The sequence below is a fragment of the Buteo buteo genome, chromosome Z (genome assembly GCF_964188355.1).
Source record: "Buteo buteo chromosome Z, bButBut1.hap1.1, whole genome shotgun sequence".
NCBI lineage: Eukaryota > Metazoa > Chordata > Aves > Accipitriformes > Accipitridae > Buteo > Buteo buteo.
This window is the reverse complement of record NC_134204.1, coordinates 42808502-42952680: the sequence shown is the minus strand read 5'-3', so window position 1 is coordinate 42952680 and position 144179 is coordinate 42808502. Positions and strand designations below refer to the sequence as shown.

Here is a 144179-nt window from a genome sequence, read left to right as displayed (position 1 = left end):
AAAGAAAATAAACTTCCAATTCTCCCCCAAGCCTACATCAGAAGGAAAAAAAAAAAAATAAAGGAAGAAAGAAGGGCAGAGGGTGCGGGAAGCATGTCCTCCCGCTTTGAGGTTATGTTCTGGATGTGCCCAGAAATGAAGCTAGTGAGCAGAGCAAGTGAGTTTCCAAAGGAAAATGCCCTATTGAATTTAGCAGTCAGCACGTGCTGCAGCAGACACCTCTGCTCATGGCATGCCTGGCACAGCCAGTCAAACCTAGTAGAAAAACCACTTAATATTAAACTTTTCTTTCTTCACCTTCATTCATGAGCCTACATCCTAAACATGAAGCCCATAGGCAACTGCACTCTGACAGTACTTTCAAAGAGAGCTCCTACAGAGTACTCCCTGCCCTGGATCTTAATGAGAGGTACTCCAAGGGGGAGAGAGTGGTATGGCTAAAAACAAACACAGTTTGTTGTGTCCTTTTGATTTGAATTATAGAAAGTTTCCACTCTACTCGCTGTCAACTTTAAAATACCAAGGAAATTAGTTTACTCCCCGTACTATTTGCCACTAAAGTACTAGGTGATAGAGAGATACAAATTTTTTTCTTACTTGAATGAAAACATTCAGCTTACCAAGCATGTTTGATCAGGATACAAGCATGTTTGATCAGGATACATTGAAAGCACTTACTGGAAATAATGTACACTTTGGAAGGCATATTTAGTCCAGATACAGTCTGGCTGCTTCACATTCCTGCTATGACACAAAGAAGCTTTCCCACAGGTTAAACACCTATGTAAATGGAAGTTACAGCTGCTATACATTACCAGCATAGTACAAAGCAGCTGGAATATGCTGCTTTGGCCACTGATGTTGTTGACATAGGGAAAAGGGAGAATAGGCTTAGGACAGGTAGCATGTTATTTTACAAAAAAACCACATTTTTTATGAACTCTGCAAACAAAACTTACCCATGGGAAGCATTTTAGCACCATCCAGAGTAAATTAAATGTTATTTTATATCTTTATCCCATCAGTAACAAAAATGAGTTTAAATGGACACTAATGAACATGTGTTAAAAAAGCAGCCTTTAATGCAATTAGTCTGTAAGTATCAGGGAAAGTGTATCACTCAGAGATGATTGGTTGTAAGAGACAATTTCTATATCTTTAGTCCCAGGCCAGCAGTGACCAAATGTTATCCTTTTTCTTTACAGCTCCTATATGGAAACAATTAGTGTTCTTAACCCCCAAAAACCAGCATAGGAAAATCGGCTCTAATTGGCACACATTCTGGCATTTCCTGGAAAGAATTCAAAGTCTCAGCAGGTTCCTGACCACAACTCCCACAATAGAAGCAATGCCAGTGGGATGGCACAGGTTTATTTTGCTTTTGCCTGTGCCATACTCTTTTCTGCAAACCTCAGAAATAAGGGAGTTTTCAAAGCTTTATCTTCAATGAAATACCAAAATGTCATTGAACAAATAGTAGGCTTCCTTCTGCTTATTTTAAAAAACATATTTGGCAACTGAAATCTTGTACTTTAGTTAAATGAGTGGAAGGCTTCTTTGCCAGGTGGTGCTTTTTCAAAAACTTAAAATGTAAGCAAGCAAACTAGCATTAGTGTCCTTTTCCACAAAATCACCTGGAGTAAAATATTTTCAGAATAATACTAAAGATAGTAGCACAGGCACTTCTAACAGCAACAGGTAAGAACCAAAATCCAAAGCCAAACATCCCAAAGACCTGAAGGTTTTTTCCTGTTGGAGCTCTATACATGTGTGGTCTTCCAGAAAAGAGCTCAAGAGAGCAACCCCCCATTCCATAGCAAGCTGTGACCTCAGGCTGGTGGCTAGCCCTAATTTACAATGAAAGAAAATAAAACAAGAATTAGCTACCACCTTACATCTGTTTTTTATATTCATTCACAGGAATCCCTTGATTTCCAGTGGAAATTCTGATAAGAAGTGAGTCAGGAGCTCCAGAAGTGGAGGATCCTGTTAGCTTTTTTTTTTTTTTTTTTTTTTACTTCTTTTACTAGGTATTTTGTTCCACAAGCTTAAAGAATTGTCATTCACATTTCTGACTCATTTCTTATTCATTATACCTATCCAACAGAAAAAGCATAATTTTCCCTTGACCCCCTCGATTTTGATAATTTTTCAGCCTTCTTCTAGAGTATAATATTCCTTTTTATCTGGAGGGAGAAAATAATCAAGGTTATGTCTATTCCTTACGCTCATGTAATGAAAACCCCTTAAAGCCCTGGAATGTATGCATATCCAGCTGAGAACAGATTGTGACCAAAACCAAAGCACCAACTTTTTCTGTCAGTGTATCAATTTGAAATAATCAGGATACTCTTGATCCTTCTTTAGCACTGAGGTGGTACAGAGTGCCTGGTTTGTAGGAGAGCTTTAATGTATCATGTTTTGTACAGGCCAGCTTGCTCTCCAAGCCATATATCTTTTTCATTTCTGCTAGCCAGCAATTGAGAATTGTTCTCTACTACAGTTCAGATTCAAAAATAACTTCTGTTTTTTACCCTCCAAGGGAACAGCCTCCCTGTCATTAAGCAGTGATCAATCTTCAGGTTATTGTGATTTTTAACTGCCTGCAATCAATAAAAGATTTAATTATTGTACAGCCTTAATGCATAATGCCAATAGTACGATGGAGCTTCTTGATCAGCTACTATCTGCTGCCTACCATGGTTTGCAGACAGAATTATACTTCTTGCTTTTTGACACTACTGTTGACTGAAGCAATTCAAAACTTCAGGAGTACAGTGCAACCAATTGTCTATGAATTGAAGTATTGTATGTTAGCCCCTTAACAGACTGTTGTGAGCAGCTGACAATGACAGTTCAGTGCATTTGAAAACATCAGTTTCTTATTCCTGACACCAAAGAAGTTGGAACACAAATACAATAAAAAAGGAGACAGACACTTCAAAAAATCATTCTTAAAAAAGAGTATGCCACTTCTGGATGCCAGTAAGAAAAATACTACCAAGGTTCTCCACTTTAACCTGGGGGCTGGTGCATCTTGCCTAGAGCATGACTGCAGCATTCAGCTTGAGGAATGTAAAACCCAGGTTCCATTTTCATCTCCATTTCATTGTACTGGCTCTGGCTGGGATGGAGTTCATTTTCTTGAGAGCAGCCCGTAAAGTGCTGTGTTTTGGATTTGTGCCAAAAACTGTCCTGATAACATGCCAATGTTTTGGCTATTGGTGAACAGTGCTTGCGCAGTGCCAAAGCTTTCTCTGTTTCTTACACCCCACTCCCCCCAAGGGAGTAGGCTGTGGGTGGGCAACAGGCTGGGAGGGGACACAGCTGGGGCAGCTGACCCCAGCTGGACAAAGAGATATCCCATGCCGTATGACATCGTGCCAGCAATCAAGGCTCAAGGACAGGAGCAGGAGCAGGGGACATCTGGGGTTATGGTGTTTGTCTTCCCAAGTCAGTGCTGGGTGTGCTGGGGCCCTGCTTTCCAGGGAGTGGCTGGACATCTGCCTGCCCATGGGAAGTGGAGAATTAATTCCTTGCTTTGCTTCACCTGCAAGTGCAGCTTTTGCTTCACCTGTTAAACTGTCTCTATCTTCATTCATGAGTCTTCTCACCTTCCCTGGGTTTTTGTTCCCACCCTGCAGGAGAGAGGAGTGAGGGAGCGGCTGTGGGGGTGCTTCGCTGCTGGCCGGAGTCAACTGACCACATACATACTGTTTCTTTTCAGCAAAGGTTCCTAATATCTACAGAAATCACCTAGATCAAATTAAAGATAATCATTATGGTTCCAAATATTATTTTACATCTCTTTTAACACCCCTTTTTATGTAGTGGAACTGTGAACACATATCTCTTGCTCACAGTCAAAAACATTTCTTGCAGACTGCTTAATTGGATCCTTTATTCTTAATACTTTTTTTTAACCAATTATCTTAGTATGATGGATTTTTTGCTGAGAAAAGTCATTAATAAGGCAAATTAAGTTCTTGGCACTGGACGCAGAAAAAAGCTGGGCAAATTGTCCCACATTTCATCTTTCTAACCATGTCCTGGAACAGCTCACAAGAAATCTGGAGGAAGTACCATGGTGTCCTCATTTCAGCTGGGAAATAGTTAATTTTCTTTCTAGTAGCTGGTATAGAATAATGGTTTGGAATTAGCATGAGAAGAATGTTGGTAACACACTGATGTTTTCAGTTATTGCCAAGTAGTGTTTATACTAAGTCAAGGATTTTTCAGCTTCTCATGCTGAGCCATCAAGAAGGCTGGAGGGGCACAAAAAGTTAGGAGGACACACAGCCAGGGCAGCTGACCCTGGCCAAACGGATGTTCCATGCCATATGACATAAGCCCAGTATATAAACTGGGGAGAGTTGGCCAGGGGTGACAGATCACTGCTTGGGGACTGACATCAGTTAGCGAGTCATGAGCAATTGCATTGTGCATCACTTGTTTCGTATATTCCAATTCTTTTATTACTATTATTATTATTATTATTGCCATTTTATTGTTATCATTATTATTATTGTCTTCCTTTCTGTCCTATTAAACTGTCTTTATCTCAACCCACAAGTTTTACTATTTTTCAATTCTCTCCCCCATCCCACAGGGTGGAGGGGAAGTGACTGAGTGGCTGCATGGTGCTCAGGTTTTGGCCGGGGTTAAACCATGACACGTGGTTAATCATTTAGTTTATCCCGGTTTCTAGCATGAGGGAAGGCATACCAGACATCCTATAGGATGAACTTACCAGAAGTGCTGCTGTTCTGCTTCTATGTTCACATAGTCAGCAGCCATTGTGTTGATCTTGTGAATGTATTTTGTAACACGGTTTCCACATCCAACCATGTTCATTTTGAAAATAAATTTGACATAAAATTTCTTTCTTTGTTACTGTCAGATTCACTTCACCAGGTAATAGTATTTAACCACAATTAAATTGTTAGGACAGTAAGCAATAGAATGCAGATGCTTTAAATGGGATTTGAGGTGTTTTCCCAATCCATGCAAGTAGCGGCATCCCTACAGGAGCAGCTACCGCGCAACAAGAGTAGGCTGGTATGTTTCAGCTGCTCAGCATGGAGATCTCTCCCTGACAGTTTCAGAGAGGATAGAAAGGTACTTGATACAGAATAACATTTCTCTTCTTGCTATTATGGGCAGTTGACTAAGGATTTAGCTAGCAAAAGTCCTAAAGCTGCTAAAAGAGGGCAAATAAGATTAACAGTTGCTGTACCTGCTCGGCTGTTCGCATCTTCCCACATAGCAAACCTTTGGGTTACCTTACCCTATTAACTTTTTAGTCCTTCAAATCTTCTGACCTGAGAGGGTGCTTCCCAGGTGCCCTATTAAAAGAACTTCACAAGATTTCTGCTGCTCTGGTTTCACCAGGTGTTTCATTTCATTTGGGGGAAGGCAATCTCATCTAGGGTTAATTCTCTCTGTTATCTCACAGAGCCTTAACCTGAAAACCCCTGACAGAGTGCTCACAGCTGTGGTATCTTGATGATCATTCTTTTTCAGCATATTTACAGTATGATCATTTTGTATGTTAATATATAATAACTGTGTTGCAATCTGCATTAATCAATATGTCTGTAGTTCATATTCTAGCACATTTTGTAATTGCACTTGGCAACATATGGTTTTATGATCATATACGATAAAACAATTAGAAAACATAAAAAATAATACTTTTGACATTTTTACTCATAGCTAAAGACTCCTAAATATCTATGTTTCACTGTATTATGTTACAAGCTTAAATATTTCAGAGTTTCCAGAAGGACACCTGAATCCAAAAAATTGGTGTAATTTAATTATGCCTATTAATGAAATTCTCTAAACTTCCATCAGACTGGAGCTTTATGGTGAACTTCTGAATGTCAAAACTTCTTTTGCACCATTGAATCTCATTCAGAATCTGGCCTTGATGAAACTCATTTCAGTAAATTAGGCTGAGATAAGCTATGCAAATTTTAGATCATTAAAGGGAGGAAGAGTCTGGCAAAAGAAAGTAATTGTTACACCATTAAATGCTAGCATAAAGAATTCCTAGCATGAATTATGTAAACTTACTTTTGAAACAAACAGTTATAGAAAAAGACCACAATGTTCAGGTGAACTTAATATTTGGTGGCATCCTAGGTATCTGAGGCTCAATAAGTACCAGTGCAATCTTAGTACAATAAAATAAACGGTTAAACAATTCCAGTTTGTCTTCTATGTTTGTGAAATCAGATCTTTTCTGCCTTCCAAAAACAAGAAAGAAGAAAAGCTAACAATAACACACATACACATACAGCTCCTACTTCAAACTAGAAATATATGCCAGTATTACCTTCATATCTATACAGGGTATTCAATTTTCTACCGTTTTTGAGATACAAGATAGGAAAAAGCTCCCAAACAAATACTGGTATGTCTTTTACAAACAGAAGATAGGAGAGTTCTGCTCTTTTTCATAGTAATAGATCACATATTTCCAGAACCTTACACTGTTTATGTTGTTTTGAAGCTGTATATCACAGACAGCAGAAAAGTCCACTTTCCTCCTGTGTTTATACTATTACACATATGCAATTCATAAAATATTTACATGTGTTTCCTCTCTTTTTGTTTCAGAAAGCAAAATAAAGATATACCATAACTTCCTTTCTTCTCAAAGGTATGTGTATGCATGAACACATATGTGAGATGGCGTTATTAATTTACCTTGTATCACCTTGTTGGTAAGTTAGGGGACCCTCTCATTACATCTTCATTATGTCTGCAATTATCTGATACCAAATGTTACTTCCATCACCTTCCCACTTCTTCACTTCTCTTCTTCTTCTTTTTCTGTCTCTTTCTCTCCTTTGCTTTTTAACAGCTTATAACCATTTCCTGTTGCATACTGGCTGAGAAAGCTCTCTCAAGTCCCAAGTGCAAATCAATAAGTTATAGTGATTCATAAAAATAAGACTGTCATCATTATTGTTCAATTATTGCTGGGTCTCTGGAAAGATTCAAGAGCTGGAGGTTTCTTCACTAATATTTATAATCTGCACAGAACAGCGCTAATGAATGAGTGGGTGTACATTAGGCTGAAATGCAGTGGTATTTGATTTATACTAAGTCCAGGTCTGATTGTTAATGTTAAATCCATTAAAGTGTCTCTTAGATCTGTCTTAATGTACTTCCCTGCATACAATAGAGCTTAAACATTCCCATTTACTTAGCTTTTCATTATTGGTTGAATATTTGTCTTCATCACATCGTCCTATGATAAATTGGACTTGGAATATTTTGAAAAATAGCACTTTATTAAAGCTTCACTTGTCAGAAGCCAATATCTTAAAAATTATCAGTATGTTTGGTAAAAAATAACCAGCCAATGCTAAAAATGTCAGAAGAAATTCAAAATATTCAACCCTAGTTCATAAAACCAAGAGGCTCAAGGAAGAAATCCACATTTCATCTTGCGGAAAAGAAATTCACAGTTTCCATTTGGAATAATAAAAGATACTGTGTTTACTGAAGCTGTCACCTTCTGAGTGTCTCCAAGGAAGGAATTCTTTTCTCTAGTTCAAAATTGCTTTCTCCTAAAAAAAAAAAAAAAAATTAGACAAAAGCGTAAACAGGAAAAACAGGGCAGGAAGAACATGCAGGAAATCATGAACTTCCAGCTCAGGTCAGGCATTGGACATTTCACAGCAATTCTGCAAAGGCCATTGAGTACTAGGCCAGGCTGACTACAGCATTTCTTCTCATCTACAAGAGTTTTCCATTCACAGTACATACAAAGCCAGCCCAGGACTGCCAAGTCAGCCTGGGATGTATTTTTGATGCTGCCTCCCTGCAATACTTCTTTTGTTCTTACCTGAATGTTTCTGTTGTTGGCTAGAAGCAAAAGGAGTTACTCTGTCACTATTTATCTATTATTTTCAACCCCTTTTGCTGAAGGAGTAAGCCAAAATCAGAGACTTGTAGGCCTGATTTTATCTTAAGAGGAGTGATTGGTAATTTGATAGAAAGCAGCTCATTTACAAGTAAAAAGTCCTTCTTTTCTGGTGCAGGAGACATTAAACAACATAGCTTCTGTCCTCACATTCCCATGGTTCTGGTAGCCAAATATTTAACTCCCAAAATTTCTCTCAAGCCACAGCTCCATCCTTGTTCACTCTTCTGAAGCATCCTCGGGCTCTGAGATTCTAACCCCCTCCTCTCACCCCTGCATTTTCTTGCCTAAACTGATATTCAGCAGAGCTTCTCCATCCAAATACCAAATACTAAATAGTTTTGTACAGGCTTTTGTTTATGTAGAAATACATTATTAGCTGCCTGCCACATGCATTAAATGAAAATCAACAGGTGAATTTAGCAATCTCAGTACTGCCACTGCTGTGCAATGTGTTAAGAGTCAGATTTGCCTCTCCAGCAATGCAAAATCACTAGAAGCACACCTTTATCACCCCCCTGAGTGTTTCTTCTCACTAAGGGTATACAAAACCCATGTTGTATATAGAACAACATAGCTATAAGGCGTCAGTCTCTGAGAATAGGGTTTGGCCTGGAAGTCTCATGCACTTGACCAGCTGTGGCCAAGTGTCAAAGGGCAGCTCCTGTGCCTCAGAAACGACAAGTCTCACAGATCCCCACAAAGGACTATGCAAGTCACAGTGCTTCCTAGCCTGCTTAACTCTCTTGAGCAGTTTTTGCATTGTCCCTCACTCAGAGCTGTGTCTGGAAATACGGTGTAGACCCAAGTGTATAAATTGCTGTAAATTATTCCAACATATTTGGACAAAATTTACAAAAGTTCCAACAACAAACATCCCCTTTTATTACATCAGTTCTATAATAATCTAAGTAATCACTGAGATTATGGATTTTTGTATTAGGTTTGCAAAAATTTTCTTGTTTTGTATTTTTGTATGCTGATCTCTTTGGAGTCTAAGAACTGAACTCAGCTTTTCGCGAATAGTCCTGCCAGCACAGGCAGTCTGGGCTCTCTGCCTGTGTCACTCTGGACCTGGGTAACTTGAAAATATGTCACTTTGGACTGGTAAAAACCTTTGGACAGATTTGAGCCCAGTTCTTCCTAAGGTTAACAGGGATTTTCCTTTAAATCAGCGCCTTAAAGTTGATTGGGATATAAAGGGCTTATTTTGTCTTTCTTGCTATACAGAGATTTTCCATCTTTTTAGTATGTTTCTTTCCCTAGGCCTGACAAAATGTGGCCTTCTTCAGAGAGGGCATCTGCTTTCCCAAGCTGGAACAGGCTTTGCTGGCTCCCAGAGCTTGCAGGCAAAAAGAATTTGCCAGTGATACAGGCTGAGTGCCACAAGCAGAAGAGGCTACTTGCAGATGAATGTTGGTTCTTGGTAATACAGTGGAACCTGCTGCACTCTGTCTCCCAGATAAGACTCCAAATTGTGCAAAATGTTACGGTCTCTGTTTGGTGGCAATTTAGCAACTAGACAGCATTGATAGGAACTGAATGTAGATCACTGAAGATCAGTTCTGGCCACACAAAGGGTATGTGTTAGATTCTGAAAATGTCAGAAAAAAATATTAAAATATCACACTCTCTTAAATAATAACCCTAGGACCTGCTGGTATATTTTTATTTTGATTCACTTGTTTGGTAGAGGTCACAGAAATATTTATCATATAGACTAAATAATATAGGTCGCTAGGAGAACATGCACAAAAATCTGCAAACATGTAGTGGTATTTTCTTTTTGGTTGTTTTTATTTTTAACTTGGCGTTTTCAGATTTTGAGACAAAACATCAAGAATAAAATACAAAAAAAGTAAAATAAAATACTTCTCTCACTGTGTTCCAGGACAGGTAATAATTGATTTTTTTGTTGTTGTTTGTTACAAGTAATGATATTTTCTGAATGCATTCCAGTTAGGTGGGTGGGGAGAAGGGATATATAAAAACCACAGTAGATGCTGACATCCTTAAAGACAGTCTTAGCATAAGAACTGAAAGAGAATGGACCTTGGGGAACAAAACCACTTTCTCCCTGCTAGGTCTGATGGCCAACTTCCTGCACCTTGCTTTTCAGTAGTTAGCACAGAAATTTCACACCAAATGTGCCAGGGAATTTTGATGTTTCTGAGGCATATTTGTGCCCTGCTGACCCTGCTTCAAAAGCCAGATCACCTTAGAGTAATTAAGCAGCCACTAAGTTGCACGACCACCCCAGCCTGCCCACACTTCCCAGATTATCTGTCAGTGGGTGTATGCCTAGGAAATCCTCCCCTACCAGAGCCCAAGATTTTAGTTTCCAGCATCCCATCCTAATTCCCACTCCTAAGGTTATTACTTTGCCCATTAAAAAATAGAGGTGTCTGTATATATCCTCTTTTAGACAAACCAATAGCCAGTGCCTGGTATGAGAAAAATCAGGTAAGTCTTGTTACAAGATTGGTGATAGCAGTTTCTAAACAAATTATACCTTTATGAAATTAATTTCTTCTTATTACTAACAATAATTCAGGTCTGTTTGCAGTAATGTGAATGGAGAAAAGCCAAAGCACAGATGACAAGACATAAAATCTGAGCCAAAGCACGATATAAAACCTGAACTACTCTCTCACCCTCATAGAAGATCCCTCTGAGGGAATGCCAAGGTTCATTAATAAGGCCATGGAGGAAAATTGCTATGACAAGTTACTTTGCCCACAATTAACTTACACAGGGAGCAGTGTTTGGCTTTGGCTGTGCTAATTCACAGTTACCAATCTGCTGTTCCCACCTAGTGTGCTTCTAGAAGGTCCTTTAGTGTCACAAGCATAATCACACTGGTGCTTCTGCATCTGGGAGGTGTTTAAAACAGAGAAGTAGCTTTCTGTTAGGTATGCACTCTCTAGCTGAACACATATTTGCCCTCTTATGGCTCAATCTGGTTTCCAGTGAAGATAACAGTCTTCCCATTTATCTCAGTGGTGGACAGAATCTGGTGGACAGAATTTTAATTATCTTTCTATGGCAAAGAAAACACTTGGGACTAGCGAGTAATAGGGTCTGTGTGCCCTAGAACTCCCGCTATAGTAAATCACCACCATTTGTGTTCCCCCATAGTAAAGCTCTGCAGCAGACTAGGTTTCTTTGCTTGGTGCCACTGTGCACCTTAAGGGTCTGGACACAACCCAGAGGTAAGGACATTATTAAAACAGTACTACAGGTAAGAAACAATAGGTCAGCAAATTATCCCATCAAAAGAGCTATGATACATTCTGGAAGTCCAGACTTCAGTGATAAATATGTTTATTTTAGTTGAATAACTATTTATAATTCATCAATGTGGTAAGAAGAGGGAATGCTTAATTTGCACAAAAGTTGCACTTAGTCTGGGCAGGAAAAAATTGGTGATTCATTTATTAAAGACCAAAATCAAACTCAGAGGACAAACCAGACTTAGAGAAATAAATGGGCTGTGACAGTATGTAGTATTTATCATGTTTTAAAAGAAGCACATCTTCAGGAAAAAAAGCAGTAATATGCTTTTCCTAGTTACATATTTCTGTTCTGCAGCATACTTTAAAGACAAAAAAAGAGCCCTCAAAAATACATCCTTTCTCACCAGATACCACATTGCAATAAAAGTTTAGAAATTATGTCCTGATGGAGGGAATGGCTGGCAAAGAATAACTGTTTAATGGGGAATACTGTTCTGCAGAGACTTCTCAGGAAACAAAAGCAGGACTTGACCCAACATTTCCTATTATGCACTTGCCAGTAAATCAGCAAGTTGCTGAAAGGCTGGCTTTCTTCGGCTGAATTCAATCCCACAGGTCTAATGGCTTTCAAGTAAAACTCAATCCTAAACATGCAAAGGGACAAACTTCCTCATGTAGGCTGTGAGTAGTCTCATGAAGTCAATGGGACCAATAAAAGTATGCAAAGATATACATCATTAAGTCTCTCACACTAGTTCCTTACATAGTATTATTTACTTTTCATCATATGTCATGAGTTTTATGGGCATTAGCCATGTAACTTTATAAGAAAAACAGGTAGTTCATCACCAAAAGTCACTTCTGATTATATATGCAGTCATTTTGCTTGCAGCAGTGTTTTATCAGTATTGTACAACTGTTCTTACTCACCACTTTAATAATTTAGTATGTTGTCCATTAGATTGGGAAAATATTCATTAAAAGTGTCTACAAGTATTATATCCAAGTGTGAAAAATAGATCTGAATTTACATTCCCTGTGTGTTGGTTTCTTGCATACCATCTAACAAATAGACCAAGCTCTATTCTCCATTATATTTTATCTTAGTGTAACTCAGCTAATTTAATTAGTTAATGTAATATCTGCTAGGATGTGTATAGTGTTAAACATTAATTTTTCCTCAGAGGTACAGAATGATTTTGGACAGGAGACCAAACTCACCAAAACAGTAAGCCCATAGGGACATATAAAATGATACCGCAAAAACATACAGACTTCTAGTTCCTGCTAGGTCCTTAAATCCCAATGGTTTCAGTTAAAGTTGACCATTTAAACACTTTTATGGTTTAGGACCACACTAGCTGCAAGAAATTACAAACTTTACTCCAGTCAATTAAGCTGTCTTAGCCCACCACATGTAAAATCTGTCCCAATAAGTGTTTTTAAATATGCATGGTGAAATAAACTTTGTACACATGCATACTTGCATACATGCAAAGACTTTTGTGTGTATATATATATATCTGTATGTGTGTGTGTACAGATATATACATACACAGAAGTGTCTAAATATGGTTGATGTGCCTGCCTTATACTTTTAATTTTCATAATCTTGGCCTATGATATACAGAACGCGTGTGAGACACAAGACTGACATGAATAGATAAAAGTAGGGTTTAATTTTAAAAAAGTTTCATCCATGATCAATATTGTATCCAAAATTATAAAAGTTTGGATGGTTCATTTATCTAGTGAAGTTATTGGCAGGACCATTCACAGAGGAGCATATTTTAAGAAAATAATGCAGTGAACTTGCGGTGAGCTGACTCCAAATTTGCAGAGAAAGCCCTGCTCCCAGAGCTGTATCATCCTCTCAGCCATATCACCATTTTTCACAGTATGCCATGAGATATTGCAGGTGCTTTGAATACATCCTGCATTAACCAAAAGAAAGAAAACGGCTGTCATTAACTTACAGTTGACCATGAATTTGAAGCAAAATGTTGAAACCATAAGGTGCTTCTGGATGTCTGTAGTATATGACAGAAGTTTGACAGGCAACCCCTACAACTGTCAAGCCCCAAAAGCAACGAAGCAGAAAATAAAAGTGCTCCCAAACACGTTTAAAATGATTCATCTCACTGTTTCGCTTTGAAACGAGGAACAAAAATGGAAGCATTCCTATTCCCTATTGAAAGTAATCACAGTTTTATATCCCGCAGTATTTACATAGAGAGAGCTGTTTATTTAGAATCCTTGGTGATAAGGACATGGCAAGCTCATAACTTATTATATATTCTCTTTTCATTTTGTCTTTTTTGGGGCGAGAATTATGTATATTTTATGATAACCCAAAATGACTTATACATAAAAAATACAGACTTTAAAGATAAAAAGGATTAGTAGCAGGTAATGCATTTTCCATGAGTGGCTATAGGGCTCTCAGTTCCAGAATGTACAGGCTGCATACAAATGAATTGATAAAAGTCTGAGGCTGCGGATGGGTAGAAAGGCTCATGCTTTGCTGGAGATGATTCTTAAAGTTACAATAAATCAGACAGACAGTGTCGGCCTTTGAGGATAAACCTGTGATGGCTTGTTGTGCCTCTTTGAATCGCCTCAGAGGCCCAGGGACTAAAAAGTGCCTAGATGTCACATTAAATCTACCGGGAGGATGGAGCACTTCAAAGAAGAACGCAATCAGATCTGATGGAAAATACATTTTCTGAAAGCTACTGACAAAAAAGTAATCTTTGATGTGGATGTTGAATAACAATTGATATTGTCTTTCCTGACATTTTTCATTATTGCTGTCTTATACAGCCTACTTCATGTATTAAAGCAATATTAACTGTTTGACAGGGACAAATCCTCAAACTATCACATAAGCAATTGTTTCTGAATTGTCTTAGCCTACTGCCTGTAAAACCTGTCCCAATAACTGCTTTTAAATATGATGGTATACTCTTTTCCTTGACTAGCTAGACAGTGTCTGAGCCTTGGCATAATACAATAGAGTCTAGGGGATATTAAAAATGGTTAGGTGGTTATGAAGTGTCATTTGATTATAAGCAAGGTACAGCAGTGTTTTCTGAAGGTGACTTTTAATGAGAGAGGTCTATAAAAAGTTAGTCCTTATTATTCCCAATCTACAATACACATTTATAGCAAGTATATCTACCCAGAAATTTCGAATATCCTGCAGTTTTTGCAGCTTAAAAGAAGAAAAAAGGAATGTACAGGAGATATTTGTTATTTATGCAAAGAAATAAAGCAATCTGTAGCTGTACAAAATGCTATAAAATATACTCTAGGTAAATCTGCCAGTTATTACTGGAGAGAAATTCATGCAGATCTAAAAGCTACATGTCATTTCAAAGGACTAGATCCCTCCTGAGGTTTGATGTCTTAACCCCCTACTATAACAATGTGCTGCTTTACCAAAGATCTTTATAAATCCAGAACCCCTGATTCCTAGATGACCTTGAGCTACCAAGCTGGTAGATGGAAAGGCAGCTGTTGCTCTAATCAGGCTGGTATACAGGGGTTAACTGCACTAGCACCAGGGAAAGGCACATGTACAGAAACCCCAAGCCTGAGAGTAAATTGCAATAGTGAGATATCTACTGCTCTCAGGCTCTCACAAGTCACTGGCATTTCTGTTGTACTATAAAACAGTGAAGCTGCGGCTGTCCCTGTTTACTTCCAATTTCCTTGACAGCCTTCAGTTTTTCACACTGCTGGAAGATGGTTTAACCAGCTTTTTGTCCCTTATCATGACTACCACTACCAGAGCCACCACCAGCAGCCTTCTGCAACCACTCATTTCAGAAGATTTCTCCTTTTTATGGAAGAGTCCCTGAGTAAGGTTTTCTGTGGAGTCTCTCCCAAGGGAAAATGTTTAATGGTGTACAGTTGACCTGTTGAATAGCATGAACTCAGAATAGTTCATTTAAGAGGCTCCACAGAGTAACTGAGAGAGTACCTCTAGCAGGAAAGAATAAAAAGCATCGTTGTCCAACTGCACAGTGAGCAGCTGTAATGCATTAGATATTTTCATTAACAAGCAGAAGTGTTTGAAAGAGAGCATTCAGCTACACCTTTGTCTGCTACACAGAAACACACCTCTGTTGCCCTCCAACAGGGAGGAAAAGTGTCATTTGCCACTCTTCTGCATCACCCTTTGCCTCACCTGTGTGTGCTCTGGAAGTCAGTCATCCCCAGGAGGAAGAGGGTAAGTTGCACTGCCACCAGCATTTCTGCCAAACCCAGCCCACGCGTGGCTAGTGCCAGGTTGTCAGATTCGTTATGGGACCAGGTGTTCAGACATACTTTGTTTCTTCCCAGAAGGCAGTTGTTGTCTTCTCCTAAAGCAGAGACAAGGAAACCTTCTTCTATTGGATGATTTGCAACTGATGAATGACTCTTTCCCCGCCCTCAAAAAAAAAAAAAAAGTAAAAAAGAAAAAAAAGACATCAGCAACATTCTCAGAAGCTTCAAAGGTTATTCTTTCTTATGTCCTAACACTGACTCTTGCTTTATTACTTCAGAGTTGGCTGAAGCCAAATACATCCCTTATATACTTCAGTCTGAAGTTCACACTAGCCCCTTTAGGACTCCAGCTCCTTGACACTTCAACTCCAGTTCCACCAGCAGGGATTTATTTTCTTTCATGCTCTCCATTGCTCTCTCCCTGGTGAGAACTCATCCACTCCCAGGTTTCCTAACACCTTCCTTCTGAGTTATTGAAATGAGGCTGCTTGGCCAGCTGAAACTTCTTTGAAGTCTGGGAATATTTCAGATGTCAAGACATGAGATTTCCTCTCTCTTTATTTTAGACTGCTGCCTGTGCTTGTAAAAATCTATGAACTACTAAGCATTAAAACCCCATACACAGTGAACTCCTGGCACTGGTTTTGCAATCCTACAGCAAATGGAGGAAGGGGAAACCACAGAAATTACCATAATGCATCCTCTGTGGAAACACTAGGATTATTGTTGTTGGGGGATGGGGAAATAAAGATCCATCAGTTGGCAAAAGATGTGTAAAAAGCTTTTAGTTCTGTTTTTATGCCACTGAGGTCAAACTAATGATCCTCTCTCTGCACAGGTCATGGTTTGACAATAGAGGAAGTCTGGCTAGCACCACATCAGAAACATTGCAGCCACATGATGCAAAGTAGCCAACCAGTATGAACTCAGGCCACTGCTTCACGTTTGCCCAAGGTTTTCTAATGGGTTAATATTGTGCATGCAGGCTTTACAACAGATTCACCATTGCCTGTCTTTCTACAGCCAGCAAACATTTCACCCTGTGCACTCTGACTTTGACAGCGGTGCTAGCATGTGCCCTCACCTGACTTGTACTGCTGCTTGGTCTGGAGGGGGTCCGGCAGCGCATAGTTCTGCCATTAAACACAGGGCAGCTACCACTTCCCTTGCTGGTTTGGGGCTTAATTATATAAAGCAGAGATAGAGTGTGTGACTGCTAAGCTCAACAAAGCAAAGTAAGAAGCGATCAGCAGGTCAGTGTGTAAAAGATATGCAGTCTTGCATTAATGAGAATAAAGCAGTTGTGAGACAGCTGATTTTCAACGGGAGCAGCCAAAGTGATTGCCCGGGGCTCCAGGCTCACGGTGACCCTTTCAAAGCTGAAGTTTGGTAGCAGTGAAGGGTCATCACTTGCTACACAGGAGGAAGGAGGAAGAGGGGAAAGGGCCAAGCTGCGACTCCTTCCCATGGTTCTCACAAGTACAGGCTTGCTGCAAAAGCAGCCAAATTGCTCCTACCAGGTAGCTGAGGTCCATTAGGATATTAGTACAGCAACTACTAGTATTCAGCCCAGCTCCCTCTGGAAACCAGAGTCCTCCACTATCAGCTGACCGTTTTTGTATGCACAAAGCAAGGGAGGGCCATGACATCTTACAGGCTTTGAATCACTGCTGCCAGAGAGGAGGAGCCCAAATTTAGTACCTAATTTTGCTTATGCCCCTTTGCAGCCTCTGCACACACCTCTGCATGTTGAGCTGTGCTTACAGATTCACGGCTTTCCTGAGCAGATCTGTGAAAGGATGCAAATTGCTCCATAATTACTCAGATGCCTTACAGAGGCCTGTGCTACTCAATGTCCAATTTATAACCCATCAGCCCTGTACAACAAGCAGCTCCACATAAAATAACAGTTGATTCTGGCTGGCTCTCGGCTCTTAGAAGTTACATCCCTGCAGGATGTAACAAGACGTTTTTATAAAGCTGTGTGGGTAAAAAGAATCATCAAGGTCACCATTTTCAAAAGCATCTAGAGCTGAAATGAAAGGCTAAGCAGATGGTGTGTGGCACAGAGTCAAACCTTTCCCAACTGTGGTCCTTTTTTCCCAGCTCTGCTGACAAAAGCATGTGTGAGGGTTGTCTACATAAAATCAGCTTTGATTTTCAATATTTTGCCTTAAGATGATTAAAATGATATCTATTAGTACTGTGATGTCTTCAGCGACCATCCTATGAGCATATAATTCTACCTTTGAACAGGTAAGTGCTTATAGGTATGTAGAATTTGCATGGCAAGTACTTCAAGTCCTAGCATTCAAGATTCTGCATTTCCCATTTCTTTTTGAAATACACTGATTTAGAGAGCAGAGCTACTACAGGAACATAGAGTATTCTTTTCACACTGGTTAAACCAGGACATTGTGGATCAGTATTCTTGAGCTCTGTTTCCTTTTTCATCACTAACTTAATCTTCATCATCTTTGTGTTTTTGTGGTTTTTATTCATACTGTAAATACAAGTACTTGTGCAATTAGCAGTTAATTAATTACAGGGTAATAAATCCACTACATGAATGTAGTCGGTTGACTCCGGCCAGCAGCGAAGCACCCCCACAGCCACTCCCTCACTCCTCTCTCCTGCAGGGTGGGAACAAAAACCCAGGGAAGGTGAGAAGACTCATGAATGAAGATAGAGACAGTTTAACAGGTGAAGCAAAAGCTGCACTTGCAGGTGAAGCAAAGCAAGGAATTAATTCTCCACTTCCCATGGGCAGGCAGATGTCCAGCCACTCCCTGGAAAGCAGGGCCCCAGCACACCCAGCACTGACTTGGGAAGACAAACACCATAACCCCAGATGTCCCCTGCTCCTGCTCCTGTCCTTGAGCCTTGATTGCTGGCACGATGTCATACGGCATGGGATATCTCTTTGTCCAGCTGGGGTCAGCTGCCCCAGCTGTGTCCCCTCCCAGCCTGTTGCCCACCCACAGCCTACTCCCTTGGGGGGAGTGGGGTGTAAGAAACAGAGAAAGCTTTGGCACTGCGCAAGCACTGTTCACCAATAGCCAAAACATTGGCATGTTATCAGGACAGTTTTTGGCACAAATCCAAAACACAGCACTTTACGGGCTGCTCTCAAGAAAATGAACTCCATCCCAGCCAGAGCCAGTACAATGAAATGGAGATGAAAATGGAACCTGGGTTTTACATTCCTCAAGCTGAATGCTGCAGTCATGCTCTAGGCAAGATGCACCAGCCCCCAGGTTAAAGTGGAGAACCTTGGTAGTATTTTTCTTACTGGCATCCAGAAGTGACATACTCTTTTTATACTCTCCCCAGAGACTAAGGCAAGCATTTCTCCATTGCTGATACATTTCAAAGGTTGTTCTCAGCAGATTTTCTTGATGACATTGTCTTCCGCATGTGCCCTTTCTCCTAACTGATATCTCATCAGGGAATATTCCTCCTGCCTGAGAAGCCTCCATGAAACTTCCACTTGAAGCCTCCAGTGCCAATCTGAATGAGCTACAGAAGATGTCAGCTAGCTGTACCAAAAGCTGTTTCTTTTCTCCTCCTGGGGCAGACAGACTGAGACTCATGCCCCAACAACATCCTGACATCTGTCAGCTGGGGGAATGTAAGACCAGCTTTAATTTTTTATTTCAGATTCATGTAAATGGATCTTCTGCCCTGTAATTAATTTGCTGCTAATTACACAATTACTCTCGTTTATAGTATCATTTAAAAATGAATTGATGTTAGCCCCGTCTAATTTGCAAAATAAATTAAGTACATTGTTGCTTGATTTTAAATCAAGTAAATCAACTTCTCTATTCAGTTTGCCCGCATGGTGCCACAGCCAACTGCAATGCTGCTGGACATTGCCAACGTTCACGTGGCTGGTGCAATTTTCAGGAGCCACACTCTAATGCAGCAAGGGAAAGATGAGGGGCTGACACTGCCTCTGGTTGTGTGGCATTTTGCTTTTCCTGGACTCCTATTTAAGCTGCCCACTTTGGTCTTGCTCATTATGAAGATTTATACCATCATCTAGTGGAACTCCCCTTAAACTACAACCCATTAACTCTCCTAGTCTGCACTTTATACGCAGCCTGAGATGGAGAGAGTAGGCAATGAGGTTCTTGTATTCAGGTTACTAAATATAGGAGGAATTTGACATCTCCCAGAGCAGGAAAATTTGCCATAACCACTGTAATTAAAATCTTGCTCAATATTTGCCTAATGTCGCATTAAATCTATGTGATGCTGCTCCTTGTCTATCCCATCCCACCCATCCCTCAGTGTTATTTTTCAGGATCTAGAGACATGACTGCAGCAGCAGCCACAGCTAAGTTGTATTATACAGAGAGGAAAAAATCTTACTTAGAAAAGCACATTATAAACAAAAAGAATAAATGTGCAACCTATGATCTCCACATATGATGATAAACCATGCCTGAATAAAAAAGGTATTTCACCCTAATTTCTCATCACAATGGAAAAGACAGCATTTCCTCTTGCCTTGTTACAATCATTCTTGTCTAGTAATACATGTATGCTTTTATCAAGCATAGAAATCAGTTACAGTTCTCAGAGTTAAGTCTCTCCACTCTGTCAAACAGGATCAAAGATCTTTCCTTGTTTAATCCAGGAGTCACTCCAGCCATCTTCCAAATGAATTTGTTGTTCTTAATCCATAAAAAGCTGGGGAATCATCTGTAGTCCCACACTACATCAGGGCATCCAGAGGAGCTTCACAAAACTCTCTGAACCAGCAGAAGGAGCACACAGTAGTTCCATGCCATGGAGCTGATTGAGAGACTAAATCAGGGGCAGCATGGCTTTACATGAGCACATCAGTCAGGAGGAGTATTTCCTACTCAAGGCTCACTCCTCACACACTGGCTCCATATCTGCCTCTACAGCCATTGACTGAATGCAATGGACACTTCTTACCAAACCCCTGCAAGCTGGGGAAAAAGCCATGCGCTTTCCGGGCGTGCTCATTAAGCACACGCAATGGGGTGCACACAGTCTGCTTCCCACAGTACTGCTCATTTCCAATTCCGATGTGCCTGTTGGACCACCAGGGACCCAAGGAGTAATTGCAATGGCTCTCCCAATGCCAGTGGCCCATGAGGCCAGTGTGGCCCCTCGTTCCTGGGATCTGAACCAGGTGTCCTCTTCCTGTTTCCATTTTGTGATGGTACCGAGTGCACAGCTTACATCAGTGCTAACACCACTACCCCAAAGCTGGAACGGCACCTTCTATGTCTCTTTGATACATACAGTTATTTTCCCACAAAATGTTTTTTCTGCCTTCTGCCATTGCAGCAGTAACCACCTTGTGCTGTGGGGAGCCCTCCTAGGAAAAAGTGCTGACCATGCATCCACGGTGTGGATTAGATTGCTTTTACTCTGATTTAACACTAACGTAATTTTCTGTAACCAAATGGCTGATGCCTCCCTCCCCCCAAGGGCACAATTGTACCCCTTCAAGCCCCAGCATATGAATTTCGCAACAGTCAAGAGACAATGTAAAAGAGAATAGTAATCCAGTACAACAGCACTTGGTTTATAATAAAGTGTACTACAGAGCTACAATGCAGCTGTTTCATCTAATCTGAAGCATGTGCAGTCCATATTAATAGTTAATTTAGTCTGCTTTTAGATCACAGCAACCTGAACAACAACAAAAAGGCGTGACCTGTCTTTCCTGGAGGACCCGAGTCACGTTCCTCTCCAACTTCTCCATGTGACAGAGCAGTGCTACAATTAAAGCACAATAATGTGCTTGTTATTCAAGTCAGGCATTAGTTCTAGTAATGGGGTGCTTGGTGGCGAGATGGATTTCCTTGTTAGGAGCTAAGCACAGGATTAGCTGAATTCTCCATGGAGAAATCTTGATTTGTTCAAGGTCTTTCATGTTTTCTACAGAGAAGGGATTATGTCTACTTAAAGAGGGGGTTTGCTTAAAAAGCTACAAAGTATAAGAAAAGGATTTAGGGCAGTCGGGCCTGTGGTTAAGTAGCTGAGGGGTAGAGGGAGTTTTAGAGCAGAGGATTATTTAAAGCCATAAAGTTCAAAAAATAATTGGTTTAGCACTACTGGGTCAATGTGGAGTAACATGCTGGAAAGGCAGTTAAGCATAAGCTAATATTCATTTTACTTTGGCTAATTATTGCAAGTATTCAGAGTAGAGGGTGAAAGAAGAAATGTTCTAGCTCTTTCCTTTGGGGTCCAACCGTACGACACATTTCTGTGCTCCTTTGCTTTTCTATATGTATCTGTTGCAACATATATTACCAGCCCAGTGCAAGAATCGCAAAGGGCTCTTTTTAAAGCTCTGACATTGTTCGCTTAATGAGGCCATGAAGTAGACCATTAAAAGCCTTTCAGAAGAGCTGTAGAAATCATGGTCCTCCTGCAGCCTCCTATCTCACACGCAGCTCTGCTCCCTCTCCCCCTCCTTCTTTCAAGGCACTGGCAATATTATTAGTCCAGTTTGACTTCCAGCAGGCTCTCATGATCATTAGTGCCTGCGACAAACCTAAACGGAGGCATCCTGCCCGTCAGTCTGTGCAGGGCAATGGCACAGCACACGGGAGCCGTGCTGAAAGCCTGCTGGCTCAGGAGGCACGAGGACCACCGTGCCTTAGTACAGGACATGCCTTGGCGTGGAAGGAGGAGGTGCAGGCTGTATTTCACCCTGTACTTTCACCTTAGTCACGGTGCGGATTGATGGCAGACATCTGAGGACGACAGAAGCAAATCGTCCCACCACAGCTGGAGAGCCTGGTAGACTGAGCACGGGTTTCTCCGAGACAGATAGGCCAAGCCTGGTGTATTAAGAGGCTATGGGCCTATAGGGGAGATACCTTCATAGGTGGAACAGCAGGATGAATCGTTACAATCTGAGCACAACATGCGTAAATGAAAAAAGTGTTAGACGGACGGTCTGAAACAGCTGTTCAAAGCTGTTGAGGCTGGACAACAGCTCAGTAACCAGTGGGTGGTGAGAAAGAAGATTTCTTTAGTAATTCGCTGAGGATAGTTCAGTGGTTTTGGTGAATGCTGGTAAAGAGAAATAAGCATTCATTAAGGTGGTGGGAGATACACTCTCCAGGCAGAAATGCTCTGTGTTCATTGACCAGGATGGAGAAGGGGTAGGAATTGGCAATACAGAGTTCATGATGTTATAAAGCAGTAAAAAGAGGCAAAGAACTTGGATTTTGGTGTCACATGAAGAAACTGGAATGGACTTATCCTTCACTTGTACAACTCTTGTATATTCACATTTGGTGGATTGTGTTCAATCCACAGCCCAAAAGATATTGACAAAAGGGGGAGGTTACACTAGAGCCCCCCCAAAATTACGGGTCCACAGGTGAATAATGAGGCAAGATTATGGGAGCTAATTCTGCAAGGTAGCTTGGCTAAATGACAACTCAGTGCATGGTGGGGAGACATAATAGGAGATGTGAAATGTTTGAAAGGTATAAAAACAAAGGCAATACAAGGAGTTAGTTGGAGCAATGCATAAGGTATAATGGCATGTGTGGAAATAGACTCAAGAAGTTGTGTAGACAGAGTGTCAGAAAATTTACTGGGGTAGCAAATAGTCTCCCCAAGTGAAACTGCAAACTTGATTATTCTGGAAAATCAAAACTTGTATAGATGTAAGACTAAGAAATGGACATTAGGGAAATGTCACAGGTGGGAGAAAGGATTAAGTCTTTGTGTCTGATATGCACAATATGAGTCAAGGTACATGGGAACCTGGACAAAGTAGCTAAGACACTCTGGCAAAAACCATACAGTGCTTATTGCTGCAGATTCAACTAAGCACCTGAAATCCATTAACATCCATATATTCATCCTTGCAGGAGCTCTGCAAGGTAAGAGGACATATTTATTCCCATTCTATGGGTCTCAAACTGATACCAAGATTAAGACCTAAATCCCCAATGAGGTCTGGCATTGCCATGCTCATAGTTTCAAACCTAACATAGCTCAAGCCATGAGCAGAAGAGTGTGCTTATCAATAAACATCTGTTTATCTTTATTCTGCTCTCAGTGCAGAAACAGCTGCAGTCAGCTGGTGATTCTTCAGTCTCTGCCATGACTGGGTTCTTCACAGATTTGTCCTCTGCATGTTTGCATTTCCCAAATCCAGTAAACAGGACATTTGTCTTATGATTATCCAGGTACTATTCCTTAGTCTTATCACAGGTTACCCATGTTGGACTTTGGAGAAACCACTGTTCCTCATTTTGTCTTGACCTTCTCCACCCTGAAACTGAAATATCAACATTTGCAAACATCTTACCATGAGGGGAAACTAATTTATTCTTTTTTTTTCGAAGTGCTTTGGATGAAAGGCACTATAAAATTCAAAATATTGTTTTTGTCTTGCAAGATTCATGCTACTGAATAGGTGAAAAGGTTCCTTTGAATAAAAGCTGATGATTTATCTACCTTTTAGCATCTTACTTTGTTCCCTGAAGCTGCATATTTAAACTTTGCTAGGCAGGAATTTATTATAGATACAGGAGAAAAGAGCAGTCTTTTTAAAACTCAACTGCTCTGCTCAGACCAAAGTTCTGGGGTGAAGTAAAATTGAATCCACTGTCATTATAGACATTAGCTTTTTCCATTTCAACATTTTTATGGATTTAAAAACAAAGAAACAAAACAAAACCAAGTACCAACTACAGTCAAAGTCATTAAGGCTGGGGTAAGAGTATCTAGCCCCTATTTAATACCTTTTCCCAGATCAGAGTAATCTGTGAGTATTTGACAACACTCTTTAAATTCCCACTTTGCTAGCCTAACAATAATTTGCCATCACCGCCTTCTAGCATCACACATGGCATCTCTTCTGCATGAATACGCCACAGCCATACTAGAGATGCCAGTGAATTGTCATTACTGGCATGACAAAGAAGCATTTGGCTGGGTCATATCTCCCGGTTCTCAAACCAGGCATCCATTTTCACATCCTGATTCTTCTTCAGAACTGGAAGTGACTGTGTGAGGGACTGCAAACAAGCAAAAGTGTTGATACTGTTAATGGCTTATAACTACTCTAACGGATGGGTAGTTTTGTGATAAATTGAAAATTGTGCAGTGGTGTTGTTTATTCTTAATTTTGCGTATTCATTGTTTAACTTGAAATCAAAATAGGACTGGAAAGAATAATATGGGTCATATAGTAGGTATTTAATCTGCAAGAACATATAGATTACCCACTCTGCACAACGCAAGTCACAAAGTGCTTTCAGAATCTTTTAACAAACTTATGCACACTGGTACAGAATACAAACAGCCCCCCAAAAGAAAGGGTGGTGGCACAGGATGCGAGGAAAACAAACTCAGCTTTATTTTCAAGCACAGCCTTTCCTGTACCAAGTGAGGTGTCTGAACGAGGAAACGCCTGTAGCCTCCTCGTCAGGTACCTGGATGTGTTGCTGCCAGCCTGTCTCAGGAGCAGTGTGATGCCCACCCCACAGGAACCTCATAGTCCTGCAATCATTCTCACTGAAGAAACAGCTTGAAGGGAGAGCCAGAACAAATCAGGTGTAGCCATGGTGACTAAATCCAGCTGGTATCTACCAGAAGGTTCATCTCCTTTGCCTTACACATATAAGCACATAGACCGTGTAATACATTTGACACTCTAGGTATTCCTGTCTTTATGATTTTATCCTTCCTGTTCTAAATTGTCTGGGTCCTCATGTAGCCTTTTGTTACTTCATTAACATTCAGAGTTTCCAGAGGAGTATCTCCATCATCCCCAGTCCATGGAGGGGAACTGCAAAGGAACAGGGCATTCAGAGGGTGTTCGAAGCAGGAAGACCAAAATTTAAATCTGAATGCCATTCAGATGAGTTAAAGAAATAAAAGCAAACAAAATTCACTCTACTAGACATTCGTGGTTTTCTATACCTTTGAAGAACAGGTACCATCTAAATAATAAAAAGAAAAGGAACTTCCTTATTTGAAAGAATGAATTGAATTTTACTGTACCATGTAGGTAACATCTGCATTTCATAGCATATCCAGTGAGATGATCCAGATCAAATCTCTATCCCATAATTTCAAATATTTCTGTGTTCAAATTGCCTTCTTTTTTAAGTCGGCTTTTGTGCCAGATATATACATTTTAACTGGACTTGTACGGCACAGTAGAGACATCCAGTGGTTTGTTAGATTATTAAACTCATGACTGTCACTGAAGATATAGTACAGAGCTATTTCCATTAGATAATGGTAATTTTAATTTGACCTCAGACGCAAATTTAAGATTTGATATTAAGCAGCACTAATTCAGGAACTTGCAGGATTTTAACATCAGGTATTTAATTTAATTTGCCATACATCTAACTACTTTCTTGTGATTTATGTGAAACATAAGCTCCATTTATACTATGGGGTAAATCTTCAGTCGCCATAAGTCCAAGTAACTTTGCTGAAGTTAAAGGAGTTTTGTCAAGTTACTGTCAGAGGACATGGCCTTGTCTGTTTTGGAGAATTAGGAAGGCATGTCTCCTAGGAGTTTCAGATTCCTCAGCAGAAAATGCTGTTTTGGCTTGTATTTATCATGCTATCCGTTTAAGGATGCTGGGAGACAGAATGAGAGTGTCAGTTCACCCATCTTGGGCATCTCATTAAATAGCAGCAAATACATTATCGCACTTGATGAGGGAAAGAAGATTGCTGGGAGCAAGAAAAGATCTGGCACTTGAGAGGAAGAAGGCAGCCCAATAAAAAGAGAGACAGAGATTTAGCAGCTGAGTGATGGGGCCAGAGCTCTGGAAACACAGAAATAAGAGAGAAATGAAATTCTGAAAGAAGAAGAGGGGAAGAGACAAGCTAGCATGACAGTGAACCTTGGATCAGAAAAAGACAACATCAGAGAAACAGAGTCAGTTCTGACTTACAGTCTGTAAAACTCTATTTACATTCAGTGGGGCTGTACAGAGTATAAGTCAGGGTTGCTTGGGTAGAATAAAATCCTTAAAAAGACAAAGAAAACCCTAAAGCTAGCAGGCCATAGAGAACCACAAAGGTATGCAGCCTGTCAAAGACGTTGCAAGGCTGTGATTTATTAAAGTACTGCTTTTGCTAAGAGCTTGATCTAAAACACGTTTAACCCAGCAGGAGTCTTTCCATGGACTTTGGATCAGGCTCTGAAACAGCAATGCTCAACTGGCTGATAAAGTGAATAAGAGCACATATCTTTTCTATTCACAGAAGCAAGCAGGAGATGGTTTTAAATTGCTTTGTTTCAGACAAGCTATTTACAAACAAAAAGCAGAGCTGATGCATGCACAGTGCTTTAGTGCCTTGCTAGAAGGAGGTTGAGGGGAGTTAACACTAATGAGTGTTAATTAGTAGTTGGCATGAATGCCAGAGAAAAATTTAAATGAAACACTGAACCTATTCACTAGTCTCAGTGGTGTTTCACCCTTTTAATAGATACACATGCCTGTAGAGAAGTGAATATTGGTTTAAAGCAAGGGTCTATCTGGCCTAGTGTCCTTTTTCCAGTGGTGGCTGTAAGCATACAGTCAGGGAGAAGTAAGAAAAGGACAAGTATGTCCTTACGTCCTGCTCTACTGCATATTTGCTGGTCACTACATATCTTCACATGAAACAGTTTTTGAATCTGCTGGCCAAATACAAAGGGGAATAAGCAGCACAGCATAGGAAAGTGTAAAGCAGTATACTCCCTTGTGTCAGAAGCATTTTCAGTCTGACCCTTTTCTTGCAGTTACACCTACATGTAGATCACTCAAGACCTTCTTACTCTGCAGATGAAGAAAAATTGCAGTCCTTTTTCATCTCATGTGTTTTGGAAAGCTACATATTAGAGGTAAGCTGTAAAGCATCCCCACAATGAAAGAATTTGGCTTCACTCTTGGCCTTGATTTGGTAATGTACTATTACTTGCAAGTGCATTTCTGCACCACACTGGATTCCTTAAGCCCAGCGTTTTTCATCAGACTTGTTAGCATAAGCCAAGAATTTTTCCACCCCATATCAGAAGTGAGTTCATAGTCCCAATTTCTAGGGCAGGTAAACAGAGGGATACTTTTTTTGACTGAACAAAATGGGCTCTGCCTGCAGTAATACTTTTTAATGTCTTCAAAGTGAGATCCTAGGCTGAACTTCAATAGGTGACAGAGTGCTCTGTTGATAGAGGTGACAGGGCAACAATTTCATTTTTTATTGAACTGTGTCTCAAAAATTCGGTAAGGGCACAAATGATAAACAAACATTCAAAGTGAAAAATAGATCACCAAGTTTCCAGGACAATTAGCACCTAACACATTCTTCTCAAGAGACAGCTGAAATATTACAGGTGACATTCAGCACTAGTTTTTCTTTAGTGTCTAGTAGTGCTGGTGAAAATTGCTGGCTTGACATAGGTCAAGAGTCTATAGCATTTTTTTAACCTCTGATCAGACAAGAATCAAAACAAAACAAAAATACAGCCTTCCCCAAACTGCCTACTGTCTCCCTGCATCAGCTTGGCAAAGTGAGACCAGCTTTAGGGACAAACTAATATTCAGTTTCCACACTTATTCACACATTACCTGTTCTGTTGATCCCATGATCATGTTGCAACCTATTCTCTTTTCTGATAGTGTCATTTTTGTCTCCTGTCTGCTAGCTCATTTCACATAGACATCAAATGAAATGGTGTTCAGGTAGATACTGCTGAAGAAATCATTTGCACCTTTATTAAAAGTTATCAGAACCTGCCAGCACAGGAATGCACATATGTAGCTAGCTTTGTAAATGATTAGTAAAAACAAGTATTTGGACCCTTCACATCTCACAGAGTTTCATCAGAATATTTATTTGTGTAAAGACGAAACTCAGAATTTTTTTCTTTTAAGGCTTCTTCTCATAGGCAGTTGACCAGAACAGAGAAATTAGGTCGTTTCACAGGCTGGACCTTTAGTCCACACATGGATTTTCTCAGTTTCCATTTCCATTCTCACAGATTCCCACATACACCACTCAAAAGAAATTCTGAATTCAATATTAAAAATAGGTATCAAAAGTTGAGTTAAATTGGAATATATTCAATTATTCTGATCTCTTGGGAACTGAAAATCTATTACTCATGACACAGATCAGAAGATTTAAGACACAGTTGTATTCCTCATGGGCTTTAACCCATGAAACCAATGACAGAGAAAAAGTGACTTGACCAGAGAGACTTCCACCTCAGGCTGAGCTGAGCAGCATTTATTTTTGCCCAGTTTTCACAGCATCCCTTTCAATGTAACATTTGTAAGAGATTTCTGCTAGAGCTTCTTAGAAAAAAATTATTTTGGACACATTTTCTTTATTTTGATGGCTGAGCAAAAAGACAAGGTCTATCACTATTGTTATGCTGCTAGGGTTTATAAAGACTTTATTAACATTAGAGTCCATTTAAAAGTAAAATGTCATATTAGAGAGAGTAGAAAATTTGCCATAATCTGTGCATTTTTCTTGAAAACCTCAGAAGGGAAACATAATGCTTTTAAATAGATGTCCTTTTATTATATACCAGCTACAGAAGACAGTAACAAAAGAAAAACAACAGTTAAATACATATGAAAACTCATTCCCTTCCCACATTCATACTGCAGAACAGCCCAGGATATGGCTGAGGCAGCAGGAGATTGCAACTGGCCTCTCTTCTGAACTCATGGGTAGCTTTCAAACACCCAGGGCTTTGAACCCAATTGTTCTATCTCTTGAAAGACTATCTTTAACCACCTCTGTTCTTTGTGACTGTCAGCCCCGTCATGTGATATGATTCTCCAGATACTTATTTAGATCTTGTAAATTATATGTAGCATGGTAGGTGGTACAGGAAAACTGTATTCTTTACACATTGGACCCCAAATTGGACCCCAAAAGGCACCAAGCAGGTTAAAGACGACCAGCATATATCTGACCGCCTTTCAGCAGCTCAGAAGCTGAACAGTCACTGTCATTAGCGGTGCAGAACCCTTAAAGCAAAGAGAAATTATTCTTTTGCAAATGAGGACCCTTGAGCAGAAAGGAGCATAAGTGATTTCCCCAGGTCACAGGAAATCGTGACACTCTGCCAAGAACTCTCTCTGGGTCTCCTTAGGTTTCAGTTCAGGGCACTGAGGTCATTTCAGCTATCCTCCTAATAGCCACCTCTCTGGGACACCTGCAGTCTTTCTGGGTTTTGCTTCATATGTGGCTAGTTAAGGAAAAGGCTAAGGGATTTTTCAGCGAAGTAAATCTGCAACATATCCAGTCCTTTTAAAAACCCTGCTTTGAGTGGACTGGACAGCTACATTGGAAGAGCTGTGATATGATGAATAGAAAAATGCAGGGCTCAGATGAAGTCTTGATTAACTTGTCATCCTAATCGCCTCTGGAAACAGAGGGAAGAGGATATTTTATTTTAAAATTTTCATCTAGGTGACATCTAGTGCAGCAGAAGAACATTTGCATTGTTTTCCACTAAATGTGTGAGTGGGAGAATATGAGTGTGAGACTTCTTGGTGTTTTCTGTGTGACAGAAAAAGACAGAATCAGAAAAGTGGTTTTTGAATCTGTATGCAGGAGATCAGGCATTTATTGGAGAACTTATGTTTTGAAATTGTTTTAGAAGAACAAGCACTGACTGGAACTTTTCCCTAAAACCAAACCTAATTTTGAGATTTGGAAGAATCCTGTCTGCTTCAGAAGCATAGAGAAGAAACATGCTCCTTTCCCCATTCCTTTCTGCTCCTGAATTGGTCTACATTACCAATTACTTTCCCTTTTGCCAGCTTTCACAGAATTTTCAGGCCCATGTTTCAGAATCAAGAATTTCACATAGTTATGGGGCTTATCTGAATTGGTTCAAAGCTTAAAAACCAGATACAGGTAGGGAACCTTGATAGGTGTGACAGAGCACCAAAGAAAGAAGTCTTAAAAGGAAAGTTAAAAAAAACCCACCAAATACTGAATAGGGGAGAGACCTGGAGCAACTAAAGGTTTTTACCAAAAATAGTTATCCCTGCCTTTTCTCTACCTGAAAATAACCAAGAGCTCGGGGCTACTTAACTTGCTACTTATTTTACTGCAAAGTAGTGTCAAGTACTACAACTCATTTCAAATTCAAGCTGCATGAGCATCAAAGCAATAGTTCTGACAGAAGAAGCAGTTACAAAATAAACAGTTACCTGATGCTGGAATGATGATTATTTTATTGCACAGCTAGATTGCTAAACTTTTACCCTTGCTCAGCGATACTGGTTATAAAAAACTGACAGAAATATGCTTGTATTGCTAGTAAGTTATACCCAACTTTTCTGCCTCGCTGCACTCAAGCATCCTTCTGCCATGGTCTGAGCCCTTTCACTATCCATTTAAGCCCCTTATGCTTCCATATACATCCACTGCCATTTTGAGGCTGGTACGTCTCAAAACCCCTGTCTGCAAGGAAAAAATCAATTTAAACCCATCCCAGATGCAGAAGAGCTATCACTTGAAGTGAGCTTTATGGCCTATTTCCCTGCTCAACAATGTGAAGACATCTGCCCTCCTCTGCCTGTACTCATTCCCACCAGCTAGCCCTCGCTGCCAGAGAAATCCTTGCACTTTGGGAACAGAAAGCAAAACTGTTCTCCAGCCAACCACTCTCTATCATTGTGTTAATAACCATGTCCCCATCTGTCCTCCATAACCATCTGCTGTCTTCTGTCTTACACTGGGCTTGGAAGGTCCTTGGTGAATGCATAGCCCTTGGTGACTATATTTTTGTTATACTTCAAAAAAGCTGAGTAGACCAAGAACATTACCCTCGATCCATGCATAACAGATAATTAAAGAGGAGGTGATGGAGTAGTATCATTATACAATGCCACTGGTCACCTGCACACCACAGTACGGTCCAGGAGAGGCCACCACCGATCCGCTGCTGTTCTGTTTTGAGTGAGCAGGAAATGGGGGATCTCAGCCACCCTCCTCCAACTGAGGGCTGGGCTAAAGAGCCCTAACTTGCTGGAGGACTGTAAGTCCAATGGATTTCAGGTGCCCTAAAGTCAGCCAAGGGGTACAGTGGGATGGGAAGAGGAGCTGGCCAGAACACATGAAGACAAAGAGAATCTTTTGGAGGAAAACAGTGTGGAATCCATGGAGGATTTACATGTTTTCCCTGAAAAAAAAGAGAGCATGACTGATTATTTTTAGGGATCAGTGAGTGTGGAAAAAGCAACGAAGTGTGTTCTACCTATAATAAATATTCTTAGTACCAAGTATCAGCATGCTGGAGTGTTTAGATCCAGGGGTATTCATGGTGACCACTTTGGTAATGGTATATAAGCCTTTAGGTAAATAAAATTTAAACAACATTTTGCATTGCTGCCCTTTCAGTGTAGCCATAGGACAGAGTGACTTTTGCAAGTCACTGACTGTGAACCACTGGAAACTCTCAGGATGGCACCCTTTTTTCTGTGATTCCAAACTAATTGTTTTTGTGATTCAAAAAATATGCACCAGAGAAAGGAAAATATTTTTTCTCTCTATGAATTTATTCTGACAAAATGATCCAGTTGCAATGTTCTCTTACTATTTCTGAAATGTGGAAATGTCCCAAAATATGCAAAGGTAATCACATGAAATACAAAAACCACAGGCACATATTTGTCTTGCTCTATCCACAGGAATCTGTCACTGAACAAAGGAATCAGAAAAAAAAAAAAAAGAAAAAAAACAAACCCAAACCACTATGTTGGAAGAAAAAATGTTGATGCAGACACACAAACCAATAAAAGCAAGGAAGTTCTGAATCCAGGTCACTGCGGAGTCCTAAACACAGGCCTATTGTGTTTTGATGCAGCAGCAGCCCATATGGTCTTCCATTAGAGGGTCTCAAAGCAGTGGGCAATGTTACCGTACCATATGTGCTGATTGGAAAACTGTGATGATTTATGTTAGCACACGTAAGGATTTTTTTCCCTTCCCATCTTGTTTCTTATTCTTGTTCTGTTATAGAAACCTAAGAATGGACAATTTTGTCATTATGGGATTCTAGCATTAATACTAAATTTGTCTCTGAAAAAAACTGAGCAAAATGATTCTAAGGCCAACAGTGCAGAAATATGTGCTTAGACGTGAGGTCTAACCAAGAACTACATGTTTTCACCAAATAAAAGATCCCAGTTTCTACTTTGGTTTCACACTGCTTCTAATCAGTTCCCTGCTAGGAAGCAACAAAAAGGCAATGGCCAAAAATGAACCTGATGGAAGTCTACCTCTCAGAAACTGAGCTTCACAATGCACATTTTTTTCTCAATTTCCCCTCTTAAAACAAAGCAACTGAATAGAAAATCAAGAAAACATTAAAAATTATATATCAGCAAGTGAAAAATCTTACTTTCTGCAAGCAAGAAACAGTAATGTAGCTAAACAAAAAAAGCTGGCATCATCTCTCCTTTCCTCAGAAGTATAAACCAGAGCTATCCATGACTTTTCTACCATGGATCAATTCTGTGTATAAAAATCATTACAGAACAACCAACAAACATGCCATTGAGTCCTACATCCTGTTCTGGTGAGTACTGCATACTTCAGGGAAAGATCATAAAAAGGACAAAACAGCCCAGTAACAGAGGAGCAGATTTCTTTTTCCTTTCCATGCTGTTACAGCTCTACTACCCCACCCCACCAAATGTCTTTGTCAGGCATAAGAACTGCAAGGTGAGGATGCAGGTCATTATTTACAGGCTAAACCAGCTGAGTAATTAACTCAGCTGACAGTTGTTGAGCTTCCATATTTATAAAATGTAAAGAAAAAAATGGCTTAGAAGGAGATTTCAACAGGACAAAGACAGGAGGTACTCAATCCCTTATAAAAGCTTGGGCAACTGCCAATAAGCCACAGCAGTTGCTTTCCTTCAACTATGTATAATCCTCTAACTCAATTTTCCCTACACTTATTCTGAATCTCAGAGGAAAACTAGGTGCTCCAATGTCAGATGGTGTTCTAAGCCATTGATCTAGAACACGAAAAAAAAAAGAGGTAACTCACCCAGTTGTGTGTACATACGTTTGTGCGTACAGGTGTGTATGGACTATGTGTACACACACATTGACATAGTGTGTATAAGGTACTGGTATTTTCACAGATTACTTCTTTATCATCAGCACATTTTGCGATTGCCCATGCATGACAGAAATTAAATCAGAAATGAAATAAGCTATTCAAATCTTTTCTAGAATTGGATAGTTAAAGCAATAGAAGTCCTCGCTTAAAAGCCAACTGCAAGGAGGACCCACACAATGAACACAAGGAAAATTGTGGGGATTTCTGTTAGAACCAGGTGAACTGAAGCTGGGCAAAGCAGAACAGACAGCAATGGAAGAAAGAGGAGAAAGCTGGAAAAGAACTGGTCACCCAGGAACATATGCAAGAAGAAGTGCTTAGTGGCAAAGCACTGGCTGGAAAGTCAGCCTGCTTACCACAAGCAAAGCAGCAGACTCACTGCATCCAGTGAAATAACTTCATACGTCTTCCAGGTAAATAATGTCATTCTACCAAGTAACACTGAACCTACTAACTACTACTCTTAGGAGAAACATTAATCTGTTGTGTTTTGAAGTTGTTTAAATCTTAACCATACGGTCTTCAAAGTGCCAGATCTCTGGAAGCACAGAGATCTGTTTCTGGAGAGTGGAGGACAGGGCCAGATGAATGCAATGAACTCAACAGAAATAGCAGAGCACAGCTCCATGACTCATTGAGCAAGTCCTTGACTTGGCTACCAAATAGGTAGGATGTCATGGGCTGACCTTGCTGGATGCCAGCTGCCCACCAAGCTGCTCTACCACTCCCCTCCTCAGCAGGACAGGGTGGGGAGAAAATAAGATGGGGAAAAAAATTGTAGGTCAAGATAAAGGCATTTTAATAAAGCAAAAGCAAAGGCCACACATGGAAGCAAAGAAAAACAAAAGATTTATTCTCTACTTCCCATCAGCAGCAATGTCCAGCCACTTCCTGGGAAGCGGGGCTTCAGTAGACATAGTGGCTGCTCCAGAAGAAAAACATTGTAATAACGAATGCCTCTCATCCTCCTTCTTTCTCTTAGCTTTTATTGCTGAGCAGACATCATATGGTATGGAATATCCCTTTGGTCAGTTTGGGTCAGCTGTCCTGCTGTGTCCCCTCCCCAGATCTTGCCCACCCCACACCTACTGGTGAGGGGGGGATGTTGGAGAGAGCCTTGATGCTGTGCGAGCACTGCTCAGCCGTAGCCAAAACACTGGTGTGTTACCAACACCTTTCTACCTACCAATACAAAGCACAGTACTATGAGGGCTGCTATGGGGAAAATTAACTCCATCTCAGCCAGACGCAATATATAGGGTCAGTCCAGCCACAAAATACTTCTTTCATCCATTTTCATATTGTGGCAGAATGCCTCACAAGGAGGCCTAAATAACTCCATTTTATCGGTTCTTAAAATACAGTCAAATGTTATGCAGAAGTTCATGAACTTGGAAAAGAACAGCAGTAATCAACCTGCAAAAAAAATCTTTTTTTTTTTTTTCATCCCTTTTTATTTGATCCTAATCACTCTGTGCTATAGTCGGTCAGTAAACACAGGATTGGAAGATAAATAAATGCACCCTGGCAGTTGCCTCAGCTGCCACTGTGGTGCTTTCTGACACATAATTAGAAAACAAATGGCAGATTAGCTTAATAATATTCATTAGCATCTAATGAAACTGAGAGTGTTTCCTGTTCAAAGCATGTTGGGCTGTTAGTTGAATTTAAGTAAATTCTGTATTTCCACCCTTTAGCTATGAGAAGACTGGGAGATGGGGGAGAGAAAGAATACAGTTAACCCTTTCTCTCTTGGCCTTGTTATGAATTGGTGTTTTTTCAGCAAGTCTTTCTCCTAGTCCTCAGGGAAGGAATGGTTAACAGAAAAGCAGGGCTTCCTTTCAGGCATTGTTGTTCTTCCACACCCCCTCCCTTCTTTTTTTTCAAATTATCCTAAGTAAGGATTTTAATGATATTCAGAAATCATAGCTGTCTTGCTGAATCGCTGTAGGACTGACCTCCCTTGACAGTTCTTAAATTATTCAGCTATCAAGGGCCTGCTAAACATTAAATTAAGCATCCTCTCTCCCCTGTCCTAAACCATTAAGTTATGCAAATGCACAGATAATGGGGCATATGACAGCTGGAGGCATTAATCAGGCAGCTCTGTCTCTGGGCTGTTGTTATGTAGAAACCGCATCTGCCAACAGACAGGAGAGACACAATTAGATCTCACTTAATGGAATGAGAAGAAACTACGGAGCTCTCTACACTCCTGTTAGGTTGTAGACCTGGGAGGGAATAAGACACTTGGGAAATCTCACTTGCTCTCTGTTTCTCTTGCTCTCCTTTTTTTTTATACCTGTTCTTCCAATTGAAATGAAAAATTACCTGTAATTGTTATCATTTGCAAACAAAGCCTGTCAGAAGACCCACCCGCTGTTTACAATGGATGTTTTTCTTGTTCCCTGCTAAGGTTCTTTGGGGAATTTTCCTTCATTTGTTTTTTTAACTAATGCTCTGTCTTTGGAGAGCAGGGGAGGAAGCAAACAAACAGATTTCCCTTTACACCGTTCAAATTACTGCTTTAAAAATGAACTTGCATGCTCAATCATAGCAAAGAAGTGTATTGCCGAGGCACAAGTCAGTTTACCATTTGTACACATGTGATGATTTTTTTCCTATTACTTGCTAATTATTGAAGACAAGTGTTTGGACACAGAATGTTCTCTCCTGTCACTTTTAGCATACTTCTTCCCCTCTAATGGATTCTCCCCTCTAATGGGGGGTATGGGGAGTGTGGCCAGATATTGTGGGGTGTCCTATGAATTTCCTAAAGAGGTTTAGAAAACAGTCTGAATAATTTAATGCACCTTACTTCAAGAGTGGCTTTAAAAATCCTTGTTGATCAAAATTTGGGTGGTGATGGAAGACGGAGAAAAAAACACTAAGCTGGGTTAAGTATGCAAACATGAGACACTGTGTAGGAGAGGAACCTTTTTCCTATACAGAGTGATCTCATGTCCTCTGCTGAAACTTCTGAAAGCCTTCATTAATTAATAAAGTACCTGATAGAATTTTCTTATTGAAAAGTTCTTTCACTGATGGTAAGCATTACCCTTCTCTCTGAAAGAATACCTACTACAACAACTTCATTAAATCCTTTAGAAAAAAGCTTTAATATAGGTATTTTCCTGATGAAAGGCTAGGCTTTTAATTCAGATGATGTGTTAACTTGCTTAATAAAAGCAAAGAAAATCAATCTCATCTGATACCAAATTTGATTTTTGGAAAGCAGTGACTTTTTTCCTGGTCCTTATGTTAGGATGAAAATGTTTGTGAAATAGTGGAGAAGATTAGTGAGCATACATCAGTTTATATACTGCTACTCAAATAAGCACCGTATGTGCTACACACAGTCAGTAGTACAGATCTTTTTTTGCCCAGCTGCTGTGATCAGAACTCCTGCCAAAGGTTTCACAATCCAAACTGTTATCTAAACATATTGGTTGAACCTTTAAAATTGATCTCTAGTCCCCCACACAAAATAGTCACCACTTCTTTCACCACTGAAAACCTAAGACCTTATGAGCTTAACTGTAACCTACAGGTGAGCAACGCTAGAACCTGATCTCTAGGGGTGGAGAAAAAATTCCAGAGCCCCAAAATACTAGGTCTTCGTCAGCCATCTGTATTGAAAAAAAGGAGGTACTAGGACAAACATCCTAGATATTCATAGCTGCCATATTTCCACATTTAAAGAAAGCAGGAATGATAGGAAATACAAGCTGCTTCCATTATTTCTGTGACTGTGCCTGTGACAGGCAGCTGGAGATCTAAGACTGTAGAACATAAAACAGTATTAAATTAATGACATAGGTTTTCTAATGACCTTCAGTTCATTTTGCCTTTCTTTGTTCATATTAACTCAGGTCTACTGGGAATTTGGCCCAATGGTATACTTAATCCCTGCCCCCAACCTTTCAGGCAAAGGACAACTTTTTCTGTTGGTCCAACAATCTTCAAGGTAGGAAAATGGAAGCCAGGCATAACATAATACCTCCAAATCTTCATTTCATTTTAATTTTTGACAAACATGACATTTCAGACATAACTTCAACCGCATGGATTTGGTGATGTGTTTCTTTGTAATCATCATATTGACACATCTATCATTTCTCTTGTTTCCAAGGTGCTCCTAGAGCTCTGGAATATGAAGCTCTTCAAAAACTTCCCAACTCCAAAGATCACATGCAAGCTATATACACCACTTTCTTCATTGTTGAGTTATTGGATGGCTTCTGATTTGGGTTGACAAATCTTCACTGGCATGTTTTACTTTAAAAACAGGTGATTTCCAACTAACATCTGAGCTTTTCTGTAAGTCTAGAAGTATTGTGGCAAATCAGCCATATACTCTATGTGTATAAATTGCATAAATTCCTGTCGTGGTTCAACCCCAGCCAGCAACTAAGCACCATACAGCTGCTCACTCACTTCCCCCCACCCAGTGGGATGGGGAGACAGGTGGAAGGAAAAAAAAGTAAAACTTGTGGGTTGAGATAAGAACAGTTTAATAGAACAGAAAAGAAGAAACTAATAATAATATTAATAACAATAATAAAATTATAATAATAATAATAAAAGGATTGGCATATACAAAACAAGTGATGCACAATGCAATTGCTCACTACTTGCTGACTGATGCACAGTTAGTTCCCAAGCAGTGATTTGCCCCTCCAGACTAATTTGCCCCTGTTTACATACTGGGCATGACATCACATGGTATGGAATAACCCCTTTGGCCAGTTTGGGTCAGGTGCCCTGGCTGTGTCACCTCCCAACTCCTTGTGCCCCTCCAGCCTTCCTGCTGGCTGGGCATGAGAAGCTGAAAAATCCTTGACTTAGTGTAAACACTACTTGGCAACAAATCAACATTATTCTCATACTGAACCCAAAACATAACACTATACCAGCTACTAGGAAGAAAATTAACTCTATCCCAGCCAAAACCAGGATAATTCCTGAAACCTGCACTGGAGAGGATGAGACAGATGCAGATAATCAAACCCACTGTTTGTTCCATATTGTATGCTTTGTGTCATTTGATTGCTTTCTAGTGCCAATTCTGAAATTGCGCTGACTTTGAAGCAGCCATCCATTAACAGTAAATGCATTTATTTGTCAAGTTACTCCATGCCAATGCATACTAGGGTTTTATAACCCTTCATCTGCTTTTCAGTTACATTTTTCAGAAAAAGCTAAATAGAGTGAGCTGACCAATCTGAGTGTTTGTTCTGGACTGGAAAAAGATACACTTGGCATTGTAACTAAATACCTCTATAAAAATGCCTAAATAAGGCATATGTAGAGAGCAATTATAACCATTCAGAAATTTGTCTAAAGTAATCTTGGCCTATGGTACTGCTTACAGTCTGCCACAATATTTAAACCACAAACTTATTATAATGTATTCTCCCTTTCTGGTCACTGGTTATATCTTACTTAATATTTTGACCAATATATGTGGGAATCATTTCCTGGGTGAGCCCCATGTAGAAGATAAACTGCACAAAGATGTATGTGTATTGGATTCTATTAGCAAAGTATTAAGCAGATCAAGAGAGAAAATATTCCATGGGGCAAATAACTTTTCATACACACTGGCACCATACAGAAGCTAGACATCACAGCGTACATCTGTGTTTTAAATAAGAATGTGCATACACATTATTATTGTTGCTGTTCATAATGGTAATTATAAATTTTAAACAATATAAAATGTTTAAAAGTAGTTAAGGATGCAGCAGCCAAATAAGACATTCAAGTAATCACCTTGGTGTTCATTCGTCCCTGACAGATTTGTAACCATGCAGTGCTCTAAGACTGCTTTAGAAAGGAATGTGAGAGTGTTATCTTTACAGTCTTTCTTAGAGAAGAGTATGTGTTCGGCAAGACTTCCTTAAGTGAGACTAGATGGTGAAGAGAGTAACACTGAAATTGCTGGCTTGATTTGTGGAGCAGCTAGCCCACTGTTGTTCAAGAAAACGTGCCCTCGAAGATTATTTTAAATTGTTTTCTTTTGATAAGCACCAGTATAATAAAGTCTTCTGCCAACATCTGTGAATATTTGGCATTTTTATATTTAATATCCAAAAGAAAGCTATACTGCCATCTTCATATGTGTTTTACAGTGCACATGTAGGCACATTTATTTTGAGAAGAATTAAAAGCATAAAATACTTAAAATGTGCAAGTGCATATAGCTCTATACTGAGTTTCTAAATTTGAAAACAGAATTTGCAGTATGTTGTTTGCCTTGAATTTGGAAGTGTTTTTTCATATATACTGAGTGGTGATGTATATCAAGCTAGGACTGAATATGTAGATTACTTGTTGAATGTAACTTCATTGTAGAGAACACAAATCCTGTTACGCAGTACAGATATACTGTTCGTGTTTCCTTATTACAGTGTAATGACTGGAATGTTGTTTATATTTGGTTCTCTTTCAGATACAATTTTTTGCTAATTTATTGCCTGCAGCAGGGTCCTGGTTGGGGTGGTTCTCTGAGATTTAGCACTTCCTTTCAGATATTCAAACATCTCTAAATAATCTTCTCTCACAGCTTTGCCTCTAATTTTCATGACATCAGGAGTGGACCCAGTGTAGTAATTTATAACAAAATTACATTGGTTTAGCCTGCTAAGGCAGTAAACAACTTCTTTCACTACCATATGGTAAGAAAGAGTCACAAACATGGAACAATTAAGGTTTGCTTTTTAATTTATGTCATATATATCAGCAGAATTACTATTTTAGCCTTCCATGATAACCTTATTTCTGATTCTAGCTGGTTTTCACTCACTGGCACCTGAGCATAACCTGATACTGCTTTCTCTGATGCTTTCCTTGATTGCTTTGACTGATTACTTTCTTCACTGTTCAGTGCAACTTTTTTCTCAAAATATAAGAACTGTCTCTGTGTCTCTACTCATTTCGTATGCTTTCAGGCCTGGAACATGATACTTGTCAAGCTAAGCTCATTTTCTATTGCAGAATATTTGATAAATGTCAACATTTCATACAAGTTCCTATCTCTATTAGTAATCACTGGTATATTTGTTTTTATTGTTCTGAAAGGCAATACATGTTTTTGCTGGTTTTGCTCACATTATCTCTCTGTGACTATTAGAATTTATTTCATGCTGCCAAGGTATTGTATTTTCTTTCAGGTCTGTTTTTAGCTTGGTCTTACGAAAAGTCAGTGGTTGAAATCCTGGTCCCTGAACACTTTTGTCCACGTATTGATGAAAGGTTTTCTCACTGTCATTTATCAGTTCACCTGGATTTACCTTGCCACAGATTCACTCTGTTCTCACCTTTACACCTTCTGTCAAGGACCATTTTTCCAAAGTGGTAGGGACTGGTCTTCTTCTTCCATTCATTCTCCTTTGGGACTCAGCCCTCACCTGAGTACCCGTGACCCACCTACTCCCAAATGCATCCAAAATGCAAGCAGACCTGCAGTTCATTGTCCAACACAAGACAATATTGGATGGTCCCCAGTTTGGACAGGAAGAACAAAGTTGTCACTTGTGCCCAGGTCTGTGTACGCAGGCAAACGTTGCCTCCAGGTTTGCCTCGAGTTTTGCAGTGTAAGTGCTTCCCGGACTCTCACTGCCAGAATTCCCATCATGTCAACGGTCACATCCTTCTCAAACCTGCATCATGTTGTTTCTGACCCTTCTGCTTTCCCTGGTCATCAGTCAACAGAAATTAATGCCAATCCAGTGGTCTCCCATGTATTGGCATTCCTTCATCAGTCATTCAGATCAAACCCAATAGATCAAGCAAGACCAACCAATTTTTTCTACCTCTAATCAGGGAAGAAATTTGGCCCTGTAATTAACAAAGCTTCACCATGCCTCATTTCCACAGTGACAAGTGAGTTCTTCGCATCTTCTACAGACTATCACTACTTTGTGTCTTTTGTACCATTCCTCATGCTGCGCTGCAGTGAGAGCTCTTCTGCACATCCAGGGCTGAAGGGGATTTTTAAACCAGTCTGTTGGTCTACTCATGTATGTAAGGATAACTTATGCAAGTGTCATTTTCTAGGATGTGATCTGTGTGTCTTTTTGCAGTTGACGTGAACTTATTCAGAATCATTTTCAGGGTATCCAGGTTTTCTATGAAACTTTTACAGATTTCTTAAACCATCCAGTGGTCATTGACTTTCTATTTTCACCTGTCTGATTGATTTTTATAATGCCCCAGGCAACAGCAGATTTCCAGTAAAAGCAAACTGGGTCACATAATTTATTTCACTCACTTCCTCAAGACCACTTACTGGTTTCCTTCCTCAGACTGTTTTATTTCTGATCGTATTAGAGGTTGGGATTTTTTCATCCTTTTTTTTCAGTCTGTGTTCTATAATCACAGCTATCTATATACACCTATGTATTCTATATATACAGAGAAAGATATAAGATATTCATATAATAAGATATATAATATACGAGATAAAATATATCTTATTTATATTTTGGATAAGATGTGTCTCATATGTACTTATATTACATATACAAGATACATTTTATATCTTGACACCCAAGATAATTATAGATGTCAGCACCTTTTGTCTGGAGAAAAGTTGAACTCTAAGCCTTCAGGCCTCCCTAAGTCCTGAGGCATACTGAAAATGATAATAACCCATGGTTTGTTTTGCCATGTTACTTAATTAATCCAGCTGCTCTAGAATTGCATTCTTCTTTCACTGGATATTAAACCAACTTGTCAATCGTAATTGCAGAGCTGCTTTTTCCCTTTTTATCTCATTCAGAGCAGTTCTACTGAGTCTATCTTTTCCTTGCACTCTATCTCTTTATTTCAGTCATTTTTAGACTAAAGGAAATGCATCGTATAAAGGGTTGAAATAAAAAAAATTTCTAGCAAGTTTATGAAATAGTAATTGTAATTCATACAGAAAGTTAATTAATATTTCAAAATATTTTAATTACAAATATTGTAAAAGTTTTATCTGTAGAAGTCATCCTCTTACACAATAGTGTATAGACTGCTGTATCATACGGGTAATTCTAACACACCAGTAATAAATAAATTCAAGTTTTAAATAAATTCCCACTCTGTTGCATTAAAAATGTGTCAGTCTGTTAAAATGGGCTCACAGTGCAACTCTGCCATGTGTAGAGGAAAATGAGTACTTCTGAGAAATATCAGGTTAACATTCAGTACTTGCAAAATTGCTTCTTTCTCTGTGCACAAGCACACAAAGCTCCTTTTTAAAAAGTAGGTGTATAGCTTTTTTGTCTTCATTTATTTTTGCCTTCCCTCTTCTATTGACACTGAACAGGAAAATATATGCAGAAAGTGATATAAAGAAAACATGAGCAATGTAGTAACACAATAAGGTAAATGAATAATTTTTTTGTCTCAGCACTTAAACTACTGGGAGAAGAACTATCTGACTCTGATATTCCTGCCCTTTTGAGAGACATGACCTTTCTGTCATCATTTATGTTGTTTTGCCCACGAAATATTCCAGAATCAAGGACTGTGAGCAGCTCCCTTACCGTCGACAGAAGCTCAGCCTTTATTATAACTGGGAGTGAGATCAGGCCCAAATGAACAAGTAGACCTATAGCCACACAATCCTACCAGCTAGAGACCATAAACGAGCCTCAGCTTTTCCTGTTGTTTTCCCAGAACAATCTTCATTTTAATTTCTTCTTGAAAGATGCGGTCCTCACATACCTTTTCTCTTGAAGTCTCTGTCTGAAGTTTTACACCAGTAAATTTTTGTTCATTTGCCAGGGAGCTGAAACCTAAAAACTACTGAATCAATGCTAACACATGTGATCTGCTCTTCTTCTTTACCTCTCTACGCATTTGTTTTTATTGTGTTCTCAAGCGTATTTAGTATTGCAGTCTCTGTGTGGAGTATTATATTTTTTAAATAATGCAATACTGCTGACAGGGTTTGCATGACGGAATCATTGATATTGATGTGACATCCTTGATGTCTCTCTGCCTATTATTATGAAGTATGTCTGCTGTGACGCAGAAAGCAGTATTCTTGATCCCCTCTTCACTGTACATGATTAGTTGTGCTGCCCTAAACCAAAATCTTAATTCACTCTGAATAGTGACAGTGATCTTGACAATCATTAACACTCATCCTCAGTGTGAAATCCATTCACAGACTTTTCCTTTCGTTCCCAATTTTATGAGGCAATAATCCGGTCCAGGTGGATACCTCCAGCACACGCTCGAATCATCCGTCATCCAGACGAATGGCAGGCAGCCAGGGTACCCCAGCAGCACAGAGTGAGCGTGCCTCCACCAGGCACGGGGGGATACCAGTAGGGATGAGAAACAGAGACTTAAGCATCAGTAAAAGGAGAGAGGACTGTAAACTGAAGTGCTAGCATTATCCAAAGTGAGTTTTTCTATGACATTTCTCAGGTACTGTGTCTCAGCTGCAGCTCAGAGCCGTCACATCTAGTGAGAAAAATTTCCTTCTTTTTCAGGCCATATCCTCTGGGAGTAGTACAAGCTGTCTTTTGGAAGCAGTTCTGATCCTGACCCCTGTGAAACAGCCTTCCTGCCCAGGAAAGAGCATGAGAAGGCAGCAGATGCTACCCAGGAGAGGAGTGACAGGCACTAGACTAATAACCCAGAGTAAAGGGTTCTGCATCCCCTTATCTGTCTTCTGAGCCATGTAGTCCCACCATCTCCTCCAACAGCACCGGTCTTCATTTAATACTTTCACTTCTGCCATCTCAGCCTTTGAGTACTATTCATTTCCTCGGGTGTGGAAATAGGATGAAATTCTTAAGAGACTTGTGCAGCTGGAATCCCCATGACTGTCTTGACAACTGCTTAAGAACAGACAGAAAGAGTCTGAGGCCATCCTTGCCAGCTTCCAAAGATGATGAACTATGCCATACACACAGTTGCTGCACAAAAAGTTATAATAAATCAGGCTAGTAGCCTCATGTCTGAAGAAGACTGTCTCAGCCTGAGAGCACAAATATCATTTTGATGCCAAGTTTTAAAGCTATGTTTCAAAGTTACTGCCAGTGAATAAGTTGCTGTACTCCATTCCCAGCCTCCCTGTTCAAAAAATGAATTACAAATGCATGTACTTAACTGAGTTTTAGAACAAATTAAAATGAGTTTACAGGCAGAATTCTCTTTTTCCATTTGAAAGAAGGATCACCTTCTACTCTGCAGACCTCTAAGGGACATCATACACCCAAGAACACAGAACATAAAAATGAACCTCAGCGCATTCCTCTTCCATTGTCCGGAATTTCATGCTGCTGAAACAAATTTAGCCTGTTTTAGTAAAACCTTTTCTGCTTCATGGCTATGGGATTAGCAGCCACAGAAATAGAGCTAGGAAGGAAGGCCACGCTGTCTTAGGAGAGCTGCAGTGAAGAGCCTATCAAGAGCCACTAGCTGTACCTACAATTACATTTTCTTAAAATTTCCCACCAGTGCAACGATCTTCTTGTAGCTCTGCCTACTTGTCAATGGCTAGGTTTTTTGAGCTTCTCAGAACTACCCAACTGACTAAAGCTCTGGTGGCTTGTGCTGTGCCAATCACTATTACCAGCAAAGATCTATTTCAGAGCTGGCATGGCAGTCACATCATTCTAGAAAAAAGACAGTAGAGACAAGAGCACTGCCTCTGCCACACAGCCCAGGTGGCTCTTCCCAGACTGCTTGAGAGCTCCTTTTGTACCTATTTGTCCTCAGTTCAGCTGGGATAGAGTTAATTTTCAGAAGAAGCTGGGAAGGAGCACAGCGAGGACAGCTGACCCAAACTAGCCAAGGGGATCTTCCATACCATGTGATGTCATGCTCAGCATATAACTGGGGGAGCTGGCCGGGGGGAGGAGGGATTGCAGCTCAGGAATGGGCTGAGCATTGGGTCCAGGTGGTGAGCAATTGCATTGTGCATCACTCGCTTTATACATTCTTTTATTAGTATTATTGTTATTATTACTTCTTCTCTCCTTGTGTTGTCCTATTAAACTGTCCTTATCTCAACCCATGAGGTTTTACCTTTTTCTTCCAATTCGCCTCCCCATCACACAGGGGGTGGGAGGAGTGAGCGAGCAGCCGCTTGGTGCTTAGCTGCCAGCTGGGCTTAAACCACGACATTATTTTAAAGCTCTGGCTATGCACTCTTCCAGCAACAATAGTTACTAAATAGCTCAACACACCCACCTGGTTTGTGCCTATCAATTTACAATCAAAATTGTTCTTATTTAAAGAACAATTCCTGATGTTGCTAGAATACAGTGAGTTTACACTAAAAGAAATTACTTTCAGGTTGTTTTGCCAATCTAAAAGTCACACAGATGCTGCATCTGTGAGTCTAAACACATACTTCCATTAAACATCTCGTTTGCATGCTCTTCTAGTAGCAGGGAAGGTAGCCATGTTTCATGAGGTTTCAAAAGTCCAGTACGGTATTCCTTTATTTTATTTCCATATATTTCTTTTTACTATGAATTACATGTGGAAATAAGACAGCTCTTTGATGAAGTTTGGAAATGTTGCTTACCTAGTTCCAATTCACAGCAACATCAAAAAGGCTGGATGATTCTGGGTCTGAGAGAAGGCTATGAAACCATCCATTTCCAGATATCAGTCCAGAATTTGATTGATATATTGAGTACAGAGTAGTACTGACCAATTTAGTCAACTCATCATCCCCTGAACGTCCTTGCACTTTAAAGTATTAATTCCTAATCACATGGAATTACTTTTGCACATTTTTAGTCTACCAAAACCTAAGGATTAATTGGTGCTTTCATTTTAAAATGTCGTAGGCAGGTATAAAACACAAACCTAGTGTTACAATGACAAACTTGGTAAAAAAACACATGGCTAGCTACTCCTAATCAGAAGTTCATCCACATTATCACTTTGTTGCCTTATCATATCCAGCTCCTTTCGACCATCTTTAAGTCAGATGATAGCATGCATTTTCAGATGGTTTTATTTTCCTTACTATATGGTTGCAACACAAAGTCCATCCTCCAGTTCTTTGACGGCCAGTGTAAGCAGCCACAGTTCACCTCTCAGCAAGCAGGAAACTGTATCACCAATCAGAAAAATGAGCATATTTTCAATCTCAGCAGAGATACCGCAAGTTTACAAGGAAAATGAATTCTGGAGAGGCTTCTTCAGAGCTATGGTTGACTCAAATTTGCAAGGCCAAGCACATTGTTGTACTTCTGCTGTAGAGAAAGAGGGGTTCAGTCTCCCAGCTATCAAGCAGCCAGCAGGTTTTCTCAGCTCTGCTTTCACTGCAAACTACAGAAGACTGTAAAGATGGTGCAGTCATGGTTTGATAATTTTTTATGCCAAGAAATTTTGGAAGAAAATAGTTTCAAAAATCAATCTCTATCATGTCTGTTTGCTAAGAGCTCTCAAATGAGAGAAAGCACTGCAAAACACAATAAGTATGTGCCAAATGGTGTTATATTTAAAAACCAAGAGAATTAAAAATAAGTGCATCTTACTCCAAACATCAGTAGTGCAATCTGCAGTTAAAGACAACATCACTTTCGTATGATTGAATGTAATTTTTCTACTAGCAAAAATATGTCAGTGTCAGCTATAGGCACAGGCAGCAAGAGAAGACTTTCCATGATAACACTTCCAGAAATAGGCTAAGAAATTGTTGCACTAGCAGCAATTATTAAAGGAAAAAGAAAAAGGGGGAACTGTTTCTCACTGCATAATGTTAGGTGGCAATTTACAAAGCAATATGGCATGTAATAAAAATATTATTTTTAATCATATGTAATACTTGTAAATCACCAGCTGTATTCATTCTACACATTTCTTTTCCGAAGCTTAAACAGTTCTCTGCGTCTAACTTCATATTAACCAAGTCTTTGTCTCCCTCCTGTGTTCACACACTACAGTTACCATCAGTTTGAGAGAAAAGGGAATGAAGATCTCTTTCAAATATTTGCAGGCACTGCTTTAAACATTTTTTCAAATCCTATGCAAAGCAACATGAATATTTCTCAAAGCAAACACTTCATATATAAAGGGTAGTTCATATCTGATAAAAACAGGTCAGAAAAAATTGCAAACTAGACTGAACAAAATCAATGCAGTCTCTTTGTGATTCATGATTGATTTTTTTCCCTGCTAAAATACTGCATCTAACATTTCTTGGTAACCTGAAATATAGTATTTTGCAAAAACTTATCCAAGACCTTTAAACCTTTCTTTTAACTGCCAGACTGCTGAATTTACATGATCTCATCAAGCAATGACTTTCAAAAGCATTCTCAGAAGGGGGAGAAATGATTAATGCACAGATGAAATATACCATTAAAACTTAAACTAATCAATTATTAAATTCTGCAATATCTCAGTACAGTTGCCTGTTTTTATTTCCAAAGGGAATATATGGAGCTAAGGTGGCTATATCATGCTTTTTTTTTTATGCACATACTCATCTATGACTCATTACGTAGTGTGAGACTCCTTTAAAAGGAAGACATTAGTACATGGGAAAGACCCTCAAACACATTATATAACATCTACCCTTTTATTTTTCATTTATTTTCTCATATTTGCAATGGCCAAGACAACTGTCTTTGTGAAATGCCTTGTATGCAGTTTGTTGCTATATTTTTAAGTTTTCTAGTGCTGAATGTGTTCCCCTTTCTAAGGGAATCTGTAGAGCAGAGCCTTTCTCTTTCTCTGTAAGGGAACAAATTTCCTGTTTAAATCAAGCCACTTTCTTTGGGAGGCACAGCATCTAACACATAAACATTTGAACCTCCAGGATAGGAGAAAATGTGTTTCCAAAGGATATGTACCTTTTTGTATGAACTCTTAGAAATTCGTAGAAGAATGTTCCCAATATATGACACACATGGACAGCTACTATGCATTCATTGGGGGGGGGGCGGACAATGGCTATCATTTTAATCAAATGGATGTCTAGAACAAACCCACAATATTTCATCTGTTGAGTTACATGTCTCTCACTTGCTATAAGCCCAGCCTATCAGTTACAGGAATTCTCTCTTACTCAGCAGTCTGTGATCTGATTTTCCAATGGATCTACCTCCATTGACTTCAGCAGGATGGCACACAGCTCTCTGAAGTTGTAACCCATCACCCTGTTATGTTCTCCCCATTCCTATTTAAAGGAGAAATGAAATAGTGTTGTTAATTTTATGGCTTTGAAAATCTCTCCAACAGAGGGACAGAGAGAACATTGAAGTATTTCTTATAATAACCTTTTCCTACCTAGCTAAAGAGTAAGGCAGTATAGTAGAGCTAGAATGAAGTTGCTTCACACAGCTTCTTCAGCATGTTATCCTCTTTGCTATAGCTGTATTTGAATATTTTCTGTGTCCCTAAATCTTTGCTTTTCTCCTTCACCATCTTCTTTTATCCAGACAGCAAATGCAGGGACAATAAGATGTAAGCAGGATCTGTAACGCAACCTGAGGGGGTTGAACAATAGGCAGGTCACAAGAAGACAAATACCGATGGGGTGATTTGTCTGTGGGATGAGGAAGAGCTCCCACACTTCTGCTGCATACCTTTTCTAATGCAATATGATAGAATGATCTTGGGCCAAAATGTAGTCAAGCCAAATTCTCTTCAACCTTCAGTGAGGATTTTGCTTCAGTATTGAAGTATTTAGCCCACAACTCAATAGTAGGAACATTACTGAAAATGAGTTTTGAAATGGCAGTAATATTGGTGCTTTGTTTGGCATTAGATGCTGCATGAATTCAGCTGCAGTTAGACAAGCCAAGCTTTCAATTACTGCAGACACTATAGTGGAAAGAGGACCAGCATGTGGGCAGTAATTTTCATTGTTTGTTTTACTCCTGTATCCTTTGATAGCCAGCTGGTGATGGATGGGAAGCAGTGGAATGATGCAGCCTCCCTCTTCCGAAAGCTGTTTTGCACAGTAATCCAGTTACTAATAAAACCCTGTGAAATACCACATTTTTACGAACTGCTGAAGTGATATGACTGTTATATGCTGATAATGATAAATTGAAGGAGTAATTGGCAATAATTTATTACCCTTTTCCTTGAAAGAAAATTACTCATAGGGCTAAATGCTACCAGTATATTATGAAAATGAAGTCATTCTCTTCCCAGGCCATTCTTCCTACAGCTAGAAGGCATGTCTCCTATTTTTGCATCTTTCATTGCTGTCCAATCCTGAACTCCATGTGAAAAGGACGGCTGTTTCTCTTCTTTTTGTGGCACACAGAATGCTATGATCCAGACAAGGATCACAAGATTTAAATCTTCTAACAGAAATAATAGCACCAAAATATTTTTGTAACCTAAGGAGATTGAAAAGAAACATTTCTTTATACAGTGTGTAATGATAGAGTATAATTTCCTGAACAGGTCACTGATCCAAGATAGTAATGCAACAAATGTGTTACTGAGAAAAAAAAATAATTATAAATTCATTAAAGAGATAGAAAGTGAGAGTTACCTGAATAATTAAAAAGTCATCCTTAGTTATACAAAGCAAGATTAGCATACAAGAGCACATCTTTAGCCCTCATCTCTGAAAACACTCAAAGATTCCCTGCTTGGGATGAGAAGGAAATTCATTAGATCACTAGTCATCCAGTGGAACTATTCACCCCAACAAAATTTGGCTTCTGTCAAGTTTGTGAATGCAGAGATGTAATAAATACACAAATAGCATGGAATATCCTTCAAAGACCTACAGGAAAGGTTTTGATGGCCACATGTCTATTGACAGTGGCATAAGCTCCTGAGCATTCTTTTTTATAGAAAATGTTTAATTGCTCTTTATTGAGCAGAACCTTTCCTTCTGCTTGTAAAAGAAATTATTGCTTTCCCCCTCTGGTTCAGTCAGAGGAAGTTAATAGTCCCAGTTTCCTCTGGCAGGCAGAGACAGTTAATGACTGGGATACTACCATAGACAGGGTTTATTGCCCAAATTACAATCCAGTTCCTAACCAGCCTTCTCTGTTCAGATTGCCCTCCTGGCATTTTGGTGATTTTCTGACTTATTTTCTGGTTCACAAAGACAGTTCTCTGATATTTAAAAATTTAATGTGCTTTTTTTTTTATAGTATTCACAGGATATTGCTGCAAATTCTTAAGTGCATTGTGATATGTGTATTTATTAACTTCATGACACCAGCCAAAGTGCTTCTCAGCAAAGATGATTCTTCAGTGTGCAGTGAAACCTGTGTTCACATACACAAAATAAACTAGTTCCTTCTCTGCCCTCATGTTGTTCCTCTCACTATAATGTCCAAGTGTGTACAAAATATAATTGTTTATGCACATACTTGCAGATTTTTTAAGGTTACAAAAAATGAATACAGTTCTGTATATGTGATAATCATTCTTAATATGACATCATAAATGCACATAGAGATTTACTGTAAAAAGACTAAAATCCCTGGTTTGTAAGTGCTAACAAAGAATTCTAACATAATGACCAGGTGTAGCTGGTATTATGGTTGGAACACACCATGGAATGAGGAGACTTAAGAAGTTTTAAGATGGATTTTCTCTAATTATTTAGCACGTTAGAAACAGGAGAAGTCTTATACAAAACAAAAATCTACAAATTGGGTTTCTTCGAAGGGGAGATTTCAGGAAGGAAGATTCTGGGACTATATACTTGAGAACTTCTTTGCTATTACACTTCATAGTTATGCCCCAGATTTTCTAAACAGACAGATATGAAGCAGACTCTAACTCAGTGAAATACAGCAGCAAGAAAAGTAAAAGCCAAATTCTTACCAGGACAAGGAAATCAATACAAACACTGTACAGACTCAACAAGTAAGTTATATTGTAGTATATGGTCAGTAAAAACAAAACTCTACCAAGATCACAGGCTTGAAATGTGACCAAGCGTCACCATGAATTCCAAATGCCATTATTGCCTTTGTATTCAACAATTGTCTGAAATTTTGCATCATTTTAGAAAGTTAGGGTATGCAGAAAATTATCTCAAATTCATTGGAAGTGGGAGAAAACAGTGATTCTTTTAAAATGTAGCACCCATTCCCTAAGCCTCTGTAGTATCTGAATACTTCCAGTTCTGTCAGGCCATGTCCTTGATGCTGCACTCAATAATTCACGCTGGTGGTCTTTTAAATTTAAGAGTATTATATGAGTATTGCAATCATGAAAATATTTACTATCACTACATTAAGATTTTTACATTTCATGTTGACATTTTTATACTCCAAATAACTAGGGATATTTTGTATCTTTTAATTGCTCCTTGAACATAATGGAGCTTCTAAAAAGCATTTGAATATTGAAGGAAGAAATAAAAATATTTGGTGTAGAGTTAACCCCTAGTTTGGTTATGGTTAAGGATTCATACAAGAGTGTATATATACACAAGTATCCATATCTTTGTAAGAGTTGTTGCAACAGGCACAATAAAAACATTGCAAACCATCAGGGTGATTTATTGGAATGTTTAATTAATGTTTATAGAGCACTTCAATATCATTGGCTACAGCATGCTGCAGGAGTGAATTAGAAATCAACAGTAGCAAGTGACAGAGGACTGTATAACGAAGTGATAAAAGATGAGTCTTCCAATGGTTGCTTATTTTTAGCTATTATGATGAGTAGAGACATTAAAAATAAATATTTCTAAAAGGCATAGAGCACTTTGAAGTACAGAATTTTGTTTAAGCCCAGTTTTGGCCTTGCTTTATTCTTTCCTTACTGTGTCAGTACTCTCTTTGGCTCAGAAACTAATTTCTTAAAGGGTGAGATACAGAATAATAATGCAAAAGATTGCAGCTGATGACAAATCCCTTAACATTTTTATTTCATGTTATTACTGTGATATACAACAGGTGATTCCCTGAGTCAGGTACCATGCTTATTAGGGACCATAGCACACGTACAGATTCTCCAGAAGAGCTGCCCTACTCCCCAGTTTCTGCCTGGGAATTGGAAACTCTTCCACAACATCAGCAACAGGTGCACCCTACAATAGTTACACCAGGGAGAGAAAAAGCACTTTAAATTAGCCCTGCTGAGCAGCACCACTTCCAAGGGAGCTTTTCTTCTAATAAAAGCCATCAGACATGAAATTTGTGGCTCTGCGTCTTCAGCAATCAAGTGCCATCATTTCACATTGCCAGCAGAGAAAGGGATTAGTAGCCTCTTTAAAGAAAATCAAATAGACATCCCTTGAGTAGTACATGAAAATAAAATTGGTGCCTGGGTTGTTGTCTGCAGCAGTTGCTTATTTCAACAATTCCAGCAGTGGGAAAGAAAAAGGGACTCTGAGCCCAAAGCAGAGCCTTTTAACAGCCACAGAAGAGCTGCTTCAGCATTCCTACTCCAACATGCCATCTCAAGACCTTCAATCTTTATTTCAACCTGACTAAATCCTGAGCGCCTTCTCCAAGTAACAGGTAGATGACAGGATGACCTGGAAATCAGAGCCTAACATGGGAAGGAGCATGGTACAAAGTGGGCAGCTGCAGAGCACCCCTTAGGACAAAACTGCACCTCAATATTTCAGATCCCACTGTCTGAGCATAACAGTCACTCATTCAGCCCCATCTTATGTTTCCCCTACTCCTGAAAAAATATACTGGCACTCCATGCACCTGCAATGCAGGCGTCTGATAATTCTCTCATGGTGCAAGCCTGCGAAACAGTAGAAGGATTGGGGGCTTGCATCTGCTTAAGGGTAGACGTCCCCTGGGGCACCCCCGCTACCTGCTCTGGCACCTAAGCTTCCTACTCTGGTCTGGGACCCGACAGACTGGCATTATGATAAACTCAGTAGCCTGTAGCTCTGTTCATAGGTTTTAGAAAGGCAGACTATGTGCCAAAAGCCCTAATTTGTACAGTTACTTAACACATATTTGTTAATGGGACCTTTATATTTTAAGTGAAACAAGTTGAAAACAATTTATATCCTCTTATTCCCAAACCAAAAGGGAGTGTACAGTTTAAAAAAAAAATACAGAGGCATAGTATAACTGTGTGGCAGACAGCCTTTACCTTCCACCACTAAATATTGCATTAATGACCAATTAAAGAATCTGCTGAAATATCTCACTTGCTGATACAGTTAAGCTTTTAAGCCATATTTTAGAAAACTGAGTTGTTATCTTGCAGCATATTGGAGAATACTGTGCAGCAGAAAGATCTATGCCAGTCATAATAACAAGACAGTAAAGTCCACAGCCATTCACCCAGTTACACTTCAAGCAGTACTCAACACCGCCTCAGGAAAATCAGATCTAGAGAATTAAACACGTCCCTTAAAGCAAATGACAGAAGCCGTGTGGCTGTGCATAACAGGGGCACCACAGTGCAGGCTGCGGGGGAGGGCTGTCTGTTAGGAGGAAGGAACTGAGATAGCTTTCAGTGAGTGCCACAAAAGACACTGCCTTTTCCAAAGGCTTGCTTTACTGAAATAATTATGGATGTCGCTTACACCGATGCCCATATGATTAGCCTCAAGAGCTTGAGTGATTCCAGGGTATATTGTCAATTACTGCCCAAGCAGAAGGGCACAAGAGGGGCATCACAGTTTAGATGCAGGACACGGAGGCTCATCCGCTTCCCCCTCTCCACATAACAATGGCAGCCTCAGCCATTAAAGGCTCTCAGCTGGCAAAGCTGAGCTATCTGCCCCTTGGCCAGTTTATCCCTAACTGTCACAGATTAAGAAAGAAAGAGGAAAGCAAAAGGAAAAATGCATTCTTCAGCCCCTTTTAAAAGCAAAAGAATAATCACGTCATTTGCTTCATGCCTCTTGCCACAAGTCCCACCACTAAGGCTGCAGGGCTACAGACTTCTGCTGCAGACCAGGCTTCTCACAGGAGGACCCTCAGCCTGCTGCTAGGTGAGCCCTGGAGGGGCAGGGGGAAGGAAGCCCTCCAGCTGGAGCCGGTCTTGTTCTCACAGTGACCTCTTGACCGATGGCAGACACCTACCATCTTAATGCAGCTCTGTGAAGGAAGACACTTAAATCAGCATTCAGCTTGTGAGCACCCAGCCCATTGGTCAGCAGCAGCAACAGCATTTGTTGACATTGGTGCCCAAGCCCTGACTTCTCATCCCACCTCACTCATCCCTCCTCCTTTGTGCTTCTCCATCGGTCTCCATGTTCCCACACCACTGCCACTTATCCTTTGATCTCCCTCCCCGTTTTGATCTCCCTACAAAGGCAGGCTCTCTGGGGACCTGAGCCACCAAAACCAACTGCCAACTAAGCAAGTGCAGGTGTGATTTCTGAAAGATTTATAGCACGGCCAAGGTCAGGTAGGGAGCTCGAGCACTTCCTTGCAAGGACTCTCCAGACTTCTGCTCCAGAATATGGGAACTTGCCAGTTAAGTAACTGGTCGTCTCTTCTTCCTTGTTGCCGACATACCTACTTTCCTTCTGGAACTCAGAAATGGCTGAACGACTTCCCTGTTGGGTTTTTTCCTGGAAGATCAGCTTGAGGCAGGTATTTAGGAAGGAAGATGTCTGCCTACAAATTTCAGCAGAAGTACAATGCTAATGAACATGAGCTTTTAAAATAGGAAGTTTCAGGCAAGCTTAGTACTAGTGCTGTAACCATTTCAGTTTTAATCACCACTGTTTTGTGGGGTGGTGGGAACTACTTCAGAGGAACTTTGAAAATGTGTTTCCCTGTGAATGGTTTCGTTATTTATTGGTGGATAGATACATGGAAAGTAGAATGATCCCATTCATGGGACATTTTCTCTACAAGTATCGCTTTCCAAGTGGGTTACAAAAGCAGACACCCACTACTGGAATCAGCAGTTTGCCTGTGCTCTTCATAGCAAAGGGAGTTTGTATTGCCATTAAACAACATTGCACACAGGGTACATCTGCTACGCGATGTACAGTGCTCCCCCCCTCCAGGGCCTGAGCATCCGTGTTATGTAAAATGCCCAACCTCAGACAACTAAAAGGCAATGATTGAAAAGACAAACACTTTTTATTCTTGCATTCCCCTTGTCTCTGCTACTATTCCCAGCTCTGACTCCCTGAACTTCCCTCACCCAGAATATTGTCTCAGTGTGAATCCAAACTACCTAAGATTTCAATATCTCTTATTGAATAGTATTTTTGTAATAGGATCATAAACCAGTGCAGCATATTTTGTTCTAAGCAGCACAGCTGGAATTTATATTGTGTTTCATATTAATTATCCCTCAACTAATGGAAATGACTTTTCCTTCTCCTTTACGCTAGCATAGGACACATCAGGTGACCAGCCACATTCTGAGTTCCTCTCCATTCTTCAATCCTTATGTATCCCACTTGATAGACAAAACAGTGGCATCAGCAGTGTTAAGAGCAGCTGCACAGTTTCTGGGAGCACTGTTGTCGTGGTTCAACCCCACCTGGTAACTAAGCACCACACAGCTGCTCACTCACTCCCCCCCACCCAGTGTGATGAGGAGGAGAATTGGGGGAAAAAAAAGTAAAACTTGTGGGTTGAGATAAGAACAGTTTAATGGAACAGAAAGGAAGAAACTAAAAATGATAATAACAACAATACTAAAATGACAATAACAATAAAATGATTGGAATATACAAAACAAGTGATGCACAATGCAGTTGCTCACCACTCGCCGACTGATGCCCAGTTAGTTCCCAAGCAGTGATCCCCCCCAGGCCAACTCCCCCCAGTTTGAATACTGGCCATGACATGACACAGTATGGAATACCCCTTTGGCCAGTTTGGGTCAGCTGCCCTGGCTGTGTCCCCTGCCAACTTCTTGTGCCCCTACAGCCTTCTTGCTGGCTGGGTACTAGAAGCTGAAAAATCCTTGACTTAGTGTAAACACTGCTTAGCAAGGACTGAAAACATCAGTGTGTTATCAACATTCTTCTCACACTGAACACAAAACATAGCACTGTACCAGCTACTAGAAAGAAAATTAACTCCATCCCAGCTGAAACCAGGACAACTGTCATCTCTGTGATGAACTGTAGAGTATCCTGCAATACACAGTAACTGACAGCGCATCACCTTCAATCGGCTAACCTGGTTGACTGAAGGTTTGAATGGGGAAATAGGTTCAAGAAGTTCCATGACTCAGAATATCCCTGGAGTACTACATACTGAGGCCCACTGCCAATGAGGTCTCTGGTTTAACTACTATATATAACTTTCCATCTTGTTACTATAACTAACAATTTGACATCAGTTCTCCTTAATAGCAGTGTAAAACAGAAGTAATCCCAATCATTTAAATTAGCAGCAGTAATGGAATGAGGGTCATAAAATCTTCTTTTAACCTACACTTTAACAGTTATTATATTCTTTTCAGAGAATAATCACTACTTTCTAGAACTGAGCTTTTAATACTATTGCAAGATTTTAATCTAGGGGCTGGAATTTCTGAGACTTTATTTTAGACTATAGAATACCCCTTATAGATAAAAAAATAAGGTAAGCATCACTTTAAGAATAAACTCAAAGCATCCCCCACATTCAGGAGCCTGGGACATATCATCCCATAAGCTCCCTTAGACCACAGATTTTTCAGGTGGGGTGCACGATGTATATAATCCGTTAAACAGCCTAAAGATACTCTGAACATAGTCAGTCAGACATGTAACAGCCTATTCATCGCTCTTTAAATCCTTAAATGAAATCAATTTCTCTTTCACGGTTCCAAGCTGCAGTATCAGGAACTCATGATTTCTCAGAGATGTACTGCAACTTGTGCCTGATTGCCTGTGGGGACTGGAAACTTTTGCATTTGTGAGCCAGAATGGTAAGCTGAGGCAGGAGATTTAGGCCTTACAAGTCACATCAGAGCTGTGGCCATCTCTGATGATGCCCTCATTCAAGAAAATATTGCTCATCTGGCTTTTCACTCTTGTGCAACTTAGGAACTGTTTCTGGTTTGCATTCTTGGACCTCATCTCTACATGGAGCTGAATCATGCTAAGCTATTAATAGTCCACAGAATAGACTTCTTCGTGACCTGAACTACAATTTGCCCTGTGAAATGAAAGTTTGTTAAGCCTTGTAACATGCTAATGCATTTACTGACCTTTTATGATCTTGGCTTGGAGTTGAACTTTCCAGTTTTACTCACACCTAAGCATTGATCATTTGCTTTCACACTGAATAGAGCCCTGTCCCAGTGTATTCTGCACACACAGGCACGCAGTGCCAGCAAACACTGCGAGACACTTCAGCACAGAGTGAGGAGAAGCACAATACTGTGAACCGCTGATCCCGTCCTGCCCTTGTGGATCTCTCCCATCAGTATCTCCTGAGACTCAGAGAACTTCCCAGCCTTTCACAATTTCTAAATGGCTAGTCTGTTTTTTTGGCTTAATCTGAAATAAAAGACATCTGACTGAAATACAGGTTATTCTTTGTGTGTAAAAGACATAGCAAGGAGCCTTTCACATTCTCAGGGCATTAACACAGAGGATAACGGGTAACAGCACTCCAGATTGTTTATGCTCTCTTTGGAGCATCTTCCTCTGTGGATATAGCTTTATTATTGTACAGAGACATATAATTCCTGTCTACTTCTGACTCAGCCTTATTCCAGAACTAAACCCCTTAACAGGATGCCTTTGTGCAATATGTCCTCCCTTTCACATAGACAGGGAGAGCCACACAAAGCGTGTGTTGCTTCATACAGCATCACCAGACATCTGATCTTTTAAGTAAATTCCTCAATGCCTTTCATTCTGCACAAGCATTCTTAATAAGATCCACATTTTCCACAACCAGGAATGAGAATATTAAATTAATTAATTGTCTAAATAAACACAATTTTTATGAAAGTGAGAACTAGAAGCAAATATACTGGGCCTCACAGTCTTCTGCTGCTGTTCATTTTACTTCAGCAAGGATTTAGCAATGATCAGCAGCATGTTGGCTCAGTATTGCAGTGTTATTTCAGTATTGTTGAGCAAAGGCTATTCTGATCTGTGAACTGCACCTGTTATTCATTTATCCCCTTCTCAGCATTGATTGGCAAGCATGCTAAACTTCTATCATTTTGCAATGTGCAGAACTGATTCACTGGTAGTACAAATCTACAACTAAGATTTACGTCAGCGTTTGTCATGGTTTAACCCCAGCCAGCAACTAAGCATCACGCAGCCGCTCACTCCTCCCCCCCCCCAGTGGGGTGGGGGAGAAAATCGGGAAAAGCAGAAAAACCCGTGGGTTGAGATAAGAACGGTTTAATAGAACAGAAAAGAAGAAGCTAATAATGATAACACTAATAAAATGACAACAGCAGTAATGAAAGGATTGGAATGTCCAAATGATGTGCAGTGCAATTGCTCACCACCCGCCGACCGACACCCAGTCAGTCCCCCAGCGGCGATTCCCCGCCCCCACTCCCCCCAGTTCCTATACTGGATGTGACATCCCATGGTATGGAATACACCGTTGGCCAGTTTGGGTCAGCTGCCCTGGCTGTGTCCTGTGCCTACTTCTATTCCCCTCCAGCTTTCTCGCTGGCTGGGCATGAGAAGCTGAAAAATCCTTGACTATAGTCTAAACACTACTGAGCAACAACTGAAAACATCAGTGTGTTATCAACATTCTTCTCATACTGAACTCACAACATAGCACCATAACAGCTACTAGGAAGACAGTTAACTCTATCCCAGCTGAAATCAGGGCAGCCTTACTCCAAAATAAAAGATTTGTTTCATCATAGAATGGTTTGGGTTGGAAGGGACCTTAAAGATCATCCAGTTCCAACTCCCCCTGCCATGGGTAGGGACACCTTCCACTAGACCAGGTTGCTCAAATCCCCATCCAACCTGGCCTTGAACACTTCCAGGAACGGGGCATCCACAGCCTCTCCGGGCAACCTGTTGCAGTGCCTCACCACCCTCCTCATAAAAAATGTCTTCCTTATGTCTCATCTAAACCTACCCTTTTCAGTTTAAAACAGTTGCCCCTTGTCCTGTCATTACAGGTCACAATAAAAAAAAAAATCTCCATCTTTCTTACAAGCTCCCTTTGGAAGGAAAGGCCACAAAAAGTCTCCCTGGAGCTGCCTTTGGCTCCAGGCTGAGCAACCCCAGCTTTCTCAGCCCTTCTTCATGGTAGAGGTGTTCCAACCCTCTGATCATTTTCATGGCCCTCCTCTGGACCTACTCCAACAGGTCCATGTCTTTCCTGTACTGGGGAGCCCAGAGCTGGAAGCAGTACTCCAGGTGGGATCTCACCAGAGCATCATTTAATACACATCCAATACAGTTTTGGGTTTGTTTGTTTTTGTTGGGTTTTTTTTGTTAGAGATTAACATCTTGAAAGCAATATCCATGGAAGAACTGTGGGACTGTTTCAATGTAAAATCATGTATATGTAAAATCATGGGAATCAACATGATCAGAATACAAAATTTCATAAAAACAAGGGTACTCAATATTCACCTATACATGCTATCTTTTACAACTTGAAGGATCTCTGATTGATTTTGGGTATGCATTCCCTCATTCCCTCACATGTGTAGAAAACAAGGGGATTTTTTCATTCAGGTGTGGTTCAGAGCATCTACCAACCAGCAGTGAGAGATGAAACCAAACAAAACTTGGCAGAGAGCTAGTGTCAGAATCCCAGATGTGGTTGCCTTCTGTGTGCCAAATGTGGTAGGGATAGTAGTATTCTGGCTTACTGTACAAAAATTTGTGTATTTTCCATGAAAAGGCTAAAGGTTTGGTGGTAATACAGTGGATTATTTTTCACTTACTGAAATGTACACTCAACTGCCAGTTAAAAGATTCTGGCTAGTGCTGTCAAACAAGTGATTTCCTTTCAAAGTAATCCTGTAATTAAAACTAGTGCTAGAGGGCATTCAGAACACAATGGGACTGCTTCTCTGATTGTAACAGAGATGTAAATAAGTAATTGAACAGATAATTTTGTTCATCTGCAATTATCATTACAATATGGATCAAGTAAATTACACATTGGGGGTACCTTGTGTGGCTGCACATGCAAAGTGAGAGGTAGTTCTACCCCCACATTTAACTGACATACATAAGTGTGTTCTGCCACACTTCCCACTCTAGCCACACTTTTTGCTACATCCCTTATGGTGAAATTGGTAGTCATGGAGCCACAAAATAAGCAGCACCCCTCCTGGATGAGGAGGGCAGGGAAGCAAGGCAAAGGGCTACCGCTTAAAGTGACTCTAACTCATAAACCAATAGGTAAAACAACTACTCCAAAATGACAACTTTATCTTGTATTACCCTCAATGTTTTTCTTCTGTTTGTATTCCTCTCCTTTAGTTTTACACAACTTAATTCCAAAGCCTTGCAATATATCCTCCTATCCACCAGCTGTCACCCAGCATTTACCTTGCACATACTTCACCACTAACTTGGTCCAATGCTTCCTACAGAAGTCACAGAGCACATAGCTCTGCTGTCAATATCTATCACCCTTTCTCTCGCCACACCATAGGACACCTCACACCACCAAAGCAATGTCCTGTCTTACCTCAAACTACTTCACATCAGCAGCCAGATTTAGGGAATTGAAGACAAACTTCCATGCCATACCAAGAAGGAGGAGTTACAGTTTAGGTGGCTGACTGAGATACCTCCACAGCCAAACCCTTTAATTTCAGTCCTGAGAGAGGGACCAGACCTGACATAAGTCAGAGTGCTGGGACACCAGGTGAAGCACAATCACAACTGAGACAAGCATTAACACCTTCCTAGCACTAAGGCAGGAGGTCTGTTTTCACAATAAAAATGTGTCCAAAAGCAGCATGATTTGGGCTGCCCTGGTAGGGAAGAAAAGCCACAAGTCAGTGTGACCCTACACTGGCAGGGCAGTGCCAGCCCAGAACTAAGTTTTCCACCTTCTATAATACTTTAGTTCTGGTTTGCCCAGCTATAAAACATAGCACCAGAGTTTGAAAGTTTCATACAGTTCATTTCAAGTCCAAAAACTACTGCTTACACTATGGAAGAATATTTATTTAGTTATACAGCAAGAAGTGTTTGTTAATAGCATCCCTAGTTTAGCAATATGTCTCTCAACTGTCTTCAGTTTAGAGCATGGAACTAAAACAAAGAATCACACTTAGATTTGTTCATTATATTACAAATTCTAAGCAGATTAATGGTAATTTCTCTTATAAGAGTTTAGCAAATTTCAACTTTTCTCACATGATTTCTTCACATCTTTTTTTGTAATTAATCCATTTACTAAAATACTCCAATTTTGCTTTTTATGCATAGTGTAAAGGTAGGAGATTGAATTCACATTTTCTGGGATTTCAGAAACTGTCCAGCTTTTGTTTTTGTCCTTAGCTACTTGAAAAAATAAATACATCTTCACAAGCTACAAGGTCTTCTATATATCTCCTTGCATCTCTTTGATCATGCTCCTCCAACTATTCTGTAATCCATTGGTAATTATAACTTCTTAGCTTCTTTAGCCTAAAAGGGACCAATTTACCACAGACTGTCATGAATACTAGTTTTAAATTATCAAGAGTCCAATTACTGACAGGAATGGGGATACCTCTTTCCAATTAAAGTGACTGATTTCATGTAAATCCTTGTAACATTTCACTTTTTAATTAGGTACATCCTTATCAAACACAAAGAGGTTCACCCTCATTTTATTTTCTACCCAGAGAATGAAATACAAGGAACATTAATCATACACCAATATAGTGCCAGACCTAATAACACTTTCGGCATACTTTGACAACTTCTAATCCATCAGTGTATGATGCATTTTATTCCTGTTTCATTCCAAACATTTACTTGAAAGTCAAGAATAAGCTTAAAGTTTTTACATCCAAACATCCCTGGGTACATCTAAAAATATTAAGCCAGTTACAAGTTGAAAAGAAGAACAGGATTAATTGAAACAGAAACAGGAAAAAAAAAAAAGGAAATACAGAGTGTCAGCTGACACAGGGGCAGGACTGTCCACACTGCTGTCCATATGAATCTTTCATCTCCACTGGAACTACTAGTTAAATAAGGATGTGGCAACCCAGACTTCTAATTCTTACTTAATTGTTTTGCCAGGCTTAGAGATCGTACCACAACTACCATGGAAAGACCCTATCATTGACAACTGACAGCAGTCCCCTGGGACAGGGTGCCTTCCTGCTCTACAGTTCTTTTCACTTGAGCTAAAGCACTGCGCAAAGCAGAAACAGAGGGAGTGCACAACCTCCTCCTCAGCAGCTTTCTCTTTTTAGGCCAGGCCTGGGAAAGACAGTGGCCAGGGACTTTTACACTCCAAAGAAAGCTAGCAACTGCTTCTGTGAAATCCAATTAAAAAAGCTAGGAGATGTAATGGAGACAACTCACTAGAAGAGGTATTTTAAACAGTATTCACTGAAAAGAGCTCATCTTACAATTTTCTCTCTACATGCGCAAACTCAGATGAGGCCAGTATTTCACTTCTATTTTTCAACACCTTTGAATGCCTCAGGAGTATTCATATCACACCAAGAAAAGCCGTAATTCCAAACACTGCAATTATTGACCCAGCTTGGAAACACTGACATGAGGGAAATAGACCAGGACTCTCAGCAACCCCTTGCTGAAATACCTCCTACTAATCTGATGAGGGAAAGTGGGATTTCTCTGTCCACCATGGCTCAATACCCTGATTACATTTTTCAGGGATGCAGCTTGGAATGGTAGAACTGTTGCATATGTGAGTCTGAAAAATCTCAATTAACTAATTCATGAGGCACATGCTCTAGTCTTCCCAGCATTCCTGCACCCCCCTCACATGATATTCAGTCAATCACTCTCTGCTAATACAGTCTTCACTCTGCATTTTGCTTTCACATGATTTTTGCCTTTCTGGCTAAAAAAAAAAGTCTTTAATTGACAAGATGCTAGGCACAATTCCGAAGTAGCAAAGAGGTTCCCTGTGGGGTTCATGGATTGGCTGCATACAGCAGTGCAAGCTCTTCTGTAATCACATGTAAAAGCATGCCTGCTAAGAGGAATGCGAGACTATTAAAAAATAGAAAGGTTTACACACTTTTGGAAGGAGATATAAGCCACAGCTACTGTTTAAAACAAGTACAGGAAATTTGGAGGAAGTAGAATTTTAGAAAGTTAAAAAGCTTAATATGGAACCTGAATTAGATCTTCACAATTACCAGGGCAAAAAAGTGTTCTCAGAGCCTTCTTATAATACTACTCTTGTTCCCATACTAGTTGTAGTAAAGCCTATTTTCAGAAAGAAATAAAACATAAATGAGGGATGCTTGCTTTTTAGGAAAAAGGATGATACTGGAATCTAAAATTCTAACACACATTATGCATGACTTCACACCCTGGAAGTGACAAAAACAAAAGCATCAGACACACTTGTACTTCATGGCATGCTGTGATTAAGTTTTATTTTCTTCATCCGATTTGTTTAATTACTTTGAGATACACTAAGTTGACAAAAGTCTCAGAAAAGTAGTCATAAAATGATGACTTTTCAGATAGGAATGTAACTCAACCCTAGCACAACTCCACTGACTTGCTGTGAGCACCAAGAAAGGTACAGTCAGTCCATCATTATCATTACTAAACTGTTAACACTGTACTGGTGTTACCTAAAAAAAATAATCAAAAAATCCCAATCTTGTACCAAAGAGTTTACAGTCTGAAACCAGCCGCAGTAATGCTAAACACTATGATACTAGCAGGTAGCTTCTACACAGTCAAATAGGAGGCTAGTGTTAATATACAGTCATAGGCAGTAAATTCACAAGCTGAGAAGGAAAGTAACTCAAGGGTACTATAACAGAAGATCTTCTGAAGATCTTTGCATAACCACAGTTCCTTCTCTAGCGCAGAGTAATCAAAGTCTGGAATAAGCCAGAAGGATCGAGTGAGAAAGTTGGATCAGAACTATGATGTAGCATCAGGAAAAAGGCAGAGAAGTCAAGACTTCCATTTACTCCAGCTGGGCAAAGCAATACAAAAGGCTCCATACAAAAGACTACAGAACTGAAGCAATGAAAAGGCAGAGAAAATACTGGAGCAATTAGAGAGGGAATACATTTAAGTAACACCAGACAAGGAAGTCTGCTGCACTTTGGGCTAGGAAGTCAGTGCAGAGAAAGTCACAGATCCATTGAGCAGAATACAGCAATCCAGTTTGGCACAAGGTTAACAAATTAAAAACAAGTTTTTGGCAGGAGCAAATATGCACACTCCAAAAAAAAGAATATAAAATTAATAACCTAGGGAAGTTTAATATACAAAATGTATATGAGAAATAAACAACATCTTATAAATTGATTTAATAACAAACTCATGCATCTTAGCTTTAAACCAATAAATGATAATATGAAAAAAGGCCCAGTCCTACAGACTTTAACCACAATGGGTATTGCTACACGGAACTGTTATGATAGGACTTCAAGCATGGGAGCAGAAGTCTAAAGGCAACGTCCTCAAATTAGGAACATACATTAACTCCTAAATACTGCTGGTGGTATACTGTTGGAATATATCCGATAAACTAACAAGATATCCTTGCTGGTGGTATACTGTTGGAATATATCTGATAAACTAGATGTCCTTAGAGAACACTTAACATTAGTTCTAGCTTCACTGTGCAGTCAGAGTATTTGTAAAGCATTACAGAAAGCTTATGACAACTTTTGCCTCCTGAAGTTTAGTGAAAACAAGACATTGCTGAAGAAGTCATTTGTGACTAGAAGCAAGAAACAGACTCAGATCTTACAATGTTACTCATGTTTTAACTACACATTAAGAATACTGTTTTGCAAATTTTGGAGCCAATTTTGATCAGTCTGGGGATCTTCATCTTCAGTGAAGCCAAGGCTGCCAAGTCATTGCAAGATTGGGCCTCAATCCTATGCAGTTAACTAAAATAGCTACAAGAATCAAAACAAAACATAACTTGTGCACTACAGCTGTGCAGTACCACAGTAACTTTCAAACCCTTCAGCTTTTATTTCATAGATGTTCAGCATGGCTCTAACCCATGGGCTTTTATGACTGATGCATCTGCATGAAGCTTCTCATGAATGTTGCAAGCTTCTGAACATCCTCTACGGTCACTGCATTATATAAAGAGGCACGGATTCCTCCCACAGATCTAAATTGAAAAGAGAAGGGGATAAAAAAATAGAATGGTTTTGTAAATTCTAAAAAAGACATTAATAATGTTCACAGGCATTTAAACCTACCCCTACTCCAAAGGGATAAAATTCACATTTTATGTGAATGAGAAGCAACATTAACTCTTCAAGGCAACCATGCAATCTAGAGAAACTCAGTATTTATTAGTTATTTACAGCTCCAACGCTGTAGCCCTGTGAAATCAAAAAGCTGCCTTTTTTAATCCCACAAACACCACTGAACATAGGAAGGTTTTCTTGCAACCAGGTAAACAAGCCACGTAATGAAAGGCTTTATACAGTGACAGAATCTGACCTTAAGAGTCACCTTCTCTGACATTTGCACAGAGCCAGATTTATCAAATTGGAGAAGGAAGCAGAATTAAGGAGAAAGCTCTCTGAGCCCCACCACACCTAAGCAGTAGTTGAGCCACCAGCAGTCTTTGATTAGCCTCTAGACTGCTATTCCCAATTGATGCCAAATCAATATGAGGAACAGCCTGTGAGTGAGAAAGGCTGGTAAGTCAACGCAGAGTGCCTGCTGCTGTATCACTGCAGATACAATTTTATTCTGCACAGGAAAGATTCATCCGATTAATACATACCGATGCCCTTTCAGAGATATCATGTTAAGTTCCACAGCTTTCTCAAGAAATTTCTTTTCCAGCACTTCATCACCCTTGATACTGCCAATACGGAAAGGAACATTCATCCTGCTTCGGTTCTTTTTCTCCACTGGACATCTAGAAAAGTTGCAGAATGTAATGACTAACCCATTTTTGTGCTAAATTTAAATATTAAGCTATACATAATTTCAGAAAGTGAATAATTGCATCTGTTTAGCACCGAAGTCATTCCTCCATAGCTGAAAAGGTCATTACTTTCTATGAAAGAAAGCAGCCTTCCTTTTTTAACCAAGTATAACAATGGAAACAGTAAGTAGAATGCTTATTAACCCTTCCTGACATACTCAAAATTGCCAGAGAGGAATGCACAAGAGGCTTGTAAAAAGACCCAATTTAAAAAAAAAACATAATTAAAAATACCCCTCCACCCATGACAGCCTTAGTTACATTCCCTAGGGTAAGTGAAGTTAGTCACAGTGAACTTTAAGTCTCAAGCAGTTTCTTCTCTTTAGCTTCAAAGACTGACACAATTTTTATGCGATGTAGATTCTTGCAGGGTTTCATTAGGAAGTAGTTCTTATAAAGTACATGTAAATTTCATACCTATTATTATTCTATTTGACAAAGAATGGGTATCATTCTTTTTTAGTTCCTCCCTCGTTCCTTTGTACAGATGTCTCCATTATGAAGAGAAAAAGATCAATCATCGTATCTGCCAATGCAAATTTTCTGCTTCAGATGCAACCAGGAAAACACTCTTCAAAAAGGCCTATGCTTGTAAGCATTCCCATATCTGAATAGCTGTAACTACGCTATAGTTTTTAGAAATCCAGTTGCTACTAGGCAATCTGACATTACTTAGTACACAGACTTTGGAAAGCAAACTGCAAATGGCACACAGCACTCTGTGGAAAAAAGTCTCCATTTGCTAAATGGCTTGCCATACTGCTTACCCAGTGAAGCATGCCACAGATTAGGTGGCACATTACAGCGCTGAAGGCAGCTTCAAATAGGTCTTCCTTTTAGTCATAGATACAATAAAAAAAAAAAGTCTTAACTGTATTACTTAGTAAGATGCATACAGCTCAGTTAGTGAAGCTTGCTTTGCCTTCCCAATTGACTATTTACCATCCCATCTGCATTGCATTTCCCACTCACAGCCTTACAGACCAGCTTGCCAGAAATAGATTTCTATTTGTCACAAAATGTTTTTTCAAGGCTTCATTTGCTTACTGAGGTTTATGAAAAACCCTCAGGATTTCAGTAGAGTAGGATCACAATCCTGATCATGACAATGCTAAAGGCAAAGCTGTTCTCATTAACTAAATGGATAAGCAGAATGTATTCAATATTATGATGAAACTATACCCCTGCCAATTAAGGTTGCAGCCAGCTTTAATTTAAAATCCAAATTTAATTTGCCCTATCCTAACTTTGACTTGAAAGTTAATTAGGTCCCAAAACTGTTGATTTTTTACTAAAGGAAAGTATTTTGCAGTTTCATAGTCAATTACTAGTTTTTGAGCTTGGTGAATATTAGAATTATTCCGAATTACAACATCAGCTTTTAACTATACATATTCTGGGTCTTGTGAGCTCAAAAATGCCTTGCAACAGTATGTAAAAATCAGAGAGTTAAATATGCTTTGGAAAACCTTCAAAAAAATTGAAGAAAAAAAACATACACAAAGAAATGTATTACATTTTTATTACATCTAGGTCTGATCTTCCTCCTATTTCAGAAAGTGTTTCAGAACTTAACACAGCCTAGTAAAAATGCTCTCCTAGACAGAGAAAAAGCAGAGTGTGACTACTGAAAGAGATGGTATGAAGAATATGATGCAGAATTAGTCTCTACAATTTCTTACAAGCCACCTTCTCTGTATTTCCCCAAGAGATTCAGTAAGCATACAAACCCAGAATCTGCATATCTGGTTTTTGTATACTTTTCTCCTAGGCTCCTGCATTTTATTAATATTAATGTGCTTCACAACTGATCTATACAGGATAACTTGAAATAACTTCCTACTGGAATGAGATTCATCCTTGGATAGTTATCAAGTGAATGGTTTGCACAAATATTTCCTGTAGGATTCCTCAAAATTTCTATATACTGAAAAGGTAACTTAAAAAATAAGCTGCAATCAGAATCTTAAGTTATGAATATGTTTGGCTCTGCAACAAGTATTGAAACCAAGGGGAAAAGCACAGCAACTTACACATAGAATCCATTAGATTTGTCTATAATGTCATAAATCATTCGTGATTTGATTAAACTAAGTTTATCCATAGCTGCAGCTCCACCATTATTCTTTATCCATTCCAGTACTAATCCCATGATATAAATACTGCAAGAGGAAAAAACATTTTTCAGTCAGTTTATTAAAAAAAAAGTTCTGTTTAAGAGTTCACAACATGTTTCAGATACAAAATGTTATGTTTGGTTTTAGGGTTGTTAACAACTCAGAATCTGGACTATTTTACAAATTATGACAATTCTAAGCAGGCAATGTTTTTTGGACACAGATGAAGTATCCTGAAATTTAAATGCTACACAAATCTGTTGGACCAAACTTAATCCTTTGCACCACAGAAGGACAAGTCCTGCAGATTTCCTGCAGCCCTGCAGGGCTACCAAGGACATCCCCAGACATGCTGTGTGGACTAACAGTTCACTGAACACGCAACTGTCTGTCAAGTCCCAGAAAGAGTTAGCACAGAAGTTAGTAGCATCCGCACTGTGAAGCTGCTCTAGCAAAGATACAGGGGTGAATCTCAAATGTATGTACATTAATAATGCCAGAAATCTAATCACATTTTCACAAATGTTAAAAATAAAAACTATAATCCCATTTATGTCCAAAAAAACATTTGCCCACACCAACAGTGAAGTTTAGCGAAACAAATTATGATGTATCACACTTAGTTATTACCATTCAAGTTCTATGTAAAGATCTGGAAGCCTACTGGCATCACATGGCTTGGGACCAAGTATTTCAATGCTAGTTACACAAGTGCAACATAAAAAATCCCTGAGGCCTTTTGCCTTTGTGCTTTTGCTACAAAACTCAGCTTGTTCAAGTTCAGGCATTTCCCACGACTACACCACTTTACATAAAAAACTGTTCACAAGTTTTCATGGCATATTTCCAACAAGTTTGCTTTTTTTAATCCCTTCATTACAGATTCCAAGGGCACGCTCAGAGAACATTACCCTACAAGTTTCCCTAACACAAATCTAGCAGTAGGTTGTTTTAAACTTTGCTACTTTTAATTTCTCAGGGGATGCCAGCATCAAATCTTTGAACACTGCAGAAAGACTGCAGAATAACTGAGGTTACAGATTGCCTTTTATGCAAAGCACCTTACAGCTTTGAGATCACAATCTTGCCACATTTATGACAGAACGCTGTCAACTACCCCAGTGTAAAGGATTTAAGTGAAGTACAGCCTATGACCTTGCCTAATATATAGGGCCACATTCACCTCTTGCCCTTACTTCTTTCAGTGAAACTTTTTGGACAAGTAAAGTTTAAAGAAGTCAGCCTTAGAGTCATCCACAAACCCCAGCCAGGTGAAGTCTTTTATCCGTCTTTCATCTCAGTCAAAATAATGTTTCTGGAGCAATTTTAAATGCAAAATGCATTCTGGAGCTTGGAAATGAGATTTTTATAGCAAATTCATTGTTAATTTTAGCAAAGCATATTAGGGTCAAAGAGTCGAGCTCTGAGTGCCAAGAGGTTAAAGCCATTAGCATCACCTTAATTTAATTTAACATCCTGCTGAAGTAGCTTTTGCAAATTCAGTTAATATTTCCTGCTTGTTTGCCAGCAAACCACTAGAGAGCGCGAGGAAGAGAGTAGAGAAAAAGAGAACTAAGAAGCTTTGCCAGTTCCTAACGAAAACTGGAACAGGCATTTAGAGGCAAGCCAAACAGATGTGCACCCTGCCAACATTTCAGTCTGTGTTACATTCTGGATTCTGGAGCGTACTCCAATGTGGGTCTGCAGCATGAAGTGAAATCTGGCAAGACGGTGAACAGAACTTTATTTTCAGCTCCCTTAATCTCCCACTACCCTGTTAACGTTACTGACAGATACTGAGTTACAGCTAAAGCAGCACTTTCTTTTCAGAAGTTCTCTGCAGTGGCTAAAATAAAGATGCAGAATTTAATTTGTTTTGCTTTTCAAACCAGAGGAGCAACACTGTGTTCAAGTGCTGAGATTAAGTAGAACTTTGGTTTTTCAAATGGAAATAGCTTTGTACTTGGAAAACATGAATGGCTGGATTTAAAACCTGGCATGTGCAAGTACACAGTGTCCAAAACAGTATGTGTGACTTGGCAGTCAGGAAAATAATCGGTCATGAAATAGAGGCTTTATCAATTATTGGGGAAAGAGACACACATACAGCCCACGTTACAAAGCTACAATCAGAAAGACGACAAAAATATGGCAACATTGTAAGGCTAATTCTTGTCTTAGGAGCAGCCCTAAGGATACTGGGTGGACCCAGCCAATAGGGCAGACGGGCTGACAGCAAGAGTACATCATTACAGCACTACTCTACAGTATGCATACTCCTTGGGAAAACTAGCTGGGCATTGTAAAATCTGGAATAAACATATGCTCACAAGATTTACTGTTCTTTTGATAAATTAAGTGCCCCTATGTCATTGCAATAGCACACCCCATAGTGAGAATCAGCAGATTCAGAGATACAATTAGTATCACTTAAAAGTCTACTGAATTTAAGTAAGTGATGACATTAAGGTAGGCTTTATACACAGGAATCACTGTACTTTATGCCTGTACAGTGCATTTAATATCTGCTGGACATCATTAGGGAACTTAACTTTGCAGATTCTGACATGTACAAAAAAGCTGTAAGAACTGAGATTAAACATCAATAAAAGATTACATTATCAAATTATCTGAATCAAAGGGAAATCTTATCTTTCTTTAAAAGTAGAAATCATTATTTTCAAAGTAATTTAAAAAACTTCTGGGAAAAAAGGATACCTAGTTTCAAGATTTTCTTTTTTTAAATAATTATTTTAGTAGACATTGGTATAAAAATGCTCCAGATTAAGAATGAGTAGATATTACTGGCTCAACACCTAAATATGTCAGCAGCAAAACATTACTTCACTAGCTATCAAAAGTTAGCAGATAGTAATTTTAAAAGAGCAAGCTGTAGTCTGTTCTGCTTCTTGCATACATTAAATCACCAGGTACATGGCCAGTTTTATGATCCTGATTGCTAGCAATGATTATGAAGCTAGACCAATTTTATTTTTGGATGTGTCAAGTCAGACACTGAGGTGGTACTCAAATATCGAAAGTTATACTAGAGAATAAAAGAAAGCAATGATTAAAATGCCTTTTAAAAAAATTCTTTTACAGTTTCATTTCAAAACTGACAGTAGTAAATGAGGTAGCTAGAACAAAAAACATTAAAAAATTAAAAGTAATACATAGTCTTGTAATATTTTATATTATTAAAACCTTTAATAACAATAATATTTACTATTTTCCAGCAAAGAAAATCAATAGGGATCTGGAGGTTCAAATGCCAAGAACAACCTCAGGAAGAAATTAAATCAAATCTGTACTAAGTGTTCAAGAAGCAAGACTAAGTGCCAGAATACCTACTTGCAATGATAGAAGCATCACCACTGAATTGACTAGAGTTGCGTTCACCTAAGTCAGAACTGGATCCTGAAACTTCTACAATGGAATTACAGCATACAATATTTACTTCTAAAAATACTGTCCTTTATGGCTGAGTCCCACTAGGCAACCTCAAAGCCTACTACAGTCACTTGGCTGGACACTTCCCATGTTTTCACAGGAATCATGCAAAACACACCAACATATCAGTGACTTGAAGGCACTCAACTTCTGAAACTTTTCTTGGTAAGAGCAGCAGATGGCAGTGCAGAAGCTTTCTGAATAAAAGCGATTAAATAGCAGGGTAAATACCTGTAGCATGGTGGAGTGTTATACAAGGAGCCATTCATTGCTTGTGTTTTGTAATCCAGCACTACAGGACATTCTTTCAGTGCAAATCCCAGCAAGTCCTCACGTACTATTACAACAGTAACTCCAGCACAGCCAATATTCTTCTGAGCACCAGCAAAAATTACGCCAAACTTTAACAGGAAGAAGAAAAGAAGGACTTGCTACATGCATTCACTAGCAGGTCTTATAACTGAGTAATACATCAATATCACTATACAACAGGCATACAACTCAGCTGAACAGATTGGAGAATGTGTCAAAAATAAGCAAGTTGTAGGTCAAAGAGTTAGAAGTTCTGATTTCGAAGTGCACTTATAGCTACAGTTGTTATGCCATGTACATCTATTACCAGAACCATGTATCTTGATTCAGCTGATGAAGAACATCACAACAAATTTCCCAATGATTTGCTAAGTGTTTATTTAGTAGTCACAAATAATGCTCCAGGCAGTCTGTCCCAATTTCACACTATTCCAAGCAAATTTACTAAAAATAAATTCATACATACATCACAGTATTTTTAACGAATCTGGTATTTCAGAACAGAGATCATATAATCCACCTGTTCAAAGAGGCAGATCAGGAAAGGCCAAGATGAATGCACTAACAGTTGCCCCTTGTTTTTGCTACACACAGATAAGAAAGGTCAAACACGCTATTCCACTAGTCAGTAACACTTCCCACTCATAATACACTTTACAAACATGAGCAAGTACTGTGTTCTGCCTCTGTATTATCTATGAAACAGACACAGTAATTGCGAGGCACAGGAAGCTTTAGCAGCTTAAAAGGGGTTACAGATTTTCCATGTAAGAGGCAGGATCAAAAATTCTGATTCACAGTACCTGCTATAGCCATATACACTATCTACAGACTAAAAATGATTCAGAAGATATCTTTTTCAGCTACAGTATCAGTGAAGACCACATAGTAGACAAATATTCTTAGACAGCTATGAACACGAATAATTTGAACATATTTCAATATGTTTTTACTGGAAAAAAAAAAGGACAACAGATAGATGTCAAACTTTAAATTTCAACATTTGTATCCACCATCAGATACCCAATTAACAAAATATGATTTCCTTAATTTCACTGCTCCTCAGGTCTGGCCATCCAGACATTTCAAAGTGCCTAATTATATGCATTCAAGCTTGAAAATGCTTTGTGCAGCCACTGTGTCCCATACTGTACCTTGGAAACATCCACAGGTCTGGACAGGAAGTTTGATGACATATCACAAACCAAGACTGTCCCTTTGACATCAGGTACAAAGTCAAACTCCACACCATGAACAGTCTCATTAGCACAGTAATAGACATAAGACGCATCTGGATTAAGATTCCAAGTGCTTGGGTCAGGAATGTCTGAGACAGACAAAAAAGAAAACCAAAGGTCACTGGAGACAAGTAATTTTCCTGGTACGCAATTTTACTTGAACACAGGACTTAAGTGCAAACCCATAACAATTTTACCATATAAAGTATTAATTAGCTTGTTACCAGGAAGATATAAATTAACTGCAAAGGAAACAACACCAGTGGATTCCCAAAATTCTGTGGTGAGCCATCATTAAGCTTGCAAACACTCTTCTGGTTTTCAGCACCTAATTCTTGAAGGTATTTTCATCAAGTTTGCAATCCTAGACTACAAACTACTGCCTTAGGGGTCCAAAACAGCATTTCAGAGAAATTCAGGCGCTGGGTCCAAGAATCCTCCTGGTGCCTTTGGAGCCACAGAAGCATCCAAATTATCACCGGCAAAGTTCTCTAAAGCTGTGTTTCTGAGCATCCCCAGAAGCTTTTCACTCTTGCCCAAGCTGAACACAAGGTTATCCACCTACATCCCATTTAAGCCTGGCAACTGATTTACAAAACTAAGATTTCCTTTGTCAACAGGTAATATACAGGCATGCCCTGACAGCACAGAACAGGTTTTGCATAGAACAAATGGTTGCTCTTCCTTTCTTCTCTCCTCCAAAACATGAGGCAGAAGAAGTGCTGCTATTGCCTCCACCATTATTTACTGCCTCTCCCTTTATCTTCAGCTGCCAAATGGTGAATACACTCCCCTAGACTGGGAATTTGTAGGTTCAATTCCTTCCTGCGCCTCAGAGGCTATAAACTTATCTTCCAAGTGAGTGCCCTTATCACCAGTTAATATACTAACTCATATGGGGATATTCTTCATCTTTCCTGTTGTCACCCTTCCAGTTCAATGCTACAATTTGGACCAGAGGGAAAAGAAGTGAGCATGACTAGCAGGAATAGAAACCAGAACTTAAGTGTCTCTACTCCCAAGAATTATTTATGTATACCCAGTGACAAATCACACACTTAAAATGTTCTTGAAACAGACTCTCTCAAAAATTCCCAATGCCTCAATTAAAGTTAACCTTTTTCTTCTTTCTACACTGTGGTCATTCAGATTGTTACATCCAATAACAAGCTTCAAGAGGAAGAGTTGAAAATGCCCCTTCTATTCCAGAGCCAACTGCCTGTTACGACACATGAATGGGGAAGATAAGTATTTGGGAACCCCTGAAAGTAGGTAACAAAATGCAGGTCTCCCATCTCCTGGGGCAACAAGGTTAAGATCCCAGACATGCTTCTAAATTTCAGAGCAATCTCATTATTGAGTGTACCTGAAACTGAAATACCTTGCAATATCCCTGCAAATAGCTTAAGAACTCAGTTAAATAACAACAACAAATCAGAGAACCCAGACCATTTCCCTACTGATACACATTTGCTTCTTGCCACTTATTTTCTGGGATCTGCTCAGCCTAGTTTCACAATTCTTTTCTGGTGGAGACTGTTAAGTCATCTAACAGATCTCCCAGTGATGAACATGGAGAGATGTGGCAGGCAATCTTTTGACTGCTGGGCAGTCAACTCTAATTAATTAACATTCAATAACCCAACAGCTGAGTTAGACCAATTTTTAGAGCAATTCAAAAAGCTAAGCATTCACATGGATGGATGTAATCATCAACTTACTTGTATAGGTTCCTAGTTTTGGATGAACAATATTCACTTTGGCATACTTCTCTGCTTCTTTAGCTGCTTTTGCTGACCAAGCTCCAGTAACCACATAATCTGCATGTCTTCCCTCCTTTAAACCAATAAGATTAAGCGGGACTGCACTGAACTGACCAGATCCACCTCCTTGGAGGAAAAGAACTTTGTAGTTTTCTGGTATATTTCTGCATGCAAGAAATAACCATTTATATTATTCCCAGAAGACATGATGCATGCTACTTGATATCATGCATTTAACAGCAACTGAGGAAGAACACTGTCATTTTAGAAGACTCTTTGCCAAGAGGTTAAACCAAATCCCATTAACTTACCTAAACACTGGTCTTTAGTAACAACTGAAGTATTAAGATTAATGCTATACATTTTACTGATAAAAATTTGCTGAAAATAAGCTTTTTTCCTGCCTTGGATAGCATTAAACAAATTCACTCCTGAATAGCTCTACTGGTGTAGAGTATACACACACTTGAAAGATACTCCAGCAGAATTAATGCTCACTTGTAATTTTGTCTATTGCTAGCTTCATAGCTTTTCTGTCAGGCTAAGAACTTCACAAAGTACTCACAGTAGAATTCAGCTTTGAGACCCTTCAGTTTGAAAGTGCAACTAGATAGTAAATCGTACATGCAAAGCAAGTGTCATAAGGAGTTGTTCATACAGGCACAAAAAGCACTTGCTGAAATTATTCATTAAAACCCCTCTGTCAATGACTCACAGCCAGTCACAGCCAGAATTAATCTTTTATATGAAATGACCAACATTTTTAACTATGAGAACACTAATTCTAAACACGATATATTTATGTCAGATTTTTAAAAATGTGTCACACTACAAATAAGAAAAGGGCTCCTGATGAGTGATTCTAAAACATATCCATAGAGCTTATCTTAATAAAATCAGACTGATTAGTAGTATAGAGGTGATCTGTACATTACTTGAGAACTGATTTCTATTGTTTCCACTTATGCCCTTCATTAATTCTATGAAGGTGATAAAAATCAAAATTTCAGAGGAAAGTCAACTACTCAGTGTATAGTAGAGACACAAAAAGTATTGTAACCTAATACAAGCCCTTTGTCAAATTCAAACAAATCAGCATCAAAACAAACAGAAGACCAATGTTCTTTCCAAGATTATTACTCTCAGACACAGTATCTAAACAAAAAGAAAAAAAACAAAAACCAAACACACAAACAGGTGCTTTCAAGGAAAGGCCTCCACATTAGTCATTATTGGTGCAACTAGCACAAGCATAAAATAAAAATAAGCAGGAAGTAATTCACTTACAGCAACTCACGCATGAGATTTTCAGCTGTATTCAAAATTTTTGTGAAATCTGAGGTTCGATGGCTCATTTCTTTGGTGGAAAGAAAAGTAGAAATAATATGAAACAAAATGATAATACATGAATGCAGTTTAAAAATTGTGTTACGCTTTAAACGTTTTACACTACAGGCCCAAAATGCCTGAAGGCTCCCATTCCCAGTTCCAACTCTTTCTTTTTTTTTTTTTTTTTTTGCTGAGCCTTCCCAAATACCTACACAAGACTCATACCCCCAGTCTTGTCCAGATCCAGGCAAATCCAGTCCATTCACTTTTGGCATCCACATGACCTTACTACACTGAGGAACAGCTACATTTGCATGAAAAACATACTCCCTAGAAAGATGTAAGTTTTCCTCACTCTAAGAATCTTCCCTGCTGCTAAATCTGTAGCAAGTATAGAGTAACGTACAGGGAGTTGTTTTGCTCTTTTATTTTTAACAAGACTTCTTCATGCAGTAATCCTAATTAAACATAAAGGACACTTAATACTAATTGCTTTCATTAAATCCATATGCTTTCTTCCATGTCCAAGAGGGTACAATTTAAACATGAATCCTGCAGAGACTGCTGCACATTCTACTTTTAGCAACCAAACAGTTTCCCAAGATTAGTAAAATGCTGACCATCTTCTTGCATAAAATTTTCATGCAACTGCAGCTAAAAAGCCAGTCAGCTACTCACATGGCACAGGAGACACCTCCTCCTCATGACAGAAGAGCACTGCCTTCCTAATGGGAGGGACGCTATACATCAAATACACCTGAAGCAATTTGCCACATAGTATATGAGATGCCATATATGGTACCTATATACCTATATACACACACACGTGTATAGTATGTGTATATCTGTGTATAGTTTGTGTAAATGTATACAGTATTTTATATATATATAAATTTTTTTTTATATAATGCCTACATATATATACACACACACATACATACACACACATCCCTGCCCAAAGATCCAAAAGTACTAATGTTTTACATATGATTAGTTATCTTTTTTTTGTCTCTAGTCCTTTGTTTTGCATCACTGAACATCTGGCTATGTATCATTTTATGGTCTCCTGATGAATGGTAGAAAAGCAGTATGAAATGTATATCTCTGGACATACATGTTACCAGAATAAGGTATTAGAAGAGAAAAGGAGCTGAAATACCAAGATCAAAAACTCTCATTAAACAACTTGGTTAAACCTCTACATTCTGAAAAAATAGAGAATTTTTAGAGTCTTACCAAGAACACTTATACCAAGTCCTTTGTAGTCCACCAGTTCTTTCTGTGCTTCTAATAACACCTAACAAAAGAAAAAAATACACAAATAAATTAAGGGAATTTTCCACTATCTGGAGTCACTAATGCATCAAGCATATGCCAGCTGCTCCATACTGCAATAACCAGACACTTGTCAAGTGAGATTAGCAGAAGTATAGCCACCAATATAATTTTGTTGTATCTAGTAGCTGAAGGCTTTTCATAAGATAGCATAATTAAATCATATGCTTGTTGTGGAGACCATGTTTTAAGTTATTATTTCAACAGCTACATTTCAGAGTGATTTCTAGGAGTTGAGTGGAGCTCCCAACCTTTTATGGAATGCATTAGTGTTTGTATATGTACTCTTTCTAATCAAGCATCTTACATACCCACCCCTCCACCCTGTGTTCTTTCACTTGACTTGTACAAATAGGAGAACACAAGGTATTGAGGAAAACAAAGTGAAAAAAAAAAAAAAATCACACTGGGGAATTGGATACCTCAAACTGATTCAACAGGACAAGGCCTAGTTTCACAGAATGAAGTCCTGCACTTTTTGAAGATGAGCCTTCTCTACGTTATTGAAAGTTAAGAAAGAAATCAAGCAAAATTTTCAGGCAACCAAAGAACACAGGTCATTCCTAGAAGCCCTAGCCAGGTAATCCACTGCTTCAGCCTTCCATTCTTCTTTCTTCTCCCATAGCTCCCAAATATCAGCAAAGTGGAATTAGATTCTAACCATTGGATCGGCAGCTTCCGATTTCAGTAAATTCTTGTGTGAGAGCCAGAACATTCTTAGTTCTTCCTAAACGAAGCAGGAGGAGAGGGAGCCCTAGTAGAAAAGCCACCAAAACAAATGCTGTATGCATGCACCCCAGGATCTGCCATGAAACCACATGCTCTGGACAGTTGCAGGAACAAGAAATCTACCTTGCTGACAGGGTATCTGTCGACTGTAACAGCTGGTCACCAAGAGGTCAACCAGAAACAACTGTGCTGCTTTTGATGTTAGGGGTTGTAAAGTTCTGACCAACATGTTTCACGTGCAAACTTATCCATGCCAGAGAAGGGGGCAAAAAGTCAAAGGGAACACACAGACTATTAGAAAGTGCTTGTTAAACCTCCTGATAAAATCCAGTTCTGTTAGAAACATTCTTTATCTGACAACCTGCACATGCCTTAAAATAGACATTCATGATACACTTTACAAAAGCCCCAAAGAGCTCCATCCACCTTCTTGCTTCAGTGAGCCTGAGCGCTTCATATGTGGCATCAGCCCACAATCAAAGTGAAACAACTGTGATACAGTAGTCCATATAAGAGCACTGCATTTTCCAGAGGGGAAAACAGATTAATAATATTGGAGTTCAACTATGCTCTCCTCAAACCCTAAACCCAGTTGTCAGTACTCCCTGTTGGAGAGTTGGATACTGCAGCAGTTCTAATAAAAGCCCCTTTTGGAATCAAGGGTTCAAGATGGAAGAACAAATTTCTTTGCAGCATAATCTACAAAGGACACTTCCACGAGAAGAGTGAAAGAAAAGGAAAAAAAAAAAAAGCTGCTGTGTGGCAAATTTGTTTACCTAAAGAAACAACACATAAAATAACGAAGCAAGCTATGAAGGAAACTAAGAAGAGAACAAAAAAGTTTCCACAACACGTAACTCTTAAGTCGAAAGTCAGATGCGTACAATTTGGCAGAAACCACCCCCTCTCCATATGTTGCTGGATAATCTATGGCTGCTGATGCAACCTTCCGGAGGGTTGAGTCTCCTCTATGCTCATTACCATTTTTTAAGTAAAGACTTCTCAGGGAATTACCATGTTATTTGTCAGCTGACAAATAAGGTACTCAACACAGCCGCCCTCGCGCATCCGAGAACTTACTTTCCATCCCAAAGGCGATCCAGCCCTCCAGGAATGGCCACATCGGGTCAGATTCGGAAAAAAAACTCTGGGAGGGCAATCGCGACACCCCACCGGGGCGCGCCCCCAGGACGCCGAACGGACCAGGGCACCGAACCGGGGGGGCAGGGGGAGAAGAAAGGAGGCTTCGCTCCCGCGCGGCTCATCCTTTTCGCTGCTACTTGCCCGAGCGTCCCCAGCCCTCGCTTTGCCGCCGGCGCCCGCGGAAGCCCCCCCGGGGCAGCCGGGCTGGGAGGCGGAACCGCGCTGCGCCGCGACGCCCGGCGGGCACCCGCCGCCGCCCCGCCGCCTCAGCCCGGCCGGGAGCCCCCCCTCGGCCCGCGGGCAAAGCCGCCTGCCGCGGGCAAAGCCGCCTGCCCCCGCCAGCGCCGCTCCCCCCGCGCTAGCGCCGGGCGGACGGGGGCGGACACACACCCCCGCCCTCCGCCATGCCCCGGCCCCGGCCCGCGCCGGGAAGGGCCCCCCGGCCCCTACTCACGGAGCGCGGCAGCTTCGCCGGCCCGGCCCCGAAGTTCGCCACCTGCCGCCCGCACTCCATAACGCCCCCGCCGCAGCCAACACCCTCCCGCCGCAGCCGGCGGCCCCACCGCCACTATAAACCCCCCGCCGCCAGCCCGCCGATTGGCTCCTGTCACACACACCCAGGGGGCGGGGCTGCAGCCGGCCCGCCCCGCCCATTGCCCCACCCTCCGCCGGCAGCGCCCCGGCCGCCCATTGGCAGGGCGGCCACGAGGAGGCAGCGTGATCGGGCTGAGGAGCGCGGGGCGGCCCCGCCCCCGCCGCCGCCGCCGCCGCCGCCGGGGTGCGTCCGCCTTCTGAAGGAGGGGGGCGGCGTTCTTCACCGAAGGAAGCCGAAACGGGTGGGTGCCGGGGAAGGACTCGGAGCGGTGAAAGGGATTTAAACGTGCCTTGCGTTGGGAAAACCTCGTCAGCCTTGCCGAGGCTTCGTCGCACGCGCAGCCGCGGGTGGGCGGGTAGGTAGAAAGAGGGAAAGCGAGCAAGAGAGCGTGTCCTACGGTAACTTCACTGTTGGTTTTTCCCCCGTGCAGTTGCTGCTGCGGAGCTGGGACGCTTGTTCCAAAAGTAATCTGTACGAGTGCATGAGAAATGAAAAAATAGCAGTCCGTCCTTACAGTGCGTTTCAGCTGATACTTCACCTTGAAAGAGGTGGTTTCACAGTACCCAAATGTCATCCTATTTTGTGCAAAATTCTTTCCTCGTAGAGGAGCAGGATCCCTGCCTTCTCTGATCCAAGAAATATCTGCGTGTTGTGCACCGCTTCCCCAAACAGCCTATTGCAGGCAAATTGCTATTTGGAATTCACAGAAAGGGAATAAAAACAAGAGAGCTGTGAAAATCAATTTCATGGAATGGATAGCAGAGCTGGGACTTGCCTTGAGGTCTGCCAAATCCTAAGCTAACATCCCTAAATACTAAACTAGTCTTTCCACAGATACCTTGGTGTAAGTTCACTGAAAACTTAGAGTTAATACAATTAAACTGTTGCAACTGAAGGAAAGACTTCAGCTCATCCAATTTCTTCTGATTGTTTTAGTGAGAGACATACTGCCTTACAATCAGTTTTCAGAAGTTAAAGGCAGTAGCAGTAAATCAACTTTGACAAAACAAGCCATTAAGTATGACTGAAAACAGATGGGCTTTATGGAATCCCATAATTTTCAAGTATCTTAGAAGACATTCACGATTCTCGTACGTAGCTGTATAAAGCACAGCTCTTGAACACCTTAGTCTGCCCAGTGCTATCCGTAATGCTGACCCGACTTTAGTCCTGTGCATGTTCACCAACTTTATCATCAACATTAATCACCTGTATACCAAATCTGCATTCCTTTCAGAAAGGAAAGTGTTGATGTCCATTATCTTGTGAATACTGAGATTTATATAAAAGGTCATTTTTCATTACAAATTATTTCACTGAAGAAATACTGACTACTTGGATTTGTTCCTTTTCCTGTCAAGCCAGGTCATACCTAGAACGATAAAAAGAATTTACAGATTACAGCCTGATCCAGTATTTAGTTAACAGATTTTCATCTTATGCAAGTTACTTTGTTTAAAAGGTTGTGAACAGATAGGGTGGTTTTAGAGCAAAGATAGCCTTCATTTCAATAACAGCAATAGCTTAAGAAAAACCTACCAAACTCACTTTCAGACGCCAGAACCCTCCTCAGTTCTAAAGAGATAATAGCAAATTTCACAGGCATTACAGGCTGGATACATTCTCTTCAAAACACCGAAGTATTTTTAAAATATGTCTCAGGCCACAACACCCAGAACACCTACATTACCTCTAATCATTAGAATTGGTTCTAATTAAATAGAAGCCCCTACTGAAATGCTCAGTAACAACACAGATGTGACTAAAAGGTAATTATTTTTACTGGAATCTCAAATAGAAACAGGCTTAAGAGATATGAGCTCCTCCTAGGGGCTTTTCCCCATATGGAACCCAGACTACCTATGTCTGCCTGGAGAGGTGGGTTCAAACTCCAACCAGCTGGGGAAAAGGTATCCTAGGTAGGAAGGGGTAGTGGAAGCAGTCAGAAAAAGTTTAGGTTGGTGATTCAGGTCAGGAAGCCTGGCCACTACTACGGGACGTGCTTCAACATGCGAGCAGGATCGGTCTTGAATCCTAACTGCGTGGCACAGACCATAAGGTAAATTAAAACTCTGGAATTAAAAGTGTAATTCAAGCCTCTGACACAAAGAGCTAGAACACAGAAATAGAAACTAGGCAAGCTGGTGCTGGTATCAGCTCAGACTACGGGGAGTAAATATCAGGTATTGTAGTTTTTCAGTTCAGGAAAGTCCCATCCTGCCCAAAAGGGTCAAAAGTAGCAACTCCCATGAGATCAGAGGACAACTGTGCTGGAAGCCTTGCCACCCAGAGCTTTAGAAAATCCAGTTCATATTGTGCATTGACAGGGACTAAATAAAATTGGTAAGGATGTATAAACCAGAAAGTTTCCTGAACACAGAATAGTCAGTTTTTACTACATGCAAGGGATTATTACGCTTTCACAGTTGGAGAGAACAAAGAGGAATAGTAAAGGTCACACCAGAGTTTTGTTTCTACTGGATTTAGATTTCTCCTATTTTAGTATTTACCTACCAGCAATTATGATTTAATATATTTATGACATCAAAAAGCATAAATTCATTACATAAATATTCATAGTCACCCAATATAAAATACAAGCTTTCAGAACCATGACTTCCAGGAATGCTTCTGGCTTCTAGCACTTGACAGAGAACCTGACCCTTCAAGTGCCACAAATCCCAGCAGATGAATGTGAATTTGTATAATTAATACGTAAGAAGAGCAAGCTGTACTTACTATGACGTATAACTGGAAAAAAAAACCCCAACAAAATAAAACAAATGAAACAAATCAGAGAAAGTGTAGTATTTAAATGAAGTTTCAGAGCTTTCAGTGAACTTTTATTGGGTTCATCGTGACTTCATGTTATGCTGGACAGCAAAACCTTCATCGCCTACTGCTGGAAAAGAATCAGCTCGCTCAAGGAGAGCAAGCACACACGAGTTCCCTGTCTGGTACAATAACTGACAAACTGACGTCACTATTAAAAGACAAATAATGCTGACTACATAGTAACCTGGCAGCTGTTTCAGGAGGCAGTTGGGATGTCTCATCCAGCAAACCAGTGCGACCAGCAAATTTTGGGGGGACTTAAAACAAGATGCAGGTAGTTCAGACAAGGATTTGGTGTTACTTTGTTTTTCAGAGATCTGGCTCCAAATATTGAATTATGAAGTATGAAAAGTAATTCTTGGGAAGCCCAAATGAAGAGAGAAAAAATGCTTGAGTTCTATAAGTAAACAGTAACATGTTCTCTAGCAAATAACTGGCCTATTGATTTCAGGCTTTTATGTCAAACAAGAACACACAGACAAATATGTAAAACATTAACTAACAGCAAGAGGTTGAAACAGTTTATATCTAAATTCAGGGTAAAATGGTTTCATAATCATTTAAAATGTATGTATATATACACACAATTTTATTTACTTATTGAAATAGTTTATTCTTAAGTATATTTATATAAACACAAAATAATTTTTATTGTATGTACACAAAATATTTTTTTGGAAATGTGTTTTTAAATGGTTAGTAAAAACCTTGACACTTTTGAAATATTTGTGATAGCCTTAAAAATACTTCTCCCCCAGGTAACTTACATCCATTATCTCTACTGACTTCAGGTCCAACATTCAACTGTATATAAAGTATGCACTCCAGATTCTCACAGTAAGAGTGCTACACAACAGCACCAGTGACAAGATGGACAATCCTTAATGTTTCTGATTTAAAAAAAAAAGGTTAAGTACTAATCCTACTGAAAAAACTATGCCCATCTAAGTTATATATTGCCTGGCCAATTTTGCTTTAAATGATGATTTTTTACATAATTCATACTTTAAAAGCAAATACTAGTAGTGTTTAACATAAAAGGTATTTATGCCACCTGCTTATAGGCATACAATACAAAAACTGTTCTAAGTTCTTTATGCTATTTTTAGGGACAAATAACAGATTCGTAATTCCTAACCTCACAAATCTCCATACTTTTGAATTTATAATTTTATCCATCATTTCACACTGATTAGCTTTAGAGTTTTAGTTTTAAAAGGGGAACATGTAGCATTTTAATGCTGAAGAAACTGATTGCATGTAATTGATCAATCAAACCAAAATCACAAGCAAAGAATCATGACTGCAGCAGTAGACCTCAAATGTTTGGGAGAATATCTAAAAAATTGCATAAATATATTACCTGCTATTATTCTGAAATGACAAAGTCTGTATAAATAACATACTTTCATTGTGCAATTACTTGTGCAATATCGCAATAGCTAAAGTAATCTCATGCTATTTACTCAGTAGAAAATTTCCATTTGAGGATTCATGAATTTCTTCGTAATTGTCAAGCAATTGGAGTAATGAATTTCTACAGATCTTGTGTTCCTGAACTCTCATGACAGATGACAGAATAAAAAGTTACACAGTACTTCTTTCCTCCCCAGTTCAGCCCAAGTCATCTTGCCTAATTCCTGTATGTGAAAAAATATCATCCATTGCTCCATCACCCTGCCTCTTCACTCTGCACATGGAATACACATTACCAAGAAAAAAAGAGCCCGTATCAAACAGGTTAAAATATTATGACCATCCAGAATCTCAGCTAAGACTGTAAATAGTGAAATGAAGGCAAAATACTTAAATTTGATCTGTTCTTTAAAAAGGCAGCTTTTCATGACCATTGCACAATATGATGAGTTTTCAACATTTGAACTTCTCATAAGGATAAGCACTGTATGTCAGATCCTACTACCCAATCTCCCAGAGTTCATTAGTGCAGTTTCAGAAATTTCTTTTAAATCAGGACTGACACAAACACATGCATGTGAAGAAATTCATAGGAAGAAGTTATTTTAAGAAAATAAAATTGACTGGTTCATTCAAAATCAAAAGCAAAATTCACTCCCATTGTTGAACCAAATGACCTAGGCTTAAACCCTCAACTGAAACTGTTTAGGTTGTTTCATTCTTCCAAATGCAAATTTTATGTTGCTTAAAAACACTTTCCCTAAAATTTGCTTAAATGTTTAACATCTTCCTCATCTCTACAACCCTTCCTAGTAAGTTCAGTTTTACAGAACTCCCATTTATATACTACAGTAGGTAGAGAAGAAAACATATAATCATTATACTAGGCTCTTCACTGATTGCCTTCTCATGGCACTCAGGCAAGTGTACAAATATAAAGAGATACTGCTTTATTTTTCAGGGCCATGTTGAAGTGCATCTTCTTATTATTCCTGGTGCAAAACAAAATGATTTTCTGTGCCACATGAGACAAATCAAAATCTATGTTACTCTGTGCCATAGTTCAACGGCTGCAGATTAGATGCCTGTGCAAAAGGACAGGAATAAGAAGCTGGGGGGCAAACTCCAGGAATTTTAAAACAATGATATTCTTTTAGTTTTATGTTCCCACATTTCTCTAGGTCCTAAGAGTAACTGAGTTGAACTAGACATCCTCTAGAAGTGCCTTCCAACGTGTATTATTCTATGATCTGCAGCCATAGCAATAAGGAAGAATGGCTGTATTTAAATATTTCTTGTAGAGAAGTTTCTGGGCTCATTTTTGAACCCAGAACTTTCACTACCTTTGGGAATGTCATACCCACACACTTAGGCATGAATTGATATTTGCCCCAAAACCATTTTTTCCACTTCCATTGCAATACACTGGAAATAAACACTGGAAAAAAGAAATTGTACTCTAATTTTATTAGCTCAAAACAATTTACACTCTATAACAAGATCTGTGATACATAATAAAATCCATATGCCAGGAATCCTTTGTATGTAGTACAAACAGGAGGGTACCATTCTACCAGAGCATCGCATGCTTCCAAAAATAAAAATTTAGTGACAAGTGATGCAAACATGAAACAGCAATACTAAACAGCACGCAATGCTTTAAAAGGTTACTAAGTCTACATTACTTTACAAAAAATTCACAAACTATACTGAGGCATCCAAAATTTATTTTTAATCTTGCAAGTGTGAAGAACAGTCCAAACATTTTAGAACTATTTCAAATGCTGGTAACACTTTGGATACTTTCTTGTATTTCAGAGCCAGATCCTACGGTATCAGTTCCAGAGTGGTTTCCTGTCTGCAGTCTACTTTGGTCTCTTCTTGCTCCACCATTTGGAATTGCTGTTTCATTTGCTCTAGGGATGTATTTACTTGAGGAACAATTTTTGCTTTTTTCACCAGATGCACCACTGGATATTCTGCCACCATTACTTTTAATATGTACACTAGAATCAGAAAGTGAATGCAGACTGGTAACCAATTGCCTTGCTGAGTGACGTCCTTTTGCTTGTTCATTTTGTTTGACTCTCCTCTCAGAGAATGTTGGAGTACTATCTTGAGGCTTACCCTCTTTATTTTGGTTAACTGTTTGAGCTTCATTTTCCTTCCGTGAGCCTGGCTGGTACTGTTGCCCAGCAGTCTGAAGTTCTTGTATTTCTCTAAGAGCAGAGAAGGCATTATTCACAGCCATCTGGGATTGAAATGTGCCAGGAAGAGAAACTTGGATGTCCCCAGCTCTGTTCTGAAATAAGAGGTTCCAGTGAATATACTGATGCAATGAGAGAAAAAATCCAGTATTGCAACTGCCATATACTAAAATCTGCATAGCAAAATAGTGTCTTTACATAATATAGAAAAGATTCAGAGATAACAGCAATCACACAACCTTTATTACCTTTCAAAGCAAGCGAGTTTCAGAAGATTGCTAGGGTGATAATGACACAGAGTAGGTATATTAGTTTCCCATCTAGCTTGAACTTTATACTACAGAAACATGTCAGTTACACTGAAGCAGCCAAAGCCTAATCACATCCATCATCCTAAAATACCTGCAATTCATTACATTTGCTCACAGTTCACAGTAGTGTGGTCCCAATAGTTTATTCCACAAAACATAGCTGCTACAAGAATTCAAACTAACCAATACTAAGAGATAAGTATGAGAGTAGTGCAAGTGTTAGCTGAAGCTTTTTGTAATCCTCCATTGCCATATATACTTAAAAAACTTTTTAAGCTCAGGCTTTTAATTGTAGCTGAATTAGAAAAAAAATATTCAAACAAATTGCATGAACAAGTTAATTTCACAGTGCAGAAGAGTCCATCAGCTGAAAACATTGTGGCAAGCCAAACTATAAAAAAAGTCAAAGAACCTATAATGAGAATTGCTCTATTACTCCAAATAATTTTAGCAGATTCAAACTGCAAAACTGGAAATTGCTTTCCAAACCATTAAAAAAACCCACACTTTTTACCATCATGGTAAAAGCTCATGGTGTTCTTGAGGAATTTGTAACACTTAATGGGGAAGACACTGGGTATAAGAAACATACTGGAATGCAGAATGATTCTTAGCATGACAAGTTTTATCCAACTTGGACACAATTGCAGGCTGCCAGTATCTTAATTTTTAATTGCCTTAAAAACTTATGCCTGGATTTTTTTTTTTTAAAGGGAACTTTTGTGCCTCCCTTGAAAAATCCAGAAAGTTTTCTATTTATTGACTTCATAGTAGAAACCAAAACCTTATGTTGTTAATATTACAAATTGGTAGTTGCCTGAAATTCATGGCAAGGCCCATGTAGAAATCTAACAGGACTAGACATATACACTGTCATTACTTAAAAGAAAATATGTGCTTTTCAATAGGCATATTGTACTAGTCTCTACTATCAGACTAAGTTTTTTGAAACCACTATACATCATTATTAAATGTTGCCAAAAACCCTAGTCATGGTATTTTCCATTTTTAATGGATGCATACCACTATTGGAACTTCATATTTCAGAATAAGAAACAACATAATTACCACCAACACTTCCTTTAGTACATTACAAAATACTATGGTTTCTGTTCCACATGGTAATCACTTAAAGCTTATATTAATCATTGAATTATGTTCTGTATAAATACAGCTACAGCAAAAGATTGCAGTAACATTTGGTAATCATTACTTTCAGTCAGAGGGGGATAATAGCTGAAAACTACAGTAAATCGCATCAAGTACATTGCCACTAGCATTCCCTCTATAGACTTACTTTGCTATTCTGGGTATGTTCTTGTCTTTCCTCTTCAAAAGACTTCTCCTTTAGCATGTTAGCAGGCTTACTGAGAGTAGAATTCATTTGTGGATGCCCCAAAAGACCAAAATCTGACTGGTCTATCCCAGCTAATACAGCAAGTTGTCCAAGTCTGTAAAATAAAGTTTAACAGAAAATGACACAAAAAATTCTTACCCTGTGAAAGACCTAAATACTAAAACCCAGAAGAAACACAATCTGCTTGAAGCTTTGAACTTAGTTTTTCCATTATTTTTTGAGAAACCCAAAATAGCTTGATAGAGATGAAAACAAGTAGCTAAAGGTGTTTTCCTGTCTTTGCACAAATTAGCCTGCAGGTTCAAAACTGTTAGTTTTCACTCAGTGTTATGAGGCTAAGAATGAAGTTCTCCCGGTTAACACTGATCTCTGAGCGGAATGCTGGCAAGCAGATTCCCTGTCAGGGAGAACAAAGATTAAAACTCTATCACTCAAGCAGAAGATTGGTGCACATCTCCCAGACTCACATAATCTCTAACAGCCAAATCCAATTACATGCTTTGCACACACAGTCATGTTGTTTCACCTACCAGCTTACAAACTGGCCAAACCTACCACTTGGGTGTTTTAAGCCTCAATAAGAAGTGAGAAGTTGCAGCCATCAACTGATAGCACAACATATTATATTGTGCTGGTTTTGGCTGGGGTAGAGTTAATTTTCTTTATTGTAGCTAGTATGGAGCTATGTTTTGGATTTGTGCTGGAAACAGTGTTGATAATGCAGAGATGTTTTCGTTATTGCTGAGCAGTGCTTACACAGAGTCAGGCCTTTTCTGCTTCTCCTCAACCCCACCAGCGAGGAGGCTGGGGGGGCACAAGAAGATGGGAGGGGACACAGCTGGGACAGCTGACCCCAACTGACCACAGGGATATTCCAGACCATATGATGTCATGCTCAGTATATAAAGCTGGGGGAAGAAGGAGGAGGAAGGGGGCATGTTCATGGTTGTGGTGTTTGTCTTCCCAAGTAACCATCACATGTTATGGAGCCCTGCTTTCCTGATGGCTGAACACCTGCCTGCTGATGGGAAGTAGTGAGTGAATTCCTGGGTTTGCTTTGCTTGTGCACCCAGCGTTTGCTTTACCTATTAAACTATCTTTATCTCAGCCCACAACTTTTCTCACTTCTACCCTTCTGATTCTCTTCCCCATCCCACTGTGAAGGAGGTGAATGAGGGGCTGGCATGGTGCTTAGTTGCCAGCTGGGGTTAAACCACAACATATATATATAAACTTATTGAGAAGAACAGTCTTTGTGATTGGATTTCTGTAACTTTCAGAGCAGTTCCCTATAATCATGAACAGATGTAAGGCCCACCTGAAAAACTTATATTTTATGTTGTGAAAAAGCATTTTTCCTTTCCTCCAAAGTTTGAAATTCATTCTTAAAGGAACTGCAAGTCTACCAGTTGATTGGCACAAAATTAGAACACAGCCTCAAGGTGAACTTTACATTAAGTTACACTGTTACAATGGGGAGGTGGATAGAAGGAGGAAGCAGGGAGGGCAAATAAAAGCTTTTGTGGTCTCCTTTGAACATGCAGAGTAGACTACAATGTATCTTCATATCATTCCTTCATTCTCCTGGAGGAGATACCCAAGCTCTCAAACCTGTTTTGTAAAGCTTAAACTGACAAATGGGAAGGATGAACCATCCTGAGAAACTGCAGGTACAGGGGTGGAACCTTAAGACAAACTTCAATCAACGCTCTCTAAACACTCTCTAAAATATTTCAAGCAATAACAAATAATCCAGAATTTAAATACAGAGGCCAGATTCATCCATCTAGATTTCTGTACCTCAATTAGTAAAAATGGGCCCAAGGCAACAAGACACTTTCTGAAGCCAGTTCAACTGCATTTTGAGCCTTTCATATCACAGGAATGCCAAGAGCCACACGTGATCCAATGAAGACTTGGAAACATACTTTAATAGAAGCTTTCTTCTCTTTTGGAATGGGCTTCTTGAAAGCCTTTCCCAAGGACAGATACATGAATTCAGCTGGACAGTGCTTGGATCATGTTTCTCCCACTAATAGAAGACTAAACAGTAGGTACATAGTTAATTTTTCTTCCTTTGCTCTTTGCAAGTACAGTCCTACAGATCTGGGGGGAAAGAAGGCAGCATACTTCAATGGAAGGATAATTTTGGAAAGAGATCTTACGAGAAACAGCAAAGCGATAACCTACCCAGCATCTTTAAGGAGGTCTAAAAAAGCATGAAACTTTTGGAAAGAGTTCTCAATGCTGCCTAGAACACCTTCATCTTCCAAAATCATGTTTGTTACTGACTGTGCATGAAGAACGTCAGATAGGGAGGTATTTAGATTCCTTAATCTTGCATTTTCGACTTCCAGCTATGGGGACAAAAAAAAAAGGAGGGGGGGGGTAAAGTAATTTTTTTCATTGTCAGTTAAAACAAAACCAAAATACCCAACGTCACTTTTGCAACCTATAGAGCAGTATCACAGAGAAATACCCAAAGTAACTGACATAACTGATATAGAGCTTCCTGTACCAGAAATATTCAGGGCACTATTACATTGAGATCTGTGCAGGTTTGTTTAACCAGAACTGCAATTCTATGCTACCATAGTGAAATTACTCCAGGCACTCAAAACTACTGGCTCAGCACTGTCTTCAGTATGTACAGAATGTTGTAGAGCAAGTGCAAGCAGAAGAAACTAGCTTTCATATCATGTTAATTTGCATGTATTATATGACACATTAACACCAAAGAATTTATTTTACTAGTAAAACAGCTTAACGAAGGCCAATGCTTTCCTTCTAGTCACGCCTCTATCAGAGGGCATGCATACTATTCTATCTCTCCCCTGCATTGTGCATCCCAAAATTGAAAGTTTAAGATGATCCAATTTTTCTTCACATTGAACATTAATCAAATCAATGACAAACTGAAAGCTGAATGATAGTGGTAGAATATGTTTGACAGAAACATTAACTCAGACACTCATTTAAGATTACAGCTATGGAATCACTGCTACCACAGGCCTTCCTTCTTTCAAGGACAAAAAAATAACAGAACTGTGTAATGCACTGTAGCTGTTCAACTAGCATCAAAATTAACAATTTTAGAGATTACTGCTACTTAGTTTATCCCTTCTCCTGAGACAAGGTGCTAGGTCCAAGCAGTCCAGCATGACAGAGAAAGATTGCTTGTAAAGGGTATTTAGCCTAAAAAGCATTTAAGTATTCAAACAGGCATCCAGCAGAGCCCACTGATGCACTTCACATTACAGGATTGGAATGGCTGCACCAGAGGACTACAATGAACCTTGTAGAGCGCAGAGTCCTCTGTAGGTATCTGCTCCCTGTACTATGGGGTACCACATGTTGCTCAAGTTCCAAAGGCTACCACCACTTTAATTCCACTTCAGATCACATCGAGAACTAAATCCATTCATTTATACTATCTTACACTCAACTCAGTTACAAGAAATTCTGCTTATTGATGCAAAAGGATCTTTTTAGTTTAGCAACAATGGACAGAGGGGAAATAGACCTCACAGTTTAACTGTGACAAGTCTTTAGTTCCGTTCTGTCATAAAGTGAAACTGCACTTCACAACAACTGGTGGCTATGGACAACATGCTATGCAGAAAACCATCCGATATTTTTATTGTCTGCAGAAACAAAACTTAAAAATCAAAAGGGACAGAATACGCCAAATTAAACAACATTTGCAACAAACAGCTTTTCAATGCAAGTTATGATAAAGAAGGTGGGAGACCTCAAAGAGCTATCCATCTGCTGCAAATTGCAAACAGATTTAATCACTTTCTCAAGAAAAACAAACATCAGGATGCCCCAGATCATAAGTAATATGCCAAATGAATGAAACACATTGAAAGGGTAGCTTGACCCAGAGTTCAAGGCTCTGGAATAGGATCAGGAGAACAAACACACATTACTAAATGCAGATTTCATCACTGCCCTTAGGCTAGGAAATGATCCATGTGACTTTGAACTGAAACTCTGGAAGCTACCACATTAGAGGTCGTTGATAATTACTCCTAATTAAGCAAGTGGATAGTTTGATTGGTGCCTCTTTAAAAGTAAAGACAACTAACAATTAATTATCATTACCTCCGTTATCCGTTCCTCAGCCTTTACTCTGGCTCTTTGTTCTTCCTTTAATTTTTCCATGCATTCTTCCAGCTCCAACTATCGTAACACAGATAAACTATCATGAAATTTATATCAAAATGTCTAATCACCATGCAATTTTATACAAAAACTCAACATGTCCAATTAACAACTAGCACACAGCATTCCAAGCAACAACATATCTTCTACAAAAATACATGACGGAGGTCTTACCAGTACATAACTCTAGGATGCAAAAAATAAATACAGGAAAGCGGAAGTGATTTGCAATATAGCAATAGATACCACGAGATTATAACACAAGTCTCTCAGGTCTATGACATTACCATCAGGAATGTACATTCTTGTCTACTTCCTCTTCTTCCCCTTCACCTTTTCAAACCTCATTTTTAACTAAATACGACTACCTTATCAAAAGCTTAAATTGAGCTCAAAAAAATCCTTAGTAGCCATACCTAGATTTTCAGAATGTATTCTTCATTCAGGATTTTATTCCTTATTACAGCAGTAGGAATACAAAATTCTGAACTGTAAGAACTCTACTCTTTCCAATTGGTTTCACTGAGTTCTTCAGCAGAACTAAGTTTTTCCACAATCCCAAGCTGTTTGAGTGAGTTAAGCAGCTCAGTGTTGAATTAGCAATAACAAAACCAAACATAAACATCTAACAAATATATCCTAGTCTTATTCATGAGATGCCTACACTTGTATTTTAACTTTTAGTTCCAAGTAGTGAATCTCTCAGTGTCAGTGAACAGTAGTCAGGATTTGATAAGCAATACCATGTTTTCTCATATCATTGCAGAGCACTATCATCTTTAATTACAGCATCTGAAGTGGAAGAACAAATAGGAATTTTCATTCTTGCATGCCTTAACACGGTCTTCTGGTTCTAAAGGTGAAAATGGTTAAAATTATCAAGCTGCTCCATTTTTCAGAAGGTAACCTGTATGTACCAACAGTATACAAAGCTTACTCATTTCTCTATACACCTTCTGTACAGGCACATATATGTAACATAGGCCACTGCTTTTTATACAGACCTTACCAGCCAGTTCTACAGAAGAGCAAAGATCCAAACAGTACTGAAGTCCTTTGTTTACTATTAAAAGCTTATTCAAGAGCACTCTACTGCACTTCATACAAGCAATCAACTGAGAAGACTGGTGTCTAACATTATGCATAGTAAAAATAATCCTTCTACAAATGCCAAAAGGTCCTCACAGCTCTTGTAGGATGCAAGGGACTTTTGCATCTGATTCAAAGATGCAGGTTCTAAAATATTCTAGATATAGCCCTCCCAGTGACAACCACTCAGAGTGAAGATTAAGGGTCTGTCACTATTGTCCAGTAAAGCTCAGTCCTAAGATCCCTAGACTGGTATCAGCCAAGCTAACCCTGGAAGTAGAAAGCCAGTCATATCTGCATCAGCTGAACACACGAGAAAGACTCTCAGAGGTCAGAAGGTATAGGAAAACCACATTTCAAAGACAGTATTTGGAAAGAGATTTAACAGTACCAAACTGCCATGATGTAACAAAATCATGTCCAGGCACGGCGTTGGGGGAAGCCTCGAAGAAGAACCCTCAACAAATACCACAATCTTACTGCAATCTGCCTCAGAATGTGTGGAAATAATAGGAGCTAGAAATCCTTTTATAGATACAGAAGCACACCACAGAAAGTAGCGACCGTAGTGTTCTACATTCACAACTTGACATGTAAGCTGGAATCCTGTAACCTAGCTTTGAAGATCAGTCACAGGTACCGCAGACTTGAATTCTTACAGTTCCATTTATAGTGTGTGCACATATATATGTATTTTAAAGTTTCTAGGGTGTAGGTTTTTTTGGCAAGCAACTCTACTTTAGAAATCTTAGTTCTATAGTATTTTTGCTGTGGACAGACTTTAGACAATTCTAAAGGTGACAGCACTAATCTTTTTCTTCAGATTGCTGGTTTGTATTTTCAAAAGGAAAAAGCTTAGAAAATAGTTGAATTATCAAGACTTTTTAAACAGAAATTTGGAAGTTTTGTAGTTTTGTTTAAACTTGATTTATCACACCGTAGATACACACATTTGACGGTTATGGGCTGACTTCATAAAAAAATTGACAAACACTGCAGCTACATCTCCTCATAAGCAGTAACAGAAGACTACATTTAAAAGGAAGATGCCTTGTACCTCAGCAAACATATTTGTCACCATTAAATTACAAGTATACATACGCTTTAGTCTTTGATTTGCTTTTGAGAAATTCATTAGCTTACACAAACTGCTAGTCTTTGTGCAGAAAAAAGTCATTAAAATACATCAGAGCTACATGTACATTCATGCTACAAGACTGAGCCTTCTAGTAGTGCAGTGCAGAAAGACAGCACCGACAGCCTTTAAGACGAAATTGAATAGCAAATATATCTGTAGCCCTCAGAACCACTGTATGCAATATGACTACTCACCACTAGAGAGAGATATAAAACTGAAGTTTAGAAACTAAAAATATAAAAAAATTCAGTAACTAATTAGCCATGTTTTTACACTTGATTACATCGTTGTCCCTATTTTTAAAAAATAATTATAGTGCAATTTCTACTTCTATGTAATTCACATAGTATTCATGTGTAGGAAAAGTTATATCCTGCTAACTATATTAAAGGGTGAAGTTCACCATTTATATCCTTAGTTAAAATTTCAAAATCTGGGATTTTCTTCAACTACATTCTTCAGAGGCAATTCTGGCATTTCAGACTCCCTCTAGTGGAAGGAAAGAATATTTATCAGTTCTTATTCTTCATTTAAGCAGAAATTAAGCTTTTAATTAGCCAAGGGATTTTTTTAAAAAAATGAAAACACAACTAATATTGTTTCACTAAGTAGTATGCTTAAAGCCCCTTTTTCAGCAGAAAGATGCAGAGAAGTTTTCAAGGACTTGCATACTGAAGCGAAAGCCTGGTCATTCTGTCACATCCAGGGATGTCTGGAGAGCTTTTTTGGCACAGTGGCAGTTTAAGGAGTTCCCACCTCTTACTGTTTATTCCCACTCTGCAATCCCATCGTTGTTCTAGCTAGCACAGCTGGTTGTCCCACTTCACTGAAAGGCTGTGCCAAGGCCTGCTACAGCCAAATACACTGGATTACTTTTCAGGTAGATCAGTTCCTCAAGTCAGTTCCCCCCTCAAGCAGCTCTTCAGTAAGAGCTGTTTAATGACAATACCTAAGCCAAATTAACTCAGACAAAAAAGGTCCTCCACTTCCCCTCTTGCATTACCAGCCATAGACTTCTGCCATTTACCGTGCTCCAGTTCTGGAACACACTCAATCACATAAGCCAATGTGAGTCATTAAGATGGCTAAAAACTAACCTGGAAAAATATCACAGAATGGCTGAGGTTGGAAGGCACCTCTGGAGGTCATCTGGTCCAACCTCCTGTTCAAGCAGGGCCACCTACAACAAGCTGCCCAGGACCGTGTCTAGATGGGTTTTTAGTACCTTTAAGGAGGGAGACTCCAAAACCTCTTTGGGCAACCTGTGTCAGTGCTCAGTCACCCTCACAGTGAAAAAGTGTTTCCTTGTGCTCAGAGGGAACCTCCTTTGTTTCAGTTTGTGCCCATTGCCTCTTGTCCTGCCACTGGACATCAGAGAAAAGAGATGGGCTCTGTCCTCTTTGCACCCTCCCTTCAGGTATTTATATAAATATGATTGCCCTGGAGCCTTCTCTTCTCCAGGCTAAACAGTCCCAGCTCTCTCAGCATTTCCACGTAGGAGAGATGCTCCAGTCCCTTAACCACCCTTGTGGCTCTTCATTGAACTCTCTCCAGTATGCCCATGTCTCTCTTGTACTGGGGAGCCCAGAACTGGACACAGTACTCCAGGTGTGGCCTCAGCAGCACTGAATACATGGGAAGGATCACCTTCCTCAGCCTGCTGGTAACATTCCTCCTAATGTAGTCCAGGATGCCATTTGCCACAAGAGCACATTGCTGGCTTGTGTTCAACTTGGTGTCCACCATGACCCCCAGGGTCTTTTCTGTACACTACTTTCCAGATGGTCTGCCCTCAGCATATATTGGTGCATGGGGTTATTCTTTCCCAGGTGCAGGAATTTGCACTTCTTGTTGAACTACATGAGTTTTCTCCACATCAGCAAGATGAATTAACTTGCCTTATGATCAGATAAACATGAAAAAAGATGTAAGAGAGAAAGACTGAAACAAGAAATGGAAACACACTAAGGGACAGAAGGGCAATAGACCTCACAATTCAATGGTGCAAAATTGTTAGTTCGCTTCTGCCATAATGTGAAATGATGCTTTGCATCAACGTAACAAAAAGGAAGGGCGAGGCACAGCCACAGTTCAACACTGCTTAAACAGTGCTGTCAGATATGCAACCATGGCCTAAAGAAGTATTTTGGTTTCCAAATTCAGAAAATCAGGAGAATCTGGACCTTTACAAGCACAGGAAATTTAGAACTAATCTTGGGGTAGGTTCCTAAAATTTGTAGTTTCACCTCCCAGGAAGCTCAAATTAATCACAAATTATCCCTTCCTTACAGTTGCTCCGTATGTAATACTACGGGTAACACTGACAACAGAGGTCCATATGACAACTCTTCCTCAAAGCACAAAACACTGCCTGCCTCAGCAGTGTGTCCTGAAAGTAATATTCTTCCCTCTCCAAACACCAAGAATAAATATGTCAAGTGTTTCCTGAAAGCACCATCCTTGCTGCATAGAAGTTTTTGGTGCAATATGCACATAACACAGAATTCCATGATTCCAGACATAATGCTCTTGATGAGAAGTTGAAGCCATGGCACAGCACATCAACATATTGCACACAAACACTAATATGAAATCACCTACAAAGAAGAAAGCTGCTATACAACTTTAAGCCCCAGAAACACATGAAAACCTTGACAATTTTCCTCAACAGAAGTTCTAGAGAGAAAAAGGGTTAGGCCTGAAGACAAAGTATACATCAGCTGAAAAAAAGTAGTAGTTATTTATGCAGTTTTTGTACAGTTGTTTTGCCTTCCACAGTAACTCTGATGCATCTTAATTCTCCCATTACATACAGATGTACAAGTTAAGTTTCAACTACACTTCGCTTACATGAAGACAGCTATATGGTCTTAATATTCACCCAGTGTGGTGCTCTATCACAACCACCACCAAAAGCAGACTGACTATAGGTCTTATTTTTAGCAGTATTAATTTGGCAGCAGTGCAGATGCTCCAAACAAAATTCAAATCCTAACATTTCAGAAACAACCCAGTTACTCTGCCTGAGGGTGTGACTTTACAATAGTGCTAGATTACCTCAGCAGCATTACTGAGCCACTGAAACACACTCTTTGTTCTCCCTTCCTTTTCTAAGAACATTCCCTCTCAAGACATTTGCAGCAATAGCCAGTCTTGCTACCGCTGTTTTTTTAGAACTATCAAAAAAGTAGAGGGAATAAAAAAGCAAATGAAAAAAAAGTTTGTTATCAAGCTCAATTATAAAATGGAGCTTTAACACACTTTCAGTTATTTTTAAAATTATTTTTACACAACAATCATTACAATATTTTAGCTCTTAGAAATAACATTAAATTACATTTACAAAGGAAATACTACAGGCAATAACACCGATCAAAAGATTTGTGAACTACAATTCAAGACTGGAACAGAGAAATTACGCATATTGCAGCTGTGTGTATTAAGTGAAGTCTTCCTTATTATAGCCCTGATTTGACAATAAGCTTATAGCATACACATCTTCATTAGAACTATTCAGAGATTGGAAATTCAGTCCATATCTGACACGTGTTTTGAAATGGGAGCCTGTATGACAGACATAATGCAGGATAATTAAGTTATTTGGAAATCCTACTCCGCGACTGGTTATTAGCTTAAGAATAATCTTCTGAATAAAACATGGTTTAATCAATACAATTTGCCTTTATGGAGTTTAAGGGACAGAACAGGCTTCTTACCTGTAAGTGTTGATACTTTGTTACATTAATCTTATCTAATGATTTTGCCAGATCAGGATGATGGATAACATCATCTAAATCCTCTGTGTCTTCAGTTTCAGATGTAGAAGCACTTTCTACTGTCACTTTCACAGGAATACCTGTCTAATTACATCAGAAAAGAAAAACACACCCACTCCCAGCATTACATTGTGCAATAAAAATCAAAGATTAAATAGTACCAAAAGCTTAATTTAAATGCAATTGTTTCCCAGAATCCTTTACAATGCATATACATTGTCCAGCTATGCAATTTTGAAATAAATGTGCATAAAACAATATTAAAAAAAAATCACATATGCATATATTGGGTATAGGTGGCAAGGATTTAGTTGCAGGAGCCTGTAGAGGCTGCCCCATGCCGGACACGGCCGGTTCCAGCTGGCTCCAATCAACCCACACACGGCAGGCAGAGAGGGGGCGGCGCCTCCGGGAAGGCGGGTGTAGGAAAGGGCAAAAAGTGCCAGCCAGGCAGAGAGGAGGGATCAAAAAGAGAAAGAGCAGAGGGAATGCCAGGCTTGGAGGAGGAGGAGGTGCTCCATAGTGGAACTGATACCCATACCCACACTCCAGCCCAGGGAGGACCCCATGCCAGAGTAGAGGGATGGGCTGAAGGAGCTCCAGCCCATAGACAGCCTGTGCCAGAGCAGGCTTTCCTGAAGGACTGCAGCCCATGGGAAGCCTATACCACAGCAGGGGATAAGTGTGCTGGCTTCAGCAATCATCAGACTCTTTTGTGAGCCAATTTAATTCATCAGTACACACTAATGCTTCTCGGGGCGGGGGAGATGGAAATGAGATGCAAAGAAGAAGGAAGAAAGAGGGGATTTCCCCCCCCCCCCCCCCCCGCTGGTACATTTACAACAGCAGTTCACAGATGGGTGCAAACACAAGTAGGTAGTCCAAAAGCAAAAGGAGGAAAAAGAGGAAGGAGGGAGCAGAACCTTTCAGAGAAAAATGCTGTTAATTCTCCTTATTGCCTCTGGAGGGATTGTGCCCATACTCCAACCCAGCTTGCTCATAACGCTAAGAAACCAAAAGATAGTAATACAGAAGTGCGAGTAAACTAAGTATGAAAGAAGTTTCAACCAAATGCTGATGTAAACTATTATTCTGCACTTCTGTGAGAGAGAAACTTTAAAAGTATGTTCCACTCTTCACTTTCATCTTTTTTCAGGCATTCATCTAGTAAATAAACCATCATATGAAAGAGTACCTGAATCTTCACTGGTAATTCTTCAGTACTATCCACTGGCCCCCCTCTAAAGTCAGAAAAAAACACTTTTGAGAAAAGTAACTTTATAATATCACCATTGCTACTTCCATTTCCAAACACAGGATTCTAGCATAGGTGAAGCTGTAAGAGTAAAACCAGCATCAGACATTCCACTGTATCCCTTTAACAGTCATTACATATTTTTGTTCTAGTAGTACTCCTACTTACTCATGAACTAGAGCAACATTACTGGATGCTAATGTTAATATCTTCAATAGGCATCTTGCTTAGTTAATTATTATGAACTAAAGTCAACAGGAGAATTTCATGTTCGGCATTTTGAAAAACAAGTTTAATAAAAATAGTTATGATAGAGCATTAAGTAATTTTTTGTTTAAATATTTATACAGCTTCCATTTTGAGAGGCGAAGGTCTAGGCAATACATAAAAAAACAAAATAAAAACTGTTTCAAAAGGAAGCGTGATAACAATATTATGGCTTCCATGTTTAACATTATTTTTTTTAAATTTTACTTCACAGGTCTTAGATGATCGCAATAACTACGTTGGCACTGGGGGAGACAGAGCAGAAAGAAGAGGTGGAAAAAATACCTAGACACCTTGAACTGGATGCCAAATCAACTACACTACAAACTTAGAAAACTAAATTGCATCTTCAGCTATGATAAATCTGATAAACCATTAGTAACAAGAGAACAAACAAGCAAGGTAGATTTGGTTGTTGGTGGGTTTTTTGCTACACCTGAACATTCCTATGGCCATCAAATTACATCTTTTTGTGTATTTCAAAAACTTACTGGAATAGGATTTATGTAACATCCTCAAAACTTATATAAAACAAAAAATATGGATCCAATATGAAATTCTCCATATAACTTTCAAATAAGTATCTTAAAAAACTAATACAGCTCTCTACTACATTTATCATGCAGGTTTTATGCTTTAATATTTTCCCCTGTACTATGAAAACTTCACCTGCATCTCTTTGCACGTTCTGCAGTCCGCCAAGGAAGGAAGCCTTTTGTGCCTGGTGGTAGTGGTTTTGGTGAGTAACTGTCTTTCACAGATGTATTTTTTTTCCCAGGACTTACAGACTTTTTAGATGGTACTCCTGTATTGAACAGCAAGAATAGGAAAAAAGAGAATTCATTATACCTAGTTATTTACATATAAATTCACAGCCTACTGTTCATAAGTAAAATGTCCTATGTAATAAAAGGGTCCGTAGGAAATCTACCTTTCAGCCTAATTTTGCTGAAGTGTTCAAAAACTTTTGTTTTTCTTCTCAGAAAGAGCAGCGGACAACTTGTCTGCTTGCAGTTATAAACTGGTACGCTTAACTGCTATGTTAGCTTAATGCAAGTAGGATGCATGTAAGTAAGAGCTTGATGTTATTCAAAAAAGGAATCAAAGTTTTGTAGCTAAGGAGGTTTATCACATTACTGATTTCAGATACCTAACTTCATTGTCTCAAGTAGAAGCTTAGACAGTCTGCCTAGACAGTAAGGCTACCTACGTGCTTCAACTTGCCCTCTAGTGGGTTTAGTGTGAAGAACGTTGGTTTTGTAACTGACAAAATGCTTGAAGCTAAAGCTGGTACTCGCGCTGATCACTTCTACAGAACACCAGCAATATTTTCACTTAAGAGGAATAATAATGAAAAGTCATGTTCACTAGTCCAGTCTTTTTCTGAGTCAAATACTACTACCACTCAAAGTAGATTCAGCATAAATACCTAGTGGGGATGATCACTCTATCCCAGGTTCTGTATCAGTCAGAAACTAACAAGCCCAGAAAACAGTTCACCTAGTATTTCATACAGTTAAACTAGTGAGAACTCAGGTTACTGTTTCTCTGAGATCAATAAAACAACTAATTTTGTAACAATATAGAAATGCATAACTGTGGAATGGGATTCCAAATTTCAGCTCATTCTCAACAAGTAAGTAGGATAGAATAGTTTTCACCTCCTGACTCCCTCCCTCTCCTTTTTTAAAAAGACAAACAAAAAAACCCCCAAAACACACCACAACTGTATTTGAGTCAGGCTGCTTCTTTTTCCATCACCCCGATCACCACAGTTTATTTGTACTAAGACTTCAATTTGATTTATGCTTACCTCTCTGCTTCCAGATAACTAGAGCAAAGATGAAAGACAGCCAAATGTATTAGAGTGGAATTTTTAGTAACTTACTGAAAAATAGTGTATTGCAGCTATCAGTACTTAATTATAAATATTCAAGATACCTATGTTATTTTAAACAAACTATAATAGGTTTACATTAAGTTAAAAAAATAAATCTTAGAACATTTTGTACGTCAGTAAAAAAATGCATGCTTTTTTGTTCTGGCAGGACAATCTGCTACAGAAAGGTTACAACATCAGAAGAACTAGGCAACTTAGAACTGCCAAGCTTCCTAGAAGAGAAAGCTTGTGGAGAGGATGCACTCAGAATAAATAAGTGCAATGCTTCCACATATTTAAGTCAGCATATCCTACCATTTTTCCAGCCATATATCTAATAGCACTAAAAACAAAATCAACTTTCCTATAGAAACCACTGATGGTAGAAGACACATTAAGAATAAATGGAATTTTTTTAAAGACAATTATTCTGCAAAACACTGACATTTAGACATATTGTATATTTTATAATTAAAGCTCTTAAACATTAAAAGATTATTTTGTAGAAAAATTTACAGAGAAAATAAAGACAGTATTACCAATACGAATAGTAGCTTTTCCTTTTCGACCACTTCCTAGGACAACAGTTCTTTTCTTTGGTCTCGTTTTCAGAGCATCCTTGGAAGATGGAGATGTCAGCCACTTATACTGGAATTTATTTATTTTTTTTTTAAAGAAAGACAAATTGGTTTAGTAACTGATATTTAAAGAGGTGGTCATTTAAGATTAGAGGATGTTTTGATAGATATATGGAGAATATGGAGAATAACTGCTAGTTACGGAAAACTTAATAATAAACTGTAAAATTAAGGAAAAATAAAAATCCCACAAAGCCCCAACTCAAACACAGATTGAATGCGAGTCTGAGTGCCACATTGTAAGAAAGCATTCCCAGAACACCTTTATGACATCCCATGCAATATTTTCCTTTCTCCTGTGCAAAGCACTTCTTTTATAAGAAAAAAAAAAAAAAGGCATCAACCTTATAAAAAGGAAACTCTGGCTTTTTGCATTTCATTCTCAGAAAGCTGGCTTGCTAGGAATGACTGGCTCAGGCCAAAGATATCCAGAGTAATGAAGGCTTCCCTAACATGATTTTGTATTGCCAATAAAGTTAATATTTTTAAAAATTGGAAGTTTAATTTTCACTGCCTGTAATGAAAATTCATCCTTACACAGTAAAAGCCTCCAAACTAAAATTAAGACATAGTGATAATCAAAGGCAGCTGCTGTACTTCAAACTTCATTTCCTTACAGCAATAGCTCTATTCTTAAAAGTTCCCCTTTCACCATTAAAAGTTTTATTATTCCAGGTATATATTCTTAAGTTACAGTCTCATTTATTCTTTAGTGTGCATCAAGCTATAGTTAGTACAAAGTCCAGTGCTGAAGTAGCCATCAAAGGAAATGCAGTTGCTATTAACATAAAGCTTCTCTCGGACAACTCTAAGCCCCACATCAGAGTATCAGGAACAGTATGCCAGAGTTATTCGCACCTAATGCCAGGGAAGATTAAAATGCCATTACTGTGCTTTAACTAACCAAGTTTAGTCCAAGTTTATCATTAGCAAGAAAAACTTTTTTTTTAAAAAAACAACTCTGGACTCAGACAATCCTTTTATAAGTTTTGCTGTGTCTACGGCTGCATCTAGCTGCTGAGACAAGTGAATTGTTCATTTTAAACTAAAAAAACAGACAGAAAAAGTAAAATTAAATTGTAAACTTTTAAGAGCAAGCATATCTTAATTTTGTTTTACTACACACATAAGAGAGCAGCTATACTAGGTTAAACCTAAAGTTCATCTAGCCTAGTAGCCTTTCTCTTGTCTAGATGCCTGCTGCTGTTGTACAACATCTAAGTATAAAGACAGCAAACATATTAAGACAGTGTTGAAAAATGGCTTGAGCTGAGACTATGAAAGCAACTTGTTTTATAGACAAGTTCAGTGGATTTTTCCTTTAAGTTATACAGTCTCTCTCAGAATCTACACAAACTTTCACCACCTATTACATCCAATTATATCTACGATTACAAGCCACTAGCTAGCTACGCAGTGCTGCTAGGATAATACAACTTTCCTGTTTTAGCTGTCCATCAAATTTAAAGGCATCAATTAGCAGTAGGCATCTCTTCTTACAAACTTGAAAACCCAACCCAAAAGGCAAGCACCTACATGCTACTGAAAAGCAAAGAGAAACAACCAGTTTTTATGCAGAACAGGATGGAAGGGCTGCTGTGACTGGTATCCAGTAAGCAAGTGCTGACAGTACATTACAGGCTATTTGTGGCAGCCAAGACGTGATCTTTTGTAGTTATGATGGGTTATTATTATGACGCCATTCAAAAGCCCACCAAATTTCTTTTTAAAGCAACAAAGAAGCACCTTAATATATTTTCTGCCTAAGCAAAACCATGGAGTTGACACAACAGGTGCCATGATGAGTGGTACAGAATGCAGCTCTGCCACTTCTAAGTGGCAAATTCAACACTTCACTGAGTTTCACTCATGAGAGTTATGACAGTTTGCCTTTGGCAGGATAAAAATCTGAAACTGGAGGCAGTATTAGGGATGATCATCCATGCAACTCTTTAGTTATCTGTGGGTAAGATATAATACAAGTTAGGCCACTTGCTGCAAAAGTGACAGATTAATTTCACACAGAAAATTACATCTTACACCTTGTGTTCAAGAAGTCTCTGCACATAGGCTAAACTTAGTCCAATTGATTCCTCATTTTCTCTTAATATGAAATCCAGATCTCTAGCAAATACAATAGGTAAAAAAAAATCCATACTAAATTAAATAATTTCAAAGATAGATACGCATGTTTTCTCCACTACAAAAAATGGACCAGCATATCCTTTTAAAACCTCACAGGTCTGGAGGCAGCACACAGATGACAAAAGGAAGCAATGTAGATGCTAACTGACTGTATTCTGTTTGACAAGCTTAAGCTACAAAAACCAAACATTGCTTCTTTAAATTTGTAAACTTAGTCTATAATGGTTCCTCCATAAAAGAATTCATGGAAAACCTGAAAAATAACTGGTTTTTTTTGTATTATGCTAAAACTTGTTAAAAGTAGAAAGAAGCACAGTGTTAGTTACATCCAGAATTTAGAATATGTCATTAGGACTCCCACAAATACACTCTTAAATTGTATTTACTTGTACATTGACTTTTTAAACTCGTACGGCTGAATGTTGACTATTGGCAGAAGGAAGAAACAGTCCTTGCAGTTCTTTCTGCAACTGAGCTTAGCAACAATTTGTCTTCATTACACCTGTGACTATTTGTTAATTTATTCCCCGAGTTTTTAATCCTAAAAAAAACCCCAACCAAACACAACAACAAAACCAAAAACCACAAAACAACACACTACCAACACCCACACATAACAAAACAAACCCCCATATTGCTGACTTTCAATACAGAGCACATCAAGACACTACCTCAAAGAAACTCAACTGATTTCTCTTTATAATATCCAGGCTTCTGCAACTGAGCTCAAAACCAAGTGTAAATCCTAGATTAGGGTAGTAACTGTTTCAGTTTCAAATGAATATCAACCTCAACATCAAATGTTTGCATTCATCTTGCTGAACAGGTGGATTACTCCTTTTTGAGTGTCTGCACTGTTCCCACGATAAACAACAAATGTTATTTACAACAGCCTACTCACAGAGCTTACGAAATAAAGGTTCTAGGCTGGTTTTATTTGTGGAAGAAGCAAAGTTACTTAGCAAGCTGGTGGTCATTCATTTTGTTAACAAAGGTATGTTAGCAAAGGTTGTTTGCTTTTTCATTCATATTGTTAACAAGGTATGAAGAATACTAGCATTGCCAGTAAGGCTTAAGATACTGCACTACCTGGATGAACATAAAACAAATGTCTTGAGTTGAGTGATCTCCTAGTATATGGGAGATTCCCCAGAAAGTTTCTTCTTTTCATGATTCAACTTTCCAATCACCTTGAGCATCTCAAGGCAGATGATATTTTCATGTGATCCCTGCAACATTTTGCAAGTGTTGACTGCATCTGCCAAGGAGAAAGAGTACTCCTTCACCACCAACATCAGTTTCTCCAAAAAGGTCTTTAAGAGATTGGAGAACTGTATTAATCCTCAAGGAATTATACACACAAACTTCTCAGTTTATTAGATACTCCCTACAGATCCACAGCTCTGACTTTTAAGCCTTTTCAAAAGCAAAAGAGCAGCAAGTTCAAGAACTGGGATTGTTGCAGCTCTGTGAAAGCAAGAACAAGAGTACACTCATTTGTTTGCTGTCTCTTTTGGGAACTGAATCCAATTTCTGTGTTATAAACAAAAGACTCAGTGTTTAAACAGTATACCTAATCACAAATGGTCCAGACACTCAGTTTATGCATGTTACTGTAAACTCTCCATGGACTATTAGATAAAGATGGCAAGGGGTACTGTACTTCAACTAAACTCTGGTTCCTTAGATGATTAGCATCGGAAAGGATAGCTTTGAATAACTTAGAAAAACCATAACTATGTAAATTATTGTCAAAAAATAAGTTTCAAAATAAAGTTTTAAATTTAAAATTGTGATTTCCTTTACTTTTTAATGAAAAGTTATTATTACCATGTTAACAAGAAAGACACGTGTAACAGAAAGCCTTCCAGCAGTCCAGCAGCAATATTTACTTAATGTTCTACAGTAATGCCCAAGTATACACACACATTTCCATTTTTCTTTTCATTAAATGGATATCCTGGTTTTATTATGGTACACCTTAAATTACATAAGAAATCATACAAAATGCCCAATACAACATCATGTTGCTGCAAGTGTTTTTAGTTTGTCCCTTCATAGTGGTTTTTTGTTTGTTTTTTAAACTGCTTAAGAGTCAGACTTCTGTTTAACTAGAACAGCTGGTTTAGATTCATTCTGAACAAAGTTGTCCTTTTAAAGAAAAAAAAAAATGCAACAGCAGATACAAAGAAAACCCTAAACTCACTCCAAAACACCTAAGACGTACCTCTGAATTAGCACTATTTCCATTCATAAGAGCTCTTTCAATAATGTTTTTCATCATAACGTGATCTAGAATGAATTAAGATATCTTATTAAGAATTTCCAGTATGAAACAAGTACTTATGCAAACAAATAGATCATTGAATAAGCAGTACACATTTCCTACCCTACTTGCTTCCCCATTTTAAAAATGTTTACAAAATGCTGTTACAGGCTTTTCCCCCCTGAGTTACCGAAAAAAAACCACTCCAAAAACCCACAAAAAAACCCCCAAACACCAAACCCCACAATCACAAAGAGCACAAAGATACAGATACATACCAATTAATGGATTTTTTCTTATGTCAAGTACCACTAATGTTGTATTAGTTTGAAGAGCATCTAATAATGACCTTGCTCCTTCATTGGATATTCCACACTGCTGCAAATCAAGTGCTAAAATGTTTAAGGAGGTAAACAAAAATATTCAGTGGCATAACCTGTAATCAGTATTTAACACAATCCACACCTGAAAACAACCATTTCATAGAACACGCAGCATGAGAAAAGAGGACATGATAATAACAGCCATGTGTAAAAACAAGAATATTACTTTCAGAAAAGAAAACTAGAAATTTATATCAGTATTATAAACATTAAGAAATAACTGCTAAAAAACTGCAAAGGAAGGAATATAAAAATCACAGTTAAGTCACTGTTCTTGACAATTCCTACTAGATATAATATTCCCAGGCACCAATTAATTCAACTGCCCAAGGTAACATCATATGTAAAAACACACAACTTAGGTCTAAGAAGTCTGAGTCAACGCTTCTACAAGTTCATTGCTTGCACACATCAGTAAGTTACATGGTCACCATGAAATATTACTATCATGGCTTTGGCGTTTATTTCATGTTGTGCATATGCAGTATCACAGAATGGTTGAGGTTGGAAGGGACCTCTGGATGTCATCTTGCCAAACCCACCTGCTCAAGCAGGCTCACTTAAAGCCAGTTGCCCCATACCATGTCCAGACAGCTCTTAAAGACCTCCAAGGAGGAAGACTCTACAACCACTGCGGGCAACCTGTGCCAGCGTTCAGTCACCCTCACGGTATGAAAGTGTTTCCTGATGTGCAGAAGGTACCTTCAGTGTTTCAGTCTGTGCCTACTTCCTCTTGACCTGTCACCAGGCACCACTGGAAAAAGCCATCTTCTTTAGAGCCTCCCTTCAGATATTTATACACCTTGACGAGACCTGCCCTGAGCCTTGCCTTCTCTTCTCCAGGCTAAACAGTCCCAGCTCCCTCAGCCTTTCCTGAAGTGAGAGTTGCTGTAGTCCCTTCATCATCTTAGTGGCCCTTTCCTGGACTCTATCCAGTAGCTCTAGCTCTCTCCTGCACAGGGGGACCCACGTCTGGTCTCACCAGTGCTACGTAGAGGGGAAGAATCACCTCCTACAACCTGCTTGCAAGTCTCTGCCTAATGAAGCCCAGGATACCACTAGCCTTCTTTGCCACAAAGGCACTTGCTGGCTCATGGTCAGCTTGTGGTCCACCAGGACCTCCAGGACTCTTTTCACAAAGCTGCTTTCCAGCCACACAGCCCCCAGCATGTTCTGGTACATGGGATTATTCCTGCCCAGGTGCAGGACTTTGCACTTCCTTTTGTTAATTTCCTGAGGTTCCCATCAGCTCATTTCTCCAGCCTGTTGAGATCCCTGTGGATGGCAGCACATTCCCACCTTCCCAGGGATCCAAGTAAGGCTAACTGGCCTGTAGTTCCCTGGGTCCTTCTTCCCAGCCTTCTTGAAGACTGGAGTGACATTTGCTATCTTCCAGTCCTCAGGCAGCCCTCCCAACCACTATGATCCTTCACGGATTATTGAATGGCCTCAAAATTATATCAGCCAGCTCCCCCAGCACTTGTAGATGCATCCCATCAGGGCCTATGGACTTCTGTATGTCCAGTTTGCTTAAGTATTCTCTAATCTGATCCTCTTCCATCAGTATGCATGTTATCTGTACACCTAGCTCAAACTATAAAAAGATATCAACAGGTAAGTATTTGATTCTATGTACGGAATGCTATGACTTACACCAGCACCGTTAGTCATTTTGTACAGATATATTGTAGAACAAATTACTTCTCCAAAACACTACAGGACAATACTAGATGATACAATAGTATTCACCCACTTTGACAATTCAAAAGAGGAAGAGAAATTTCTTTTGAAGAAAGATTATTCTTTCCTTGCTGAACAGCGAGTTACTCTTCTAGCTACATTTGCTACAACAGACAATTTTAAGTTTTCTGCCTGCCACTACTGTATTTTAAGAGCAGTATTTCACAATACCTTTAAGCCAAAGATCCTCTCCTAGACAGTCTGCAAAGGCACTTGCTCCTCTATCTCCAACAAGCATGTTGCAGTTGAAAGTAATCCGCCTCAAACCGGTCATATAGTCAAGGTCAGGTCTCCTGTAGCGAAGGCTTTCAGCCCAAGCTTCACCATGTCTTTTCATTGCCTGGTGCTTTGCAAACAAAGAAGGTGTTACCAAATGCAAAGGCAAAGCCATTATTGATGGCAAGATCAGAGGTTATCTTTGTTTGTAATTGATGTTTAACGGCTTGAGTGCTGATATAAGAAAAACAGTCATACCATTTCTGAGTTTGAGTCATTTTTAAACATTACAGTTAAGTCATCTTTGTTATCATCCAATTTGCAATGCAAATTATTAAATATAGCTACAAAACATCTTATTAACTTCTTTTGGCAGACAGACACTTTCAACACATCTTGAATAGGAAATACACACTAGGAAATTATGTGCTTTCTTCCAAACCAATGTTAACATTAATTAGAATATTGTACTAGTCACAAGCTTACTAATCAGTTAATTAGTAGCTTCTAAACTGTAACTCAATTATTCTTACCCAACGCTTAAGAATACTTAAGACATTTTTTAAAATTTGTGACAATGAAAGAAGCATTCCCCAAAACAGGTGTCAGACATTTACAGCCCTAATCCTCATTTAAAGAAAATACCTCAGTCTGAACTGTTATTTAACTGATGTTTACTAAGAAATACCATATTTAAATCCAACACCAGTAAGCTGCTTTTGGCATACAAAGTCACAAAATTCACATACTTAACTTCAGTATTCACATATGCTGCTCACAAAGATTTAGAGCTTGAAAGTCAAAGAAAAAAAATCAAATGCATTTGATTGTTCACAAGTTCTTGTGAACATCTGATTCTAAGAAAGGTGATTAAATTACCTTTAATACATTTGCTATATGTTCTGCCCCTCGCCATGTGAGGCTACATCCTGTGAAATTTACATATCTGATCGTGGCTGAATTCTTTATACTCTGACAGATTGCTGAAGAAAACAAAAGCACACGTTATCCACACATACCACAGCCAGATTACCAGAACACACTTTTTCACTGCCATATTAAGAAGCTGGATCAGCCTTAATAGGCAAAAGCCTTGACAAAGAACTAGTGTTGAAATACAAAGTATATCTTAAATACATTTAAAGTGTTCAAGATTATATATTTCTAGCACAAGTGTTTAGCAAAGACTATCTGAACAAGCTAAAATATGAACAAATCAAGAAAGAGCTAACCTCAAACAAATATTATGACTATTGTTCTAAATAAAAGTACAAACATCATTATAAAGTAGTATGGCTGTTTACTAGCATCAAGTGAAGAAATTCAAGTCTTCAAAAGTTGTTAAGTCATGTAGAATAAAGTGAAGACTTATTTTAATCACTACAGACAAATTTAAAACAGGAATGGAAATACTGAAAAAAACGTACCTATTTAAAGGACTCAAAAAAAAAAAAGAGAAGTATATTTACATGGTTTTGATTCTGAACTTACTTTCTAATCCTCCATCTCCAATTGGACAGTGGGCTAAAGAGACACTCTCCAGAGATGAAGCTGTGGCCAAGCCCTTCAGAATAAAAACAACATTTGTTAACTGGCTTGAAAAGCAAAAATACAAACAGATAAAAGACCAAGTCACCCAGACTGCTCAGACCTCTTTGTGCTCCCTACAAAAAACTCTAGGGCGTTCAGAGGAAGGTCAAAACAAGTGAATCTTAAAGCCAAGTTTAAGCTAGTTCATTTCTTTAGCACAAGAGGAGCAGTAGCCTACAGGCAACAAGCAGCAAACTCCTTTCCTAGAAGACAATCACCAGTGAAGTGGAGAGTGTTCCAACAAGATGTCTTGAAGACCTGTTTTTATCTCCTTGGTGTCCTTCTCTCATGCACATGCACAGTAGTTTCAGTCACACGCATAACTTATGCTCCCCAAACACAAGGCAGAGATGTTGCTAAGAACTCTAATAAGCCTTGATGAATCAGGGCAAGGGAAGGTTATGTGATTTTGACAGGTTCAGCAAGACTACATTATACTAAATGTCTCAGCAAGAATCATTCATGTGATGGATAACACAAAGATATCTTAGAAGAAGAACATCTTGTCTGTGACATATTTACAAAATTTAGTTGCTACTTCTCTATGTTCTGAGCATATTTTCCATTTATTTGTATACTAATATATTCTCACCTTTGTTAAAAGTATTAGATCTCTCTCCCTCAGAAGCAAACCCTGCAGTTCTAAATTTTTTAGTACATCTGATATACTGAGACAGCCTTTGACAGCTTTGCATAGTTGGCCAGTCAAGTCTTTTGATCGAATTGCTGGAATTCGCCTTCTAAAGTAAGTTTTATATCTTTCAACACCTAGTAAACAACAAAAATTACACATCAGTAAAATCCAGTCCCTATTGACTTAAAAACAATCATAATCACACCTTGCTTTTTTGCTGCTTTTCTTAAATAGAAATAATTCCTTAGGTATTACAATTCCTCCCCCCTGTGTATTCAATCACACAAAAGTTTTACGCAACAAATTCTAACATGCATGCACCAATGTATTTATCTTTTATAGCCATCACTACAAACCTGATTCTCCAAGACTCTGTTGATGAAAACTTCTTATTCCAATAGAAGTCAGGGTCTTATTATGCCTGATAGAATTCAGAAGTGGTACCCAATCAGCAGCTTTGATGTGATCTACAATTAGATCAAGAGCACCCTGAGTCAGGTTAGCCTTCACAGCTTTCAGTGGGACAGAGCCTTGAAGAGCACACAGATGTTCATAATGTGAGTAGAAATCCAGCATGCACTGTCTTCTTATTTTGACTGACTCAATCATTTTTTATGTGATGTCTCTCTAAAATGAGAGGGAAAAAAAAAAGTAAACTTTTTCCAGCATATAATTGATTTCATAACACAGTCTCAACTCAATATGCATACCCAAAACATGCATATTGTATAACATTTACATGTCTTTGATGTGGCAGCTAAAACATCAATGTCTTGTGATGCTCACTACCTGTGTGAGTACAGTTGAATGAATAAGGAGGTGGGAAAAAACCCAACCAAAACCCATGCATTTTTATTCTCCCACACAAACAGGTATACCCAAAACACAAAAGGCCTAATGTTCAAGCACAAACTGCTGTAAAGTTCTCGTTTTCCTCTCAAAATTTAATTTTGTAATGTCAGGGTCTGCAGACTCCTGAAAGCCTTGGACACCCCCTGACCCAACATCAAGGGATACAAATGACTATTCCATGGAGAACTAGTTGTGAGCTTCTCTGCTACTTCAATCAAAAGCCTAAATTCTCATAATACAGAATAAATTGTGTGTTTCCTAAATATTTTTGCTATTGCATACCTTATGTACTTATCCCAGTAAATTTAGGAAAGCACTCTGCAGGTCTAAGTTTTTGTTACACATTAGTACCCATGTAGCAAAACAGCACTAACTCCCAAGTAGAATCTCTAAACACTGCCATGGCACAGCTATTAAGAGTAAGTAATTCTACGGTCTCAGTAGGAATGTTTGTCAGGATATTTAGAGGATCCACTTATTTATTTATGATTCAAGACAGCATTAAGTATCCCACACAGGGTATCAAACATTGTTCACATTTTTTCATATTGTTAAAGACTAGAAAGCTTCAGCCGATCTTCTGAAACACTCTGTATGTCAACATGGGACAAGAATTACTGAATATGTACAACTATGTGAGGAGAGCCATTTGTACAAATATAATTTTGAAAAAAATCACATTATTAGTATTTGGATGAAACTGTAATACTAATAGGAAGAGAAACTCTAATGATAGCTCTCCTACACCCTTCTATTCTTTTATTTTAGCTCTGATTTACTAGCATTAGATAATCACCACACTGTGGCCACAGTAACAGAAATGAGTAAATTATAATCCATCACTTCAGCTTCAGAAAGTGACTGACCATCAGTCGTAAAGCACCACTGACTTCAGGCGGTGTATCAATGAGCAATATAGTAGCTTTTTCTCTCCAGGGCTTAAACAATACTCTTTTACGGTGGCTTTCATTGCAACACCTGAACACCACACCTCTAACAGAAGTAAAGGAAGGAGCTCCTGGCCCTAGCACTGAAGTTTAACCCACCTGCAGGTGGAGAGGAAAAGGGCCAGACTAATCAGACCCACAGTACCTTCCAATTGAGAAACAACTATATGAAGTAGAGCTCTTCTGCGTGGAAGTTAGTGCACCTAACACAACCCCTAGAGTATCTTGACTGGCTCTGAGAATGTACACAAGGCACAATGATTTACTGTCTCTTTCCATGCAGAAGCAAGACGACATCAGACAATACCAGCTAGTGACAAAGTGAAAAAAGAAACAAAACACAGAGTAAACCTGAGAAATCCAGTTGCACACCAAGAGTTTTTATGAAGCTCTAAGTTTATAGCAATTCAAAAAACAGCTGGGCAAATTTATCGGGGGGTAAAGAAATGTGCCATACAAGACCACTGACCACAGAAACAATGACCATGCCCTGCATCCGGAACTGCAAGACACACACAGGAAGCTCAACTACCCACTTACTCTCTGCTTAGGCGCTTTATTAAGCATGGCCTGGTGGTCTGCTGGGGCTAAACACATTTTATTCGACCTGCTGGACCGCTGTATTCAAGAATGTAATACAGCATCCACTTAACATACGCAAACTACTCCGGTTATAACTGGGGTAAAATAGTGGTTTTTCACTTTTCGCCCACTCAATACTGCCACCAACTCAGGGAACTACTTCAGCGCCCCACTTCCCCAGCCAGCATGAACTGGGGACTGCGCGGTCCGCCACCAGCCGCGGGGATATGAGAAGCGCCCAGGGGGCGGCAGCAGCAGCGACAGTCGCTCGCTCGCTCGCTCCCTCCCGCCCCGTACGCTCCCCCCCCCCCCCGCCGCCCGGACGGTCCCACCCTCCCGGAGGCGGCCTCAGCCAGCCCCTGCGGACTCCCGGCTGGGCCACCAGCCCCCTGCCCCGGGGGACACGACCGCGCAGGAGTTACCCGCCTTCTCCCCCGTCCCCCCGCCCCGAAGCCCGCGAGCGGCCGCTGAAGGGCGCCGTCGGCCTACGGCGGCAACCTCGCACCTCCTGCCGAGCCCGCCGGCGACCGCCAGCCCTCCGGAGAGCCGCCCGCCTCCGCACGGCGCCGAGCCGTTTCCCTGGGATCCCAACCGCCCGCCGCCACGTGGCTGCGCGGGGCTGCCACCCCGATTGGCTGCCGCCCCGCCCGCCTCCTGCCTTCCTACATTCAAAATGGCCGCCCCGCCCCACCAATCGCGCTCTAGGGGCGCGGGCGTTCCCCGCCGCCCTAAGCGCCGCCCCCGGCCCCGGCCCCGGCCCCGGCCCCGGCCCCGGCCCCGGCCCCGGCCCCGGCCCCGGCCCCGGCCCCGCGGGTGGGCGGCCCGGCAGGCAGCCGAGGCGTGGGTGAGGTGCGGTTAGCTGTCCTCCCCCTGACTGCCGCGCAAGCGCTGCCGCTGAGGGCGGGGGAGGTCTGGTACGTTGCCCTCTGCCTCATCCCCACGTGAGCGCGGCCCGTCGTCTGCCTTCAGAGCAGAGCGAGGCAGGAGGGGGCTGAAGGCGGCGGAGGTGTCAGGCAGACGATCTACAGCTAAACGGAAAGCGCCGTTGCCCCGTCCTAAAATACGCTTTAAGAGCTAGAAGAAAGCAAGCCGGCCGTCCTTCAGTATGTCTTCATACACGCTGCGTAGCTATACTGTCGGCAAAGCACGCGCGTCGGGAGCTGTACAGCTATGGAAACGTTCTGATTTGCAGCAGTAGCTGCAGTCTGCTGGTCTGGTCTGAGCCCTCCGAGAGAAACAAATCCCTCTTCCACAGCTACATTTCTCATTAGTTTGCCAGGTGAGTTTACGCAGGCAAGGCTTCAGTTCCGATCAGAGTTCTCGCTGACGTTCAGCACGGAGCGTTACAAAGTGCCCATCAGGGCAAAACGGCTCAAATGTCATCCATGCACTGATCCTAGAATTGGCAGTTCATTCATGGATAGCCACGCCAACTGCTTAAGACTAAGAGCGATTCGGTTATTTAACAAACACACACGTATATATATATATACACACACACACACAATTTATACCCGTTTCTTTTCCAAGTTAGGTAAAGGTGGCCTGTCCACCTATGTCAAAGCCGATAGTTAATGTCTACTTTAGAGAATAAGTCCAATTAAAAAAAAATTAATGTCCAATCAAGAATAGATGATGTGTCATGATTCAGAATACCATACATCCCAACACATTATCATATAGCAAAAATGATGCTTCTAATTACCCCAGGGGTCTAGCACTAATCCTAGTCATCGTGAAGCAGTTTAGTTGTACCCTCAATGATGTAAGATAAGAATAGAGAAAGGCTTTATTAGAGAATTCATTAGTTAATACAACTACAACCACTACTACAGATCAAACTATTGCAATCATACATTAAGTTCTTACAGTAGTCCGTGACTGACTCACAAATATATGCATTACATCTACTGAAGTAAATAATTCTTTATTTGATAAACAACAAGCAACCTTTTCTTGTCCGGAATTAGAGAGTCCTAAAGCTTTTAATACTTTGTAATTAAAATGATACCATTTCCACATGCTCCCAAAGGAAATCCCTTGCATTTAATATTAGCATTTGTCGGTTCTTGAATTTGATCTTTAAGATGGTGTTACTTTGTCTGCCGCCGCGTCCTCCAGTGATGTTGGTTTACTTTCATATCTGATTGTAATGTCCACAACTAACGCCTTTATCTCCCTTAGCAAATACCAGATCAGGTTTATATAATTCATGTTGTTCATCTGTTAGCAAAGGCTCTTGGAATACTATCCAATCTTTCTTTCTAGCTTCTTGTACTAGTATTTTGCATAATTAGTTATGTCTTTTTATCCTGGCATCTTGCACCATGGGGCAATATCCAATGATATGTGCACAAGTTTCATTCTCTGCTTGACAATGTTGACATGATTTAATTTGTGACTCTTGTCTTCCTTTTGGCAAGAATTCTCTTGTGGGATAAATGTTTGCTCTTAATTGTTGTGCTGTGGTGAGTTTTCTAGGGGGAATGCCTCTAGAGTATTCAATCCAACTGTTATTCATTTTATCCTTCTCAGAGTTGGTAATCCCATGGCCCTGGGACAGAAGCTTGGTCCAATTCATAAATTCTTGGTTTCGTCAGTTACAAGGTTTTGGAAAAATAGTTTTTGGAGCAGGCATCTCCCATTCCAAAACTGGTTCTTCACCGCCCAATTCCTCTGATATCACCATAACCGCCCTCGGGTCCCGGATGGATGGGATTTTATCCTTATCTCCTCCAGCTGTAATCCATAGTCTTTCAAATTCTTTCTCAATCCCCTCTTGTTTTACAATTGCTCTTATTGTTTCATCTGAAGATTGTGCAATTCTATGTAATCTTTGGGCTTGTCTAGGGATCAGTCCCGAAAGTCTGGTAATACCTAGGCCTCCATCCCGAGTACTGATGTACAGGATAGCATCACAGGTACTCGCTAGTAGATGTAACCATTCCTTGACAGCCGCTCAAATTGCCAGGTCAAGCATTTCCAGGTATGTTACTTTTACGTCAGCATGGTCTGCTAAGTAGATCAATCATGGAATAGCATATCCTTTCAAGATGTCCACCTTCTGAAATGGTTTCAAAGAAGACTCTCCAATTTGTTGCAGCCAACCCTTTGCCTTCTCCAGTAGTTCTGGGTTTGATATTCCAGTCCATGCCAGCTACTTTTCAGAGCTACCTGGTTCAATCATATTAAGGGGGGTGCCATTGATTACCCATGGAGGACAGTCATTGAGTGTATATGAGTCTCTCATAGGTTGGATGTAAAAGCCATGGCCTTTCTCCCCCTGTGTCTTGAGGCCTGTTAGATCACAAAAGACCTCTAAGATTTTAATATTCTTCTGCATTCCATCCCATGATCCACTCAACAGTACTAAGTCATCTGCAAAAGCCATAGTTGTTACAAGTTTCAAGCAGTGTTGGAATCTGTTTCCTTCTTCCTTCAACTTGCACAGTAGGGGGTCCACAGATAAGTTGAATAAAATTGGAGACATTGGATCACCTTGTTTCACACCAATCCAAATCCCAATGGGATCTGACTGCTCATTCTTCATGTTAATATGAGTATTGATATTCTGATACAACTTTGTAATCGGGGTAATAATATGATTGTCTACACCCTTTTGTTTTAGAGCCATAAGTATGTGAGAATGGCTCACAGTGTTGAAGGCTTTGGCTTAGATCAATGAAGACTACCCCTAGGGGTTGATGTTCTTTCTTTGCATTCCTAATTAGAAGTTGTAGTAATTGTAGATTTTCTGCACATCCTGATGATCTAATAAATCCCCTTTGCCGTGGATTAATGGGTCATGCCTTAGTCAACCTTGCTGTCAGAATCCTTGAGAATAACCTCAAGACAGTTGATCTGGTGGTAATTGGTCACCAATTGTTGATGTCATTCTGGCGCTCTAGTAAGGATGATTTTGATACTAACACAGTCCAACATTCTTTTACCATGTCCAGTACAATCCCAGGTACAAACGATAGATTGAATAACTCCATTAACTGAGTAAAGTGAAGATCTATCTTAATGATGTCCCTCAAACTTAGTCCATCAGGTCCTGGCACTGCATTCTTACTCATCCCTCTGATATTTTTAGAGATTTCTTTCGCCATGATCATGGCTTCAAATGCTGAGTTGTCCACTTGACCGGTGGTTCTGAAAGCAGCTGGGCCCTTGAATGTTCCCGGCAATTCCCATCTCAACTTGAACACCTTGCACACTTCATCCTGTGCGATACCACACTCCAGGGATGCCACATCACCCAGGATAATACCGGCAAGATTCCCTCTCTCCAGATAAAACAGCCACTAGAATCATAGGAATTGCCCCACTTTACAGCTCTCTTCTTCATACATTTCTTTGGTGGTTCAGAAGGACGAGCCCTTTGGGCCATTTGATGCTTTCAACTTTGGCTTGCTTTCAACTTGGTGGACTTCATAAGCAGGCATGAATAGCAGTCCTCAATCGCCTCATCAACTCCTGTTGATGGGTCTTCTTTCCCTTCAATCACCTTTTCAAAAGTTCCCCGAAGAATGGGCAGTTTTTCAGATGCTACCCATTCAGAAATCACCCTTCGATAATGGGACCTCAGTCCTTCTTCCACCTGTGGTCCAATGTTCACAAGACGTTCCCACTCTTTTTCTAGATGTTTTGTCCAATCTTGATCTTTTTCCCTTCTTTTCACCAGAGTCTTATGGAGAGCCCTTCTCTTCTTACCCGTTTCATTGTTTTTGACAGAATATGTTCTGCAATCAACTTATTGATGTTTTTACTTCCCTCATACTGTTTATCCAACTTCCTCAATAACTCCACCTCCTCTTCTGTCCAGCACTGCTGATGTACCCCTCTAGCAGTCCCCTTTTTGGGGCAAATGTCAGCAATCCACTCAATATTTCTAGTAACTGGATGCACCAAGCGCTTACGTTGCCCCAGGCTGATTTTCGTTTCAGATGTCCTCTTGCACTCCTCACATTTCCAACCCTCCACCAGGGCAGCTTCCATAGCCCCCTTACACTTCGGGAAGTGGCAGGCAATACTATGATGTTTCACACTAGTTCTCCCACACTGAGCACACTGGAACAGGATCTTTTTCTTTCCATATGCTCTCTTTGGATGTTTAATCAATCCCAACATCTTTCCTATCATGTTTCCACAGCATGGACAGGATCTTCACCACCAGTATACCTCTGGTTGGCAAGTCACCACTGGGGCCTGGGATAGATGTTGATGGCAATAGAGAAAATTGAGCCATGGCTCTAGGAGGTGAGAGTTTCCCCACCTTTTCATTCTCAGTCTCCCATAGGGATAGGCTGAACACATTGCCCTTGAGACTCGAGGAGGTAGGTATCTCATGCACCTCCAGTAACATGGCCTAACTGTCAGTCAAAATAGAAGAATGCTGCCACTCCAAACCAACTACTTCTGGGTTAACAAACTCCAACACTCTCAGATCAAACCTCACCTCCAGCAACTTCCCATGGTCTCTCATGGTATGAGTGACCACATCGTCTCAGAAGTCCAAAAGACTTGTTTGTGTGGCAACTGATACAAATGCAATTCGCATTGGCTGACCCATTTTTCCAGTCCTAATATGAGGGTCTGTATAAGCCAAACAGCACAACCCTCAAGGGCTGTCAGACTAGGCCCTACCACACCCATGGGCACAGGTTTTGGGCAGCGACAAAAAAAAAAAATCAGTGCCAGGCATTTGTTTCACCTTTGAAAAAATACTATTGAGTGGTTGGTGAAGCCAGTCAACAGGGAGGCAGTAGCCATAGTTCCCACCATGGAGCAGAGGTCATCTTGGTTACCCCGAAAGGCATCCAGCGGGACCACGAGGAGGTGTGACCTCTGCAGCTCTGCCCAGTTGATAACTATGATCCCATCTTAAGAGAGTCATAGTTACTTCTGCAACATAACTGCTAGTGACACCAACTACTTAAGAAAATGATTACTGTAAATTGATGACTAAGCAATTTGGTTACTTGAAAAGTTACACTTCTAGTCTGCTTGTAGGTAGCTGGATTTAAACTCTAAACCTGAGCAAACTCCAGAGAAATTAAACAGGTTAAGGCCCCTAGAACATTGTGAGAACTCTGTCTGTTCACACAGATGTAATATTACTCAGTCTTTAACTGACATCAGAAGCAACTTAAGTAGCCTGTGTGCTATGACCAAGTGTGCCAAAGAAGAATTATTTCAGTAAGTCTGAGGTTACATCCATACAAGTTGTTTCACCATGACATTTTGTGAATTGAACATAAAAGACACAGGCACACAGCATCATAATCAGCCAAATGGCAACAGCAGTTTTTCTTTTCGAGACTGTATGGCAAAATATTTCTGGTGCTTATTGTACCTCCTTATCATACCTTATCATACCATACCTTATCATCAGACTAAACTCAAGCAAATTAAAATTTAAATGTTGTCAAGAATCTTTACTTTTAAAGATTTGCTGTTTGTGCTACTTAGTTAAATCACTCTTTAACAGGTAGGGAGTTAATGGGTAGGGACTACTTCACTGCCAGCTCACATGCATTTGACATTTTCTCTTTGATTAATATGTCCATGATCACTTTTGGACTTTTTTCTAAGTTCCTTTACTCATCTTATTTCCCTGGATAGCCTTTTCATTCAGTCAGGATTTTGCTCTGGTACAGTGTGACATCTACAAACCATCTGTTATCTACAAATCAAAGGTGTAAAGGTGACAACCTTATCTTCTAAAATCACTTAGAGATGGAATTTTTAGGCATATCCCTATTTTCTTTAGAAAATTAATCTGATGTGCTTGATATGATATTTCAGAAGTAGTAACTTGGACTTCTATGCATTTTAATCTATGAAAAATAGAAAACATCTGTGAATATTCCAGGAGGGACAGACCTGGTATTCACAGACATTATATATTGGAGACTCTCCAGCCTTGCATTTTGTTGTCAATTTCAATGTCAATTATGCTGTCGACTGTAGATACTAGGATTTCGAGATGAATTTTGAATCACAGCAGCACTGTCACTGCCATGTAAATGAAACAAGAAGCTTATCTGTATGCAATGGATTAGTCATGTGTTGTGCACCAAGAATGAGCCTGAAATAAAAGCAAGATGAAGAGTGATTAGACTGTTAATACAGCTTTTGTTATTTTGTGGCATGTCAAAACTATTATCCATGTTCTGTATTGGCTATAGCCTTGAAACAATCACACTAGATCTCTAAAACTGCAGGCTGCATAGATCATAATTAAGTTATAATTAAAAGGGAATTTGTCTTGTCAGTAAGTAGACATCTCCAAAGCTGAAATTCATTAATATTGCAGAGAACTTGCTCCAAGTTGCTCTCTACCAAACGTGGTTTTCTTTAAAAAATAATGCTGAGCATCCCTTTCCTCAGAATTTGATTCATTGGTTTTACTTTGCATTCTATTTACTCCTCTAAAGTTTAAGGGTTTTTTTACACTTTTTTTTTTTTTTTAAAATCAAATTTTCGTACACATGACACAGATCTGCCAAAAGGGCTGGGTACTGAGGAAGTGTCAAAAGTGTTCTGTGTGTATGAATCATTGTGTAGGCTCTAAATGCAGGCTTCATGCAGTAGACAGCTGTAATATGTGTAATGATGAATCTACAGTGGATGTCTGATTCTGCTTCCCAGTCTTCCATTTGTAGGGTTTTCACGGCCGACAAACTGAAGTAATCTTCTTTTATGGCCACTGTGTGCTTTCAAAATAACAGGAAGGTTTGGATCATTGATCAGTTGCTAAAAAATTTAATAAGATATTGTCATTCAAGAATTGTTCTAGATTTTCAGGAAAAAAAACATATGGGCAAGCTATGACCACTTCAACCTGAACCACAGTATTGTGTGAACGGGGTATGTACTACACTCCCTCTTGTTTTGAAAATGAAGTCTTCCTGTCATTCAAAAGTATACTATAGTCTTTTGTGGTCACAGACTTCCAGATAGTTAACACTAGTCTGATAGATTCAATGTAGAAAGAACAGAAGACAGAAGATAAATGTATTAGAGCATCAAAGTTTGCCACAGTTGACACTTAACAATATTTATTCAGGACACTAGAAAAGAGGCTGATTTACAGTATTAGTGATTGATAAGATACTAACACAATGCATTTTTTAATAGCTTTTCTTCATTCCTTGAATTTATTCATTGCTGTATATAGAAGTCCAACTCACTCAGCAATAATGAGACCTTTTTTTTGATTCTTAGTAACTATCCATATAGTTAAAGTAGTATTTAAATATTTTTAAGCATGTAATATATATGACATGCTTGTAAAAACATGTATTTGGGGGTACTTAGGTCTTGGAGTAAGCCATTTTGCTGTATTTCTATTTTTTCAAGTTCAGTCATTGCCTGCATAGCACTTCTGACAATATTCTGACAGTATTATGAAAGCTATTTAGTTAATTTTGTCTCATTAAAGCATTAAAAAATGAGACTTGGAATTTTTACTGTAGTGTTTTATGTTTTCTCTTTGGCTAGATTTCTCATTTTTTTGTAAAATGTCCTATATTTTGTAATTGTGACTATAACCACTAGTTGCTTTTTCAGTCAGAGACAGTTCCCATTACTGTTTTAGCTCTTCAAAAATATGAAATGATTTGGTGAGATACCAGATGTCTCTGTTCTAGAGAACAGTCCCAAAACAGACCTAATTCTGTCACTTTGGCAAATGATGTCTTCTTCACCAGTCATCATTTTGCTGAATTTGTTGAACTAATTCTTTTTCTCACTGTTTTCTTCCTATATCTTTCTAGACCATATGCTCTTTGGATTTTTTTGTTTGTTTGTTTGATGTATACTAACTCTAATTTTCAATCTGATTTAACCCGACAAGCATTTGTCAGTCTCACACCATAGCCAATGTTAGCTTACTTACAGGCATCAGGGAGAAAAAAAAAAAGGGCTGTGCACTCTACCCTGTCAGTGGTGGGCAGCAGGTATTTTCTCTTGGCTGTATGAGGACGTCTGGAAGGTATCCTACTTGACTTGGTGTACTTCCACATTATATCTTACTGCACAGTATGTGTTAAAGGAAAAACTTAACATTTTGTCTTTATTTTTTTTTTAAAACTTCTCTGTCTAGCCTTTTAAAGCCTGCTTCCAAGACTAAATAGCTAGCAATTTTCCTTTATTCTGCGGAATGCCAGCTGGCATTGAATGCTAAATGGGAAAAGGACAAAAATAAAATTTCCAAAACTATTTGAAAAAGTTTTAAGAGCTGCTGCTGGGGCAGTTCTGTACAGCTTTTGTGCAGAAGCCCGAGAGGATACTTTGTTGCTAGGTTCCTCAAGCAAAGAAGTGTTGGCAGAGCCTGGAAATCTTTTGCTTAAAGCAAGGAGGAAATAATTTTTTCATTGTGTCATCATTAGACAGCTTTATCATATTTATCATGGAAGCTCATGGTTGCATAATGACAAGAGCACAGGGTTGTTTAATATTTGCATTATACTGTAACAGGACATGGCACTTTAACACACACAAAACGTGTAAAACAAACCACAAACTCTCAAAGTCTAACTCAGGGCAGTTCAAAGGGCAACCTCAAGTTAAAAAAAAAAAAAAAAGAAAAAGAAAAAGAGTGTCATTGTTTGTGAATTTTCACAGTAAGGCACACTGAGAGATCCAAAGAGGTATGAAACTTGGTATAAAGAAATAAGGTCTTCTGATAATAAGCAATTGTACAAAAACTCCTGAAACATGGAGTGGGCCTTGGAGACTGAAGCAGTGGTAAGGAAATATGCTTTGGACAGCCTGAAAGGAAAGGAAAAGGAGAAAGCTGGCCAAGATGGAGGTATAAAATACTTGCGGACTACGGAGAAAAGAAAAAAAAATGTTGAGAGTGCAAGGGTAAATATTCTTTGTTTTAGAAATCCTAAGCTGGATATAGGCCAAATAGATTCAGTTCTTTTCTCTCTGCAATAGCCAGCCATGCCATCCATTCCATGGATTAGCACACATTTTAGTAGACTTAGGAGCTTCAAGTCCATGTAATGAAGCCTGAATGCAAAGCAGAAGTTGTTCAGTGGAAATAGGATTTTTTTCCTTTTCTCTAACACAGGCTTGCTTTTTGTTCTCAAAAGCTATGTTTCTAGCCTGCAGTATAAATTTGTTGTTTCTTTCTGTCTCACTGTCAGATATGTACAGAAAGCCTTTTCTCTCTTTTTGTCTCTCCTTCTCATTCATTGTCTCTCCGCCCCCCCTTTTTTTTAATTTTCTATTTTTCAAAATTGCTGTTTAACAAAATCAACCATCTAGGTACAAATGTCTTCGAAAATAAATCATTATTCCTCCCAAAGTTGTACTGAAAACTATCTAAGATCAGTTCTGAAAGTCATATATTGCTATAACTTTAACAAGAAGCAACAATGAAAGAAATCACCTAGAAAATTAAATGCCCCAAAGTTAGGAGATGACTAAATGATGAGCGTGGGGGATATAGAAAGAAAGTATGAACAAAAATAGCAACATCATTTACTGTGTGTTGATATACATGATGTATTAAATAAGATATATCATATATACTATATATATTATATTGTACATAGGAGAAATATATATCATGTATACGTATAATTATATACAATTGTATGTATAAGAATATAAATGAAATATGTAAAATATGTGAAATAACATCTTTTTTTCTGCTGAAACAGGTAATTAAGTAGGAAAAATTTATGACATAATGAATGTATAAGAAAATAATGCACTTTTAGCCAAGTGTTCTTGACCTTTATTTCTCTCCTGCTTGGGAACCATTTCCTAGGCTTCATTGCAGTTAGTCATGCTGTTTTGAGTCACTACACAGACCTGCACAGCCTGAGCTACCAGAGTAAGTTATAGTAACCGTAGTAATTACTATAAACTAATTTTGAAATACATAGTAATTCTGAATATCAATGCTGAAGAAGGATGGAAAACATGGCTTCTCATTGGGGTAGCTTTCGGGTATGCTTTCTATCTGCTGATGAAACGTATGGATTACAACAGACTCAATCACATAGAATTAAACGGTTGAAAGGAGGAATGTCTATCCACATTCCAGCTTTGTAATAGTAATGCGTAGGACGGTATTGCAAGGGGATCCTAATAGCTGAAGAACACGGAATTTTCCAGATAAAACATCTCCCAAGAGGCACAGACAGGAACCAAGACAGGCAGGTAGCTACTGTACTTGGCACTGCTGCTGAACAGCCAGATATTCTCTCTGAATGCCTGCGCACCTTGGCCTGAAGAAGATCAGGCAGAGGCAGCTGACAGCACAGGATGAAGCAGAATATGGTTCTTACACAGCTTTCATTACCAGACCTGTACTTAACTATACAGGGTAAGAGAGCTAAGTATCAGTGGATTAAGTCAATGAAATTGAATTAATTCATCAAATATTTAGTGCATAATTACAATAATAAATGTATTTCTTCTGTTCAGCTTTCCATCATTAGTAGTTTAATCATTTGTGACATTTTACTTAATATATAATGAATTCTTATTTTCTGTTAATAGCAAGTCCCCATGTGACATTAAATGAAGCTTGCTCAGACTCAGAATTTTTTGCATACTTAACGTAGTTCTTGTGTCTTTGAACTTGAGAGATTTTCTACTGGGTTAATCCATAGACTGTTTTATACTTCTAAACCCAAGTTCCTTTCAAAAAGAGGGAACTAAGAAATCAACAAATATATTTGGAACTGGATAAATGTATCCTTGTTTTTGACTTGAAGTAAAGTTTGAATATGTATTTTACTAAAATATAGAAGGCTAATTCATTTATTTTTGCAACATTTCCCCACAAAGTCTTTTTATTAAAAGTTTGTCACAAACCCCATAGAAATTCAGAACTTCTTTAGAAAATATTGCCTAGTCTTCTGAAACTTCATGAAAACAGTTAGAGTCTTTATTACTTTGTATTGAGGTAATATTATCTACATATTTCACTAGATAATTTATAATTTCCCAAGGATTAACTAAAATTTCGTTTTAGTAAGTTTTTGTGGAGTTTTCTAGATTTACATCTAGATTTACATCTAAATTTTAAAGATCAGAGAGATTTGTATTTGAAGCTTTAGATCAGGATCTTTTGGGGAGACAACCCACTGTGAAATATGGGTTATGATCTATTATGGCAACAGTATTCCATCATATACTCCCATTAAACTAAAAGTTACATTGGTTTAGTGGGCGATTTGTGTCATTTTATTTTTTTGTTTGTTTGTTTTTATATTTTCTTTGCAAATAGCTTCTTGTAAATAGCTTAGCTGAATTGGAGACCATTTTTTGGAAACTTTTGATCAAGTTCAGTACAAGGGAAGGATGTTTTTCTTGTTTAAATCAAATTCTACTCTTTCTCAAAAGCATTAAAATTCTCCTAAGACAAACATTTCTTCTAAACTGTTCTTCTAAATGAAGCTCACCAATTTCCACAAGAAAATAAATTCTCAAGGTAAATTATTCTTTTAAATTAAAGATAAATATTTGTGGTGTTTTTACAGGGCTTTTTAATTCTACATTAAGATCTTGAGTAACATATTTTTTATTTTTAATATTCTTTTCAGGATCTTCCTAAAATACCTTTTGCACCTGTCACCTGAGAAAAATGCTTTACTTGTTCATTATACATATGACTGGCTCCCAAATATAGCAAGTCTCCCAAAATATGCAAGCCCTAAGCACCAAAAACACAGAAATTCACTCAACTTCGTAAACATGTGGCCAAGGCACTGAATCAAGCACTGAGTTTTCTAAAATGCAAATAAGAAATTGTTAACTTTCTAAAATTCATAAAAATATAAAAGGAGAAGGAAAGAAAGCTTGATAATTTTGTAATGCCACAAAGAAAATTTAACTATACCAGAGAACTTTTTATGTTTTACAAAGCCAGTTTTATTTCTCAATATAAAAATAGTTTAACTTTTACGACACGTAAGACATACAAGCAATAAAAGAATGAACTTGCATACTTTTAACCCAAACTTAATAAATTACAGGCTAGACTATACTATAATGACAAGGACAGTATTATTTCCAAATAAATTACTCAGAGAATGATCAAATCTTTAGAATGCAAAATTAATTTCACTTCATGAGAGAAGGACACCACAGGAAGAATGACTTTTTAGCACCTGTCTTTGAGAAAAGTAGACCTCAAGAAGGATTGCACTATGTAAGACAGTATTTTCAGGAAAGAAAGTGACATATTTAAGGATTATAACACTATACCAGCAATATTAGAAAATGTTACTTGTTTTTTGTGTAATGATCTGTGGCATTTGTATAAATTAATTTGAAAACTGAGATATCTGAATTCATTTTTTGCCTTTACTAAAAAGACAGTGCACTTAAAGTATGGTTAATTTTAGTTCATCATAATGGAAGAAGTTCATAGAACTATATCTTTATAGTGTGATGTGACATTTGATTCTCTATTGAAAAGCCCTTACAGAGCAATGCAAAAATTGTTGCACATGAAGAGATTTCAGGCTTTACAATAGGAACTTTTTTGCAACAAAAATGAGAACTATGAAGCCACTAACTTTCAATATTCTTGAGACCAATTTAAAAGAATCAGCAACATCACTGCTGCCAAGAACAGTATTTTTTGCCAAGAAATCATAGTAAGGCTATATCATTTAGAACTAGATTCAATTTTTCAGCAAATTACGCTCCATTTTCAGAACTAGGTAAGGTTGAATAAATAATGGAAGGATAACATTTTAAGAATAGAATTTCAAGGATAATGAAGCATACATAAAGCAAAACCTAACTCTATTTCAGACAGTCTGCCTGAACTTCTAAAATCTTCATTTCAGTTCTCAGAACTGTCAGAAATCCAATATTTTATTGCTCACAAATTAAAGAATATTTCTATTCAGAAATTAGTAAGAATCAACAAATGTTCATCCCTCAAACTGAGGAGATGATAAATGTCCTTCTTGTTCAGACCTGTTGTCCCTCTAGCGCAATATTCATTCTCCTAAAGTGGCTAATGGAAATACTGTGTAGGCACAAAAGCCTGGCCTTTTTCTGTGCCCCACTCCCCTTGTACTCTCCAGCATCCACAGCTGTTTTACTAGGCGTGCTGAGGAGGACATTCACAGCTTTTTCTTTTTACTGTCCATTATTGACCTGTCACCCAGTACTTTGTGTAATCCATTTTTTGATGTTGCTCATTTTGTCTGCCTCTACAAGCTTCTGGGTAGCAAGTTCCACAAGTTCAACACCTGCTATGTAAGAACTTTTTATTTTTTACACAAAATGTCCAGGTTGTTTCATAAAATGCCTCTTAGTTCTGCAAACATGGGATTTAGTACCTAACAGTTCTGCTTGCACTGGGGCAACCACCTCCATGACTTTGTAAACCACAATCATATCCTCAATGAGGGTTATCTTCTCTGAACTGGAGTCCTGGTCCTTCTAGTTTGTTCTTGCAAAGCAGCTGTTCCACCACATGACTGTTTTAGTTGCCCTTTGAGCTTTCTCTAACTCCACTGCATACTTCCTGAGATGCACAAAACAAAACTGGATATGGTACCCACAACTCACAGGCTCACTGAGGTTTAGACCACAAGAAGATGCCTCTAACCTGTTTTCAGCACCCTTTTGGTGATTGCCAACATCCTGTTGTATTTTCAGCTGCTAATGGACACTGGGACGATGATTTCAAAGAGATTATCACTGCTGACTCTCCAAACTCTCTCCTGAGTTGTAGTTTGAGTTAAGCATTATAAAAACATTTGCATGCTTAGTGTATCTCTCATTCTGAGTGGAACCATGTTTTCAGTGCTGAATTTTCCTATGCTTCCTCAGTCAAAAAGAATAAAATCCCATGAGTACTGATTTTAAAGCATGAAATACCTCTTCTGTGGCAGCCTTCATCTTTGGCCTACACTTCATAGAAAGCCATTTGTGTGAGTTCAGCAGTACTGGTTTTGCAGAAGGAAAAAAGACAAAATGACAGTAGAAAAGCTTTTTAATATATGATAGAATCAGTTTTCTTCATATAAAAATTAATCTTCCTCTTATTACCTCTCCTCCAGGGAAGATTTACCTTCTTTTTATTTACCATGAATCTTTCACATTACGCTGGATGCTGCTTCAGAGGTCATACAGCACTACTTAAGACATCCATCTAATATGTGTAACAATTTAAAGGAGCCTGAACCAATACAGTTTTGGATTCAGTTGGCTAGATGAAGTGGTTGGGATGAAGTAGAAAATTAAGGAAGAATTTTAATATTATCATTGTTCAAGAGCCTTGGAGTGAAGTTTTTCAGAAACAAAAGCTGGTATTATTAGTACTTCACACGTATTCCATAACAATCCAAATTAAAAAACTGAACACAAAATAGATAAGGAGGGAGGAGGCTTTATCTGTTACAGTAAGAAAACTCACGACTCACTAAAGATTCTGCATTACTGCTTGAACTTTCTCAAGATGACAGTTGTACACAAAATTGGAAGACTAGGAGTTTAGTGATTAACTGCAGTGTATGGTTGATGGTATTGAGAAGACACTAAGAGAAATACCCCATTTTCCCAAACAGTAAAGTTTTTCAGAATTGTAGCCAAGGACCGACACATTTTCACAACAGTGAAAATGTAACATTTGCCTGACTCAGAAAAAGTAGTCTGGCAGCCAGCCAATCTTAGGCTCATTGTTTGAAAAAAGTTAAAGGACGAAATCCAGCATCACAATCAGTGCATGTGGAAGTAGAAGGGGGGTGGAATAAAGTAGTGGGAGTATAGAAGTATGAGTCTAGGAGTATATAAGTAGAGGAGTAGGAGTATAGAATATACTGTCCTAGTTCTGAGCTGGTATTTGTTTGATGGTACCTAAGAATTGCCTATACAAATACTTTTGATCAACAAGTAAATAATTTCTTCTCCCTGGATTTCACTGCCACTAATGTCTCAGTCTGAAAGTAGATTGTTCTTTTCTCGCACATTTTGCCACTGTTCTCCTGAACATCATTTCATGCCCTTTCCTCCTGCTTGCAGCTCCAGCACCCTATTTCAGTTTTCTCTAGAGAAGCCATAAATAAATCACTGTACTGGCAGAGAAAAGAATCGAACAGGAATGGTGTTTCTGTGTGTTCTCCAACATGCATTAACTGCTGAATGTAAATTCACTATACATAAATATACACTTTAGTGTCTTTTATGTTACTTTATTAATAGATCACTTTGTTTACATTACTGAGCACTGACTGGTAGTCTGCAAATTCAGATCCTCTAGCCACAAGGAACACTAGATACAAACCATGCTGACACTGTTTCTGATGCAGTTTGAAGGTATAATGACTTTGTGATGGAGGAATTTTTAGTCATTATTTTAATTAATTATTTGTTGCATTTTACATTATCCCCTGAAAAGTCTAATATAGACACAAGTCTTACTGTGGCATGTGGCCTTATCCACTATGCTGTTATGTGGTGGGTTGACCTTGCCTGACTGCCAGACATGCACCCAGCTGGTCTTTCATTCCTCCTCCTCAACAGAACAAGGGAAAACAATGTACGATAGAAAAGCTCATAGGTTGAGATAAAGACAGGGTGATCGCTTACCAGTTACCATCACGGGCAAAACAGACCGGACTTGAGGAAGATTAATTTGCTGCCAGTTAAAAACAGAGTACAATGGTGAGAATCAAAGACACTTACCTACCTACCCCCTTTCTTCCCAGGCTCAACTTCACTCCTTCACTCCCAACTCCTCTACTTCCTCCCCCCTGAGCAGCGCAGGCAGATGAGGAATGGGGGTTGTGGTCAGTCCATAGCAGCTCCTCTCTGCCACTCCTTCCTCCTCACGCGGTTCACCTGCTCTGGCATGGGGTCTCTCCTATGGGATACAGTTCTTCACAAACTGCTCCAGTGTGGGTCCCTTCCATGGGGCGCAGTCCTTCAGGCACAGACTGCTCCAGTGTGGGTCCCTCACAGGGCTCAGCTCCTGCCAGGAGCTTGCTCCTGCGTAGGCTGTCCACAGGCTACAGCTTCCTTCAGGGCATGCCCACCTGCTCCAGCGTGGGGTCCTCCCTGGACTGCAGGTGGAGATCTGCTCCACTGCGGACCTCCATGGGCTGCAGGGGGACAGCCTGCCTCACCATGGTCTTCCCCACGGGCCGCAGGGGAATCTCTGCTCCGGCGCCTGGAGCGCCCCCTCCCCTCCTTCTCCACCGACCTTGGCGCCTGCAGGGCTGTCCCTCACGCATTTTTCCTGGCTCCTCTCTGCCCGGCTGGCACTTTTTGCCCTTTCCTACACCGGCTTTCCCGGAGGCGCCGCCCCCTCTCGGCCTGCCGTGCGTGGGCTGGTTGGAGCCGGCTGGAACCGGCCGTGTCCGGCACGGGGCAGCCCGGGCCTCCCCTCACAGGGGCCGCCCCGGCAGGCCCCGCTGCCAGCCAGGGCCTGGGCACTGCACCTGGGGCAGAGCACCGTAGCCCCTGCCTCAGGAAACGAAGTGGCACATAGAAGGGAAAATTTCTATGTGTGATTACTGGGATAATGTAAGGCACACACGCGTCTCAGTCTTGAAAGGTTTTTAGAGTTTCTGAAAACTGAGCACAAATTCAAAAATATATTTTTTTTACAGGCCGTATGTTTTTAAAGATAACTGTTATTATCTGAATAACAGAGGCAAATGGATAACTTCTGGAACAGTGTTCCCAGAGACAATATACAGCAATTGGTAATGAAAATGTAATTCTCTCTGTAAAGAACAAGGTAATTGAGAAAGCAGCTACTGCTCACCGTATTTCTAGCCAGCTCAGAAGAGCAAAGCAAACTTAGAAATAAAATGAATGAACAATACACAAAGTAAATAGAAGTAACAGACTGATTTTTTATATAAAATGTTCTTGATAACAAGGTACATACAGTTGCCATCACAGTTATGAGAGATCGTACTGCTCATGACTCAGTGCATACCCTGAAGAGTACAAGATGAGAATATTCTGCACCAAGTAGTGAATAGAAGCTAGATGTTTCTGAACTGATGGTTTCATTTAGGCAGGGGGAGAGAGAGCGAGCAAAGCTGGGAAGCCGCATACAGAGATGACAGTATGCAATCCTGAAAAGAGGGGGAAAGGGTAGTGAGGCAGGAATGAATCAAAGCACCTGAAAAGCAGTTCAAGTGAAACAGCTCTTGTCCTGAATATGTAGCTAATATGGCCTCTTCCACTGTCACAGCAGGACTTCCTTGTGAAGACTATTTGTGATGCTCGCTGACCCAAGATCAAGTGCTCTCATCTGCTATGTTTCAAAAATTGCTGAGGAAACCCAAGAAAAGGCATGCCTATTTGGAGACATATTTCTTCAATATAATAACTCTTCCATCATATTTCAGTTTTTCTTTACCGTTAAGATTTTCTTTCTAACCTTAGGTTTTACTAATCAAGTTCATTGAGAGACTAGCATTCAATTTTGTGGAAAATCAACAGTTTTAACATGCATGATGATACTTATTTATCAGGCAGGTGATAGTAACTGTTCAACTTTTTTTTTTTCCTAAGGTCTGGTAATGAGAGATACTCCTTTTTTGACTCAAATTGATCAAAGTTATTATTCATTTCAATACTGCTACTGTGACTACTATAATAAACAATGCCTTCCTGTACTACCAAAAAAGGAATGCAAGTGCTATTGAAATCAGTGTGTTCACACATTCTCCTGAACAGCAAAAAGCTGCAGAACTGGGGGTTTAGCCAATATTTGTCCAGTATCGGACAGCTAATTCTATTGATCCAAATAACTATCTTTCACTTGAGAAAATATGTGAGAATAAAATAAATACAAATTAGAAGTTATGAGAAAGTACCTTAGAAATGGATCCAAAAGAAGGTTCTGGACAGGGACCTGGAGCAGAGTCCCAGCGAATCCCTGTATCCCTTATGTGGCACATAAGGAGCCCACAAACACACACATTTAGGCTGAAACCTCAAAGGAAGCTCCCAGCCATTTAAGCAGCCAGATACTGGAATCTGCTTCCAGCAGTGGAAGCAAAAATTATTTCTTATGAATTGGAGCTCCATGTATTTATGAAAGGGGTTATACTGAATCCCCAATAGCAACACGAGACTATAGTGTGATCTAGTGAGTCATGATCCTGCAAAATAACCCAAATCTACATCGTGTGATGAATGCACTCCTGTTTGAGCTAACTGAGCTTTGGTCCAGGCAGATGCTCAGCAAGTAGGCCTAACTGAAGTTAATCCTATTGTGTGAGGCTATCACTGAGAACACAGCACCAAACCCAAAAAACGGGTTTGGCTGGAGACTGGGCTGATAAGCTGCTGAAACTGCACTAACACAGCAGAAAATACGACTTTACACTATAAATATCTGCAGCCATCAGAGTCCGTTGAGCTCTCCCTCCACAGCAGCTGGCTGCGTGGCAATGATCTCCCCTTGAGCAGGGACGCCTCTCAAGATTACCCCTCGAGACTGAGACATCCCTTACCTGACACCAGGCATTGATGGGTTGGTAAGTGACATTTCTGGCATGCATGTAACGTTTAAGATATGTGTAGTAAGCTTATGCGATAATCTTTGTATCCCTTACTAACTTTAAGTGTAGTAAATAGTATTGACCGCCAATCCATCTGTCCTTACTAAATATTTTACATACCTAAATTTACTGCTTAGAACTCAATAAACTAACTACTAGATCAGATCTGTCTGAGTGATCTCTGAGTCTTCTCCTGCGATACATCTCTATCTCTGTTTTTTTTTACTCAGAATTATCCTAAGGAAAGAAAGGTATTTTCAGATGAAGCTTGACTGTCTGCTTTTCAAACCACCCAACTGGCATTTTCTGTATGTAGATTCTTTTTTTTTTTTCACCGTACAGCTAGCTTTAAGATCAGCAGTCAGGTATTTCAATTCTCCAGTATCTAGATATGAGACAAACTGTTAGGAAGACAAGACAAGGCCTTTTACTTAGGCTTTTAGCTTTGCAGCCTGTACCTATTTAGCAAAACACTTAAAAAATCATTTCACTTTTATTCATGTATGTAAATCTGTTTGACACAAGTGGTGTCTACAGCTAAGTGCTTTGCAATTTTCACATCATAGCTTGTACTTATTTTTATGAAGAAGAAACAAAAAATGAGTGAGATTAAGAGCAGCTTGTTGCTGTATCATATGCAATAAAATACCATTTTTTAATTTGAACTCCTCACACGTATTTACATATTAATATTTAAAAACAAGTTTGTACTGCTATTCATTATTTATTTCTACTTAAGGAGTAGATAGTCAGGATTTCTAAACAGATATTGATTAGACTTTGCTCTTAGTGGGACAAAGAAGATGTCCACTTTATGGCCTGCGTTAATGCAGTTTATCAATTAAAGGCTGCATTGTTTTCAGTAGAGAACATGTTATGAACATTTTCTAAACTCTGAAATATTAAACTGTTCATGCTAATACAGATAACAGGATATAAATAAAATAATACTTTTATTGCAAAGGTAAACCTTAAGTTCAAATGTTGTCTCATGAAACAAAACCTCTATGAGTCTCATGTTAGGCTTTAGTCAGAAGGTAATTCAGCACACTTGAATGCCTTTCTAATTTTGCTGAATTTTACATCTTAGTATCACAATGACTAGTCAAAGTTAATAAAAATTCACCTGGTGGCATGTGGCCACAAAAGTCTGTGTGTAAAAGTAAATTCATCTCTATGATCTTTCTTGTAATTCTTGAATAACAAATTCAAATTAACTCTCTAAAAATGTTTTTAAAAACTGGTCATAGCGGAGAATATTAAACACAATGTGTCTACTGAATATGCTCCTTCAAAGCAGAGAGCTTGTTACAGGTTGTGAGGGTGGTAAGTGCTAAAAGGAAGTCCAAAAATGGACAGCCAGAAGAAGAACAGATCCTAAATGCTGACGAAGGAAACAATGGCCTGAATCAAACAAGCCACATTTGCTTAGTAATAAGGGAGCTGCTAACTGATGGTGACGTTTTACTAATAGTGATCCATGTAACTGCTAAGTGACTTACTCTGTGCTTATTTGCAGCATGGTTGCAGTTTTCTCTGAATTCAGTTCTACCCCGGTCAAGGTGGTACACATGAATACAGAGAGGGCTTTGCCACAGCAGAGAGAAGGAAATGTACTCGTTGAGAGAACTTGTATTGTTGAAATACCTATATAAGCACACCGGGCTTCGCATATGTATTTCTCTTACAACCACTGTCAATTAGGACTGGAATCCCAATGTTCTAGACACTAAACAGAATTACACAAAAAAAGGACAAGCACTCCTAAACTGTTCATTGCTGTCTATCCACATGCATTATAAAGCAGACCTGGTACTAACACATGAAAAGATGCAACATGAACAAAGTGGCCAAATGGGGCAAGGGAGACAAAAAAGGAATGTACCAGATATTAAGCGAATGGTAGTCACTAGGGTCTACAGTTTGTAACACAGAATTCTAGTAACAAACAGTACTCTCAGCTCACTGCTAGAACTGGCTGTTCTCAGCATGGTCAGCTGTTTAAGTATTCTATCAGATGACAGCCTTGAGGAAGGACTTGATAAAGCTCTTAGGGAGACTGTGGAGCTGGTTTCCTCCATTCATACAAGGAAGAGAGAGGGATAGCAGTCATAAAGGTAAAAGAAAAAGATAACTGTGTACTTTAGCAGCAGGAAAGCTAATTAAAACTGCCATTAAAATGTACTTTATGTGATACAGGGGACAGAAAAATTGTGAGTGATCTGAGGTTAAAAAAGAATGTCTTCATGTATGTTGGAGACCTATCTCTCTAATAAGACCACAAAGTGGGAGCAAAATTAAACCATTTTGGTTTAGCTGGTTTATTTTTTCATTAACTATCACAAATGCCTAAATGAGCAACACGATTGCTTTGAAAAGAGTGTAAGAAGATGCTGTATTGGGAGCCCTGTGGAAGACATTAAACTTGAGGAGTCAGTGATCTTGAACAGGCCGTGTCTGCCCTACTGGCACCTGTACTTGTGACACCCCTGTGTTGTTAATACAATCTGTAAATTATGGTATATATTTGGATCATGTGGATTGCATATGTGGATCAAGGGGAGGAATGTATTGATCCTGACGGGGAGACCACTGTACTCAGCAGCTAACCGGGGCAGGTGCCGCAGGGCCAGCGTGGCCCCCAGGCTGAGCTGTGCCGTGCCACGCTCCTCCCTCGGCCGCGGGACCGACCCAGCCCACGCAGGGTGCTGGAGGAGCCGGCGGGCAGCTCCTGCTCAGCACCGCCGTTATGCCTGCTCTGTGGCCTCGCACTTACCGAACAGCAAGTCAGGCAAGGAGTTCTCGCAGGAACACTCTTTAGAAAGAGAGTTGTTTCCTTGTAAGGAAATTATATGTGGCCTTGAATGGCTGAAATGGAGAGTTTCTCCCCATGGACAGGATCTGCTCTCTGCCGTGTGCCGTGGGAAAATCCATCAGGGCTCTGTCCGATGCTGCATGAACATGGCATGCCCAGCATCTGAGGGGACATAAGATGTTACTCACTATCAATGCTCCTCTCCTTAATCTTTTTGAAGCAGTTATCTTATTAAGCCATTGGTTGTTGGGCCTTTCTTATTGAGATCCAGGAAGATCCCCGCACCAGCTCGCTCTCACCTCATCCCACACCCCAGTGCAGAATAGATGGTACGTGGTGTTATAAGGCCGAAGAAATAAGGGTTTCCTGAACTATTTTTTGGAAGTCAGAATGGCAAAAAAGAAAGGTGATTTCATTAGAAGAATTCTGAACTCCACAGAGAAATGTAAGCGTAAGTACCAATATATATGACATACTAGAGAATTTTACCTGGGTTTTTTTGTGTGTACAACACCACCACCTTAACGTTATTGTCATGGTTTAACCTCAGTCAGCAACTAAGCACCACGCAGCTGCTTGCTCACTCCTCCCCACTGCCAGGGGGATGGTGAGGAGAATCCAAAAAAAAAAGTAAAACTTGTGGGTTGAGATAAGAACAATTTAATAACTAAAGTAAAATAAAGTATAATACTAACAAAAATAATAAAAAAAAATACTAATAATAGTAATGAAAAGGAATATAACCAAAAAAGAGGAAAAAAAAAACCCAAACCAAAACAAACAAGAAAATACAAGTGATGAACAATGCAATTGCTCACCACCAACTGACTGATGCCCGAGCAGCTATCCGCCAGTTTATTTACTGAGCATAACTTTCTATGGTATGGAATATCCCTTTGGCTAGTTCGGGTTAGCTCTCCTGGCTGTGCTCCCTCCTAGCTTCTTGTGCACCTGCTCACTGACAGAGTTTGGGAAACTGAAAAATCCTTAACCTAGCATGAGCACTACTTAGCAACAACTAAAATATCAGTGTGTTATCAACAGTATTCTCACATTAAATCCAAAACAGAACACTGTACCAGCTACTAGGAAGAAAGTTAACTCTATCCCAGCCAAAACCAGGACAGTCATTTATGAAGAGTCTAGCAGAAACATTATGAGGATGGATATAACAGCAACGCTAGAGGTAACCACTACATCAGTATTTTGCAGTTGTTAAAGTAATGAAAGTACAGAACCCCAAATAAAGCTCAGTCTATGTGCAAAGACAGGCTAACACTCTTTTTTTTTTCTAATAAATGGACAAAAGTGCTTTGATCATGAGCGCTGATGATGATCTTGAACTCAGAAATTATGTTATAAAAAAATCTGGACATTATGAGATTAAAAAACTAGATTCAGTGAAATGTGTTTGTAACTTGAATGAGCATATGGATCAGACTTCTAATTCTTAGAGAACTCTGTTACTTGCCATGACAATAACATAAAGGACCTCAAAAAGTAGTTTTGCGAATAGTCAATTTATTACAAATTGCAGTATAGGGGAGCTCCCCAATCACTTGTCTGGAAAAATAATAAATCATGCTTTTTTGAAAGCTATCTGGGAAAGTAAATTAAATTCATCACTTGTATGAATGCACCAATATTTACTGATTTCTATGATCCACAAATTTCAGACCAACATTTAAATTATTTTCAGAGTGCTGATTCTAAGGACTGATGAAAATTTATTCTTATTTAAGCTGAAAAACAATTGAACCAAGTGCTACAAAAACCACTCACAGTTAGCACACTACCATTTGCTGCCTCAAATAAAAGGAAAATCTTGCAACCTTTTAAAAAATCTCTAATTGCATAGAATGTTTTCTACCTCTGACTCCCTGTTTGATTCCACAATATTATTTCTTCATTGTTGGGTTAGATGCAAAGAACTGACTAGTGGGTAGATCCCTCAACCTTTATAGCACACCACAAGTGAACTCATTTTTAATCTTCTGGTTTTTATCTTTGCAACTTCCTGTAATACTCCACCATAACTATGTTAAATGCCTAAATGGACAGTTTAATTATTTCTTTATCTCCAGAATCCCTGGTAGTATTTGAATTCTCTTGACAAGGATTTTCATTTCATTTGATGTTGCTGTGACAAATGTATCCGTTTAGAGCTCAGCTTCTGAAAGAATTTTCTATGGAGAGAAATTTTTCTAGTCACGTTGAATTTTATCTCAATTTGAGCCTAAGATTATGACATATTCCTAGAAGGTGTTTATGAAACAACTAGTCTTTCAGCAAAAACCACAAAAGTGTGAGTTTAGGTCATGGCAATTAACAATTTTGAGTATTTTATATTAAAATACTAAATGCTGCTTTTCTTACTCAATGACTACTGATTCTTTATTCAAGCAAATTTGATCCAAAGGACAACGTCCATACTCATTCATGTATCAGGACAGATAGATAAGCAACCTTCTTCCGCTGTTTGTCTCTATAGCTTTTTCTAATGTCATCCAACATACACGTAGAGTGCCAATCATTCATCTCTTTAAATCCTTATTTGTTTTGTTTTGATTTAATTACATCTAGGGTCTAACCATTAGTTTATTTAGTTAAAATAGTTATTTAGACAAGGGAAACAAAGTGTGACATTTTACAAAAAGATTCAGATGGGTCCAACTAAGTGCCTGGTACTAGGTAAAAAAATGATAAATAAAGAATACAAGTTTTGGCTTCAGGATTTTCTCTTTGAAAAATACACAGAAATGAACATTTTTTTCTGAATACTGTTGATCTACTAAGCTTTGTACACTGCTTGCTTAACACTTTGGATGGCACTTTTTATCAAATGAAAAAGAAAACTAAATGCCATTGATAACATATTATAAAAGATCTATTTTTATTTAATCTGTTTTTATATTTCATGAATAATTTCTAATGGCAACTGTGATGTTTCGGATTCAAAAAACTGCAGTTAACCTTGTTATTTCACTGTACCTTAGAACTGATAGTTTTCTTGGAATCTGGTGTTGCTGGAAGAAAAGGAACAATGACATGACTTATACATGTTATATTCTCTGCCTCTGCGGAGAGGCAAAGTCCGTAGGAAGAGATACCATCTTTCATTAGAACATCTGATACATGTAGTTGAAAAAAAGGTAAGTTTTGGACTTCGATTCTAAGTTTGAGCATGCTGCAGATTATATTGCTTTTTTAAAGACAATGTAATACAGGGCTTAACATATGTCAAATAAAGTTGTCAGCAGTTGGTTCAGTAAAGCAAATACATACTGTGATCATCTTTACAACAGCTTAAAGATGTAAAAAAACTGACAAAGCAACTTCACTACTGCTTGTCCTACTTCCTGCCTCTGCCTCTACCCATAATTTACATACCAAAGTGCTCAATTAATAAGAAGAAAAACAGTAAAGAAATTAGTAAAACACAGAAAATTGCATAGAAAAAGTCAGTGTCTTAAGAGAAGAGTGCTATACAATGCTATATCAGTTTTTTTCCCCCTTCAAAAATTCTAAATTTAAATTCAACTTGCACATTACTTTGGTAAGATTATACATTTCTGTTTTCATGTTCCTCCATCCATTGTTTGGTTACTTCCAAGAAAAAACCCCACCCGAAAACCTCGTCATGATGCACAAAATCTTGAATTGGTATTGGTATCATTGGTATGCATGCCAGAACACATTTAGGGTAATCTCGACCAATGCTTAGGCCCTTTTTCCATGTGACAGCTCATTTGAGGTCATTAAAAATAGAATACACGTTTGACTCAAGAACATCAGGAAGTGAAGGGGAAGGGTAGCCATTTATAATTACCTGAAACAGGATAATATTGACACTGCCATTTCTGTGCAAAGAAATGAAGCATGTTTCTTATAGGCACCGAATTAAATCTTGGAGTATGTCTTAAGCTTCTTCCAAGCAAATTGCAAAACTACAACACAAATGGTGTGCAATGCACTTTTGTACTAAGCCTTAAAAGGGGAACATTAAAGGCCACTGGTCTGATCCATTTAGATTTCCAGGCTCCTAAGGGATATTTTTCTCATGAAAAACGCTGCTTCTTGGTACATTGTGCAAGAAACTACATGAGAAGCCAAATTCTGTTTTTCAGTATATCCACAGGGCTTCTCTTTCACCAGTTTTAGCTGATTATTTGTATTCTAGGTTAAAAATGAGCCCTAAGTAAATATTGCTAAAGTTTAGCAGTCACAAAACAGCCAAGAAAAGAAAGTAAGGCTTTATATGTAGGAAAAGATGTAGATGCATTCATGTAACATTTTGTGCATTTGTTAAAGCAAACAGATGTTCAAGCACGACATCTGCCTCAGTTCCCTTCTAGAGCTTTTGGAGGAATAAACTGTATCTTACCCTGAACGGAACCTAAAGGCTCATTTTGGTTGTCTCTTCATCCACAATACATGTAGAAACAACAGTTATCACTGACATAAGGTCATCAGCTTCCTTCTGATATCTCTGTGGATGTATTTGTTGTGATTCATATGTATGGGTCCTGAATTTGAAGGGCCTGTCACATGAACAGTGGCATGGCAACATTCTAGTGTACCCTTTATGAAGTGCAATTGCATTACAACCAAATAAAATGCATTTGACTCTCCAGCAGTAAATCACTGGCTAACTTTCCTTTATTTTGACATTATGTTTGACTTCTAGCCTGGGTTTCCAACTATTCTGAAACACGACAGACTTCTGCCTCCACCCATAAAATCTCCTTTGACTGCTGAGACTGGGTATTCAACCCTTACTTTGGCAATAAACCGACAAAACAAAAGCCGGGGTGGGGGGAGGGAGAACTAAAAAGCCTTTGCCAAAGTTAAGAAATACAGCTAATAAAGTTGAAATTTATATAAAGCCAGAAAATTAAAAAGTCACGGGAAAATGTCCTGCCTGGAACTCTGTGGCTAACAGCTAATCACGATTCACATAACAAAGGAGCTGTATTTCTGCCAATGCCTACTAATACCAAAGCATAAGCTACTTCTGAAAATATTTATGTAGATAAGCAATCCTAGGGAAGTGCAACTCACATTGTTAAGAGCTTCTTCAGAGGAAGCCATCGTATCCCTGTGATACAATACTAGTGTGACAAGGCTTCTGAGTCTCTCTGATTTCATGTGAGTGTGCACCTAGATAAAAACATAGCGGGGAATGAAGGGAGGAAGGAGTCCCTGGTTCACAATGCCCAGTGCAACAAGTACGCTCCCAGGCACACAATCCAGCAGCACCTTTTCATTTCTATCTGTATGCCTTTTTGGCTCTTCCATGTGCTCTTTGGCTCTTTCACTCTTCATTTGTGCTGCATATAGAGAAATACTAGCTTGCCTGAAGGCAAAAGAAGTATCTGTCAGTGTTTATTATTCAAATTTCTTTTCTCTTTCTCTGATTTTCCACCTTGCAATACCAAAATACACCCACGTTAATTTCTTCCTGACTGTTTAGCTGTGTGACACAGCTAAGCATTCCTTTTGGAGAAATAAACTCTACCTTGTTCTGAGTCGAACCCAGTGGCTCAGTCTAATTGATTTGATTTCTCTCCAAAGCATCTGTAGAGAGAACAGCATTACTAGCTTATAAAGTAATCGGCATCATTGTGGCATCCATCTCCACATACATGTTGTCAGATTATTATCACAAACCAGAGATTATCATAAACTTCAGAATTTACAATTATCAACATGTCATTAATTCTTACAATAATTCCTCATAGCAAAAAGAAATCATCATAAGAAGATGTACCTTTTCTTCTTTGGCATCTAGGAGTCTCTTCAAGGACATGTAAATGGAACAAGATTAACTGTATGCATGCACAAACATTAAATCCTATCTTTGCACAGGGAACTTAGAAAACTGTTAAATGTCTTAGCATAGATGCCCATGCACATTACGTTATATGCCAAAAAAAAAAAGAGAATACTAAATATTTGGAAAACAAATTAAGCACTCGTTCTCTCCACGGTTAGCAGCACATTATCAGAAACTGAAAAATGGTACTTCTTTATTGTTAAAATTTTTCTTCTACCTGACTGAGGTTTTACCCATCAGAACAAAATCCAGGTTTTCCAGTTATTTGTATGCAGTGGAACAGTAGGGGGAGCTCAACGCTTTTTTCGTGGTAAATCTCACAGAATCATGACCAGTTTCTCAGCATAAGCAGATATTCATGGCAAAAGTTTTCTGCCATAAATACAAGAAGTTTGAATATGCAATGTAATTCAAAATACAGCTAGAATTGTTCTCAGTATCCAACTAAAATTCAACCACTGATTCTTCTGAAAATTTCCCAGTCTCTTCAAAGTTGTAGAACCATTAAAATTTACTTTGGAGTAAAAAAATTAACTTCTTGCAATCTCTTTAAATATATAACCACCAAAACAAAAACAAAATTTCCGAGTATTTTTATTTAGATTCTATGTACGATAACGCAAAGCCACAATTCAAAATATAACTGAATTAGGAAGCAAGCTAATAGAAATACAACACCCTGACAGCCTGCTTCATTACTATACCCACACCAGGGTAATAAATGGTTTTTATCCAATATGTATTTAAACCATCTTAGCACTCTATACAGCTCTCTATATATGTCCAAAGAAGCATTCTGTAAGCGTTGAAAAGTCTCTTTTCTCTGTCTCTTCAAATTAAACCAGTCATGTTATCCTTGTCCCTACAGAAGAATTTCCATAATTCTCTCAAATATTATTATAGATTCACCAATCTTCCTTAAGAGAATAGAGCACTATCTAAATTCAATGTTAAGTGCAGGGGAATTTGGCTAATATACAGCAACCACTGTACTACTACCATTAGCTGTATGTCTTAGGCATGAGAATTTTTTCCATTTGTGCCTAAATTCAGGTTCACAAATCATCCCATACTGGCTTAGGCAACATACTATCTGGCTATCTTATAAACTGAAGATATAGTTATAACTAAAGTTATATAACTGAAGTTATAACTATAGTTACAAACTGAGGCTTACAATACAACCCACATTTTTGCTTCAGTACGTAACTGAGTGCCTCCGTTCCTGCAGAAGTATCAAATGGAAGCCAATTATTTGCTATCTTCTAACTCCGCTTTCTCCTCCATTTTAAATACATTTGCAGGAATCCTTTCCTCAAGTATTTATGATGGCTTTACATTAGACTTAAAGAGGACCATTTTTTTCTTAGTACTACAAGCTCTTCTAATGGATTCTCACGTGAAGATAGAAATACACCTCCATTGTTACTGTACTTCCACTTAAAGGAAGACGTTGATTAGTCATTGTCTTAAGATCCTTCTCTGCACTCACTTTAAAACAATAAAGACTGGAAACAGTCTCCTGATGAGTATTTGTTATAATTTTATAAAATTATATGTAGCAATAAAAATCATTTAATTGGCCATCTGAAAATGCAATTGACCAGGCCATAATTTTTATCGTTATGTCACCACTCACACATTTCCTTTTGTTTCTCATTAAGACATTTGGTAGTAATGTGCAAAAGATATTGATGCTCCTATTAATACAAGATATAAAGCAGATACAAGGTATAGAATTCATTACTGAAGCTTCCAAATTCTTGCAGTGAATTTGTGTTTGAATTG

The 144179-nt window shown here is 39.2% G+C and overlaps 2 protein-coding genes across 2 annotated transcripts; both read right to left on the bottom strand.

Annotated features, from left to right (window-relative positions):
• Nucleotides 1-63908: 63908 nt before the first annotated feature.
• Nucleotides 63909-80509, bottom strand: PSAT1 (phosphoserine aminotransferase 1). Its single transcript, XM_075020312.1, has 9 exons — nucleotides 80387-80509; nucleotides 77962-78022; nucleotides 76684-76753; nucleotides 75355-75560; nucleotides 73550-73722; nucleotides 72315-72484; nucleotides 68550-68678; nucleotides 66310-66447; nucleotides 63909-65682 (listed from the first exon to the last, which is right to left on the bottom strand). Exons 1-9 carry the CDS (start codon nucleotides 80444-80446, stop codon nucleotides 65577-65579), a joined length of 1113 nt encoding a protein of 370 aa, XP_074876413.1. The 5' UTR covers nucleotides 80447-80509; the 3' UTR covers nucleotides 63909-65576.
• A 5717-nt stretch (nucleotides 80510-86226) lies between these two features.
• CEP78 (centrosomal protein 78) lies at nucleotides 86227-114815 on the bottom strand. The gene is made up of 16 exons (XM_075019977.1): nucleotides 114723-114815; nucleotides 112193-112463; nucleotides 111795-111970; nucleotides 111104-111176; nucleotides 110492-110595; nucleotides 109568-109742; nucleotides 107552-107665; nucleotides 107235-107299; nucleotides 102764-102872; nucleotides 101015-101150; nucleotides 100019-100064; nucleotides 98764-98907; nucleotides 92761-92838; nucleotides 90844-91010; nucleotides 88594-88747; nucleotides 86227-87080 (listed from the first exon to the last, which is right to left on the bottom strand). Exons 2-16 carry the CDS (start codon nucleotides 112443-112445, stop codon nucleotides 86556-86558), a joined length of 2319 nt encoding a protein of 772 aa, XP_074876078.1. The 5' UTR covers nucleotides 112446-112463; nucleotides 114723-114815; the 3' UTR covers nucleotides 86227-86555.
• Between the last annotated feature and the right edge of the window lie 29364 nt (nucleotides 114816-144179).

Excerpts from the sequence above, each read along its gene's own strand:
- CEP78 (XM_075019977.1), bottom strand. The coding sequence starts at position 112,445 with ATGATTGAGTCAGTCAAAATAAGAAGACAGTGCATGCTGGATTTCTAC. Across the intron at positions 111,971-112,192 it reads ACAGAGTCTTGGAGAATCAG|GTGTTGAAAGATATAAAACT; the intron begins GTTTGTAGTGAT and ends GTTGTTTACTAG. Across the intron at positions 92,839-98,763 it reads CAAAGTATCAACACTTACAG|TTGGAGCTGGAAGAATGCAT; the intron begins GTAAGAAGCCTG and ends GTGTTACGATAG.
- PSAT1 (XM_075020312.1), bottom strand. The coding sequence starts at position 80,446 with ATGGAGTGCGGGCGGCAGGTGGCGAACTTCGGGGCCGGGCCGGCGAAG. Across the intron at positions 68,679-72,314 it reads AACACTCCACCATGCTACAG|TATTTATATCATGGGATTAG; the intron begins GTATTTACCCTG and ends TTCCTCTTGCAG. Across the intron at positions 65,683-66,309 it reads ATATCTCTGAAAGGGCATCG|ATCTGTGGGAGGAATCCGTG; the intron begins GTATGTATTAAT and ends TTTTCAATTTAG.